At 47.0% G+C, this 142945-nt stretch overlaps 3 protein-coding genes, 1 non-coding gene and 1 pseudogene across 7 annotated transcripts; 2 read left to right on the plus strand and 3 right to left on the minus strand.

Moving 5' to 3' along the window:
- Window positions 1-8684: 8684 nt before the first annotated feature.
- ZNF683 (zinc finger protein 683) lies at window positions 8685-14818 on the minus strand. The gene is given in 6 exon segments (XM_040229707.1): window positions 8685-8851; window positions 8854-9070; window positions 10098-10226; window positions 11316-12004; window positions 13496-13700; window positions 14360-14818. Coding segments are annotated over 6 exon segments (1650 nt in total). The 5' UTR covers window positions 14681-14818; the 3' UTR covers window positions 8685-8762.
- Window positions 14819-33483: 18665 nt separating this feature from the next.
- On the minus strand, window positions 33484-34177 carry LOC120855079 (annotated as a pseudogene).
- Window positions 34178-49973: 15796 nt separating this feature from the next.
- TRNAG-CCC lies at window positions 49974-50046 on the minus strand. The gene has a single exon. It is a non-coding gene; the product is annotated as a tRNA-Gly (tRNA).
- A 9141-nt stretch (window positions 50047-59187) lies between these two features.
- Window positions 59188-72675, plus strand: LIN28A (lin-28 homolog A). The gene is made up of 4 exons (XM_040229684.1): window positions 59188-59218; window positions 59685-59869; window positions 71560-71744; window positions 72459-72675. Exons 1-4 carry the CDS (start codon window positions 59188-59190, stop codon window positions 72673-72675), a joined length of 618 nt encoding a protein of 205 aa, XP_040085618.1.
- A 4823-nt stretch (window positions 72676-77498) lies between these two features.
- DHDDS (dehydrodolichyl diphosphate synthase subunit) lies at window positions 77499-118432 on the plus strand. 4 transcript variants are annotated; one of them, XM_040229656.1, is made up of 15 exons: window positions 77499-77574; window positions 78091-78206; window positions 80163-80279; window positions 84804-84946; window positions 88278-88394; window positions 89314-89415; window positions 101004-101118; window positions 103020-103127; window positions 111315-111551; window positions 112237-114968; window positions 115994-116038; window positions 116236-116265; window positions 116596-116646; window positions 117042-117137; window positions 117564-118432. In XM_040229656.1, the coding sequence occupies exons 2-9, from the start codon at window positions 78144-78146 to the stop codon at window positions 111549-111551; spliced, it is 1002 nt and encodes a 333-aa protein (XP_040085590.1). In that variant the 5' UTR covers window positions 77499-77574; window positions 78091-78143; the 3' UTR covers window positions 112237-114968; window positions 115994-116038; window positions 116236-116265; window positions 116596-116646; window positions 117042-117137; window positions 117564-118432. The 4 variants fall into 4 exon arrangements, with proteins under 4 accessions (XP_040085590.1, XP_040085587.1, XP_040085588.1 ...); XM_040229654.1 differs by having other exon boundaries at window positions 77500-77588; window positions 111312-111551; XM_040229653.1 differs by having other exon boundaries at window positions 111312-114968.
- The last annotated feature ends 24513 nt before the right edge of the window (window positions 118433-142945 follow it).

Raw genomic sequence — 142945 nt, forward strand, 5'->3', positions numbered from 1 at the left:
TCTGCACGGGGCCTCTGAGGCCTCCGTGAGAGGCAGGAGAGAGAGGTGTTTAGAACACCGGTGCAGGCGTGCACGCTCAGTTGCTTCAGTCGTGTCTGTCTCTTTATGACCCCATAGACTAGCCCACCAGTCTCCGCTGTCCATGGGATTTCCCAGGCAAGAACATAAGAGTGGTTGCCATTCCCTTCTCCAGGGGATCTTCCCAACCCAGGGATCGAACCTGTGTCTCCTGCATTGCAGGTGGAATTTTTTAACTGCTGAGCCACCAGGGAAGCTCTGGAACACAAGTACTTGGGTTCAGATTCTTGCCCCTTCACTTTCTGGTCGACTTAGAGCAGGTGATGAAACCTGTCTGAACCTTAGTTTCCCGTCTGTCATTGGGGTGAGAGGGTGGAGAACAGGATTAGCCCTACTTCATGGGGCTGCTTGAGGATTAAATAGAATTACGCTGAGAAAAGGAACCATAGGTGACAACCACCACCATCGTCAGTAGGAACTTTTCAGAACGCTGTCTGAGGCCTGGTGTGCCCTTCCAAGTGGGTCTAGAGAGGTCTCAAGTTCACCGTGTTGTCAGTGAGTTTTACAGGACCCATCCTCCTTTCTCTGAGCCCACCAGGCAGATTCAGGAGAGTCAGGGGTCCCTGCAGCCACAGTTTAAAAACCGAGGCTTTGAAAAGAAGAAAAACCCAGGCTTAGCAATGTTATGTGGCAGCCTGGATGGGAGGGGAGTCTGGGGAGAATGGATACATGTATATGTATGGCTGAGTCCCTTTGCTGTCCACCTGAAACTATTACAACGTTAATTGGCTATACTGCAATACAAAATAAAAAGGTTAAAAAAAAAAAAAACAACAACCCAGGGCTTGGGAACCTCAGCGCCTGTTCACCAACACAGGGCCAGGTGGGGTAATTATTGCTGCGACTGAAGCGTTATTAATAAGCATCCGGGCTGTTTTGGTTGCCCCACTCTCTAGAGTTCAAAGTATCTTCCTGTAACCTCCTCCTCCTCCTCCTTCATCTCCAGTGACCAAATCAACTTGAAGACTCAAGGCCCAGAGAAGTTAAGCAACTCACCCCAGGACATCCAGCACCACCTGAGAGTTCTCGTCTCAGGCTGAGAAAGTGGTCTCCAGAACAGAATGAGGGGCTGGGGAAGGTGTTGCTGAGGATAAGGTGACCCTCCCCATCCTCTCTGCGACAGGATATCCCCCTCCCCAGGTGGATGGAGGAGGAGAGCAAAACTGGGTCCCTGGAGGTAGCCTGCGGGCATGCACGGGGTTGGGGGGCAGGCAACAGAGGGCAGAGATGGGAAGGGGAGGGGATGGCAGAGTCAGCCTATGCCCAGGAGAACTGAATGAATGGTTTAGAGAAGCCCGGAGACGAGATAGAGACGCAGGAAGAGGCGGCCAGGTCAGTTTCCTCCTCCCCCACTGCCCCATGTAGGGGGTGAAATCTACTCACCGTCTGTGCGGGGACCCAGGCGTCCGGCCGGCCCGGAGCTCCTGCCGCTGGGCCGTGCTCCCCTGATGTGGTGGGGCTCGGAGCTGGGGTTCCTGAGGCGGGTCAGCTAGGCACCCTGTCATGGGGCGGGGCCCCTGGGGAGGCTCCTGCCAGCCCCTGGATTCCTCAGGGCCGCAGGGGTGGGGAGCTGGTTGGGCCGGTTTGGGCTCTTCTGTCTCCTCCCCAGGTGCTTGCTCACGCCCCTGCAGGCTGACAGTGATGTCGTAGTAGCGGGTCCTCCTGGCAGAGGGACCCTCACGTGGGGTCTGGGCTGGGTCTGGCAGGGTTGGCTCTGGCAGGACTGGCCCTGGACTGGTAGGCTCGCCCTTTGCCCCCTCTGCCCTGGGGCAGGACGCTGGGCGGGGCAGCACGTCTTCCAGGTTGCTGGGTGCCTCGGGCAGCAGAGGAAACCCCCGGGCTGAGTGTGGGGCTTGCCGGCAGGTGTGGCCCGGAGGTCCTTGTTCCAAACATCCAGGCGCCAGTGGTGGGCCTGAGGGACCCCTGGCTCCAGCAGGCTCTCCTGAGGTCACCGCTGGTGCCAGGCTCTCTGGCCCCATGGAGGCATGGTTGGCCAGGTCAGAGGCGCTGCCTACAGCAGGCCTCTGGAGGCGCCCCAGAGGCTCCACCAGCCCCCCTGAGCTGTGTCGTCGCTTCCAAAGCCAGGAGCCAAGGCTCCCTGCCCGAAGGTCCAGCTCTGAGCGGCTCTGGGCTTGGGCCTGAGGGAAAGCAGAAGCAGAGACCCAGTGATAGCCTCTCTGGCCTGCCCCCTGGGTACTCCCCGACAGCCCTGGCTGCCCTCCTTGGCACAGGAGAAGCTGAAGAGAGCTCTGACACCAAGTGGAGCTGCCCTACGGAGAGGCTGCCAGGGTCACAAGAGCTAGACAAAGAGGCAGAGCTCTGGAAAGTTCCTTCGGCATTTATCTCACCCCTTCCCATTCTACATACGAGGAAAGGGAGGCTGAGAGAGACTCCAACATGACCAAGGTCGCACAGTGAGGGTTCCTGACTCTCAGGCCGACTGCTGGTTTCCCAGGACTCCACTGGCTTCTGGCCCTTTGCTACCAGCTGCCCTGGGGATTAGGGCCTGTGTGGGCATGCCTGCCACAACGCCCCTGGCTTCTGCCCACTCCAGGCTTCCAGAGCTTGCAGCCGCCTCTCCAATACCCTCCCAGCCTGAGTGTTCCAAACACACCTGAAGGAGGTATCGGGTACAGAGATGTTCTTGGGACAAGAGGAAGCCAGGGAAGAGGGTTCCCCTAAAAGTGGGACAACCGTGACTTCTGTCTGCTGTCTTCCCCTGGGGTCTAGCCTAGCTGTGGGGGTGAGGGATGAGGGTTCAGGACCACAGACCCAAATAGACCCTTCCCCCCAAATGCCAGTCTTCAGGGATGGATTTGTGTCCTTGGCAACAGAGGAGCCAAATCTGGGGTCAAATTTCTCCTTAGCAGGGGCCCTTAATCCCAAATACCTTATTTTACACATCTATGAAATAGATGCAGCCTCTCACTCCCCAGGGGCTGAAAATCTCAAGAAACAGGAAGGCTGGATGATTAATCTGGGAGTCTGGAGCAAGGCAACCTGGGCTTGATTCTCAGCACTGTTACTTTCTAGCTGCAATACCTCTTGCGTGTTAGTTTCCCCATGTGTTAAATGGGCATGATAATAATAGTATCTGCTTCCTGGGAGTGCTGAGAATATTGTATGAGATAATCCATGCAGCATACCCAGCAGTACTCTGGTAATCACTGATGATGTTCAGGATCACAGAGAGACACATGCCTGCTTGAGCCATCTCTAGAGGAAGCCTTCTGCTATCCAGTGGATAGAGGGTAGGGGACCTTGTCTCTGTCCAATCCATGGCTCAGGTCCCCGCTGAGGATGGGGAAACTGCGGCCAGAAGGTTAAGTCACTGGCCCAGTGTCACCCCTGGGGGCCATGCCAGGAAGTGGGGAAAGGGAGTCAAAGATGGGGAAGGTCAAGTTAAAGGAGGGAGTGTGGGAAATGGGGTCCTGAGAACAGGGCCTCCTCCAGGGGCCCCTACATTAGGAAGCTGTTTCCTAAGCATCTGGGCTCCATGCTGGATGTCCTACATCTGATACCTTATTACTCACAACAGCCCTAAAAGGCATGATTGTCCTCATTTTCTGGATGGGGAAGCTGAGGTTCAGAAGTAAGGAGTGATATGCCCAGGGTCACACAGTGAATCCCTGGCAGAGGAGGGAGGAGAGGACTGCAGTTGCCTAACTTGTAAGTCAGGATTCTCAGGGCCAGCCCAGTCCCTCCCAACAGCTTCTGTTCCCCCGCCTCCCCTCCCTAACCCTAGGATTCTCTCCTACCTTGAGGCTGACTTTGCTGGTGCTGCCCTGGCCCTGGGCCAGGTCAGGGCAGCTCTGGCCACCCCTGGGCCTGGGAAGGAAACACAGGGGAGGGAGTGAAGTAGGCTCCTCATCTCCTGCCCCAGACTGGACCTGATGGCCCTCGTCTCTAAGGGCCGCCTCAGGCAAGATGAGCACCTGAAGTCTTGGGGGGCAGGGGAGGTCTATGCGCAGCCTCCTCTCTGCCCCCAACCCCACTTGTCCACTCCAGCCCCAGAGAAAGAGAGACAGGGATGGGCCTAGAACAAAATGGGGACTAGGCCTATATCAGGACTAGAATACAGAAAAAGGACAGTACCCTAATAATTCAAAAGCTTTCCATTTGCTGAGGCCCACCCTATTCCAGGTTTAGCACTCGGTATTACACCTCCATAATCCCCTTTAAGCCTCACAATAATCCTAAAGGGTAGATAGCAGTGTCCTCATTTTTCAGATAAGGAAACTGAGGTCCAGGGTGGTAAGGTCACACAGCTGGTGGAGTTTAGACTCTAGGATGGTCTCACTCCAAAGCCTGGCTGGGCATCACCCCTCTAACGGGGCAAGAAGAGGAGGGCCTTGACTGCCAGCTCGGTGCACTCTGCCCCCTACTCCAGGCAATCAGCAGGGGCCAGGGGCCTGTCCCTCCGTGCCAGAGTCCCACTCCCACGGCCAGTGAGAACCAAGTCCAAGTGCACACATGGGACGTATCATGAGGCTGGCCCCAGGAGCATGCGTAGTCCCTACCCGGCCCTCCCTGTCCCTGACTCACCTGCAACCCTGCCTCCTCTCAAGTGGAGAAAGAAAGGGAGGAACAGTGCCATATGGGCCTACAGGGCAGGTTCCTGCCAGATGGGGTAAAGGAAGGGGGGTGTGTCTTCCAGGCCGGGCGCTGGCAGCGTATGGGCACCCCCGGGCACCCAAGCTACCAGGTTTAGGGTGGCTCGACCCTCCCCTCCCTGCTCTCTTTGGTGTGAGAGAGCAGCACAAACCCCTCCCCTCACCCTGGGCTCAACCATGCCTCCACTCCGCCCCGGGCAGGCCGGAGACAGCTACGTCATAAGATCAGAACTGCACAGACACTTGGTGCCTGTGATCCCTCCTGACATTCTTTGCAGACATTGGGCCTGTGAGCTCCTGGGATCCTCTACTCTACTCTATCCCTTTCTTGGCCATTCAGCCTGGCAATCCATACAGCCTTTTCCCTGCCTCTCAGACATCAGGTGCAAGTGAACTGGCTAAGAGAGATGTAGCAATTTGTTCAAGGTCACATGGCCAGTGGCCTCTCCGGTTAGGACAGAACTCTGGCCTCCTTGCTTGAGTTCTGAAATCTCTCAAGGCAACAGAGCAGCCCAGGGCTTCAGGCTGTGGGCCCCAGAGTCAGACTGCAGAAGTCTGTGTCCCAGCCCCACCAGTTCCAAGCTGTGTGACTGGAGAGGTGATTTCACATCTCTGAACCTCCATTTCTGTATCTGACTCACACAAAATACCTGCCTGGTACAGCTGCTGGGATGATTAAATGAGATAATCCAGGAAAAGCATCAAGCAAGTGGCAAATAAGTTTATTGTTAATACAATCTAGTATGATGGGGGAAAGCCTCTTCATGTCATGAAAGGGCAAATACAGTGCAGTCTAAGCCAACTCAGGAACCTGTCATACTCATGACAAAGTGACATGAAGGCGAGAGCTAAACTGGCCTGTGATGAGACAATCAAAGTCCACAGGGGCAGGAGGTGCCACCGTATTTGCCTTTCAATTATCTTCAGAGAGGAAATCAGGAGTTCCCTGGCCACCCGCCAGACTTAGGAAACTGCAAAATTGTTGTAAAGGTTTTAAAAAGTACAGGGACTTTATAAAATCCACATACCCCAAATCGTAGTACACCTATTGATATATTTTAATGCTCCCAGTCACTCAGACAGGCTTACTTGAACATCCACTGCACACTCCAAGACACACATCCACACCCTCGGGCCCAGGGGCGCCCGGGGCGCCCCTCCTCCAAACCCCTCACCTATCCCGGGATCTGGCCTCCTCCGGGGTCCGCTTCCCCTTGCACTCCCTCCGGACCCCCAGCCCGGCCAGGCGGCGAGCCAGGCGGGCCCCTAGGCCCCCGCGCCGCTCGGCCATGGCGAGGGCAAGGTCCTGGGCACTGACTGCTCCGCGGCCGCAGGGGCCACCCGGATCCCGCTCATTTGCAGAGATACGCCTCCTCCGGCACGCCCCCCTTGAGCAAATAGCGCCCGGCCCGAAGTCCGTGTGGGCGGGGGAGTGGGACCGATCCACGTACTGCCCAAGCCCCAGGGCTAGGGGGTGCGCTCTGCAGGGGTCCTCTCCACCCCGGCTATCCCCTCTCCCCCCGACCCTCCTTCCCCGCACCCCTGCCCCGCTCCCGGGGACCCAGCTCCTGGCCCTGGCCGCGCTACGTCTTTAAACCTCCGGAAGCGCCAGGGGACCCATTGGTCAGGGTGCTGGAAGACTTCAAGCTGGGCCTGCACAAGGTGGGCGGGAAAACAGGACTAGGAGGGTAGACCGAGCCCAGGTTCTTTCCCGCGAGCCCCCCCGGAGGAGGGGCTAGAATGCAAGGGCGGAGCCAGGGGCGGAATGGGCGTGGTCGTGGGTTGCCTAGCTGAGTGGTTGGCTTGCTGGGCGGGGCCAAACGGTTGATCGAGTGGGTTTGGAACCTAGACCGTGATCATTGGTGGGGACCGACGCCACCCTGGTGAGAGTGTCCAATGAGAGTACGCTCTCTCTCTGGGTCCTGGAGACCCTAGGGCACAGCGAAAATCTCGTCCAGTACCCTGATGGGAAAGCCAATCTGAAATCCACAGGTATGCCCCCTGCTGGAAGTTGGCTGGCTATTAATATTATGATCGTAGACTGCCAGGCTCCTCTATCCGTGGAGTTTTCCAGGCAAGAATACTGGAGTGATTTGCCATTCCCTTCTCCAGGGGATCTTCCCGACCCAGGGATCGAACCTGGGTTTCCCACATTCCAGGCAGATTCTTTACCATCTGAGGCACCAGGGAAGCCCAATAATAATCATTTAATAATTAAAAAACTGGCTTAGAACTTAACATTCAAGAAACTAATATCATGGCATCTATGATCGTGGTGTGATTTCATGGCAAACAGAAGGGGAAAAAATGGAAGCAGTGACAGATTTTCTTTTCTTGGGCTCCAAAATCACCGTTGGGCTTCCCAGGAGGCGCTAGGAGTAAAGAACCCGCCTGTCAATGCAGGAGAAATAAGATCCTTGGGTTGGGAAGATCCCCTGGAGGAGGAAATGGCGACCCACTCCAGTATTCTTGCCTGGAGAATCCCGTGGACCGAGGAGCCTGGCGGGCTACAGTCCATAAGGTCACAAAGAGTCGGACATGACTGAAGAGACAGCACGCACGCAGAATCGCTGCTGATGGTGACTGCAGTCATGAAACTAAAAGATGCTAGCTCCTTGGAAGGAAAGCTATGACAAACCTAGAAAGCATATTAAAAAGCAGACACATCACTTTGCCAATAAAGGTCTGTATAATCAAAGCTGTGGTTTTTCCAGTAGCCATGTAGGATGTGAGAGTTAGACCATAAAGTAAGCTGAGCACCAAAGAATTGACACTTTTGAACTGTAATGCTGGAGAAGACTCTTGAGAGTCCCTTGGACTGGAAAATCAAACCAGTCAATCCTATAGGAAATCAACCCTGAATATTCACTGGAAGGACTGATGCTGAAGCTGAAACTCCAATACTTTGATCATCTGATGTAAAGAGCTGACTTCTTGGGGGAACAAACCCTAATGCTGGAAAGACGGAGGGCAAGAGGAGAAGGGGATGGCAGAGGATGAGATGGATAGATAGCATCACTGACTTAATGGACATGAACTTGAGCAAACTCCAGGAGATAGTGAAAGATAGGGAAGCTTGGCGTGCTGCAGTCCATGGGGCTGCAGAGTCAGACATGACTTAGCAACTGAACAAAAACAAATCATTACTTAATAATAGCTACTGTTGTGATTATAACCTGGGCTTCCTATACCCCCAAAGGGCAGTACCCTTTCCCATCTAATGCTACCACTCTTTCTGGGAGAGGGAACACTTTGCACACTTGAGGGGGTCCTCTGGGACTCCAGGGAGAAAGATGATGATGGAGGGCCCTAGTTCCCAGGCTCTCTCTGCCAGTTCTTCCCTACCTGTAGTCCTTGTAGGGCCTCTACCCCTTCCCCAAGCTTGGTACCCACTTCACTCCTTGTCCTCTGGGATGACTGGTCCTTGACACACAGGGGGACATCTTGCTTCTGGGTCATGAGTGGACTCTGACATCCCTGTGTTCCTGCCTCTCCCACAGGAGGCTCAGATCCTGGCATATACAGAGGGAGATGAACGTGTCCCACCTGACCAAAGCAGGGAGTACCAGCTGAGGGGGCACAGTGGCCTCTAGGAACTGGGAGACAAGGAGGTTGCAGGAAGCAGCAGACAGATATCTGGGCTGGTGCTGGTTCAGAAAAGAGTGCCCTGTGCCTGGCACCACAGCACCACAGCACCACAGTCTGCACCCTGCAGAGACCTGGAAGGCTGGACTGTCCATTGGCTAGCTGAGATGGAGGGCCTGGTCCCAGATAGGTCCCAAACAGAGGGTGGAACTCAAACCCAGCCAGAGGTAGATGGCTGCAGGCACCCCCCAATACACACACACACACACACACACACACACACACACACGGTGGGCAGCATAGTCTCTTCCTGGCTGTGTCCCATGACCTGCCAGGGGGAGTGGGACGTGAAGTCTGGCAAATACACTCTGACCTCCCCCTGCACTACTGAAGCTCAGGAGGCCTCAATTCATCGTAGAGAAAATCCTTTCATTGCTCCGCCCCTGCCCCCTCCCTAGGGCAGTCCTGGCACCACTGCTCAGGCCCTTACTTGCCCTGGGATGCTGAGGACACCTTGACCTTGTCCACGTCCCAGTCCATCTGCCTCTCTGATGGTGCTGCCAGAATATCTAGGGCCCCTGGTGCCAGCGGGCAAGGTAGGTGAGAGATGCCAGGGGCAGGTGGGTGTGAGCCAGGCCGCAGGGCCGTGGGGCATGCAGACGAAGGTGCAGCTTCAGGTGAACAAGCTGGGTGAAGCGACTCGGGCAGACACTGCACTGGAAAGGCCGGGCCCCCGAGTGCAGGCGCAGGTGGGTCTTCAGGTTGCTGGAGCTGCTGAAGCGCTTGTGACACATCTGATGGGATAGGCCCTGGCATCAGCTCTGCCTGCCTGGGTCACCCAGGAGCTCTGCTCCCCACTCCCCATCTTGAAAACACCCCTCCTCCACCACCACCACCTCCCTGTGATGCAGGCCTGGAAGTTCTCCCCCATGATACCTCTCTGGGACCATGGTATCTGGCACATCGGAGCCAGGCAGCCTGGGTTAGTACCCTGGTTCTTCTACTGCTTGCATGACCTTGTACAGGAGACCTCCCCTTTCTGAGCCTTGTTCTATTGATGACTGACATAGACTATTAATAGCTAATCTTGTGGGCATGGAGGACTGAATGACATAATCACATAGAACCCTTAAGCGTGGGGCTGCAGCTTCTGTGCGTGCAATTAACATTTACTGGGAGCTGCTGCGTGCCAGGAGTTGGTCTTATGTAGTCTTCTTCAGGACTGGAGAATCGGGACTAAGCACTACTTCTGTATTAACAGGTAACATGCCGAGGCTTAGAGGAGTGAGGCCAGTAGCCAAAGCTCACACAGCAAATTGGAGGCAGAGCTAAGATTTGAACCCAGGTAGCCTAGACTGTCACCATTATGCTGCTTTCGTTCCTGCCTCTGTAAAACAGGGAAAGAGTTCTGGCCCTTCCAAACTCCCTGGAGACACTGTGAAGCTCAAAGAGGGAGGGAGCTAACATTGAGCTGATGTTATCAGTAGAGTTCATCGACTTTGCACACACACTAGCATTAACTCCTCTGACGATGCTGGGAAGTCGCCAGTGGGTGTCCGCTCCCCAGGACCTTCAGCTTCATTCTTCTCCACCCCTAGACACACATCGCTATTCTCCCCTCCAGGCCCAGGGAGAGTCCTCCAATAGCGCACCCTGGCCCTTCCCTTTCCCCTCCCTCCCCCCCATCCCAACCCTTGCCTCCTGCCCTAGCTCCATTTGCTCAGGACAGTGGAGGAATGGAGGCCACAGGTGCCATCCCCCAGGGGCCTAGAACTCCTCTGCAGCCTGCAGGAGGACAGGGGAGGGGGTGGAGGGTCTCACCGGGCACTCGTGGGGCCGCTCCCCAGTGTGCACCAGGTGGTGCTTCTGCAGGTGGGCGAGCTGGGTGAAGCTCTTCTGGCACAGGGCGCACTGGAACGGGCGCTCCCCGCTGTGCACTCGCAGATGGACCTGAGCCAGGCGTGGGAAAAATGCTGTCAGCCGCCCAGAGCCCCCCATCAGGGCCAGGGATCCTCCTCAAACCTCTACCCGCATCCTCGCAGGACCCCCTTTTGGCATCAAGGCATTTCAATCCCCCTGCCTCCGTGTCACCTCCCTGAAGGCCAGTCTACCATCCCCCAGGCTCCCCTCGCGCTCTCTGCTGCCCTGCGGGAGGGAAGATGGCGATGGCTGTGGTCAGCAGGCCAGGTAAGGGGTAGCCTATGTGTATCCCCTAGATATATGTCTTGTGCAGTGCTTCTCAAAGTGTGGTCCACAGACCAGCAGCATCAGCGTCACCTGGGAGGGTGTTAGAGAGGCAGACTCTCAGGCCCCACCCGCAGACCAGCCGAACTGAAATCTCTGGGGCTAGGGCTTAGGGCGGGCCGAGGGCTGGGGCCAGCTCTCCAAGTGGTTTGAGGTTCATTAAAGTTTAAAAACTCATGCCCTAGAGGATGCAGAAGGTCTGTTCTCCAACAACCAGTAAATTTTCCTCTATTTCAGCAGGTGTCAACTTGCCCCTAACGTCCGATCTTGGCTGATACAGAGATACGTCTATGGTCGCCCCCTGCTGGACGATGCCTATAATGACGCCTACAGCACACTGCTGTTGTGTTGGATCCCAGTTGAAAAAGGCTGGTTGTCAGGTCTAGATTCACTAAAATTCACCTGTTCCGGACCTGACCTTTAAATAAATAAACAAGAGGAGGATTACCAAGGAATCAGAGAGGATGACTCTTCAAGAAAGGGCTTTACCCTAGATATTGAGAGACTCAGATGGAGACCTGGCTGCACCCTTAAATCAAGGTAACCTTGGGAACATCTTTCCTCGGTTTCTCTATTTTTAGCTGAAATGAGATGATCTCATGGACAGTCTTTTGTGTGGAGAGGACTCCACTCTACAGATGCGAAACTGCAGGGCCAAATGAACCAGCCAAGGTCACAGGCCCTAGAGGCTGACCTGGAACTCCCTCCGCTCCAGGTCCTTGATTCTTGAAGCAGGACGGGAAAGGGTCATCGAAGGATGCCCAGTGGGAACCGTGGGGGCCCGGAGGTAGATACCTTGAGGTTGGAGAGCTGCCCAAAGCTCTTACTGCACACGTTGCACTCATACAGGATTTTGCCGTTCTCTTTCTTCAGCGGGTAAGGCAGTGCTGCAGAGCCAGCCTGGGAGCCCAGTGGGGCCCGCTTTCCTGCAGCCACCCTTCCAGCCCGCTCCGGCCCTGTGGAGTAGTTCCTGGCAGTGGCAAGGCCCAGATTCTGGCTCTGGGAGGGTTGGGTTTGGCCGGAGTCTTGACAGGCCCCTGGGTAGGGGCGCAGGGTCTCCCCCCAGGTGCTGGGGTGCTCGGGCTCATTGACATTAATCAGCAAGCTGGGCACAGCCATGGTGGCATAGGGGGTGTCTTGGGGCAGCTTGAAGCGGGGGGGACATGGCATTGAAGGTAGGCTCCCACATGTGACCAGGTAAGGAGTGGGCATAAAAAATGGGTAGGCAGGATAGAATGGGCGGAAGTGGGAGGAGAGTTCTCTGGAGTTGGGTGGGGTTGGGGGGCAGGAGCAGGAAGCCAAGGGGCTCTTCTTATTTTGCCAAGAATTTGGGGAAGAGCTGTTGGGAGGAGAGAAGGATGGGCAGGGGGGTCCCTCGCCAGCTCTTTCTGTCTGGCTTCCCATCTTGTCACTGCTCGGAGGACGCCTGGGTGGGAGTTTCTCGCCACTGGAGGAGCCGGCAGGCGGCCTTGGTGGCAGGTGCCCTGAGCAGAAAAAGGAAGATTGTGAGGGCCACCCAGCCTGAAGTCAAGGTCAGCTCTGCACCTAACCCCCGGCTCCGAGCTGGGAGAGGACTCTAGCCTGCCTGGCAGCTCCTTTCTCTGGTCTGCCATTGCCCTTGCTGATAAAGAGGTTGGCATTTGTGCAGTGTGTAACTACTTCAGGGAATGAAAAGGATTCAAGAAGCCTGTTAGACATGTAGGCAGAGAAGTCAGAGGCCAGTTGGATGAATTGGTTTAGAGATTAAAGGAGTGGCCTGAGCTAGAGACGGAAATGTGGGTGCCACGGGCCCAAATGAGATCACATAAAGGATGGCCCTAGATCTGCTGGGTCCAAAAGGGCAGCCATCGTACACCTTTAAGCACAAAAAAAACAAACAAAACAAAACCAGCTTCTCACTTGTACTAGCCACATTTAAAAGGCTCAGGTGTCAGATAGCACAAGTGTAGAACCTTTCTAGTATCGCAGGAAGTTTCAACAAACTGCTAAAGAGAACGGAAGAGGAAGGAAGAATAGCAGAGAGGAGAGGAGAAGGAGGAGAAGGGATGAGGCGAGGGACAAGGAAGTAGCTCTGGACTGAACTCTGGAGTGTGGGAAGACTCAGGAGGGTAAGTCAGGGAGAGCTCACAAGGGAGAGTGAGGTGCAACAACCAGTGAGGTAGGAGTTAGACGAGGAGCAATGTCAAGTAAAATACTAAATGTGTATCAATATTCAAAAGTAGGTTGTCTGCTTGGATCCTCACTGATTCACTCAACCAACTTTACTGGGCTGCTTTGCTCTGTGCTGGACACAGCAGCATGGTCCCTGCCCTCCAGGTTGAGTTGCATAAGGAAATGGTGTACTGTAAGCAATTGTAGAGGTATAGTGAGATGGTCCTTCTGTGAAAGCAGAAACTGGCTTCTGTGATGTACTCGAGGTCATAGTGCTGGCAGGGACAGAACCGAGACACCACCCCCCCGACTCCCTGCCTCCCAAGCAAGCTTCCTGCCTTATAACACAAGCCCCTCTAGCTCAAGTGTTCTAGGCAGACAGATCACCCACCCTCAACTCCTGGGACTTTGGCTACACCTCCACCAGATTCCACACCCATGCTTGAGAAAAACCACTGCCCAGATGTCACCACCTGAGAGTTCCACGTGTGCCCAGGCCAGAGCTCCGGATCAAAATGTGGAAGTAGCATATACCTGAGGCTCCGTCCTCACCAGTGACACTGGGCCTGCTCTGTCTCTCCTCCTCAAACCTAACAATACCTGCCCCCACCTCCCACCTCCACTGGGTGCGGCCCCGTGCCCTGGGCTTGCTGCTGCTGTTGCTAAGTCGCTTCAGTCGTGTCTGACTCTGTGCGACCCCATAGACGGCAACCCACCAGGCTCCCCCGTCCCTGGGATTCTCCAGAAGAACACTGGAGTGGGGTGCCATGTCCTTCTCCAATGCATGAAAGTGAAAAGTGAAAGTGAAGTTGCCCTGGGCTTACGTGTGCTCAAAGCATCCTCCCTGAGAACCCGCGGGGCTGTTGCCAGGGTTGCCGACTGCAGGGTGCACAGGTATAGGTCCAGGCCCTGGGAGCAGGCCAGCAGGGCAGACTTGGCCGGTGCCAGTCGCCATGGGCACAGCCAGCTGGCCCAGGACTGGCCATGAGGATCCACTGTGTCTGGATGTGGCCTGAAGGCTGGGAAGACCTGGGAGGCAGAGGGAAGGGGCTTGGGGGTGGGGACTGGGAGTCCCCTGAGATGGCCCCACCCCTTGTTTGATTTCCAGAGGGGAAGGAGAAGCTAAGACCACCCCCCCACCAACACACACATACTCACCTTTGCCATGTCCATCAGTCAGAGGGCTTCCCCTTCCCTCATCCACATTTCCTTTCCAAGGGACTTACACGTCCACCCCCAGGGTTGCCCTACCCCTGCCCCAGAACCCCCCACCCAGCCCTGTTCTTCCCTCCCACCCATCCTTCCTCACCACCCTCATCCCACTCTGTCTCAGACTATGTACTGTGTTCTCAATGGATCTGAGGTGAACTTAAGAGAAAAACCCCTCATGAAAGACTGTGCACCCCACAGGAGGGCCCTGAGCCTCCTCCAAGGCCCAGGCCCCCGTGACACTCAGCTCTGCATGGCCTGTCCCTTCTCATGTCCCACAGAGAGTCTGGCCCTGGGGCACGGCAGAGGGTCTCTGGCACCTCCGAGGGCGCGTTCCTGTGAGGTCCTGGGGTAGAGGTGCTCAGGACCAGGAGAATCCAGGTCCCTTCAGATTTCCACACCCCCCTCCACTTCTTTCTAACCTCCTCTCCTTCCAGAAGCATCCTAGGCTCAGAGATAGGACCGGGACCTCACATTACCTGGCCATCTTGGCAGAGCTGGGAGTCCAGGTGGGGGGACAGAGAAGCCCCTGTGCTCCCCAGGGGCTTGGTCTTGTGGCAACAACCCAGCTCTGGAGCAAGCTCCCTCTTCATGGCCCTGCCACCTGCTGGGAAGACAGGTCCATCACAGGTGAGCAGTGAAGGTCCTCCAAACAGGAGCCTGACTTCCAGGGCCGGCTCTCCCCGGAAATCACTGTGTGATCTCGAGCCAGTCACTGCCTCTGCTGGCCTCAGTTTCTTTATCTGCAAAATGGGAGGGTTAGACTGGCTGACATGAAAGGACTCTCTAGGCACCGACATTTAGAAGCCAACGACGCTCTCAAGCAGGGGCGAGAAGAGGAATGAATGGAGACTTGCCAGTCAGAGGCAAAGGGAAGAACTGGCCTGATCCCCATCCCTGGGGAAGACAGGAGGGAGAGAAGTCCTCATGGAGATACTTCCAAGTGAGCTCAGAGATCTGAGGAAATATTCCAGGCCTCCTCGGGGCCACAGGGAATTGAGAGGCTGGCTACTCTCTTCCATGCTGGGAGGGGCTCATGTCTCCACAACTCTATCAACCACCGGCTCCCCACCTACATCCTAGCTCACCTACCAGCTTTGGGGGGCAGCTGAGGAAGCCCCAGTGTCCTGCCACCCAGACTTCCCAGGCTCAGCTTCCTCATCTGGGCTGGTCTGAGCAAGTGGGCTCGGGGTCCCCCGGTCCTGACTGGCCTGACAGGAAGCTGCTCGGTGACAGCTGTCTGCTCAGTTAGCACTTCGCTTCTCTGCCGGTCACTTCACTGAGGGTCGCATAGCCCTAAGGCTCCCCTCCTTCTCCTCCCTTCCCCCTCTTCCCTCCTTAACCCCAGTGCCCCGCAAAGCCTGGCACCCTTACATGGGTGTCTCATTCCTCCGAAACCCAGTTTCTTCTCCCTCTCCCCTGACTCCTCCCCACTCTGCCCCAGGTCTCCAATCACCCCAGGAGGAGGCGCAGCCCGTGCGAGGCTCTTCACCTGGCTCTGCAGAAGTCCTCTCTGGCTGGGGAAGGAAGCCGCTGGGCAGGCGGGCAGCCAGCCTCTGCCTGTGTCTGAGGCCCCCGTGGGTGTGAGAGGTGACAGGAAAGTGCTACATTTGAAGTTGCCACAAATAGGAAGAGGGGGGCTGGCAGGCAGGCAGGGGGCCCTCTGGGACCTGAGACACGGGCGAGCCGCCCACCAGCCTTTACCTACCTGAGGCCACGCTGCAGGAGTTAGGGGCCACAGGAAACTGGGGCTACCGGAATTTCAGTGTGGGGGATGATGGAGTGGGGAAGAGCCTTAGCTGTGACTCTCAGGGAACCCCAATGGCTGAGCAGGAGGGGGACGGAGCAGGGCTCAAAGGCTGGAGCTGGGGTCCTTTGGGGAAGGGGACCCAGCTGTGACAGGGACGGGAGGTTGGCAGGGACAGGAACAGGCAGAGACAAAAGCAGGCAGCGTAGGAGGAAACAGAGAGGCAGGGGGGTGAGCAGGAATCTGATCTCGCACAGCAAAGGCCCTGGAGGTAGCAAGTACATCTTCCTCCTCCTCATCCCGCCTCTGATTTCTCTGTCCTGGGAACCTTTTCTCCAATTTAGACAGAATGCTGAGGCCCCCTCTGGGTGAGGGATAAGTTAGAGACATGACAAAATGCCTATGAAGCATGACTAGATATCTAAAAGGGAGGCCCCTTAGGCCAGAAACAGCTTTTCCAGCTGAGCAACTTCATCACTGCCGAGAGCTGAAGAGGGTTCATCTCCCCCGCCCTCACATAAATTCTGCCCCCAGTTGGTATATCCACAGTGCCCGGCCCAATGGGGCGCCCAAGCCTCAGGCTCCATCTGGCTGTGCCACCAGCTGTCATGGAACGCACAGGGATGTCTCAAACTCTCCGTGCGAGCAAGGGACATGGTATTCTGCTGGCTTGGCCCCTGGCCGGTACTTACTTGCACTATGGCCCCCTCCACTTCCTGTCACCATCGTTTACCTGCATAACTGACCCCTACATGTCTGTATCTCAAGGACAGGGATCACTCTCTACTTATTCTCATTTCCCATGTAGACACTTCCCAGGTGTTCTGGATGCCCAGCATCTGGAAGTTTCTCTCACTAGAGGCTGGAAGGAGGCAGAAGGCACATTCCACTGTAAAAGCTGGAAAAGCAACAGGCTGAATTTCGGCCTCCCCACCCGAACACATGCTGCAGGCACGTGCCATGGACCAGACTGACCACATGGACCCATCCAGACTGTGATCAGAAGCCGGTGGTCCAGAGGTGGCAGGTTGATGGAGCCCACTCTGTGGATGGTGCTACGTCAGCTTCCAGGAGACCAGATTTTCAAAGAAAGGGGTTCAGGCAGGTCACACAGTCCTCTCTGGGCTGTCCAGCCTCTCTCGATCCAGCCTGTTCTCCAAGCCTGGCTCTGCAGCCTTCCCAGAATTTCTCTGCGCTCCTCCAACATCTTTCAAGGGAATTTCTCCTCTCTGTGTCTCTACTGTTGTTGTTTCTTTGCTGAACTGTGGAAACCTGGGCCCTCGGCAGTGAAAGCACAGAGTCCTAACCACTGGACCACCAAGGATTTTCCTCCTCTCCTTAAATCCTCCAGAAATGGTTTCTATAGCATACAACCATGAATTCTGCACTCTACCTGCCCAGAATAGATGAAGCATCAGGCTCAGGTTGGACTATTTCGAGGATTAGAGTAGCAAGCTACCTTTACAAACAGCTTACTATATGCCTGGCACTGTGCTTGTCGTTGCTCAGTTGCTAAGTCATGCCTGACTCTTTGCGACCCCATAGACTGCAACATACCAGGCTTCCCTGCCCTTCACTGCCTCCCAGAGTTGGCTCAGACTCATGTTCAATGAGTCAGTGACGTTATCCAGCCATCTCCTCTGCTGCCCCCTTCTCCTCCTGCCCTCAATCTTTCCCAGCATCAGGGTTTCTTCCAATGAGTCGGCTCTTTGCATCAGGTGGCCGAAGTATCGGCACTTATTGTGAAGCTAGGGGCTTCATAAATGTTCTCATTTCATCTTTTATTATCCCCATGATGAAGGAACAGAAGCTCAGAGAGAGTAAGCAACTCAGAGACACACAGCAAATAGCCAAGTGCTGTCTAGTGCCAACCCTCAGATTCCACTGTCTCTTGGCAGAGTCAGCCCACCCCCACTGCTTCATTTCTGTCCCTCACGCTCTGTTCACATGTGCCATTCCCAGGGCCCAGATAATCCCCCCCATCCTCTCCTTCCCCTACCCCCATCCCGGTTGCCCTCTCAGCATCCTTCAAATTAGCTGAAAGGAGCCCTTCCCATGGTGCTCTTTTTCCTCTTGATTGACCAGAACTCTACTCCCGCCAAAAGCTACAGCCCTCCCAGCCTTCCAGGTCACAGCCTGCCTCCCCTCCAGCTGTGCTGCAATCAAGGGGAGCAAGAAGTTCACTGAGTGCCCACTGGAGTGCCCCCCCATCTCCCAGGAGGATTCACATGCACCTTTGTCTTCCATCTGCCAACTCTGCTCCCTCCTCCTGGCATCACACTCTGCTCCCAACTCACAGAAAAGTCTGTACAACCTCTTGGTTAGGAACCAAAGTGACTGTGGAGACTTTCAGGTCTCCCACCCCTGGAAGGACTGGCTAGGAGTGTCCTGGGAGGAGGACACAGTCCTTCAAGTTTCCATTGGAAATAGCCTCTGCCTGCCAATCTCTTCCTTGTTCCTATCTCTTGGGCCCTGCCAGATCCTTTGCCTCGTCAGCCTCCAGGTCCGCTATGGTGTCACTGGCTTAACTGTGAGGTCACCATGTCCCACATCCCCTGGGGGAGTAGCACAGGGGTAGGATCTTGGCCTCCTAATGGGGAAAAAAACCGCACCAGTGCCTGGACCCAGAGGAGAGACCCAGGCCAAGCAAGTACTTTAAGACCAGATAGGGCTTGGGAAGTGATTGTGGAGGGAAGGTAGGGTTAAGGGGCCTTCAGGGATGAGCAGAAGACACCAGGGAGGCCTCAGAAAAGAATCAGTATCTGGACCAGAAGAGCTGGAGGGGTGGACGTGGATCCTCAAACCCCTGGTCCACTGTGCACTTACTTTCTTCATCTTTCTGTGAATTACAGGATAATACAGATAAGCAGCAGGGAATATAAGGAAAAAAATGGAAGCTCCCTCCTTCCCAGTTTCCCGGAGGTCAGGGTGACTTGTTTGATGTTAATCTTTCCAGACATCTATCCATGAACCTACAAACAATAGATGAACTTCTAAATTTTGTTTTTATACATGAATATTAATAGATGATATGATAATACTATTCTGTAACTTTTTCTATTGACAGTCTACTGTGGCCATCATTTCATGCCAGAACATACACACCGTCTACCTCCTGTCTTTTCCCGGCTGTATAGTATTCCACTGCAGAGAAGTGCATGCGTGCCCTCTGGCGGACATAATATGTAGCATTTCTCTGTTGGTGGGCTCCAGTTTTCCCCTGTGCCACACAAGACAGGACAGTATGTCCATAGAGAGGTAATACGCAGAATGTTTTAGAATATTAACTGTCAGGCACAGAAAAATAGTTATTATATATCACTTAAATGTGCAATTGAACAATAATCCAAATGAATTTATTTACAGAACAAAAGCAGACTCACAGACACAGAAGACAAACTCATGGTTAGAGGAGGGGGAAGAGCTACATTAGGAGTGTAGGATTAAAAGATACACATCCCTATGTATAAAATAGATGAACACATCCCTAGTTACATATGTGTAAAATATACAGTGAAAGAATTTACTATACAGTAGAGGGAACTGTATTCAATATCTTGAACTAACCTATAACAGAAAAGAATTGGGAAAATATACAGGTATGTATTTATAATTTTATTTATTTATGGCTGTGCTGGGTCTTCATTGCCGTGGGGGCTTCTCTCTAGTTGAGGTGAGAGGGGACTACTTTGAGGTTGCAATATGAGGGTTTCTCATTGCAGTGGCCCCTCTTTTTGCAGAGCATGGGCTGTAGGGTGCGCGCAGCGTCCACAGTTGCAGCACGTGGGCTCAATAGTTGCAGCTGCCAGACTTTAGAGCACAGGCTTGATAGTCGTGGCACATGGGCTTAGCTGATCCGAGGCAAGCGGGCTCTTCCCAGATCAGGGGTCTAACCCGCGTCGTCTGCACAGGTAGGCAGATTCTTCACCACTGAGCCACCAGGGAAGCACCGCATAGATATTTTTAAAAAGAATGTTACCTCTGCTGGATTTCACCTCAGCTCTGCGACCTTATGGCAAGTCACTTAACCTCTCTGCCTCTCTCTCCATCGGTCAAGTGCGGATAAGAAGAGCGCTTGCCTCCCAGGGTTCTTTCAGTGATTCCTCAAGATAATTCAGGTAAAGCCCTGAGGACAGTGCCTGGCCCCATGCAAGCACTTGACAAATGACGATTACTGTTAATATTGTACACCATTCTTTGCCCCGTTAGGCAAGTATCTGCAAGTCAGTTTCCTAAAAGCTGATGATGAATGTTCCTGGCTCCCTTTGGAAGACGAGAATTTAGGCAGCACACTTGGAGAGATGAATTACATTCAGTTTTATTGCTTTGTTCATTAACCCCCGGTTGGAGACCGCTGCTCTCCTCCAAAGCAGTCTTGCCCCCACACCAGTCCGCACAACACAGCAGTAATAGCTCCTGGCATTCAAGCCCTCACCATGTGCCAGGAACCCTGCAAAGTACTTCGGCACGCTTGGTCTAACTCCATCAACACGATGACCCTGGATGCGATTATATTCTGTTTTATAGACAAGAAAATTGAAACTCAGAGAAAGAAAGTGACTGGCCCAAGACTGCATGACCCAACATGGAGCTGCAATGTCCCAGAGGGGAAGGAGAGCTGAGGGAAGAATTGCTAGAGGGGCGCCTGTGAAGAGATAAAAGGGCTGCAGGTGTAGCACAGTAGGGTCTGGATTCCCTTCAGCGGCCAAAGGACCCTCAGAAAAATTAGGATGGATGGAGGCCCAAGTCAAGTACTAGGGAAATGAGCTGTAGAATTAGCAGCTGGCACCCTGCAAGTGCCCTGAGAATCTGCCATTCATTCACTCACCTATTCATTCACGTGTTTATAGATTGTCAACTGTGTGTCAGGCATTGAAACTGGGAATATACCCCATAGGAACATGACTCAGACCTTAGAATTTACAGTGCACTTACCAGAAGGCTTGCAGGATGTTGCTGAAATAATGAGTTGTGTGCAACTGTCAAGACTTATTGTCAGGACTTATCTGGTGGTCCAGTGGTTAAGAATCTGCCTTCTAATGCAGGGGATGCAGGTTCAATCCCTCGTCGAGGAACTAAGATCCCACATGCCTCAGGGAAACTAGGCCCCATCCTGAGCCTGCATGTCCTGGAGCTTGAGGGTCTCAGCCGGAGAGAAGCCCTCGTGCTGCAACGGAAGATCTCACATGCTGCAACAAAGACCCTTACACAGCCAAATAAATGATTTTTTTTAAGTTTATTATCATTAAGAGGTTTGGCACTGGTCATAGCAAACACCCTCTTCCAACAACACAAGAGACAACTCTACACATGGACATCACCAGATGGTCAATACCAAAACCAGACTGATTATATTCTTTGCAGCCAAAGACAGAGAAGCTCTATACAGTCAGCAAAAACAAGACCTAGATAACCATGATAGTGTGATCACTCACCTATAGCCATGATGGTGTGATGACTCCAGCCAGACAACCTAGAGTGGGGAGTCAAGTGGGCCTTAGGAAGTATCACTACAAACAAAGCTAGTGGAGGTGATGGAATTCCAGCTAAGCTATTTCAAATCCTAAAAGATGATGCTGTGAAAATGCTGCACTCATTATGCCAGAAAATTTGGAAACCTCAGAAGTGGCCACAGGCCTGGAAAAGGTCAGTTTTCATTTCAATCCCAAAGAAAGGCAATGCCAAAGAATGTTCAAACTACTGCACAATTGCACTCATTTCACATGCTAGCAAAGTCATGCTCAAAATTCTCCAAGCTAGGCTTCAATAGTACATGAACTGAGAACTTCCAGATGTACAAGATGGAAGAAAAAGCAGAGGAACAAGAGATCAAATTGCCATCTATTGGATCATAGAAAAAGCAAAAAAATTCCAGAAAAACATCTACTTATGCTTTATTGACTATGCTAAAGCCTTTGACTCAATGGACATGAGTTTGAGCAGGCTCTGGGAGTTGGTGGTGGACAGGGAAGCCTGGCATGCTGCAGTCCATGGGGTCACAAAGAGTCGGACACTACTGAGCGACTGAACTGAACTGAAAGCCTTTGACTGTGTGGATCATGACAAACTGTGTAAAATTCTTCAAGAGATGGGAATACCAGACCACTTTACCTGCCTCCTGAGAAATCTGTGTGCAGGTCAAGAAGCAACAATTAGAACTGGACATGGAACAATGGACTGGTTCCACATTGGGAAAGGAGTATGTCAAGGCTGTATATTATCACCCTGCTTGTTTAACTTATATGCAGAGTACATCATGCTAAACGCTGGGCTGGATGAAGCATAAGCCGGAATCAAGATTGCCAGGAGAAATACCAATAACCTCAGATATGCAGATGACACCACCTTTATGGCAGAAAGCAAAGAGGAACTAAAGAGTCTCTTGATGAAATTTAAAGAGGAGAGTGAAAAAGCTGACTTAAAACTCAGCATTCAAAAAATGAAGATCACAGCATCCGGTTCTATCACTTCATGGCAAAACAATGGAAACAGTGACAGATTTTATTTTCTTGGGCTCCAAAATAACTGCAGATGGTGACTGCAGCCATGAAATTAAAAGACACTTGCTCCTTGGAAGAAAAGCTATGACCAACCTAGACAGCATATGAAAAACAGAGACATTACTTTGCTGACAAAGGACCATCTAGTCAAGGCTATGGGTTTTCCAGTGGTCATGTACAGATGTGAGAGTTGGACCATAAAGAATGCTGAGCGCCGAAGAAATGATGCTTTTGAACTGTGTTGTTGGAGAAGACTCTTCAGAGTCCTTTGGAAAGCAAGGAGATCAAACCAGTCAACTCTAAATGAAATCAATCCTGAATATTCACTGGAAGGACTGATGCTGAAGCTGAAGCTCCAATACTTTGGCCACCAAATGTGAAGAGCCGACTCATTGGAAAAGACCCTGATGCAGGGAAAGATTGAAGGCAGGAGGAGAGGGGATGACAGAGGATGCGATGGTTGGATGGCATCACCCGCCAATGGATATGAGTTAGAGCAAGCTCCGGGAGACAGTGAAGGACAGGGAAGCCTGGCGTGCTGCAGTCCATGGGGTTGCAAAATGTCAGACATGACTGAGCAACTGAACAACAATCATTAAGAGGTTTGGGAAGCAAAGTAGAGCCAAGAGTGCTGGGCTGGCTCATGCAGTGAAAAGAGAAACACAACAGAACCACAAGCAGAAGCCTCACTTCCTCTTTGAAAACCTCAAAAACTTCTCCAATCCATAACCACTGCCACCTCCAACCTTGAGGACAGTCAGCTGAGCTCCTGGCTGGCTCAGTGCCTGGGTTCTGGAGCCCTGTTGTATGGATAATTTTGGCGGGCACCAGGTTAGGAGTCCAGGTCAGATATGGGGGAGTCTGGGGCCATCATTGCTTCAGAACGTTAAGCAACTCTGTGACTTCAACAGGGTTGAGGGTGGGGAGCTCACAGTGTGCTCACCTCCCCCTGCTCTGCGGTTGACACCTGCCTCCTCCTGCCTGACACCCACTTATCTCATCTCCCTGGACAGCCCAGCTGTCAGTCAGATGCAACAAGTTGGCCTTTGGCTTCACACCCTAGGGCGGGGAGATTCTGAGATAGGGCACATCAGCTCTCACATTTGCAGAAGGGGCCTCGAGACACTTGCATCTTCCCCTGCACCCACCTGTGACGTTCCAGCCCTTCTGGGGACAAAACGCTAGCTGTTGTTCAGTCACTAAGTCATGTCCGACTATTTGCAACCCCAAGCACTGCAGCACGCCCTGCTCCTCTGTCTTCCACTATCTCCTGGAGTTTGCTCAAACTCACGTCCGTTGAGTCAGGGATACTATCCAACCATCTTTTCTTCCACTGCCCCCTTCTCCTCATGCTTTCAATCTTTCCCAGCATCAGGGTCTTTTCCAACGAATGAGCTCTTTGCATCAGGTGGCCAAAGTATTGGAGCTTCAGCATCAGTCCTTCCAATGAATATTCAGGGTGGATTTCCTTTAAGATGGACTGGTTTGATCTCCTGGCAGTCCGAGGAACTCTTGAGAGTTCTCTCCAATTTGAAAGCATCACTTCTTTGGTGCTTAGCCTTTTTTACAGTTCAACTCTCACAACCGTACATGACCACTGGAAAAACTATTGCTCTGACCATATGTATCTTTATCGGCAGAGTAACGTCTATGCTTTTTCATACGGTGTCTAGGTTTGTCATAGCTTTTCTTCTAAGGAGCAAGTGTCTTAATTTCATGGCTGCAGGCATTGTCCGCAGTGACTTTGGAGTTCAAGAAAATAAAGTCTGTCACTGTTTCCATTGTTTACCCCTCTATTTGCCAAGAAGTGATGGGACTGGATGCCGTGATCATAGTTTTTTTGAATGTTTTAAGCCAGTTTTTTCACTCTCTTCTTTCACTCTCATTAAGAGGCTCTGTAGATATATCTTCAAATGCCATCTTAGGTTCATCCTACTTATCCCCTCATCTCACCATTCCAAGAGGACAGGAGACAGAAAGAGGTCACACAGCTGGGATTCAAATCCAGCAGTGATAATATACTCTTAACCATCTTATGCTTACCATATACACAGATATCCTATCCAGCCTTGTGTCAAAGAGAGAAAAATGATGTTCCCCTATGTGCCCACCATTAGAAGAATTGTACATACATGCAACAGAATACTGTGCAGCCAGCAAAAAGCAAAGGTTAAATTGAGTACCTTCTGTATGCTAAACCTCTTTACAATCAGATGCAACAAGTTGAGGACAGTCAACTCATTTAAGGACAATCATCTCATTTAAGGACTTCCCTGGTGGTCTGATATCTCAGTTGGTGAAGAATCTGCCTGCAATGCGATACAGGAGACCCCGGTTTGATTCCTGAGTCGGAAGATCCGCTGGAGAAGGGATACCCACTCCAGTATTCTTGGACTTCCCTTGTGGCTCAGCTGGTAAAGAATTGCCTGCAATGTGGGAGATCTGGGTTCGATCCCCAGGTTGGGAAGACCCCCTGGAGAAGGGAAAGGCTGCCCGGTCCAGTATTCTGGCTTGGAGAATTCCATGGACTGTATAGTCCATGGGGTCACAAAGAATCAGACACGACTAGACGACTTTCACTTTCACTGGTGGTCCAGTGGTTGGGAATCCACCTGCCAATGCAGGGTACATGCGTTTCATCCCTGATCCGGGAAGATCTCACATGCCAAGGCAGGGCAACTAAGCCTGTGCCTCACAACTACTGAGCCTGGGTGCCCTAGGACCTGTTCTCTGCAACAAGAGAAGCCACCACAATGAGAAACCCATGTGTCACAGCTAGAGAAAGTCCTTGAGTAGCAATGAAGACCCAGATCAGCGAAAAAAAAAATTTTTTTTTAATCATCTCATTTTAATCTTCCTCAAAATGTCCCAAGCTAAGAATTATTAATGTCATCATTTTATAAATAAACAAAGATCCAGCAAGGGTAAACCAGGCAGCATCCACTCAAATGCCTACAGTGGCCATACAGTTAACAAAAAATGATCCAAGAATAGTATGATACAAATGGTACCTGACACTCAGCCTTGGTGTCAGGATTAACAAGGAAAGTGGGGACTCAGGCAAACCAGAGAGCCTGGGCCATTCATCGTGACTCAGCATAATTACAGGCCATTGCTGCCAAAGTTTCTAACTCTTCTAGAGAATCTGAAAATCAGGCTTCTTCTGTGAAATCTCTAGATTTTTTTTTTAAGTTGGTTCAGTTGTCTTAAAATAATGTGCTCACCAATCAGGACAGATCTGTGTGCCAGATTCAGCTGCCTCTGCCCAGAGTCCCAGAGCCCTGGCTCTTTCCTGTGGAAATGACCCACATTCCTTCGAACAGTCAAAGAACACCAGTTCTTGACAAAAGCTGCTAAAAAATATGAGAACAACTCCCAACTCATTCTATGAGGCCAGTATTACTCTGATACCAAAACCAAAGACCTTACAAGATAACTATAGACAAATATCTCTTATGGATATATGAGATATATGCAAATATATCTATATATGCAAATATACATGCAAAAACCTACAACATAATATAAGCAAATAGAATCCAACACCACCAAAGAAAGATTATACATCAGCACCAAGTAAGATTTATACCAGAAGCGGTTTGACATCCAAAAATTAATCAGTGGAACACACTAGTCAGTAGAATAAAAGACAAAAACCAGGCGATCATCTCAATAGATACAGAAAACACAGTTGACAAAATCCAACACTCTTTCATGATAAAAACACTCGCTCAACTAGGAATAGGGAACTTCTTCATCCCAACAAAGAATGTCTACATAAAGCAAGTGACCAGGACTTCCCTCATGGTCCAGTGGCTAAGACTCTGTGCTCCCGACACAGAGGGACCAGGTTCTACTCCTGCTCAGGGAACTAAGTAGGTCCCACAAGCTGCAGCAAAGATCCTGCGTGCCACAAGACCTGACACAGCCAGATAAGTAAGTAAAATGAACTTGAATTTTAAAAAAGGCAAGTGGCCAACATCGCATATAATAATGAAAGCCTTCTTGCTTTTCCTCTCAGATCAGGAATAATACAACAGGTTAGTTAAACTTTATAAAATTGAAAACTTTTGTCCTTCTAAGAATTACATCAAGATATGAAAAGGCTAGGATGGCTATAATTTTTTTTTTTAAAAAAGGAAAATAAGTGCTGACAAAGATGTAGAAAAATCAGAATGCTCATCCATTGTTGGTAGGGCTACAAAATGGTTCAACTGTTGTGGAAAATGGTGATTCCTCAAAAAGTGAAAGAATTACCATATGACCCAGGAATCCCACTCCTAGACATTTACCAAAAGAACTGAATACAAACAAGTATTCAGTTGTTCAAACAAGTACATCTGTGCATATGACACATATTCAGGTATTCAAACAAGTACATCCACAATGCTTGCATGTTCTTAGCAGCACTGTTCATGAGAGCCAAAAGCTAGAGAGTCTAAATGTCCATCAACAGATGAATGGATAAACAAATTCCCTGGTGGCTCAGACGGTAAAGAATCTGCCTGCAACGCAGGAGACCTGGTTTCGATCCCTGGGTTGGGAAGATCCCTGGAGAAGGAAATGGCAGCCCACTCCAGTATTCTTGCCTGGAGAATCTATGGACAGAGAACCTGGTGGGCTACAGTCCATGGGGTTGCAAAGAGTTGGACACGACTGAGCGACTAACACTTTCAGTTTCATGCAATAGAATAGCATAGAATGTGCAGGAACCTCCCAAACACTATGCTAAGTGAAAGAAATCAAATGCACAAAGTCAGTCCACCTTCCAATGCAGTAGACGTGGTTCTGTCCCTCGTTGGGTAACTAAGATCCCACATACTGTGGGGCAACTAAACCCAAACGCTGCAGCTACAGACAGACTGCAAGCCACGATGAAGACCCGGTGCAGTCGAAAAAAAAAGCCACATATTATATGATTCCATTTATACGATGTTTAGGATAGATAAATTCATAGAGATGGCAGATTGGACATTGTCAGGGGTTGAGGGGAAGAGAGAATGAAGAGAAATTGCTTAATGGGTAAGGGATTTCACTTGGGAGTTATGAAAGCGTTTTGGAATTAAATATAGGTGGCGGTGGTACAATGTTCTGAATGTCCTGGGCTGTGCCTCGTCGTCCAGTGATGTCCCACTCTTTGCGACCCCATGGACTGTAGCCCATCAGGCTCTAGCAGTGAACTGTTCATTTTAAAATGGTTAATTTTATGTTACATGAATTTCACCCCAATAAATTATTTTTTAAAAGAAGAACATGAAAAGTGTAGAGTATTAATATCTTGCAATCTAGTTCATTAGCCATCTTTTCTATATTGCAGTGATATTTCAGTAAACGAAGTTTTCTTAAAAAAAAAAAAAAGTGAAGACTTCCCTGTGGTACAGGGGATAAGAATCCACCAGCCAGTGCAGGGGATAGATGTCACTGATCCGGGGATATTCCACATGCTGCAGAGACACGAAGCCCGTGGCCACTACTAAAGCCCTAAGGCCTGTGCTCCACAACAAGAGAAGTCACCAAAATGAGAAACCCATGCACCTCAGTGAAGAGTAGCCCCCACTCACCCCAAATAGAGAAAGCTGGCCTGCAGCAGTGAAGACTCAGGGCAACCAAATATAAATAAATAATTTTTAAAAAATGAGCAGTCCGATACTGTTATCCAGTTGATATAGGATGTTTAAAAAACAAAAATGTGGAAAGACAACTCATAGAAAGGTAAAAAAAAATTTTCAAATCATTCATATGGTAAGGAACTTGAATCCGGAAATATAAACAATTCTTACAACTCAATAATAAGAGCAAATAATTTGCAGCACCATGGGTGGCCCTAAGGAGTATCACATTGAGTGAAGTGAGTCAGAGAAGGAGAAATATCAGGACATCCCTCATATGTGGGATCTAGAAAGAAATGATACAAATGAACTTACTCACAAAACAGAAAGAGACGCACAGACTTAGAAAACAAAATAATGACTGCCAGGGGGAAAGGATAGCCAGGGACTTTGGGAAGGTCATGTACACACTGCTATATTTAAAATGGATAACCAGCAAAGACCTATTGTCTAGCACATGGAAGTGCTCAGTGTCACCTGCCAGCCTGGATGGGTGAGGGGTTTGGGGGAAAATGGATACTATATGTATGGCTGAATCCCTTTGCTGTTCACCTGAAACTACCACAACATTGCTAATTAGCTATACCCCAATACAAAATAAAAAGTTTAATGTTTGGGGAAAAAATAGACAAAGGAAAAAAACTAATAAAAAGTAAATAATCCAATCAAAAAATGGGCAAATGATAGGAAAAGACACTTCTTCAAAGAAGGTATATAAATGGACAATAACCATATAAAAAAATGCTCAACAACAGAAAACTCAACATTATAAACATTAGAGAAATGCAAATCAAAACCACGATACTACTTCACACCCACTACAATAGTTATACTTTTTTAAAAATATATGATAAAAAGACATGTTGATGATACTACAGAGAAATAGGAACCCTTACACATTGCTGGTGGGAATGCAAAATGGTACAGCCACTGTGGAAAATAATTTGGTGGTTCTTCAAAAATTTAAACAGTTACAGCATGACTCAAAATTCTAGTATGGATATATATGCTCAAAAGATTTGAAAACATGTTCATACAGAAACTTGTATATGAATGTTTATAACAGCTTTAGTTACAATAACTAAAAAGTAGAAACAATCCACAAATCCACTGTACTTCAATTTTAAAAAAAAAGGAAACCAAATGTCCATCAATTGAACAAATAAACAAAATGTGGTTTATTAATACAATGGGATATTCTTCATCTATAAAAATGAATGAAATATTAATGCATGACAAGGTGAACAATAAAAACATTATATTAAATGAGAGAAACCAGTCACGAAGATGGCATATTGTATGATCCTATTTATATGAAATATCCAGAATAGACAAATATATGGAGATGAGAGTTGATTAGTGGTTGCTTAGAGCTGGAGATTGGGAGTGGGAAATAGAGAGTGTCTGCTTTTAGTGTGACAAAGACGTTTTAGAATAGATAATGGTTTTAAAAAAAAAAAAACGATCATGGTGGTTACACAACTCTGTGAATATGCTAAAAACCATTAACATGTCCAGTTTAAATGGATGAATTATGCAGTGTGTGTATTATAACTTAAAGCTCTTTAAAAGAGAGAGAACTGAGGAGTTCCCTGGTGGCGCAGTGGATGAGATTTTGCCTGCTAATGCAGGGGACATGGGCTCCATCCCTGGTCTGGGAAGGTTCCACATGCTATGGAGCACCTAAGCCTGTGTTCCACAACTGCTGAGTCCTTGCTCTAGAGCCTGCAAACTGGAAAAAGAGAAGCCACCGCAATGAGGAGTCCATGCACCACAATGAACAGTTCAGTTCAGTTCAGTTCAGTTCAGTTGCTCAGTCGTGTCCGATTCTTTGCAACCCCATGCATCGCAGCACGCCAGGCCTCCCTGTCCATCACCAACTCCCGGAGTTCACTCAGACTCACGTCCATCGAGTCCGTGATGCCATCCAGCCATCTCATCCTCGGTCGTCCCCTTCTCCTACTGCCCCCAACCCCTCCCAGCATCAGAGTCTTTTCCAATGAGTCAACTCTTCACATGAGGTGGCCAAAGTACTGGAGTTTCAGCTTTAGCATCATTCCTTCCAAAGAATACCCAGGGCTGATCTCCTTCAGAATGGACTAGTTGGATCTCCTTGCAGTCCAAGGGACTCTCAAAAGTCTTCTCCAACACCACAGTTCAAAAGCATCAATTCTTCGGTGCTCAGCCTTCTTCACAGTCCAACTCTCACATCCATACATGACCACAGGAAAAACCATAGCCTTGACTAGACGGACCTGCTTACCCCAACCAGAGAAAGCCTGTGCAAAGCAACCAAGACACAGCACAGCCAAAAATAAATAAATAAATACATATAAAAGATTTCTAAAAGAGAAAGATGAGAATATTCTGGCCTCCTGGCACTGGAATGCCTTCCTGGAGTTTCCCATGAATGCCTTCTTCTGGAATAGGAGCTCCATGAAATGAGGGCTCTACTGAAGTGTACATGAAAACCTATGTCAGGCGCATACACACACACACACCACCCCACCCCCTTCAAGTTAATGGTATGTGAATAGGAGGAGGCCTTGAGCAGAGTAATTCCATGCACAAGCTCTGCATTGGCAGGAAGGGTTGTGGAAATGTTGGCTTGGTACTCAACATCCCTTGCTTCCTCCTAGCATGCCTTCTGGCACTGTGAAAAAAACTACATTTCCCAGACTCCCTTGCAGCTAGAACTCTGTGAATATGGTTTTCCTAAGCCATGGCTCAGGGCTTCCCTGGTGGCTCAGACGGTAAAGTGTCTGACCGCAATGCAGGAGACCCGGGTTCAATCCTTGGGTCGGGAATATCCCCCAGAGGAAGAAATGGCAACCCACTCCAGTACTCTTGCCTGGAGAATTCGATGGAATTCTGTGGACAGAGGAGGCTGGTGGGCTACAGTGCATGGGGTCGCAAAGAGTTGGACACGACTGAGTGACTTCACTTCACTTCACTTCAATCCATGGCTCAGAGGTTAAAGCGTCTACCTCCAATGCAGGAGACCTGGGTTCAATCCCTGGGTCGGGAAGATCCCCTGGAGAAGGAAATGGTAACCCCCTCCAGTATTCTTGCCTGGAGAATCTCATGGACAGAGGAGCCTGGCGGGCTACAGTCCACGGGGTCACAAAGAGTCAGACACGACTGAGCGACTTCACTTCACTTCAATCCATAAACAGTTGGGTGAGATTTGGGAGGTGAAAATAAGAAGGTCAAAGGCTCCAAGTCAGCCTTTTTTGCAAAGGTATCAGCAGTGGAACCAGAGTCAACGTTTGGAGCATCTTTTTTTTCCTTGCAGATCTGGCATAGGTCTGGAGCCAGCACTTAGAGATTCTCCACCTTTCCAAGTGAAGCAAAGGGAGCAACTCCCCAGGCTGGTCAGTTCTGTGGGTTTGTCCTGGAATTATTCCTGGAGGCCTTTTCTAGAACCAGCTCCCTGTCCCTTCTTGTTATTTGGAAGTATTTAAAGCCTTGAATGGCATCCCTTCCCACTTGGCATGCACGCGCGCTAAGCTGCTCCAATCGTGTCCGACTTTGTGCGACCCCATTGTCTGTAGCCTGCAATGCTCCATAGCAGTCTATTTATTTGCAACTGAGTCTTAAAGAATACACCTGCTTTGCCCAAGTTGTCCTGCATGAAGACATGCAGTCAATCATCCTGAACCTCTGTATCCTCATCTTTAGAATGGAATTAAGAATACTTCACTGAGGATTAAATAGGAAGTATTTTAAGAAGCTAGCATGCTACTTGACAACACTTTCGTAAACTAGAGCTCTTTGGTTCAGCTCACGAATCATCGCAGCTTGTGCTCCTGTGAGGTAACAAACAGTCTCAGTCTGTATCCTCCTTTCTCCCAGAAGTTTACCCTAACCTTTTCTATCTCTGTGTGGTTAAAACTCAGAGCCTAAAGGGGCAGGTCCAGTTTTGTAGAGCAGGGGAGAGTAGGGCAGGGGAAAGACCACCCAAGTGGGGCTTGGATGATCAAGGTACCTCTCATCTCTTTTACAGATGAGAAGACTGAGGTTTAGGGAATATGAAGGACTTGCTTAAGATCAGTAAGCCATGAAGGCAGAGAAGGGGTCTGAAGACATTCTGACTCCAGAGTGTGAAGCCTTTCATCAGCACCCTGTTTGTAGACCTGTTACTTCTGACACATGATCCACTCCCCTTTCAGTCTGAGGAAAGCAGCTGGCAAACCTCACTTCAAAGAGAAATTATCTCAACAGGCAGGCCTTGGATTGCTCAGTGGTCAAGGACACCTCTCCAGAAAACTGGGGCAACTTGGGTACCACAAAGAGCATTCAGAAGGTGGCAGGTCCTTTGCTAGGATCTGGCTGAGATGACAACTCCAATTACTTGCCCAAGGAGTCAGGAGAAAAAGATCTATTCACTCGGTTGACATTGACCTAGTCCAAGCTGTACACAAGGTGCCGCGGGGTTTGCAGCAATGTACGCTCTAGCAGGGAGCCGAAGCAGCGGTGATTACTCCACCCTCCCTTGCCTGCCCATCAGCAGACCTCAGAGCTTTCCAAGGACATCTTCCCAGGGCCCTAGGACTTTCACACCTTCAGAGAGTACCCCCCAACACTGCCAGTCCCCATCCCACCAATTGCCCACCTTTAAGGTACAGTGGGCAGCTTCCTCCTCTAAGACGGACCTCAGTTCAGCAACCTCTCCCACCTCTGAGGGTCTGCAGCCCTCATTTTATGCAGACTGCCCCTCAGGGACAGAGCAAATCCTGCCTTGTGTCCTGATTACAGTGGGAAAGTAGGAGGCCTGGGCTGACCTCAAACCCACATCAGCCCCACTGTTCTTGCATGTTATTGAGACTCTATGAACCTCTTTCTTAACCTGTGAAAAGTTACTAATACCTACTTTGCTGGAGAGGTAAGTATGTACTGGGGCTCTTGTTCAGTAGATGGTCATTCCCTCCTCATGGCCTGTCTCCTGCCTTTCAGATTATACCATCCTTCAGGGCAAGAGACAGAAACTTTTTATCTGTTTATTCACAACCACACCTATCCACACCTGCCCATGGAGGCTGCCTGACAAAACCTGTTGAATGAGTCAAAACTAGAAGCCTATGGCATAAATCACTCCATTTGTTTCTTTCTTTTGTTTGTTGAACAAAAAGGTCTTGAGTCTTAACCAGATGCCAAGCCTTGTGCTTGGAGCCAAGGATAGAAGACACGAGTCTAGGTCCCTGACCTCAAGAGAACCACAGGTTGTGATAAAACAGACATGTTGGATATCATTGTCCATTGTGATCACTGGACTAGGGGTATCCAGAGGGGAATGTCTAACCGAGGAGGTGGGGACAAAGTTGTCAGGGGAAGTTTCCTGGAGGAGGTAGGGCCTCATCCAACTTCATTTAGTGTCTGTGTCTCTCCATTAGAATGGAAGTACCATGAAGGCAGAGATTTTGGTTTTGTTCACTGCTGTGTCCCCAGGACCTAAAAGACTACCTGGTACATAGTAGGTGCTTGATCAATATATGTTGAATGAATGAATGAAACGGGCAAAGAAGAGGAAGAATTGTGATCAGAGGCAGGAGATCACGTGGTTCCTCCGGGTTCCTGCATCCCTTGTTTTTCTTCTAAGAAACCCAATCACTCTATACAGGGTCCTACCCTCACAGACGCTCTCATACCCCTGTGTTGGTTTCACAACAGCCCAGTGAGGTGAGCTGGGCAGGTACAACTCTCCCTACTCACCCATGGGGAAACAATTCGTGATGGGTTGTTGTTGGTTTTTTTTTTTTTTTTTTTTTTTTGAGAAGCCAACAAATCTATATTGAACACCTGCAAAGTTACTGGGAGGAAGCCATGATGCTGGACACCCTGTCAGTCTATCTTCACCATGACATTCTTGGGCTTAATGCTCTCTTCCTGACTGCAGATGGAGATCTTGTCTAACTCGTTGGAACTCCAGCCATACTGCTCACTCGCACCTTTAGCTTGCTGCCTGTCAGATCCCTCAGCATCTCGGCCAGCAGCCAGAGACTGATGTGCTGATAAGTAATGCCCATGACATGGCAGATTTTGGACAGAGCATCGAAGCCGGTCATACCTTCCAAGAGATCCATGTTTTTATCCAGGGCTTACCAGAAGGACTGGAAGTGGCAGGTCCCCAGCAGGTCTCTGAGGGACAAAATTTGCTGGGTGGGCCATTCTTCCTGCCGCACTTGCACAGCATGAGGTCAGCGTGGGGCAGGTTGGTGAGGCCTTTAGCAGGACCTGGGCAGTGACTGTGGTCTGGAGAAAGGCTGGGTACAGCTTCAACGCAGACAGGTTGGCTTCCAGATGATAAATATTCTCCTTGGCCTGCGTCTTCACATAGTGGTCCAGGGTGGCCAGGTTCTCAGGATTGTACCTGTCCATCCCCTTGAGTGACTTGCCCGCGCTTGCTCTCATCTGCTCAAACATCACCATGACAGCTGTTGGCTCCCACACTGGGGACAGAACCGAAGACCCTGCCGGGCTGCATCCTCGAGAACTAGAGAAGTGGGGAAACTGATCTTTAGAGAGAAAAAGTGCTTGACCTGTGGTCCTATGGCAAATTGGTGGTCTTGCTGAGAGGAGAACTCAGGTCTCCTGGCTCTGAGACCTGGCTCTAACCTGCTTCCCTGAGGGCAGCTCTGCCCTCCAAGGACCGACAGGGCTAGCTGGGTGTCTTGACTTCACATCCGGAGAGGGGACCCAGAATCAAAGGGTACAGAAAAATCCTGGTCCTGAGAATGGAGATGGTATAGTAACAGTAACAGTGATGAAGAGGAAGAGGAAAATTAGAACTTTTCTATTGTGCTCAGTTGCTTCAGTCGTGTCTGACTCTTTGCAACCCCATGGACCATAGCCCTCTAGGCTCCTCTGTTCATGGACTTCTACAGGCAAAAATACTGAAGTGGGTTGCCATTTTTAGGAAATTTGGTTGTTCAGTCGCTAAGTCATGTCCAACTCTTTGTGACCCCCGTGGATTTCAGCATGCCAGGCTCCTCTGTCCTCCACCATCTCCCAGAGTTTGCTCAAATTCATGTCCACTGAGTCAGTGATGCTATCTGACCATCTCATCCACTGCTGCCCCCTGCTCCTTTTGCCGTCAATCTTTTCTAGCATCAGGGTGCTTGATATCTGTTTCCTTGTGTATTCCTCACCACAGTCTTATGAGGTGGATAGTCTTCCCCCTATTTAACAGATTAAAAAAACTGAGCTCAGAAAGGTTAATTCACATTTGAATTGTTTGAGGCCATACAGCCAGTAAGTGGTAGAGCTGAATCATAAGCCAAGTCTGTTGAGCTTTTTTACCATCTTTGGTCATCTGCAAAGAGCAAAGGATGTAGGACAAGTGTGATGCTGTGATGCTGTGTTCATACTGGGAGCCAGGAGGATCTCAGATCCCTGGCCGGAAGGCACTGCCAAGGCCAAGTAGCTTCCTCCCAACCCCAGAGTCTAGAGATTTAGGTACCAGGAAGGCCCACGGTTCTGGCACAGAGCTTCTCTTGCTACCATAGCTGTCACACAACAGATACTTACATAATGCCAGGTAGATGCCTAGCATACCTGGGTTGTACATGGAACCCAAACACCCAGCCTATCCCATTTATTGGGAATAAATGGGGGCACGTTAATAGCAACTACTTCACTGCAACCCAGCCTTGAAATTGTCCTCAATTAGTTTTCCTGTATCAGTTGAGTATTTTGGTTCATAGCCCATGGCCCTAAAGTCAACCAGACTAGGTTCAAATCCCTCTGCCTCTCTAGCTTGCATCTTGAGCAAATTCCGTGATGTGTCTGTTTGTTTCCTTACCTCCTTTACAAAACAGGACTTGGAACAGACGTGGAGTTGTTATGGAGACTGTAGCAGACCATGTCTGAAAAGTGCTTAACACAGCACCTCACCCAGAGAAAGAGTTGGATGAACACAGATGTCAGGAGGGTTTTTCTGAGAGGTTCCGAGGACGGCTGTGTGGGCCCCCAAGCATGTCATCATCTGCCTTCATGGGAAGACAAGGGCTGGCAAGTCAAGGGTGTGGAAGCCAAGGGTGTTGCCTCTTGTGGGGCTCCCCCAGCGCTGGGCCGGCAAGTCACACCTACAACATGTTCTGTTCTCAGTGATGAAAAGGGTGTCCCACTCATGCCCCCGGTCCCGCTTTGTCAGCAGAGGGTGAAGGAGCTGAAATGGCACCTCGTGCTCTCCCATTCATCAGAGCCCTCCGTGGCGGCAGCTCCTTCGACTCTGACGAGTGGGGCCGCTGAGCGGCCGACCCCGTGACTCTCACTCAACATCCTGGGCATTTCATCCTCCTGAGGACTCCTCAGTCCCCACACACATGGGCCTGAGGGGTCCATGCTAACTCCTAATGCCTGAACCTCAGCAGACTTAACACCTACTTCTGGCAACCCCAAATCTCCCAGGCTGGGTAGAAAAGACTCCAGTAAGGGATAATGCTGAAGGCCTTTAAGGGACAGAGAAAGTGTTGTGGGAGAACAGAGCGGGGAGTTTTTCTTCTGCCTGGACCAGGGGAGGCAGTCTCACCACATCACTAATGATTCAGCCTGCTGTGTGGCTCCTCAGACCCCCAGTTTAGCCAATCAGACCTTCTCTGATGCAACCCCTGCCCAGGCAACCACAACATCTCCATGACCTCACTTCATCCTGCCAGAGGAGGTGGCAGTTTTATTACACAGAAAAGGAAATAAGGCTCAGAGATTGTAAATGATTTGCTCAAGGTCACAAAACAAGCTAGAATTTGAACCCAGACCCCACCCCAGAGCCTGTGCTCAAAGAATCACAGAATCACTTTAAAAACTAAATGAGCAGGTCTTCCCTGGTGGCTCAGTGGTAAAGAATCCTCCTGCAAATGCAGGAGACACGGGTTCGATCCCTGATCTGGGAAGAACCCACATGTCGTGGAATAACTAAGCCTGTATGCCACAACTTTTGAGCCCGTGCTCTGGAGCTCAGGGACCGAAACCACTGAGCCCCAGAGCTGCAACGATCAAAGCCCATGAGCCCCAGAGCCCGTGCTCCGCAAAGAGAAGCCCGAGCTCTGCAGCAAAGAGTTGCCCCCCCGATGGCAACTAGAGGAAAGCCCACGCAGCACGGAAGACCAAAAAGCAAATAAGGAAATAAATCTGTATACGTACATGAAAAAAATGCCAAATGAGCAAATTGTAGGGGACTTCCCTGGCGGTCCAGTGGGTAAACTCTGTGGTTCCATTGCAGGGGATGTGGATTTGATCCTTGGCTGGGGAACTAAGATCCCACATGCTGCATGGCCAAAAAAAAAAAAAAAGTAAAAGTAAAAAAAAAAATTAAATGAGCCATTTGTAAAAATACTTTGGAAAGCACATGAGAGAAAGTAAAGACACTGTTCATAGTAAATATATTTTAACTAAAAATATTTCCCTCATCTTAATCAAAACCCTCAAGGAATCCAAGGATAGTATCACCTCTAGATTTGGTCACTCTTAACAACACATCAGCTCCAGTACTCTTGCCTGGAAAATCCCATGGACGGAGGAGCCTGGTGGGCTGCAGTCCATGGGGTCGCTAAGAGTCGGACACAACTGAGCGACTTCACTTTCCCTTTTCACTTTCATGGATTGGAGAAGGAAATGGCAACCCACTCCAGTGTTCTTGCCTGGAGAATCCCAGGGACGGGGGAGCCTGGTAGGCTGCCGTCTATGGGGTCGCACAGAGTCGGCCATGACTGAAGCAACTTAGCAGCAGCAGCAGCAGTAGCAGCAACACATCGGAGGCTTCCCAGGTGGTACAGTGGTTAAGAACCTGCCTGCCAAAGCTGGAGATGCAAGGGACATGGATCCAACCCCTGAATTGGAAAGATCTCCTGGAGTAGGAAACGGGAACCCACTCCAGTATTCTTACCTGGAAAATTCCATGGACAGAGTAGCCTGGTGGGCTTACAGTGCATGGGGTCGCAAAGAGTCGGACACAACTGAGTGAGCGCGCACACACAACATATCAAAGGAAACCAAAGGGGTCAACATGAGGCATCTTACAGAACTGAGGGTCCTCCCTTCTGGACGGAGTGGGCAGGCACAGATTCTGGGACTGTTCCCTGTGGATTATGGCAATACCACACTCTGCTCGGTCCTCAGCCAGAAGGAGCTGTCTAAAGGCCATTGCCCTCAGCAGCATCAGCAGTTGAGAAGGTATGCACATTCAAGATGGGTTCTGGCAGCTCTTCCCAAAGTTTACTATGGAACACTTACAAAGTAAAGGTATGTTAGCAGACCACTGCCAGGAGGTGATGACCTCCAGGTTAAAGGAGACAGCCCAGCCTCTCACAAACCAACAAAGGTGTCACAAATTAACTGCTATAAGAAATGATCCGAAAATTGACTCCTATTTTGAATAGACAACAAGCATTGAGCATCACAGTCACACGCTGAAATTACAAGTTGCAAAACATAGTAAAATGATCAAATCGCTTGACCGCAATTGAACATGTGGTTGGTGAGTACATTCCTATGAAAGTGGAGAAGTAGTTGTTAAAACAATGCATATATGCACTGGAGACTAGTTTGTGAACCTTGGAGGAATTCTTGATGTGTTAGTTCAGGTCCTCTGAGAAGCCAGTGTCAAGAGGGGATTAGACATGGGACTGATTTATTGGGGAAAATACCTGTGAGGGAAAATGGGCAAGGAGCCAGAGGAAGGTGGGAGAGCTGGCAGACCACAGTGCCGGTGAAACACTGGAGACAGAGGAAGGAAGGAAGGAGGGGGTGGGCAGGAAACATTTCAGACTGAGGTGCAATTCTAGGAAAATTTCAGCAGAACCACTGGGGAGTCCTCAGTCCAAAACTGCCCATCACAGGGACCTCCCTGGTGGTCCAGGGGTTAAGACTCTGCTTTCACTGCAAGGGGCATAGGTTCGATCTGTTTGGGGCACAAAGATCCCACAAGATGCATGGCTGAAAACTAAAACAAAAAAACAAAATTGCCCATCACAAACTCCTTTGCCTCCCAGGATGGCCTTGCCTTCCTGTGCTTGTCGAGTCAGTCTCTGCCTGAGAGTCACCCACGGGAAGTGTGGCCTCAGAGAGAATGTGGTGAAGGATTTCGGCCATGAGGCTTGGGGCACACATCACTCTTGGGAATGGCACACCATTTGGTAAAGGCGATACGTGTGTCACAATAAGACCCATCATAGAAACAGGTTTAGTTTCTATTATGCACGTACTTTTCCAACGCATTTTAAAAAGAAATAAATATCACTAGCCTCAATTTTGTCAGAATATTCCATGAAGTCTCAGGAAACAGTTTAGAAAGTTCTGAATTCTATGGATTCCTGGGCAAGGGTAGGTAACTGGGATTGTGGAAAGAGGGCGCAGGACAGAACTGAGAGAGCTGGGTTTGAGCCTGATTCTGTCACTCACTTGCTGTTGGAGCTTCTTTAAGTTACTTCCTTAGTTTCCACACCTCAAAATGGGTGCAATGGAAAAAGAGTTCCAGTCGTAGAACCTGCTACTCAGAGCCCCTTAAAGATCAACTCCTGGACAGAAGCTTCTACGGCAAAGTGGCTGCTTCTGTGGCATCAAAGCCTGCTGGCCCTGCAACCCCTACCTTGAGCCCACATGGGTGTGCCAAGCAGGGACCTTGTTCCCCACCACGCTCTGTCCCTGCCTCCTCCTAAGCAGACTGGCTCAACTTCTGGTCTTGTGGTTTCCCTTTGTCAGCTGTCATAGCAACCGGGGGTGCTCTGGAAAGGGACTGTGGTAAGCCGGGGGAAGGTGTCACCTTCCAAAATAACCTCGGAGGAGAGACTGGTGGCCACTTAGAAGCTGACTCTCACCACCACGCCGTTTTCAGGAAACCCTCAGAGGCTTGAACAAAGGAGGGGCTTTTAAGAAATGAAGCCTGCTGCAAGATCCTTAGGCTTCCTGGACAGATGGGAGACATGCCAAGGGGCTAGAAGTCCAACCACATTTGGAGGGGGAGCAGGGAGCAGAACCAGGAGGAGGGGGCAAGGTTGGTGGTGAGAAGGTCAAGATATGAGACCCCCAACAGCAGGGTCTGGGTCTCCCCCAGAGGCTAGGGGTTCCTTGATGGTGGTGTCCTGGGCTCCCCCTGAGACAAGGAAGCCCCCACACCGTGGGCTCTGTGTCTTGCTCGAGATCGGGCGTCTCAGGCAGGGCCTCTGAAGTACAGCCTCGCCCCCTTGTCTGCCCAAGTCTAGCACAAAACTCCTTCCTGTCCCCCAGAAGTCTGCCTCAGTCAGTTCCCCCTGCCTCTTATCTGCCCATGCCCACACCTCACCCTCCACCCGCTGGGGGTCCAGCCCGGCCACACGCCTTCCAGAACCTCTGACTGATTTCCAGCTGCCGCTTTCTCTGAGCTTGACTGCCTGTCTGTGGCCTCCTTCCCAGCACACTTAGGCCAGGATGTGTTTGTCTTTGTTTTTATCTGTTCAATCCAAATCCTTCCTTCCTCTGTGAGGGGCAGAGGCCTCTAGCTGGCCCATCGCCAGTGCCCCCCTGACAGTTAGCTCTAACTCTGAGCATATACAAGCATCCACAAAACAGAGAACAGCGGCCACCGTTGACCGCAAGCTGTGTGTGTGCACCAGACACAGTGCTAACACTTCACACCTCGCATCACAGGTCATTCCATCCTTCAGGACTATTACAGAAAATTCCCTGGTGGTCAAGTTGTTAAGAATCCACCTGCCAATGCAGGGGGACATGGGTTGGCTCCTTGGTGGGGGAACTAAGATCCCACAGGCCTTGAGCCAGCCAAGCCTGTGCTCCACAGCTACTGAGCCCAAGCTCTGGAGGCCGGGCTCCACAACAATAGAAGCCACCGCAACGAGAAGCACCGCAACTAGAGAATAGCCCCTGCTCACAGCAACTAGAGAAAGCCCGTATACAACAGAGTTTGTGTGCCACAACAAAGACCCAGGGCAGCCAAAGATAAGTAAATAAAATAAAAAGAAAATAAGTCTATTACGGAGCTCCCATTGTCCTCAGGCCCTTGTTGGAGATGCTGCGGTCAAAAGCAGACAATGGTGCTTGCCCTTCTGGAGTTTACATCCTCGCAACGACTCTGAGGGTAGGCATCATTGCTGCCATTGTGTATCATCTAAGGTGACAAAGCCAGTAAGCAGTTTCCACACTCAAACTCACCTCTGTCCAAGCATGAGGCTTTTTAGCAAACAGGAGATGTTAGACTTTATAACGGAGAAGGGAATGGCACCCCACTCCAGCAGTCCATGGGGTCGCGAAGAGTTGGACACGGCTGAGCGACTTCACTTTGACTTTTCACTTTCATGCATTGGAGAAGGAAATGGCAACCCACTCCAGTGTTCTTGCCTGGAGAATCCCAGGGACGGGGGATCCTGGTGGGCTGCCGTCTCTGGGGTCGCACAGGGTCGGACACGACTGAAGCGACTTAGCAGCAGCAGCAGACTTTATAAACTGAAAACACTAGGCTAACAGGAGCCGGCCTCCGCCTAATACTTTCCATCTCTAACATACTTGGCTCCTTGAAGAAACGGCTGATCTCAGGCTGGGCTGGGGAAGGACAGGTGAGCCTGGGACAGCTTGCTTTACCAGAAACCAAGAAGTACTCAAAGCACGATGAAGACACCAGTTTGAAGTGGGTCCCACTGGCCAAACTGGGGGCAATTTAAGCCTCAGAACAATGGTTGGTAATGGAGTATAAAAGAAATCCATGAATTCATTCTGATATAAAATGAACAGGGACTTTCCTGGTAGTCCAGTGGCTAAGACTCTGCACTCCCGGTGGAAGGGGCCTAGGGTTGATTCCTGGTCAGGGAACTAGATCCCCTATGCCACAACTAAGAGCGGGGGCAGCCGAATAAATAAAAAATATTAAAAAGATAAAATAAATGAATGAACAAATGGAGAGGGGAAAGCTCTTCTAACAAGCGTAGAAAGATAGCGTAATTAGAAAATCACACTTGGTAACCATCCAAATAATAATTGATTTAGGCAAGGATTAACAGTGGATACTAAAACTATGAAGCTAAAACTATGGTGAAAGTTCGTGAGAAACAGGATCTATGTCATCACAATGTATGGTGATATTTACTGATTATAAAGAGAAAGAATAGCAACTTGACAGTGGAGAAAACTGACACCCAACCAAGTGATTCAAGTTCTACAATCCAGCTCCAGTCCAGTTCAGTCGCTCAGTTGTGTCCGACTCTTTTCGACTCTATGGACTGCAGCACGCCAGGCCTCCCTGTCCATCACCAACTCCCGGAGTTTACTCAGACTCATGTCCATGGAGTCAGTGATGCCATCCAGCCATCTCATCCTCTGTTGTCCCCTTCTCCTCCCGCCTTCAATGTTTCCCAGCATCAGGGTCTTTTCAAATGAGTTTTGCATCACGTGGTCAAACTATTGGTGCTTCAGCTTCAGCATACAATGGTTCATATTATTACTTATCTCCTGATATGGGGTATTGAGAAGATATATCAACATTTGTGATAATTCTGCCAAAAATGCAAAATTTCAATCTAATCATGAGGAAACATCAGACAAACCCTAGGTGAAGGATATTCTACAAAATAATAGGCCTATTATTTTTTAAAATGTCATGTCACAAAAGATAAAAACCAAGGAACTATTCCAGATTAGAAAGAGAGAGAGATGAAAAAAAAAGATAGAGATGTGAGAATTTAATGGCATGAGTGATCAAGTGATCCTGGATTGAGTCTGGACAAGAAATGACACTATTAGACCCTTAGCAGGACAACTGATAAAACCGGAGGAAAGTCTGTAGGTTTCAGTGTATCATCTTGACTTTGATAACAGTATTATGATTATGTTTGAGGATGTTCTTGTATCTTTAGGAAGCACACTTTGACTCATTTAGGGGAAAAGGAGCATTATATCTCCAATTTACTCAGAAATAGCCAAGTATATATAGAAAGACTGGGAAGGGAAAGACAATGATAACAAATGAGGTAAATTTTTAACAGCTGGGGAATCTGGGTGAAGCATGTATAGGAATTCTTTGATTCTTCTTGCAACTTTTCTATGAATCTGAAACAATCTCAAAATAAAAAGTAAAAAACAAAACAGAACAAAACATTTTACTACTAATTATCTCTGACTTTCCATGTAGCCCTATCCCTTTGGCCTTCCTATTAACCATGAGTCATCTACCCGGGTGGATGTGGACCACAAAGTAGGGGAGACTGATCGAAGGGCGAGGAAGGATCAGTTCGATCCAGGAACTGATCAGGAAGGATCAGTTCTTAACTCCAGAACCAGTTAAGGTCTGGAGTGAGTAGTCAGCCTCTGGAACCCCACTCGGGCAGATGCAGGTCTTGTTGGTCATCGAGCTTTTTCAATTTAGGACTCCCTCTTTAAGAAAAGAAATATAGGGGAATCCCCTGGTGGTCAAGGGGTTCGAAATCTATGCTTCTGGACTCTTCTAGTGGCACAGTGGATAGGAATCCACTTGCCAGTGCAGGGGACCCAGGTTTAATCCCTGGTTCGGGAATTAAAATCTCACATGCCTCAGAGCAACTGGGCCTGTGTGCCATGGAGCCTGTGCTCCGCAACAAGAGCCACCACAGGGAGAAGCCTGCGCACCAGACAGAGAGCAGCCCCTCCTCGCCACAGCTAGAGAAAGCCTGCCTGCAGGGACCAAGACCCAGTGCAACGAAGTAAATAAATACATAGTTTTTAAAAAGAAAGAAGGAAAGAAATCTGTGCTTCCACTGCAGGGGGTGCAGGTTCGATCCTTGGTGGGGGATCTAAGATGCCATGTGGTGCAGCCAAATTAAAAAAAAAAAGAACTATAGGATTATAGGTATAAAATATATACCCAAAGTGAACATTTATTTAGACTAAGAAAAAAAGTCATGATAAATCCCAAATTTCAAAACCTGAAAAATACCACAAACATCAGAAAATGTATTTGTATTAACTAATTACCTGGCACACCTCTTGGACTAACTGTTGGTATTTCACATTTCAGATGTCCAGCTGTGACTAAAATATCTCATTTGTGCACATTTTATAAAAATACATGAGCATACGACTTGACTTGCTCCACCGCCTTGGGAGGGGCCCTGAAGTTTAAACTGAGTTTCACTTGTAGCCAAAAAGTGTGCAGTTAGGAAGGGAGTGAACAGGAATTCTCCCTCCCAAGCTTGATTACTCTAGAAAGGACCCAGAGACCTGCTGGCTCTCTGTCTTCGTCTTTTTCCCACAAAAGGCAAATCTCAAGAAAATTGAGTCTTGGAAACTAGGAGGCTCCAAGTGTGTGAGTTTCACAATAGAAAGGGTTAAAGCAAAGAGAAAGTTGCTCAGTCGTGTGTGACTCTGAGACCCCCATGGAATTCTCTAGGCCAGAATACTGGAGTGGGTAGCCTTTCCCTTCTCCAGGCGATCTTTCCAACCCAGGGATCGAACCCAGGTCTCCCGCATGGCGGGATTCTTTGCTGAGCCACAAGGGAAGCCCAGAAAGGATTAAACCTCTGATCAAAGCTGGATGTAGCCACAGAGGCAGGCTTCTTTCCTTCCTACTGAACGACCCGATCTTTTCCTGATTCACGTTCTGAAGCCCATTGTTCCCTTTGTCTGAAAGGCAACCCCTACACATTCCACCTTCACCTCTTTGCCACATTGTTACCTGGTCAAGATTTAGGCATCTGTTAAGTCTCAGTTTAAAAGGCAGCTCCTCAGGAAAGCTTCGTCTGATACTCTTTAAGTTAAATCAGTAATTATTTATTCTCTGTATTTCTACCCTGCCAGCACCACGGAGTCCAGGACCTTCTTGTCTGTGCGTGTGGTTGGTGCCTGAACGGTTGCAGTCCATGGTACCATGGTATAGTGTCTGGTGCACAGTGCTTGACACACAGTTGTGCTCAAAGAGTATTTTTGAACGAAAGAAGAAAATTCTGAGGGGTGAGGACAGGGGGAAATGTAGGGGCAGAGCGCCCCCTACTGGACACTTGGAGTACCAGGGACTCAAGACCCCACTCTAGAGGAATGGGGTGGTAAATTTCTTAGCTGTGGGTTAGTCTTGGCAACCACAGTTCGCAGTTCGCAGTTCAGTCGCTCAGTCGTGTCCGACTCTGCGACCCCATGAATCGCAGCCACAACCTAATGCCAGTACTCCTACTGATTTACGCCTTCTCACTTCTATTAGCTCCACAACTCTCCTCCTGCCCTTCAGAGCACAGTTGGAGCTCTGCACCCATTCTCCTCCACACTTCAAACCACCTCCAACTCCATCATGACCATCACCTGAGCTTCCCCACAATTAATATCATTCCATCCTGGACCTTTAACTTTGATTAGAATAGGCTCAGATTCTTCCATCGATCCCTTTCTTCCTCATCCCTAACCAATCAATCAGAAGTGATTGGCTAGGGCATTGGGGGCGGGGGGATGGATGTGGGAAAGGAATGATGAGCAGGAAGGATGGAAAGCAGGTGGGATGGGGTGGGTTAATGTGCTTCTGAGACAGGGGTCTGCTAATATGATGGCCAAAACAACGTGTTTGTTCTTTAGGGATGTGAGGGATGAGAACGTACTTGGTATGCGATATTCAGAAAACAAGGAACGAGGAATTTCCATCTACTGCCTTGATTGAAAAAGCATAAAATGGCTCCAGATTGGAACTTCCCTGATGGGCAAGTGGTTAGCACTGTGCTTGCAAGGCAGGGGCCGAGAGTTCAATCCCTGGTTGGGGAACTAAGATCCCTTGTGGTGCGGCCAGAAAGGAAATGCTCTTGATTATACAGCACAACAGGACAATAGGGAGGGGAAACCGCAAAAGGAGTTTGACCTAACAGAAATATAGGGCTTCATTGAGGGGGAAATGGGGCTCAGCAAACAAGATGAAGGCTCAGATAGGAGATTAGGGGTTCAGTGAGCGGAGTCAGGGCTCCGTGCTAAAGAGGTGGGAGGATACAGAGCACAGGGAGGAAATCTTGGGTGAAGGTAGGAAGGGGAAGAGGGCGGAGGTCAAGCAGAGATAGAGGTCTCGGTCCTCTGGTTGGGGGTGCGTTTCTCAGTAACAGTTCTGTCCCTGGCCCTTCCCCCAGCAGTCCCCAAGTGGGGCTGGGGAAGAGTGACAGTTACTTAATGACCCTGAGTCCCACTTGCTCTTCTGTGCGCCCTGTGGTCACTGGAGGGCTAAAGGGGGCTGAAGCCAAAGTCCGGGTTATTGATCTCTGGCCCCAAAGGTCAGCTTCAGGGGCAGAGGGAATGGTGCAGCCACAGTGGGAGCCTCCAGGGACCCTGCAACAGTGGGGCTGTGCCACACTGCCTGGTTTCTCTGTCTGCGTCCTTGGCTCTCTGTGATCCGCCCTCCCTGCCTCCCCTTCCTCCCCACCAACTCATACCTCCTCCAACCAGTCCTGCCTGACACTTTTGCCTGTGAGATGTCAGACTTCTTGTGTCTGGATTTTGGAGTAGCTAGAGAGCACAAAGCAGGGACTTGGCTGGAACTATTATTATTTTTATTATTACTTAAAATATTTATTATTTGGCTGTGCCGAGTCTTAGTTTCGGCCCACAGGATCTTTGATCTTTGTTGCAGCATCTGGGATCTTTAGTTGCAGCATACAGACTCTTAGTTGCAGCATGTGGGATCTAGTTTCCTGACCAGGGATCCAACTCAGGCCCCCTGCATCGGGAGCGTGGAGTCTTGGCCACTGGACCACCAATGAAGTCCCGGATGGAGTTATTTACTGCTACTCCCACCCCCAAGACGAAGCCCTAAAAGTCCACAAACTCTTCGGTGAACTCCGTGGGAAAGTGCCAATCTGGTAGTCAAGAAGGATTGCCACAGTTTGCAGTGTGACCTTGGGGAAACCACTTAACTTCTATGGATCTTAGTTTTCTGGTGTAGAAAATCAAGGGATTGAATCAGATGAGCTCCAGTATTCCTTCAATAAACAATGTAAGATTCTAAGGAATTAAATAATAACAGGGAGAGTAAGGGCTAGGGTAGAAATTAGGTTAGGTTCAGAAGATGATAAAAAAGAACTTTTGGAATTAGAAATAAAGCCCGGATTATAATGTAGGCCATTATTAGTCATGGACAAAGGTCCAACTAGTCAAAGCTATAGTTTTTCCAGTAATCATGTGTGGATGTGAGAGTTGGACCATAAAGAAGGCTGAGTGCTGAAGAATTGATGCTTTTGAACTGTGATGTTGGAGAAGACTCTTGAGAATCCCTTGGACTGCAAGGAGATCACATCAGCCAATCCTAAAGGAAATCAACTCTGAATACTCATTGGAAAGACTGATGCTAAAGCTGACGGTCCAATACTTTAGCCACCTGCTGTGAACAGCTGACTCACTGGAAAAGACCCTGATGCTGGGAAAGACTGAAGGCAGAAGAAGAGGGCAGCGGAGGATGACATGGTTGGATAGCATCACTGATTCAGTGGGTGTGAAGCTGGGCAAACTCCAAGAGATAGTGAGGGACAGGGGGGCCTGCCATGCTGTAGGAATATTGGAATACTAGACATTCATTTAAATGAATGTCAAATGAATGAGTTCATTCAAATGAATACAAGTCATTCATTTATTTGTTCAGCAAACTTTTAATAAGCAATCACTCTATTCCAAGCTTTGTGCTACAGGGTGGGCACACAATGAACAAGAGAGACATAGTCCCAGGCTCATAGGGTTTACGTTCTAGTCGCCAGGGCCTCCCAGATGGCGCTAGTGGTAAAAAACCTGCCTGCCAATGCAGGAGGCAAGAAACACAGTTTTGGGAAGATCCCCTGGAGGAGGAAATGGCAACCCACTCCAGTATTCTTGCCTGGAGAATCCCATGGACAGAGGAGCCTATCAGGCCTATGGTCCATAGGTCACAAAGAGTCGGACACGGCTGAAGACTTTGCACCCACAGCCAGTGTGAGAGGAAGATAAATAAGCAATATAATAAAGTGGAGGCAGTTTGTTACGGTAAGCACATGTGAGAAGGGTGTTGGCTAAGTGAGCAGGCAGAAGCAAGGAGATTCCTGGAGAATGTGTGACAGACAACTTTGGAGCCTAAAGAACGAATACTGACCAGCAAAGTGAGGTAGGAAAGATGACGCTGCAGGCAGAAGGTGAGCATGGGAAACACCAGGAAGAAGAAGAGAGCAAGGCATACAGAGGCCCAGGAATGCTAATTGTGAGAGGTGTGAGGAGCACAAGTTTGGAGGTAAGTCTGGTATGAGGGTCCGAGATCTGCCTCACCTGCTAAACCGAGATAACCACACGCCGCTCATGCCACCCTCCATCCCAGCGGCCCTGTTTCCCAGGGTCTGGTGAGATGACATGATGTATGGGAAAACACCCTGCGGCTGGAAAAGCACTGTACAAAGTGATGCAACGGAAAGAAGCTGTGGATCATTGAGGATCAAGCTGGAAAAAATCTGGCTTTAGGCTAACTTGCACAGGAACAGTGGGAAATTAACCAAAATTGAGGCATTGAGCTTCAATTTGTCCAAGGTTACTCACCTGGGTGGACTTCCCCGATGGCTCAGCGGGTAAAGAATCTGCCTGCAATGCAAGAGATGCTGGTTCCATCCCTGGGTTGGGAAGATCCCCTGGAGAAGGGAATGGCAACCCGCTCCGGTATTCTTGCCTGGCAAATCCCATGGACAGAAGAACCTGGTGGACCACAGTACATGGGATCGCAAAAAGTCAGATCCGCCTTAGCAACACAACAGCAAAGCAGCTGGGAAAGGGTGGGACTGGGGTTTGAACAGAAAACTTGACCCCAGAATCTTTGCCCAAGAGGGAGGGAACTTGATCTAAAGTCCCCAGTGGGTAAAGGGTATCGACATCAGCTTCAATACAATGGAAGAAAGAACCTTCTAAAGTCCTATCAGGGGATGGGGAAGGTTTCCACAAATAATAAGCTCTTTGTGACAGAGGTTTGTAAGCTGAGTCGAGAAAATAGTTGATATCAAGCTTGGGGTCTGGCAGGGAATCAGCTGATCTGCAAGGTCACTTTTGGCTCTGAGAGTCAGGGCCCAAGGATCCTAGATCTCCCTTCTCTTGGCCTCATACCTCATCCTTCAGTAGGAAGCCATGGGGGCATCTCTTGGCAAAAACTCAAAGTGCAGTTTGCATTCAGGAGAGGCCAGAGGAGAGCAGGGACAGCTTGCATGCATCTGTCCCTCTCTGCCCTTCTCCCATCATGGCCAAATCACAGGAGCCTGGTGGTGAGGAGATGGAGAGGTGATCCCCTCTCACCCGAGTGGATTATATGGACTTTGCCGCTGTCTCAGATGTCATTTCTGAGATGAAGTGTGGTCTAGTAATTAGGAGCATAGACTATGGCATTAGACACTTGCTGTTACCCCATTCGAAAATGAAGATAGAGAAAGACAAATACCTTATGATGTCACTCATATGTGGAATCTAAAATACAACACAAATGAATATATCTATGAAACAGAAACTGACTCACAGGCATAGAGGGCAGGCTTGCGGTTGCCAAGGGGGACGGGGTGTGGAGAAGAGCAGGACTGGGAGTCTGGGATTAGAAGATGCAAGCTGTTATCTGTAGGAGGGACAAACAACATCCTCCTGTGTAGCACAGGGGACTATATTCTATATCCTGTGACAAACTATAGTGGAAGAGAATATGAAAAAGTACAGACATGTATATATGTATAACTGAATCGCTTCACTGTACAGCAGAAATTAGCACAACATGGTAGGTAAATCAACTATACTTCAATAAAAAAAATTTTAAATGGAGGTTGTTGGGGGATTACACGAGTTAATGTAGGGTCTTGACAGTGTCTGGAATGTGGTGAACACTCAAACATTTTCGCTCTTACTCTGTTGTTACTTGCTGGGAGAATTTGAGGAAGTGATTCAAACCGTCTGAACTTCATTTTTCTCTTCTGTTGAATGAGAAGATAGCAGCTCCCTCATAGGGTGGTAGGAGGAGGTGATGCTCAGCCCGAAGCAGAAGTTAACAGATGTTATTTCTCCCCTTCCTCTAATGGACGGAAATCAAGGACACCTCGACACCTTTGTCCTATTCTTGCTCTGTAATCATCACAAATAAAAGTAGGAAGAGGCCTTGTAAATCATAAATTCGCTCTCCCAATTGATAGATGGTGAAACCAAGGCCCAGAAAAGAAGAGAGTTACTCCAGGTCACACAGTGAGTTAGGGATAGAGCTAGCACTAGAACCAGAACTTTTTAACCATACCATCCTATCTCTATTTTTTCTTTTTTTAGCTACGCCTTGTGGCATGTGGGATTGTAGTTCCCTGACCAGGGATTGAACCTGTGCCCTCTGCACTGGGAGTGCAGAGTCTTAACCACTGGACCACCAGAGAAGTCCCTCTCTCTCTATTATGGACAACATGTTGAACGAATGTGTGATGGAAGATCGACTGAAGGGAGTACAGGTCTCTCTGGATGTCTTCACACAGACAGGGAGTACTTGCTGATGTGGGAACCAAACTTTGTGGCTGTTCACTTTCAAGCTTCCTTGCTTCCATTTCTGCTGCTCCTTTCCTTTGTGATGTCCTGCCTTCCCCTGGCTTTCAAACTCCTATGCAAGGTTCAATGCAATGCCACCTCCCCTGGGGAGCCTTCCATATCATATAAAATGAGTCAGCTTTCATTGTTTCCACAGTGCATTGTATCTGCCTCTATTATATGTCTAAGTCACAATGTCTTTTACACGTCCTTTCCACTAACTTTCTCCCCTAAACAGGGAAACTGAGGTAGAGAAACCAACCCTGAGTGTGAAGCCCCACTCCCTGATTGAAAAGAGAAATACTAGAAAACCTGAGTTTCTAGTTTTTATTATTAACTAGCTAAGGAACTTGAACGAGTCACTTGGATTTTAGCTCTTGTTCCCACATTTACCAAATTAGGTTGGGGGGGAGACAAAGTCAGAAGATACTAATTTGTAAGCCTCTCCTATTACAGTAGAAGAAGTGAAGTGCGGATGTTCTTAATGTCTATTTGTTTGCTCATTTATCCGTGGCTGCTCGAGGCCTTGGTCACTGTGCATGGCTTCCTCCAGTTCCAGTGGGTGGGCTCCAGGGGGCACGGGCTTCCGTAGCTGCGGCATGCAGGCTCTTGCGCTCGGTAGCTGTGGCCAACAGGCTTGGCTGCTCTGCAGCATGTGGAATCTTCCCAGACCAAGGATTCCCTGTGTTGGCAGGCAAATTCTCAACCAGTGGACCACCAGGGAAGTCAAAAGTGTAGATTATTGAATCCGAATCTGAATTCCAGAATCAACCGACCAGTGTTTGCATCCTGACTCTTACTCTGTGACCTTCACCGAGTTACTTAAGTCCTCTATGCTCAGCTTCATCTATAAGAAGGGAACAATAACCCTGCCTATCTCATACACTTGGTGTGACAATTAAATGTGATTTTAATTTATGTAAAGCACTTAGCACAGTGCCTGGCACATGGAGAACCTTGAAATGGTGTTAACTATCAAAATTTTCTTTTTTTTTTACCATTGATAAATCTAGGTTCACAACCTCAGAATCTAGAAAAGACATCTCCAACCTCAACATCCTCAGAGCAAGTGAAGTGTCTTTCTTCATTTTGCAACAGAGCAGAGTGGTAAAGAGTATGGCTTTGAAACCATCAAAAAATCAAGGTTAAAAAGCAGTAGGCTCAGACTTGGAAGGCCTAGCATATTCCCCTCCTGAGCAACCTTTCTTGGACAGTTACTTGAGGATGCTATTCAAGTGTGAACCAAGAAAAAGATTGGCATGGAATCCAGGAAAGCGTGGCTCTGTCCACGGTAGTGAGAGGTTGTGAAGGTGATGGGCTGACTGCTGTGAAACAAGTCCAGAGGGCAACCAGGAGGGAAGTCCTCAAGAAAGGGCTTAGTGGAAAAGATAATCTGATGGAGCCCTTGAAAATAGTTGAAGATATTTCAATGACTAATCTTGTGATGAGGAGGTTAGAGTCCAGGGTGAATTAACAACAAAACGAAAGCAGCACAGTCTAAGAAAAGAATTGTTTTCCTAGTATACTACTTGGCAACGCAGTGAACATTTCCCTAATTATGACAGTGTAAACACTGTCTATCAGTTTAGTTGAAAATGGTGATTTAACTGTACTGGGAGGAAAAGACAAGGAGAAGTAGGCCTTGTACGCAAGGTTAAGTCCTCATCCACCATAACATGAAATCAATAGATAATATCTAAAATTGATAAATCAAGGAATGGAGGTACACGCATATTATTTAGAGACGTGGAAATATCCTCCAGAAGAAATGACTCGTGGGAGTGGAGGGGGTGGGGTATTCAGGGTGCTGTTGTTTTTCATTATAATTCTTTCAATACTAATTGATTTTTTTAGCCACATGCATTAATTACTTTAACTGCTAAAAAAAAAAAATACAGAAGAAGAAAAATATCAGAGTAAGCTAGATCTGGGATGCCCTCTTTGTGATTTGCAGGTCACTTAGCTAAACTGAGCCTCAGTTCTCTCTCCAGTAAAATGGGGGTCATATTAGGATGGTTGAGGACAGAAAGAGGCAATCCACAGAAAGCACTCAGCGCAGGCTTGGTACAAAGTCAGCTCTCAAACAGCAACTGCAGCATCAGAGAAGAGTGAGTTAAGGACTAGGCTAAAGTAGTTTTGGGGTAATGCAGCATAGGCTAAAGTAGTTTTGGGGTAATGCAGCATTTGGTTAGATCCCCTGCCTTGTGCCTCCATGGTACATGGCTATCACTGGGCACATACAAATGGACACTAGGGGAACCACAGCTGGGTGAATTGTGCCTGACAGGCTAGAGTCACAGCAGGAACATTGAAAAGATCAGCAGCCATGAGGGAAATTACAGCTGGGCTTGGCAAGTTCCACTGCAAGAGAACACCTGCGGAGTGACCGTCGCTGGACAGTGGGCTCCAGCAAGCTCATCATTTCCTCCTCTGGCTTGTACCTTGTGGGGGATGTGTCAGAAGGAAAAGATTTAGAGGCTGTCAGGGTGAGGGTCAGAGGTCAGCTGGGGTCAGGAAGTCTATTTCACTGAGGTCACTCTAGTCTCCTTTCAATGTAATGAAGCCATTATTGGTGAAAGCAAGTGCATGGCGTCTTGCTCTGTGAAGCAAGGCCCACATGGGGAGCAGAACTGAAAGAAGGAAGGGGACTCCCTTGGCTCACCCTCCCTCTGCCAATTCAACAGGCCTAAGAGGTGAGAGGTGCACAATCCTGCTTGATGTAGGAAGCCCTGGTCCTTGGAGAGGGATGAAGATGACAGCATGGGGTGAGAACAGATTGTTTCTCAGAGCAATTAGGAATGGGGTCTCTCTCTCTCTCACACACACACGCACAAACACATACACACATCATATTGCTTTAGACAGTCAGAAATGGGAGAAATGCTTGTCTAACAGCTAATCCAACTCCCTTATTTTTCCTTAAAGGGTAAAGCTGGGGGCCTTTCTTGAGGTCACAGAACAAATTAACAGGCTGGAACAATATATACTATGTGAAGTCTGACTCTTTGCGACCCCATGGACTCTAGCCCACCAGGCTCCCCTGTCCACAGGATTTCTCAGGCAAGAATAATGGAGTAGGTTGCCATTTCCGTAAATTTTACTTAATTATTTGTTTTTTGTCTGTCCCTTTCCTCTAGAATGTAAGCTCTAGGAGGGCAGGAGCTTCATCTGTTTTGTTCACTGATGTATTCCCAGTGCTTCCAACAATGCTTCCTGACACATTATAGATGTTCAATAAATATATGTTAAATGACTTAGTGAATGAGCGGAAACATTGCACACATCATATTCCCTTCCTCATGAATCACAGAGCATATTACCATACTAAAAGCTACGCTGCTGCTGCTGCTAAGTCGCTTCAGTCGTGTCCAAATCTGTGCGACCCCATGAAAGTGAAAAGTCAAAATGAAGTCACTCACTCGTGTCCGACTCTTAGCAACCCCGTGGACTGCAGCCTACCAGGCTCCTCCGTCCATGGGATTCTCCAGGCAAGAGGACTGGAGTGGGGTGCCATTGCCTTCTCCGACTAAAAGCTATACAAAGTCCTATATAGGAAGCCTAGTTAACGTACTATTTTTCAAATGATTTCACTATAAAGACCTTTAAAAAATGGTAAGATGTATTAATCATCCTATGGAACTAGGAACACCATCACTCATATTAGCATCAAGGTTTTAACTCCAGCCACCCTGGACCCCACCACAGGGTTCTCGAAACACTTTAGAAATGCAAACTGGATGTGGACGATTGCCCAAAAGAGGAGCTGTTTTGGCTCTGTTCAGCTCTTTGACTTAGACGGTCAATGAGTTTGGGGAAGGGTAATCAATAAACAACAGACTACAGCTCTGGTCCAGGGAAGAAGAATCACAAGCTTGGGTTCTATTTATTAATTATATTGAATATACAGTTTTTCCTTACAGTCTTTTTGTTTGCACATAGCTTGTTTCTCATTGGTAAAATGGGGACAGTACCAGTCATGATAACAATATACTGGGACTGTGGAACGAATGTGAGCTTTGGAATCAAATGTATGGGTTCAAATCTGCCTCTGCCAAGTATTAGCTGAGTTACATTACCCAAGCTAAATTGACTCATTAGGCTTGTTTCCTCTCCTGTAGGGTGGCAATATTAATACTTATTACTTAGAGTTATTGACAGGCTTGAATGAGATAAGAAAAGTGCCTCGATAAATAATAGCTGTTATTATTATTACCTATCAGAATATAAGCCCCACAAAGGTGGGATTTTTGTTTGTGTTATTTATCGAATCACACAACAACACCTGCCATGGAGGAAGTGCTCAATAGCTATAGATATACATATATATACTTAATGGTGATGTTACTATTATTACTAAGACCTCTTTCAACTCTTCCTTTTATGGAGATATGAGTCTATGCAAGAGGAACTTACCAAGGTAAAGGAGAGATGCTCCTTGTGTTTGGGAGCTGATGCTGAGTGGTAGATTAAAGTGGGTGACCCCGCACCCGCCTTGGCTGACACTAAACTGTTAAGCAGGTGGTATCTTCTGCTTCTGTTTTCTCCAGCACAGCATAGACTGGGAGCTGAGAATCTCTCTAGACTCCGGGTTTTCTTATAACACCTTTTTATCTACAGCCCTGATTCAGATGTGTTCCTTCTAGATCTTTCAGGTAGTGTCAGGAAAGGAGTTTGGAGAAGGGAATGGCAACCCACTCCAGTATTCTTGCCTGGAGAATCTCATGGACAGAGGATCCTGGCAGGTCATTGTCCATAGGGTCGCAGAGAGTTGGCCACAACTGAAGCGACTAAGCACGCACGCATGCTCTTTGTGTTGATACTAGACACTTTTGCCTTGTCTAAAGAGCTCCACTTTTCCCTCTTACCAGATAATATTATCCTCAGAAACAAGAAATTTGCAGTACTTAGCTATATCATGTCTTGCCTCCCTAACTACACTATAACTTCCTGGATAGTAGGAAATGTTTGTTCTTTACTTTGGGGGGTACATTTTTGGTCATTATACTACTTAGTGCATATTATGTATCTAATTCCTCCACCAAATGTATGAGCTAGCACAATGCCTGGATCCTGCAGCTAAGCTGCTAAGTTTCGTGTCAGTCGTGTCTGACTCTGTCCGACCCCATAGATGGCAGCCCAACAGGCTCCTCTGTCCCTGGGATTCTCCAGGCAAAAATACTGGAGTGAGTTGCCATTTCCTTCATAGTAGCTACCTAATAAGTTTTCACTGAGATGGGGACCCAAGAAAGGAAGAATGTTTAGTCAGGAGCCTCCATCTCCCATGTGGAAATGACCCAATGGGGATGAGGAGTCATTTATGTTGGGAGCCATGTGTCCCTTCCTAAAGCATCCTTTGCTTCTACATATGCAACTTCATGAGGTCCTGACTCTTCTTGGCTTTAAATCACTTAGACTTGAGAGAGGCAGCCTAGAAGAATAAGTATTATGACTATTGTAATAATATTCATCATTTCAGTCAAAACCTATTCATCAAGAGGGAGGGGATAGATATATCTGTGGCTGATTCATGTTGATATTTGGCAGAAAACAAAAAAAAAATCTGTAAAGCAGTTATCCTTCAATTAAAAAATAAATAAAATTTAAAAAACTATTCAGACTGGTATATATAGAATGGATAAACAACAAAGTCCTACTGTTTGGAACAGGGAACTATATTCAGTATCCTGTGACAAACCATAATGAAAAGACTATGAAAAAGAATGCACATATATGTATAACTGAGTCAGTTTGCTGTACAACAATAACTAACACAGTGTTGTAATTCAACTATACTTCAATCAAAATAAATTTTAAAAACTTATTTAGGAAACTCTTCTTTTTAAAGATTTATTTATTTTTAATTTTTGGCCACACCGTGCAGCTTGTGAGATCTCAGTTCCCTGATTAGGGATCAAACCCACAACCCCTGCATTAGAAGGCTGAGTCTTAACCACTGGACCACCAGGGAAGTCTCTCAGGAAACTGGATGTCTTCTGTGGGCCAGCCATTGTGCTAAGTACTGGTAAGGATGTGCGAGAAGGTGCAGAAAGAAAACACAGAAATGGTTCAAGTCCTCAAGGATCAAATGATCCACCAGGTTATAGGACAAAGAGACAAACGTGCATAGTAGCTATAATAATAATAGTAATAATTTACATTGTTAATGGCTAACTATATGTTAGACACTTTTATAAGCTTTACTTACATAATCTACCTTTATCCTCATGATAACTCTGAGAGTTAAATCTTCATTATCTCCATCGGGCAGAGGAGGAAACCGAGGCATAGAAAGCATATAGCTTTCAGAGCTATAAATAGATGTTCGAACATAGATTCCAATGCCTGTGTTCCTATGAAAATGAAAGTGAAAGTGAAAGTGAAGTCGTGTCCGACTCTTCTCGACCCCATGGACTGTAGCCTACCAGACTCCTCCCTCCATGGGATTCTCCAGGCAAGAGTACGGGAATGGGTTGCCATTTCCTTCTCCAGGGGATCTTCCCCACCCAGGGGTCGAACCTGGGTTTCCGGCATTCCAGGCAGACGCTTTAACCGCTGAGCCACCAGGGAAGCCTCGTAACTGGTGTTAATCAGAGAAATAATATTGAAAAAAAGATGAGTCTCTCTAGTCTTATTTTATGTGAATTAAAAAATATTATCTCCTCTTTCTTCACTCTGTGGCTACATGCACCATTTTTCTGAAGAGGAGCTTGAGATACTTACACTACTCTCACAGCATCATGTATGGCTGGAAATGCCCTCTCTTTAGAGTGCAAGAAAGTCTGTTCATTCGTCTCCAATGTGTCAGAGTCTCTGAGCTGGGGGGCGGTTTGAGAAGAACCAGGTTTTCTGAGAAGAGCGTGGAGGTGAGAACTCAAGAAGGCATTCTCAAAACTGGAAGCTGGGAACCAGGAGAGCGGGTCTTCATTCAGCACCGTGGACAGAGCTCCCGCCGCCCTCAGGACCCTGGACAGTGAAGCTAGTAGCGCCTGCCTGGAACGTCTCACTTGAAAGCAGACCAAGGGAAAGCAGAGCGCTAAATTCTCTTGTCCCCTCTTTTCTTCAGCCAGACCTTAGTCACCTGCTCCTGAATCTTAGGAAGAGAGATACCGAGAGTGGGTACATTTTAAGGGGAGGAGATAAGACTTAAATGGGGAGGATTATGTAAATAAAAAACGGTTTTGGCTGATGTACTTGCACGGCTCTGGGAAGATCTAAATTAGAGTCCTCAGGACTGTCGCATTGTTAGTGGTATTCTTAATAATTTGTATTTTTTAGGCTGAGGGCCACAGTTGTCCTTTTTATCCCAACTTCCTATCCCCCATTTCTTACACTGAAGTTTTAGTCCCTCGGAGAGCACTCTTGACAGGAGAGAGACAGCCCCTTGCTCTCCCCCTCATCTTCCCCTTTCCTACCTCCCACTCATCCCTGTTCTCTATTTCTCAATTTCATAAGCGCGCGCGCGCACACACACACACACACGCGCGCGGGCGGGCGCAGGAGCACGAGAGGTTCTGCACACTTAGTGGAGACGACTGAATTCCCAGTGAGCGGATGCCCCCGAAAGCAGGCTCTGTCCCTTTAAATGGGTTGTAGCAGTGGGGGAGGGGAACTGGCCGGAGCTGGCATTGTCCAGTTTGAACTGAGCACCGGAAGTGAAGGGGCAGGGCCAGGGCCGTGCACTGAGCCCCGGGCCATTGTCCATCTCCGACCGGGGCACTAGCCACCCCCCTGGCCGACCCTCTTTATCTCCTACCAGGGGAGGCTGACTCTTCAAAAGAGGAGAGTCCCTACTCCAGTTCCCCCACCAACCTCACTGTTGGGAAGGGAGCGCACTTAGGACAGGACTCTGAAGCGAGGGGCGCCTGGGAACCCAAAAGTGTCTGGATCCCAGCCACGGATGAGGATGGGATGGCCATGGGGGCCAGGTCAGCTGGTGGAGAGAGGAACACACTTTAAGCCTCTTTCGGTTCCTTCTTATGTTCTCTTGGGAAACTCCACGTGGGTCAGATTTTAGACAGACTTGGAAGGAAATGAGGCAGAATTCTTTACACGGAATCAATTGGGAGTGCTTTGAGGGATCCAGAGAAACTCGGACATTCAGAGACAGACTTAGAGAGGCTGCGCCTAGGTCAGCAGTAGAGATCGGCCCCGCTGGGTCTCCCATCTCCCCCTGCTTCCCCATCCAGCTTCCCAGTGTCCTGAACTCCAGGTCTATCTAAGCACACGGGGGTGGGGGGTGAGAGCGGGTCAGCGCCGAGCTGCCGGGTCAGCTCTGAGGCCTGGAGGGGAAGGGAGGGGGAGGGGCGCTCCAGGGCTGGGGGAGGGGGAGGGCTCATCCATTTCTCCCTTGACAGGTGGTTTGTGTCTCTGATTGGCCAGCGCTGCCAGGCTCACACCTCCCTCCCCCCCCAACTCTCTGGAATGTATAATTATCTGCACGGGGGGTGGGGGTGGTGTATAAGTGTGTGTGTGTGTGTGTGTGTGTGTGTGTGTGTGTGAGCAGTCACGTGGCTTTAAAACTGCACACCCCCCTCCGCCATATGCCCCCCACCTGTATGCTGCTTTGGGGACCCCCGCCGAGTCCTTAAAGTGCAGGATCCCAAATTCCCGGGTACTCAAGACTTGTAGGGTTGACGGCCCCAATCTCCAGAAGTGCGTGTGGGGAGGAGGTGTGAAACCTCTAGGTCTGAGAAGGGACACCCCAGAGGTGTCAGAGACCGCGGAGGTGGGGGAGGGCCAGAGCTGGAGCCGGAGGGAAAAGGAGGGGAAAGGCGACGGAGGGGAGGGGAAGGGAGGGGAGGGGGGCTGCCCGCGGGGGGTTGGGTCATTGTCTTTTAGAATTTGGGAGCCTTTGAAAAGCCGTGGGCCCTCCCACCGCTATTGTGCTGGGGAAGATGTAGCTGCCTCTTCCCCGAGCCACCCCTTTGCCTCCGGACTTCTCTGGGGCCAGCAGCCGCCCAAGCAAGGGCCGGGGGCCGCGGGCTCAGCCGACTACCATGGGCTCTGTGTCAAACCAGCAGTTCGCAGGTTCGACCTCGGGACTTATTAGGGACACCTTAGGCGGCAGAGGCGCCCCGAAGCCACATGAAAGAGAGGTGGTGAACTGTCCCCCAGGCTAGCCCAAGGACCCCAAGTCTGTGCGGCCTCCTGCTTCTGGGGGCCATCTCTGGAGCCAGGAACCCTGGTGTCCCAGTGGCGAGCAAGCTGAAGGTCCGGGGGCGGGGGGAGAGAAGAGGAGGGGCCTGTCTGGCCGCATGTCCCCGGGCAACGTGTTGTGGGAAGAAAAGCAAAACTTTCGGGGCACCGCTGGCCTCAGTTTAAACTGGGGGAGCGCGGGAGGCGGCCGGGACAGGTATTTTCTCGCCGGCTGCTCGGTAGCTGCATCCTCCTGGTTGTCCAGCCTCGGGCTGGACCCTCGGGTCTCCTTGCCGGCTCTCTGATGGGGGTCCTCCAATTCCGTGGCCCCCCAGCTGAGAGCCTTCCCAATCTCCAGGTGGCTGCGCTAAGGCGCCGGAGGAGGCGCCGGAGGACGCGGCCCGCGCGGCGGAGGAGCCGCAGCTGCTGCACGGTGCCGGCGTCTGTAAGTGGTTCAACGTGCGCATGGGGTTCGGCTTCCTGTCCATGACCGCCCGCGCAGGGGTCGCGCTCGACCCCCCGGTGGATGTCTTTGTGCACCAGGTGAGAGCGATTCTGGTAACTTTGCCGCAGGAACGGGATGTTGGCGCGCGTTATCCGAGGGTGGGCGGACGGACTCGGCTGTTGGGATTGAGGGGAGATCCAGGGCCCTCATTGTGCGTTCCCATCTTTCCCGAAGAACCCCAGTTCTGAGTCCCTATGAACTCCAACGGGACGAGAGCCGGGGAAGAGCCGATGATTAACACCCCCACCCCCTTCCGGGAACCCCTCTGGTTTACCACGTGTCTGTTACCTCTTTCCCCTGGGCAGGGGGCAGGGGGCAGGGAGGTGATCCCATGTGGCAGAACTAAGGTTGTATTGTGCTTGCCAGTGGGGGGAGGGCGAGCAGGCCGGCCAGGGAAGCACATGCCCGGTCAGAGCAGAGCCCTGAGCGCCCGCGCGTTTCAGTATCTTGTGAATGGAGCTCCCGGCCTGGAGGAAGGGAGGGAAACGGATTCGGGACCCAACGGCGGAAAGCCGAGAAGTCTGCCGGGTCCTCTCACCCAGGTGGTCACCAAGCCCTGGGGTTCTGGGTGGGTTTGGTAGATCCTTGAAGGATCTATTTGGGGGGCTTGGAAGTTTCTCAAGAGCACAGTCTCAGGCACATGGATCACTAGCGGGGCTCTTACTGTCTATTTCCTATTAAGAAAGAAAAGGCAAGGAGCCCGGCCTTCGACTCCTGAGCCAGCCTGGGAGGAAGTTAGGTCGCAACCCCAAGTTCTCAGTTAAAGCAAGGCAGCACAGGGGCGGGGGGTGGGGGGGTGAAATTCAGTGTCGCAGGGCAGGGGGTGGAGAGAGGCTAGCCTCCCGACCTATTCTCCTCAGTTTGGCATTTATGGCCCTAGACAGCCATTGATTGCCGTCCTAACATTCCCAGCCTCAAACAAGGAACCAGACACTTCGTCTTCCCTCCTCCCTGGCCACCCCTTCCTGAGTATCTTGGAAGCCTCGCGTAACCACTATGTAGAGGAAGTTGTTGCTTGTGTTCCCTCCATCTTTGGAGGTTTGGGGCTGGACCTGAGAAGAAATTGCTAATCTCAGACCCAGGAGGTTGACACCCAGGCCGGGCATGGAGGGGTTACTTTGGGGAGGTTGGCTTTAGGAGCAGTGGGGGAGGGGAAAGGAGGATGTGGGGATTAAGGGTTGGAGCCTGAGGGATGGTATTCTGGAGGGGGAGGGGTGGAGAGGGAGATGCTGGGTAGACTGTTTGGAGGGAAACAGCCGGGAAGTCCCCACATGGCCCTCAGTGAGGACGCAGAATGGGGAAACGGGAGAGAGAGGACGCAGGGAGATGGGGATCCACCAGGTAACTCTGGGGTCTCCGGGCTCCTAGAACATCTGCCAGAAGGGTCAGCTGCAGAATGCTTGGCTGCCCCCTGGCTTCCCCTGCTTCGGCCACCCCCAGCTTTACCCCCTTCCCTTCCTACAACTAATTCTGGCTGGTGGCTAGCCCCACTCCCAATCTCATTTACATATGTGAACGATAACCCACAGGAAGTAATTGTGGGCGAAAGAAGGGAATTGGCCTCTTTAGATCTATTAAATCACTTTATTACAGGAACCAGCTTTGAATGGCCCTCCTCAGCAGGGTGGCCAGCTCCCCATTTATCTGATCACAAAGAGATTAAAATCTCTCCCTGTCTGGAGACAACTGGACATCTTCCCCAACTTTGGAAAGCTTGGAATGAAAGAGTCAGACCCAACATTTTCTTGCCTCCCTTCCAAAGGCTGCCACATAGGGAAAGACGGAGAGGAAGGTAGTCCCTCTGAGGTTCTTTGGTGATATCCAACTCCCAAAGAAGGTTTTCTGAGCAAATGGATCTGTGCCTCAGCCCACTTAACCTTTAGGATCAAAAGCAGTTGGGAAATATGGGATGGCATAAAAGAAAATGGGGGCTAGCCTTCAGATTTGGGGAGTGGAGCCCACCCTATGCTGTTTCAGATGGGTTTGCTGGGAGATAACCTGGACTTGGGGTCTTGGGTGTCCAGGGACATTCCACAGTTGAATAAGTTATCAGGAGGAGTTGAGCTGGGATAAGGAATCAAGAATTTGTCTCCCTAACACTGTGCTAACAGCCACAGAGGACAACGGTGGAAATTCCCTGAACTAAAGTATAAATACCTGGTAGCTCTGTCTTCACACTGCTGGGGCTTAGGTTGATCCTGAAACCCTACCGTAACACTTAAACTAGTGATTCCAGTCCTGCACTTGAGAAATCTGAAATATCTCCCTGAGGAGCTAATGTAGAGGAATTAGGTGGATGCAGATCAATTCTTAGAAATTTTCCCAGGGCAGGAGAGTGTTCCCAAATGGAGAGAAAGTAAGACATTTGTCTTTAACACTGAAACTTCCCCTTTGGCTGCTGGTGGTGGGTACCTTGGAACTGGTGGTGTGGGTGGTGGGCAGGATAACTGTCCTAAGATAACATCTGCTAGGGGAGGGGATCAAGGAGCCCCTTTCCTAAGGAAATGGGGGGAGGGGGGACACAATTAGACATTTCCAAAGTTGGGCCTATTTGGTTCCCAACACACTAGTCACTGTTCTTATGCTCCCTATCCAACTCTCAGTGCCCAATAGGGGTGGATACGTGGGAAAGAAAACCTACCATTAGACTTTAAAAAAATGAGTAAAACCCATAAACCAAGAAGACTTCTGTACCAACCCTGGTACTCAGCCACAGGTTTTAAGCTAGAACTCTCTTGCTGTCCCCGAATTTGGGGGGAATTTAAGAATCATCATAATGGCAGCTAGCTCTCCCTTAAATCCAGGTTTCTCAGTCTCTGCACGACTGACATATATCAAGCAGGATAACTTCTCATTCTGGGCATCCCTCAGTCATGACCAAAAATGTCTCCAGACATTGCCAAATGCACCCCCCTCCCCCACCCGGAGACAAACTCACCCCAAGTTGAGAAACAGTTAATACATCAAAAGGTGGAGCAACAAGAGCTAACTAATGTCTCTTGGTTGCCTGAGAAGGACTAAGAATTCTCAACTCTCCATGGCCATTTAAAAAGTTTGGGCCATTTTAACAGAAACCTCCTGTTTCCTGTGGCTCAATTCCCAACCCCCCCAGATGTGCAAAAGTTGAAAATCAGGAAAAGGTCCACTATTTTCTCCCACAGCTCTTTGGAACTCAAATCTGTTTAAAATAGCTTTCTGATTAAAATGCTGTATTAGAATGCTTGGAGGCAAAAGAGCCCAAATTTGACCGAGGCACCAAGTTTGGGTTAAGAGAAGAAATTTTCCAGTACCAAGAACTGCTGATGCCACATGGCCTGCTTTCTCTGAAAAGGATGAGTGGGGGTTGTGAGAGCAACTTCAGTCAGGTCTAGGTTAAGACTCGGGTTTGGGGACGGGGAAAATGTAAAGGGATCTTTCCTACCCGGTTTATAACCTTACTAGTGCCTCTGATTACCCTCCTTATGTTTAGATATTGATGTACCTGTCTTAACTCTTCCTCTAACCTGAACTCTTTGAAAAAAGGGACTAGTAGTTTGGTTAGTTTTCTAGTATGCACTTGGTGGGCTGAAGACATGAGTATGAGGAACGAAGGGGCCCCTGAGAAATCAAGAGTGCACTCACAGTTGGGGGTCCTTGTCAGCAGATCTTCCTCCAGACCAAAAGCTTGGAGACAGCGAGGGAATGTGAACTGATAGTTGCTGTCTTTCCGGACCAGGGCCTGAAGAGGGCTTGGCACTCAGTAAAAACACCATGAAAATTTGTGGAGTGATAGTGGGTCACAGCTGATCCACTCCAGCTGATCACAGCTCCAGAGAGGATATGGAAACCATGGGTTGAAGGGTCATTCATTAGTTATTTCTTTTCCATCTTAATAGGGAATTTTTTAAAGGTTATTATTTTATTTTTAATTAATTAATTAGCCATGAAGCATGAGGGATCTTAGTTCCCTGACCAGGGATCGAATCCGAATTCCTTACAGTAGAAGTGAGGAGTCTTAAGCACTGGACCATTAGGAAAGGAAAGCGTTTTTTTTCTTCCCACTCCTTCAGAGTATCTTCCCTGGTGGCATAGAGGATAAAGAATCTGCCTGCAATGCGGGAGACCCAAGTTTGATCTCTGGGTCGGGAAGATCTCTTAGAGAAGGAAATGGCAACCCACTCCAGTATTCTTGCCTGGAGGATCCCCATGGACAGAGGAGCCTGGCGGGCTACAGTCCATGGGGTCGTGAAGTCGGACATGACTGAGCAAATTCATGTTCGTTCACTCTAGAAAGGATTTTTTAAATGAGTGGATTTTTTCAGGAAGTTGTAGAAAAGCATGTGAGTTACTTTGAGCATTATGAGATCTTGAGTCCTTCTGTTAGTGAAGAGACATACTTTATAGAAGTGTTCCAAGTAAAGGCTGTGCCACCATCCAGAGCAAAGCTTGTCGTTAGTGGCACTACTTGCCATTAAGTGATTTTCTCTAGGGCAAGGTTGTTGCTGGAACATTCCTAATCCAACTATCAAAACTATCATACTCCCAGCCAATGGGAATTCCTTGTTGGGGTTTTTTTTTGTTTGTTTGTTTGAGAAACAGCCTGAGGCATATCACCCCTCCCTTCTTCCTGCAGGCAAGAATAGCAACTACTATCAGTGTTAAATCTGGAAGGTCAAAGGAGGTGCAGGAGGAGAAGAAAACTTTCCAGGGTAGTATGCAATTAGTATAGACTCAGCTTGGAGTTCTTTAGTTCAGACCGGTAAAGAGAGTAAATGGCTTTTGTCAACAGAGCAGAAGAACAACTGGGCTTCTGGTTAAAAACTCCAGGATCTTTTCTTCACTTCTTGAGTGGGTGAGTGGGAGTGGTGGGGAGGGAACAGCCCCATCTTTATCAGGACCTACCCTGGGTTGGATCCTCATCAGAGTTCAGTCCCCTTGTAACTCCATCTTCCTCAGGATCAGAGAGAAGATGCCCATCCCAAGGAGCTGGGAAGATCACTCTAGGTGAATTCTTAGGTGCAGAGTTGAGAACACTGTGCGGCTCCTTCCCCTCTTCTGCTCCAGTCTCCCTCCTACCTGGGTGCAGACAGGCTGATGAGCAGCACCACCTGGTGGAGAACTCCAGGCAGGAACAGGTGGTCCTGGCTGTGTCAGAGCCAAAGGGATGTAAGGAGTGTATGCTGGCAGCCTTTGGTTCCGGGTAGATCTCTTTCCCCCATTCTCTCTAACAAAATAAACTGCTTCTGATGGAACCCATTGGTTTCCTACCTCCTACCAAACCCTGCCTTTAGGAATGAGGCTTGGGTTGAACTGTGAGGACACCTCAGGACTAACTCATTAAAATTAAATTGCTTTTTACTTTTTCAGTGTGGCCCTTAGAAGATTTTAAAATGTCTATAAGCCTTGCATTATATTGCAGAGCACTAAATACAAAGTCAGCTCAGGGCTTTCACACTGTAAGTTTGGGCAGGGTGCTTAACCCCTCTGCCTCCATGAATTCAGCAGTTCAGTTCAGTTCAGTCGCTCAGTCGTGTCCAACTCTTTGCGACCCCATGAATCGCAGCACGCCAGGCCTCCCTGTCCATCACCATCTCCCGGAGTTCACTCAAACTCACGTCCATCGAGTCGGTGATACCATCCAGCCATCTCATCCTCTGTCGTCCCCTTCTCCTCCTGCCCCCAGTCCCTCCCAGCATCAGAGTCTTTTCCAGTGAGTCAACTCTTCACATGAGGTGGCCAAAGTACTGGAGTTTCAGCTTTAGCATCATTCCTTCCAAAGAAATCCCAGGGCTGATCCCCTTTAGAATGGACTGGTTGGATCTCCTTGCAGTCCAAGGGACTCTCAAGAGTCTTCTCCAACACCACAGTTCAAAAGCATCAATTCTTCGGCGCTCAGCCTTCTTCACAGTCCAATTCTCACATCCATACATGACCACAGGAAAAACCATAGCCTTGACTAGACGGACCTTAGTCGGCAAAGTAATGTCTCTGCTTTTGAACATGCTATCTAGGTTGGTCATAACTTTTCTTCCGAGGAGTAAGTGTGTTTTCATTTCATGGCTGCAGTCACCATCTGCAGTGATTTTGGAGCCCCCCAAAATAAAGTCTGACACTGTTTCCACTGTTTCCCCATCTATTTCCCGTGAAGTGATAGGACTAGATTCCATGATCTTTGTTTTCTGAATGTTGAGCTTTAAGCCAACTTTTTCACTCTCCTCTTTCACTTTCATCAAGAGGCTTTTTAGTTCCTCTTCACTTTCTGCCATAAGGGTGGTGTCATCTGCATATCCGAGGTTATTGATATTTCTCCTGGCAATCTTGATTCCAGCTTGTGCTTCTTCCAGCCCAGTGTTTCTCATGATGTACTCTGCATAGAAGTTAAATAAGCAGGATGACAACATACAGCCTTGACGTACTCCTTTTCCTATTTGGAACCAGTCTGTTGTTCCATGTCCAGTTCGAACTGTTGCTTCCTGACCTACATATAGGTTTCTCAAGAGGCAGGTCAGATTGTCTGGTATTCCCATCTCTTTCAGAATTTTCCACAGTATATTGTGATCCACACAGTCAAAGGCTTTGGCATAGTCAATAAAGCAGAAATAGATGTTTTGCTGGAACTTTCTTGCTTTTTCGATGATCCAGCAGATGTTGGCGATTTGATCTCTGGTTCCTCTGCCTTTTCTAAAACCAACTTGAACATCTGGAAGTTCACGGTTCACGTATTGCTGAAGCCTGGCTTGGAGAATTTTGAGCATTACTTTACTAGCGTGTGAGATGAGTGCAATTGTGCGGTAGTTTGAGCATTCTTTGGCATTGCCTTTCTTTGGGATTGGAATGAAACCTGACCTTTTCCAGTCCTGGCCACTGCTGAGTTTTCCAAATTTGCTGGCATATTGAGTGCAGCACTTTCACAGCATCATCTCTCAGGATTTGAAATAGCTCAACTGGAATGCCATCACCTCCACTAGCTTTGTTCATAGTGATGCTTTCTAAGGCCCCCTTGACTTCACATTCCAGGATGTCTGGTGAGTGATCACACCATCGTGATTATCTGGGTCATGAAGATCTTTTTTGTGCAGTCCTGTGTATTCTTGCCACCTGTTCTTAATATCTTCTGCTTCTGTTAGGTCCATACCATTTCTGTCCTTTATCGAGCCCATCTTTGCATGAAATATTCCCTTGGTATCTGTAATTTTCTTGAAGAGATCTCTAGTCTTTCCCATTCTGTTGTTTTCCTCTATTTCTTTCCATTGATCGCTGAGGAAGGATTTCTTATCTCTTCTTGCTATTCTTTGGAACTCTGCATTCAGATGCTTATATTTTTTCTCCTTTGCTTTTTGTTTCTGTTCTTTTCACAGCTATTTGTAAGGCCTCCTCAAACAGCCATTTTGCTTTTTTGCATTTCTTTTCCATGGGGATAGTCTTGATCCCTGTCTCCTGTACAATGTCAGGAACCTCTGTCCATAGTTCATCAAGCACTGTTATCTATCAGATCTAGTCCCTTAAATCTATTTTTCACTTCCACTGTATAATCATAAGGGACTTGATTTAGGTCATACCTGAATGGTCTAGTGGTTTTCCCTACTTTCTGCAATTTAAGTCTGAATTTGTCAGTAAGGAGTTCATGATCTGAGCCACAGTCAGCTCCTTGTCTTGTTTTTGTTGACTGTATACAGCTGTATGAATTCAGCAGGGGGCATGATCAAAAGCTTGGTGTGTAGGTCACATGTGTTATAGCATATGACATGCTTAAAACTGCTTAGCCTATAGTAAGCATCAGTACATAGTAGTCATTTTGGACAGTAGAGAACTTAGATTTCTTTCTGCAAATGTTTGTGCCCTGCTAAGCACCTAGTATTGAAGGTATAGCCATACTCTAGGTAGTCTTGAGCCAGAATGGCCCTGGATGTTGCAGAAAAACCTCAAACCCAAGCTTTGATCAATTACAGATAATTATAGAACCAGAGCTCATTTATCCAAATTTCACAGAGCAAGCTGAGGGCTTGCTGTGAATTTTTTAACTCTGCATTCCCTGAGTGACCCCTAAGGTCCCTTCTCTCTATGACTTACAAAGGCAGCGGTGAGGTACTGGGAGTGCAGAAGGCCTTAGTACTGTAGCTGGCCCATCCTTCCCTGCCATCCAAAAGAAAAATGCCTCTTATAACTGTTTTCTGTCTGATTAAATACCGTCTTCCCCTCTCCCCCACTGCAGGCTACCCACACTCCTACCTTGCACAGATAAGGGAAAAAGGAAGATGGGACAGCGGCAGCCCTCCCACCTATAATATAATTTATCTGAATAAAGAACCCTAATTGGTCCCCTCAGTTAAAAAAAAAAAAAAAAAAAAAGGTTTGACTGGAGGCCCTGGAAGGGTGGGAGGGTAGGCCAGAAGGAAAGATGGCTGCAGGTGGTGGCTTTGGCTGGCCAGCAAGCTTGACTAGGAAAGAAAGGTGTCTGTGTCCATTGCTCTCACCGTGACCGTAACCCCCTGCATGGAGAGGAAGGAAGGAACTGGTGAGTGTGGTAAATGTGGGATGGGGGGGTCAAGGGGGAATCTGCATCCTCTGGAACTCCAGGAATCTGACACCAGAACCAAGCAGTGTCAGCTCTTTGTTTCCCCGAGCTGGGCTCTATTGGGGGAGCTCAGGCCTTGCCCCTCCCCCGCCCAGGTCTTTTCTTTTTTGGAGGGGATGGAGAGCGGGGCGGGGCTCAGGCCCTGCTTTGTGTGTGGTTGGTGGGGTAGGGGGTGGTAACAAGAATTTCAGGCTCCTTTCTGATGCAGACCCTGTGAGGCAGGCTCAGTGGGGCTGCACGCTGATTACCTATCTGATAAGAGAAGAATTCAAACTATGTGTTTTAGAAAGGCTTGGGGCAGGGGGGCCAAGGCAGCCACCCCTGGAGACCACCAGTCTAAATCTTGGCTGATTATGGTGAGGTGCCCACAGGGATTTTTTTTTTTCCCCTTTATCTTTTCAAAGGAAAAGATGGTCTTAAGCTGACCTCAAATCCTCCAGTGATAGAGTAGGTCAACTAAGAGGACTAGTCGATGTCAAATGTCCCCATTTATATTATCCTCTGATTCTCACAGTAAGCCTTGAAAGGTGTAGATGTAGAAGATTGCAGTGCTCAGTAAACTGGAGCTCAGAGGGGATATTTTTCTGCGTTTCCACTGCTAGTTAGCGATAAAAACTAGGGTTAAAATGCTGGGTCTTTTGACACTTCTTTCTCACTGTTACCCCGCCCTCATCCAGTCTGAAAAGGTTGGTGATAATAGCCACTTGGGATTTATATGTGGCAGGCAATGTGTTAACTACTTTTCATGCATGAAACCTCACAGCACCACCATAAAATTAGTATTTGCTCCATTTTGTAGGCTAACGCGGAAAGCGGGGATAGGCTGTAGGACTCTAAACCTTTGCTCTTAATCACTTATCTATCTGCTGAATCACAGAGAGAACTGGGAGTGTTCCACCCTGAGAGCCCACTAGGCAAATGGGAGAAGCTGAGTTTACCTGGGTCAAGAATGCTCTTGGTCTGGATCCTCCAGCATCTCCTGACTCACTGGCTTGTCCTAGCTCAATAAGAGACACTTCAGATTTAACATCAAATTCAGGGCGGTGGTTATGCAAGTGGGAGGAGGAAAGAATTTTCACCTTTCTGAAATGTTTTAATGTTCTGCTTTAACCCTCCACATTCAGACTGGGGGAAGGGAGTGAGTCATCATAACCCTGGCTGTTCTGTGAGAATAAGAAGGGAGAGGATACCAAACCTTTGGAATATTTCATTCATTGATATTTATTGAGCATATGTCCTGCCTGCCTAATCTTCATTAAAACTCTAGGTAAATAGCTACTGTTATCCCATTGTCTGAAAGATCTGAGACCCAGAGGTGTGTAACTCACCAAGATCAAACACAATGCCAGAAATTGGTGGAATCAGTATTTCATGAACCAGGATGAATCTGACACCTGAGCTTAGGCTCTTAATTACCTCAATGGAAGTTTTGTCTTAAGCAGTACCATCTAAATTAAAAGAAAAATGTAAGTGACTGAGGAATTGGGGATCCCATCTGGCAAAAGAGCATGTTTCATCTAAGTCCCAGCTTGAAATAGCCACCTTGCCCCACTCCCACCAGCAACACCATAAAAGGCCTCAAGCCAGGACTAGGTACATGGTGATCCCTTTTGCTTCTGAACTGCATTTTCAACAAGGACTACACCTTGTTGACATGTTCTTTGGATATTTTGGAAGATATCTATAATGAAGTCTGTTTTGTGCAGGGTCTGGGAGAGGCTGTCATTCCACTAATGTGTTATTGATGCAGAAAATGGCAAGGTGAAATGGGCTATCCAATCCAGAACTCTGGGTTCTTCTGACCCTGGTGTTGCCACTCAACTGTTTGAATAACTCCTTCTTTTCTTTTTTCTTTTAAATTTTGGTTCAAACAAGTAGTGTTTCAGTGAGATCGGTCCACACAGTATTTGCAGTCTTTTTCTTCCTTTAAAAATTCGATTCCTTCCCAAGTTATATAATTAAAGCCTATCTCCTTGTTCATTAATTCATCCAAAATGTGCTAGGCATTATTTAGGTGTCAAAATGCAACAGTGAACAAAGCAAGGACTTTACATTTTTTCGAACGGCTTTATGGTATTTTTGTTGTCTGTTTTTGTTTTTTTTTTGAACCAGTGAGATATTGAATATACTTATCGTGCTAGGTCCTCCTGTAAATTATTCTGTTCTGAGTCTTTCATAATGATTCATAGTAACTTTTTATAGTATTATCAATTTAGATATTTAATTCTTCCAAAATATTTTGCATACATATGATGTAAAGTATAAATTTCTGGCTTCATTTTCTAGTGGATAACTGGTTTGTTTCTCAATAGTACTATTTATGGAATTATTTTCCTCACCTGCTGATTTCTGCACTTATTCTTGGATCTTCCAGTAGATTTTCTCTTCTAATCCACTGATCTGTCTGCTTGGGTCATAGTCTCTTTTCCCTTCAACTTTCAGTAACGTTTTGATATAATTTCAAATTGGGGGAAAGGTTGGAAGAATAGTATGAAAAACTCCCATATAAACTTTACCCAGGTACATCAATTGTTAACATTTTGTCCTATTTGCTTTATTGTTTTCTTTTTTTCCTTGTACAGATTTCAAGCATCTTTATCTTTACAATATTTCAGCATTTTTTTTTCCCTAAAATATGGCTATTCTCTTAGGTAACTTCAGTACAATGATCAAAATTAGGGAACTTAACACATTTGCCTACGTTCCATGTGCAAATTTTATCAGTTCTTCTAATATTTTCTCCTGTTCTAAGAGCCAATCAGAATCATGTGTGGCACTCAGTGTCTTTACTTCGTAGGGGTTTGTCTTTCATGACTGATATCTTTTAAGTGTATAGGCCTATTACTTTATATTTTACAATTTTACCTTGGTTGATTTCTTATAAATGCTATGTTTAACAATTTTTTTCTGCTGTTCTAGTTTACTGAGAACCTTCAATGAGAATAGCTGCAAAAAATGCTATGGCATCTGTTTACACAGTGATTGTTCCTAATGGAACATAGATTTCTTGTTCTTAATGATGGTGACTCTTCCAATCACAGTGTCTTTACCAATAAAATGGAAACGTTACACCCTTATCTTCCAACCTTAGAGGGACATGTGTATGCAGTTTTTGGTGTTTGGAGTGTAATAATGAAGACTAACATTAAAATCTACCATGCTTCTCTCCCCCAGAGTAAGCTGCACATGGAGGGCTTCCGGAGCCTGAAGGAGGGGGAAGCTGTGGAGTTCACCTTTAAGAAGTCCGCCAAGGGCCTGGAATCTATCCGAGTCACCGGCCCTGGTGGGGTGTTCTGTATTGGCAGTGAAAGGCGGCCCAAAGGGAAGAATGTGCAGAAACGCAGATCAAAGGGAGACAGGTATAGACTGGAAGGCAGCTTCTGTGGGTTGGTAGGGATGATGAGCACTCTTCCTTTCTTGGTTGGACCAGATGCTAAAGATAAAGTGAAGCCTGTGGCCCCTGGCAACATCTGGATGTGGGAGGCAAAGAGAGGGTGGTATGTATGAGGGTGGTACTTCATGACCCACTTTTCTACTTGATAAGTAATTAGGTTCTGGGAGCTCTAGCTTTGATTGCTAAATGGGGATTGTGATTTTAACCTCACATGCTATTTTAGAACTAAAGAGACCATGGATTTGAAAGTGTACATGGTGAGGCCAAGACAGTACACCTGTAGCTGTTGCTTCTTCACCTCATCTCCAAATGACTGGTTTCTTTCATGTTAGTTCTGTGCACAAACAGATTCTGGCCCTTTAATTTCTTCTCTATTTTAATGAATGAGAGGTACTGATTTTAAGGGTATGGTAGTTCTCAGTTGAGGTCCAGGATTTCCATTCTTGGTATTTTCAATTTGTCATGAATCTCAAGCTGCCATCTAGATATTACAGGCCTGGAAAAGACTCAGAGATATCCAGTCATATACCCCTTTTGTAACTGGGGAAATTGGTCTCCAGGAAGGGAAGTGGGTCCAAAGTAACAACTAAAACCAGAGCCCAGGGGTCCTCGCTCAGAGCGAACATTGTGGTCTCTTTTCACACCTTCCTCTCAACTTTACTATCTTGCCTGATGCTAGGTGCTACAACTGTGGAGGTCTAGACCATCATGCCAAGGAATGCAAACTGCCACCGCAGCCCAAGAAGTGCCATTTCTGCCAGAGCATCAGCCATATGGTAGCCTCGTGCCCACTGAAGGCCCAGCAAGCTCCCAGCTCCCAGGGAAAGCCAGCCTACTTTCGGGAGGAGGAAGAAGAGATCCACAGCTCTGCCATGCTCCCAGAGGCCCAGAATTGAAGCCACAGTGGGTGGGAGCTATCCTTTTGTGATCAGAAAGCTTTGAGGAGCAGGCATCAATTGGCAGAGTGGAGAAAGTGGGGACAGGGTGGGTAGGGGGCAGCTGGCACTGCCATATATCTGAGGCTGGAGTCCACAGCATCACCCCCTCTTCCCTCTTGGTGGGAAGAAGGGGTGAGGCAAAGAAACTCCAATTAGCTCTTTCCAAATGCATATGAGGGCTTTGGGGGTTAACCTTCCCTGCATGCTTTATCTGAGTCTCCACCCCCAGAATCTCCAGCTTTTGAAAGTGGCCTGGGTAGGGAAGTTGTTTTACTCTTAAAGAAGAACGTGGAATAATATTTCCCATATCAGAGTGTAAAGATTAGGAACAGAACAGATTGATGGACCCAACCAACAAGCCACTACATTCCATGGGAGGAGACATCTCGGTGGGGGCAGCAGGGTTTTCCTCGTCTTCTCTCATAAACCCCTCTTGGGACAGAATGCTAAGAACTGTCCCAAGTAATGGGTTATGATGATAGGTAAAGGGGTGATTGAGGGAACAGCTGCAGACTTGCTCCTTCTAAGCTCACTCTCACCCCATTCTGGGCCAACTCAATTTTATTTATTTGCTGCCTTGGGTGACTGTACCTTGGGACCCACTTTCTCCAGGATGCCAACTGCACTAGCTGTGTGCGAATGACGTATCTTGTGCATTTTAACTTTTTTTTTTTCATAATATAAATATTCTGGTTTTGTATTTTTGTGTATTTTAATCTAAGGCCCTCATTCCTGCACTGTGTTCTCAGGTAAGTGAGCAATCTCAGGGATAAGTCAGCAGCAGCTCCGGGTCTGCACAGCAGGAATGCTTTTTGTTGCTGTATCATCAGAGAGAACAACTATTTGGAGTGTATAGCCTATTGAACTACCTCATTTTTGCCAATTAGAGCTGGCTCTTCTGCCATAGTGTCCTCTTGAAACCCCTCCATCTTCAGCGTTTCATGAGAGACTAGGTTTTAACTGGGTTGCCCCATGACTTGGTCTCCTTTCTACTGAAAGATTGGAAATTGGTCTGAACAGGAAAACGTGGTGCAGAGAGGTTAGGAGAGGCTGGGCCAGGTAAGTAGTGCAGAGAGGGGAAGCCAAGATTAGGCAAAGGTCATGTGTATGTGTGACAAAGGGTTCCTGTTCCAGATCTATAATCCTAGGGCACAGGACTCACTTTATATACCAGATCCATCCTTCACCTGACTGGGCTAGGCCGACCATGCACAACAGGGTGTGTGTGTTTTTATAAAAAATGGAAGTTGGTAAGGAGAGGTTTTTAAGAACAAAGCCACTGTACCCATCTTGAGCTGCCCAGGGATGGATATGTGAAGCAAGGACAAGATCTTTACTGATTCTGGGCTTTTCCTTCTTGGCTTCTGGAGAGACCATCAGCAATGGCTTCTTTGTGGTTCCCAGAGCCAGGGTCCTACTTTGCTGCAGCAGTGATTAGTATCATGGCAGCTAAAGGAGAAAGGGCGGTGGGGGCGGGGGGTTCGTTTACAAGCTGTGAGATCACTGCAGACCTACCTCACTGTGTTGTCACGGGGCAAATGCAATAGAACGCATTGGGTGATGTGTGTCTGATCCTTGTCTCCCCCAGCTGCTGCCCGCCTCTAGTTATTATATTTGTCTGGGCTTTGTAGGACTTCACAAGTAGCTGATTTGGTGATTGCTAGGTGGCCTAGTTTGTGTAAATATAATGTGTTGGTCTTCTCCATGTTCTTTTGGGGTTTTATTGTTTACAAACTTCTTTTTATATTGAGAAAAATAGCCAAAGCATCTTTGACAAAATGTTCTGCACCAGGCAAAAAGATCTGAAACATAAGCTTGGGGGCCCCTCTTGAAGTTGGGGGGGGTCTTGAATTACACTTTCTTTTGTGTTCCCCTTCCTCTATTTCCTATTTCAAACACGATCTGTCCTGTAAACTAGATTCCTATTCCCTCCTTTCCACCTTTGTGCCCCCCAAAATAGACCATATACCTATACGTTTAATTTGTGGGGTATCTGTGATTAAGTGAATTGTGCAAAAATCCTGAAGAAGCTAAGATCGCTCCATCCCTTGTTCCCAATCTCGAGTCATGTCCATTCCTTGATGTGATTCATGCTAAACGGACTGGTGTATTTGGATGGATTAAGACCAACTCCAAGGGTAGAGAGAAGCAATGAAGGGGGCCTACCATGTAGAAGGTGGGGCTGGGAGACCACGAAAGGAAAGATGAATGTATATCCAAGTCACTCAGGAACTTTTATGCAGGTGCAAGAAACTTATGTCAAAGTAGCCACAAGATTGTTTAATAGCAGACGGACGAATGTAACTCCATGTTTACTGCTAGAAACCAAAGCTTTGTATGAAATCTTGAATTTATGTGGGGGGAGGGAGGGAGGGTAGAAAAGCATGTACCCATCTGTTCTTTTCCTCATCCCTTCTTCTCATTGCTGAACTGCAGGAGACATAGCCCCTCGGGCTTTGGAGACCCCATCTGGGCAGTGTTTATTTGATGGCTGATTTTGCTGTGCCAGGTACTTCCTTTCCCATTTGCTATCATTTTGTAACACACACGCCGACCCTTTTCCCTTCCTTGTTTTCCTTGGGAATATACAATGAATAAAAACTTACTGGTACTGAAACTGTCATCTTGGTTGATATTTAAGGCGCCTTCCTCCTACCATTATTTCCACCTTCTTGGATTGGGACTCAGAAGTCATGAGAAGAACCATTAAGTTTTCGGTTCAGCCATTTTCTTAGGAGTGAATCTTGAAAGTTCAGTCTTTTTAGCACCTCATTACAGTGGATTTTTGTTTCTAGTTAAGGCCTCTTGTCCTTTCCTTGGAAGCTGCCACATTCAAGAGGGGATTAAGGGCTTGGCATGCATAAGAATGGGGTTGCCTGTGCCACTAGCTGGGATGAAAGGATGGGGCCATGGCTTGGGGCATGAGACCCTAATAATACTTTGTCCCTTGCTCCTCAAAGCCCTTTACAAATCTTAATTAATTAACCCCCTGTAGCAACCCAGGGAGGGAAATACTGGAAACTGGGGAAAGTGAGGCCAGAGGAGATACACTGACTAGTTACAAACATGTTAACAAGTTCGCTAGCCTTCTATTTCTTAACATCTAGCTCCCCCCATAAAAAGGGTTTACTTGATTGGAAGCATACCAACTATCACACAAAATACAAGAAACCATTAACAAAAACAAAGGTAAGAAGTTTACCTGGTGGCTCACTGGTAAAGAATTATACAATGCAGATGATGGTTCGATCCCTGGGTCAAGAAGATCCCCTAGAGAAGGAAATGGCAACTCACTCCAATTCCCTGGGAAATATATTGGACAGAGGATCCTGGTGAGCTACAGTCCAAGGGGCTGCAGAGTCAGACACAACAGAGCAACTAAACACTCCAGAGACTTCTACCAAGTCAAAGCCGGTCATGCTACTGCTGCTAAGTCACTTCAGCCGTATCCGACTGTGTGACCCCGTAGACGGCAGCCCACCAGGCTCCCCCGTCCCTGGGATTCTCCAGGCAAGAACACTGGAGTGGGTTGCCATTTCCTTCTCCAGTGCGCGAAAAGTGAAAATGAAGTCGCTCAGTCGGGTCCGACTCTTAGTGGCCCCACAGACTGCAGCCTACCAGCCTCCTCCATCCATGGGATTTTCCAGGCAAGAGTACTGGAGTGAGGTGCCATTGCCTTCTCAGAAAGCCGGTCATGGAAGATGTTGAAAGCAGCAAAATACTGGATTTCAGTAAATGGTTTTCCTCCAAAATTGAGGTAATCAGATAGGCAAACTAGATGCCAAGCAGGAAGGATGGAAAAGCTTAAGAAATTTCATGGATGGGTTACTCATCTCTAGAGGGCTTTGATCATTTCACTCAAAAATAACCCTTTTATCATAAAGAGTGGAAGACAAACTAATGAATTGGGAGTTATGACTGCAGTATCTCTTGCTTCTTTGATGACACTGGAATCGAAATTTAGAAACGGGAAGGTTCTTTGAAAATGGTAGTTTTTGTTTTCCCTCCTTTAATTTTGAGAAAACTAAACTCCCAATTCCTTTTGTGTGTTAGTAACTCGAATTCCTGCAGCCCTTTTCGTTAAAGGTTTGGTACAGAAAGAATACCCCCGATTCTTCTGTCAGGGTTAGCTGATGGCCTTATAGTTTAGAAGCCATTCTTAAGCAGAGTTCTTTCTGACCTTAATCCTTGAGTTCCTTGGGTAGGTCCTACGAATGCAAACCCTAAAATGTGTGTGCCTTAAAGTCAGCACAAAATGGGTTGAGGTTAAATGTCTTGCGAGACTAACGAGAGCCAGGAACTTCGCAAACGATTAAATCCACTAAATAAGACAAAATGGTGTAAACACACGCTTTTTAAGACGTATCAGCTCTAAAGCCAATTCTGCAGCCTTACAGTTAGCAGAACACTGCCTTACCCCTTTACCTCAGCAGTCCTAATCTGCTGCTAGCGGCTAAGTCCTGGCATTTCTGACATGACGCTCCCCTAACTCCTAATTCCTGTCCTGTAACCGGACGGTCTACAGACTTAGCGGCTCTCTCAGGTGGTCTGGATCTCGCCTTCCCCAGCAAGGTCCCTGACACTTGGCCCGGAGCCGAGTCGCCCGCCTCACCGCAGAAAGCCCGGCTCTCGAATTCGCCTCACCCCACCCCGCCCCCAGGCGTTCGAACGGCCGGGAACGCTCGCCTGGTCGCTCCTCCTCCTCCGACCGCGCAAGCGTAGGCCAGGGCTCCGCCCCTTAAGTGACGGGAGAGGCGTGTCCCAGCGCCCAACGATGACGTGTTCTTCCAGCGCCACGTCGTGAGGAAGTGTCGGTCCACTGGAGCAGTCGGGAGGTGCTGGCGGAGCTTTGTCAAGGTGCTGGATTCAGGGTGGGGTGGACTGGAGGAGAGAGATTGACTGGGCAAGAGGCAGCTGTGGGACAGGCAGAAGGGACAGTGGAAGAGACAGTGAGAGAATAAATAATTGGGAAATCTCTAGGACAGGAGGTAACGGGTGCAGGGTTGAAAGCGTTGTTCACCTGGAGCACCGGGGGAGGATGGAAAAGGAAGAATGGGGAGGGATCAGGATGTAGGCGCTACGATGTGGCAGGAAGCAGACGTTTTGAATAGGTGTTCCGAAAACGGCGGTGCAGACACCGAGGGAGAAGGGAATATAGCAGCAAGCTCCACCAAGCCCGTGGAGCCAAGAAAAGGCCTCTGCCCTCAAAGTCCTGTTGTCTTATAAGTCTGGGTGGAGAAAGACTAGAGGCTTAGGCCAGGGCCTTTGGGTTCTAATGCTGACTGATCTCTACCATTTTTGGTGAATCCCTGCAAGTCAAACGTAGTTGTTTGCCGGCGTGGTGACTTATGGTTCTCTTTCTTGTTTATACAGAGTTACCTGGTTGGTGTCTAATCGTCCTGTGGTGCTTCTCCGGGGCAAGAACTATGTCATGGGTCAAAGAAGGAGAGCTGTCATTTTGGGAGCGGTTTTGTGCCAATATCATAAAGGTGAGCAGTGGCCCACAGCACCAGCTGGCCTTTTGGTTTGTTGGGTAATCTTATATCAAAACCTGTTATTAAAATTGAGTAATCCCTGACGTTTGTGGATTTGTAATAGAATTTAGCAGTGTTAAAGAATCTCAGAATTGCGAGTCTACGTTTCTGGCAAATTATTGTCCTAACTCCCGCGTTTTCAGGAAACCCAGGACCTCTTGGTGTCATTGGGCACCACCGGCTGTTAGGTCTTCCTGAAATTTGTTTCCGTAGAACTTTGATCGATCATGCCTAGTACTGTCCTCTGGGTTTAGATAAAATAACTAATCTTTCTTTGATGTGATGGTAGAGCATAATGGTTAAGAGTTTGGGGTCTGGAGGCAGACAACTATGAATGAACGTCCTATTCTGTTATGTACTAACCATGTGACTTTATGTGGTGGTTTTGAGGATTAGATGAAACTACATAGAAAGCACTCAGCAGCGTGTCTAGCAGTTTTTAATTACTATTGTTGGGGGTGGCTTTCAGCCATTTGAAGACTCTAATCACTCTGTTTACTACACTCCATGGTTCCCCCAGATCTTCCCTCAACATTTTCTCTAGGAATCACAGCAAAGTTATATCCTCTGCATATGAAAGGTTTGAGATTGGAGCCAGTCAGCTCGGTTTCAGCCCCAGGCTGCCAAGCAGTGGGTAGCAGTGAATTTATGAGTAAGCCTTGAACCCCACCTCCCCACACACAAAAAATGCCAAGTGATCTCAAGCAGTGCAGGAAATGGAAAGCATCTCCTTAGGGAATCACTGCAGTCTTGTGTTGGGAAGAACAAACTTCATGACTTTATTGGAATTTTTTTGGGGGGGTGCCTCTATGTAGGGCGGAGAAGGTGATGGCACCCCACTCCAGTACTCTTGCCTGGAAAATCCCATGGATGGAGGAGCCTGGTGGGCTGCAGTCTGTGGGGTTGCTAGGAGTCGGACATGACTGAGCGACTTCACTTTCACTTTTCACTTTCATGCATTGAAGGAAATGGCAACCCACTCCAGTGTTCTTGCCTGGAGAATCCCAGGGACGGGGGAGACTGGTGGGCTGCCGTCTATGGGGTCCCACAGAGTCGGACATGACTGAAGCAACTTAGCAGCAGCAGCAGCAGCTCTATGTAGGGGCAAAAATAGAAAATGTCAGAGAGTTGCAGGGGAAGCGATCTATGAAGAAACCCTCCAGTGAGGGAAAATAGTCCAAGGAGTAAATTTTGGCTATGATGGACAATGTAAGGCTGCTCTAAGCCAGATAAGAAGTTTTGTTTGCCTCCCAAATGCCTTTCTTGTTTGTTTTGAAGTGGCTCCTGACATTGAAATTTTTATAAAAATCTTGAGTGTCTTCTCTTGTGAAATAAGAAGATCCAACAATTTTAGGCCTCTATTTCTGTGTGACAGGACTCAGATGGAAGTGGATGCCTGTTTTATGAGGAGGATGCCCTCTACATTTGACCACATCCATCATTATGTTTCCTATGTCTTCCAGTTGAAAGCTAATGAAACCAAGCTGGTGGTTAAGGGCATATGGTTAAGACATGTACTCTGAAAGCACATAGACCTCATTCTGAATCCCCACTTTGTCTCTTCTTAGCTGTGTAACTTGTGCAGGTTACTTGACCTCTCTGAGCCTCAGTTTTCTCATGTGTAAAATGCAGATAATACTATTTACTTCATATGTTTGTATGATGAAAAAAAGCTAAGGTGAAGTATAAAAAATCCAGCATAGTACTTGACATGTAGTAAGGGCTCAATAAACACATAAATAAAAGTAAATAAAAGTGCTTAATGCTTATGTATTGAGGGAAAAAGTACCACATACCCAGTTCCCTTCCTCAGGACTTTTACCATATGACTCAAGCCTGTCAGCTTGGCATATTGTCTCCCTTTATCTCTGAGTAGTGTGTGATGTGTCCGTTTGTCTTCTTATTTCACAGGCAGGCCCCATGCCCAAACACATTGCGTTTATAATGGATGGGAACCGTCGCTATGCCAAGAAGTGCCAAGTGGAGCGGCAGGAGGGGCACTCACAGGGCTTCAACAAACTGGCAGAGGTGGGTGTGGGAGGCAGAATCAAGGGTGAATGGTCTGGGGAGAGTTGGATTATAGCTCAGAAACCAAGCCCTGAGTTTGCTGTGGTTTGAGAGTGCTTTTATAGCTGTTTGTTTTCTTCCTTGCTTGTTTGCTAGCTGTAAGTCTCATATCAGCATCCACAAAAAATTAAATCGTCTAGTGAGTCGTCACAAAATATTAGATATAAGAGCAAAATTGTCTCCTCTTACCACTTTAATCAACAGTTTATATTTTTCTGTGCCTCATCCCAGTCCTTATAGTATGTTCAACATGACTTAACATCCATAAAATTACATCTATAGCTTTTGAAAAAAATTATTTATTTTTCAGTTCAGTTCAGTCGTTCGGTCGTGTCCGACTCTTTGTGACCCCATGGACTGCAGCACCCCAGGCCTCCCTGTCCATCACCAACTCCTGGAGCTTACTGAACCCATGTCCATTGAGTTGGTGATGCCATCCAACCGTCTCATCTTCTGTCATCCCCTTCACCTTTCACCTTCAATCTTTCCCAGCATCAGGGTCTTTTCAAATGAGTTAGTTCTTCGCATCAGGTGGCCAAAGTATTGGAGTTTCAGGAACACTGTGTTGGTTTCTGGCATTTATCAACATGAATTAGCTATAGGTATACAGATGTCTCCTCCCTCTTGAACCTCCTTCCCACCTCCCACCCTTTCCCACCCCTCTAGGCTGTTATAGGGGGTTTGGGTTCCCTGAGTCACACAGCAAATTTTCACTGGCTGTCTGTTTTACATATGGTAGTATATATGTTTCTATGCTACTGTCTCCATTCATCCACCCTCTCCTTCTCCAACCCCCCGCCCATGTCTGTTCTCTATGTCTGTGTCTCCATTGTGGCCCTGCAGATAGGTTCATCAATCATTTTTCTAGGTTCCATATATATGTGTTAATATATATTTGTTTTTCTGACTTTCTTCACTCTATATGATAAGCCCTAGGTTCATCTACCTAATTAGAATTGACTCAAATGTGTTCCTTTTTATGGCTGAGTAATATTCCATTGTGTATATATACCACAGCTTCTTTATCCATTCATTTGTCTATGGACATCTTGGTTGCTTCCATGTCCTAGCTACTGTAAATAGTGCTGCAGTAAACACTGGTGTACATGTGTCTTTTTCAGTTATGGTTTCCTCAGGGTATATGCCTAATAATGATATTACTGGGTTGTATGACAGTTTTATTCATAGTTTTTTAGGGAATCTCCATACTGTCTTCCTGGACATACTGGAGTGGGTAGTTGTTCCCTTCTCCAGCTGATCTTCCCAACCAGGGATCAAACCCAGGTCTCCCACATTGCAGACAGATTCTTTACCAGCTGAGCCACCAGGGAAGCCCAAGAATACTGGAGTGGGCAGCCTATCCCTTCTCCAGGGGATCTTCCCGACCCAGAAATAGAACCAGGGTCTCCTTCATTGCAGGCGGATTCTTTACCAGCTGAGCTACCAAGGAAGCCCATGATAGTTTTATTCCTAGTTTTTTAGGGACTCTCCATACTGTCTTCTATAGTGGCTGTATCAATTTACATTCCAGCTGTTACTGCACCAGCAGTACAAGAGGGTCCTGTTTTCTCCACACCCTTTCCAGCGCTTGTCGTTTGTAGATTTTTTGATGATGGCCGTTCTTACTGGTGTGAGGTGATATCTCATTGTAGTTTTGACTTGCATTTTTCTAATAATGATGTTGAGCATCTTTTGATGTGTCTATTAGCCATCTGGATGTCTTTGGAGAAATGTCTGGGTAGGTCTTTTGCCCACTTTTTGATTGGGTTGATTGTTTTTCTGCTATTGAATTGTATGAGCTGCTTGTATATTTTGGAAATTAATCCTTTGTCAGTTTCATTTGCTATCATTTCTTCCTGAGGGTTGTCTTTTCACCTTGTTTATAGTTTCCTTCACTGTGCAAAAGCTTTTAAGTTTAATTAGGTCCCACTTGTTTATTTTTGTTTGTTTTCCATTATTCTAAGAGGTGGGTTATAGAGGATCTTGCTATGACTTATATCATACAGTGTTCTGCTTATGTTTTTCTCTAGGAGTTTTATAGTTTCTGGTCTTACATTTAGATCTTTAGTCCATTTTGAGTTTATCCTTTTACATGTAGTTGTCCAGTTCTTCCAACACCACTTATTGAGGAGACTGGTCTTTTCCCCATTGTATATTCTTGCCTTCTTTGTCAAAGACACGGTACCCATAGGTGTGTGGGCTTATCTCTGGACTTTCTATCTTGTTCCATTGGTCTATATTTTATCTATAGCTTTGATAACCTTGTTTTTTCTTGACATTTGGGCAAGTATTTTTCTAGGTTCATATATAGCCTTTCTACCTGTATGTTTTAATGACTGGAACATTTTATCCTGAGGATCTGACATGGTTTGTTCAGCTGCTCCACTGTTATTGGACATTATAAATGGTACTGGGCTTCCCTGGTGGCTTTGACAGTAAAGGAATCCACTTGCGATTCAGGAGACTTGGGTTCAATACCTGGATCAGGAAGATCCACTGGAGAAGGGAATGGCTACCCACTCCAGTATTCTTGCCTGGAGAATCCCATGGACAGCGGAGCCTGGTGGGCTACAGTCCATCGGATCACAAACAGTTGGACATAACTGAGCAACTAACACTTTCGCTTTTCGCTTTGATAAATCGCACTGATTTAGAATAAATTCTTAGATGTGACCTTTCCAGAGCAAAAGTAGGGGCTGACCACCCATCCTGAGGTTGAGGTGTTTTTCAGGACACAGGCCTTTAAGTGCTTAAACTAGGAAAAGTACCAGACAAACAAGGACATGACTCCAACAAAGGTCATCGGCATTGTATGGTTTTAATGCCTATTGCAAATTGGGAAACATTAAATTTAACGGTAACAATGGACTGCGTTGATCTTTGTGAAACTCTAGCTCGCGGAGCTCAGCTTCCTGCCACAAGAACACAGCCAGCACAATGATACTTTTTGCCTTGAATGAGTGGTTGTGGAGTTCTCTCCACCACTGTGGAGTCTTCAGGTCTGTTGACCTGATGTTTCTCTTTTGTGACTAGAGGCGGTTTGCCCTAGTGCTTAGGAGCTTAAGCTTTGTGGTCACTCGGAATTCACTGGCACCCCTGCTCTGCCACTTCCTGGCTCTGTGACCTGCTTTAAGTTATACAGCTTCCCTTTGCCTCAGTTCCTCCTTCTATAATATGGGGAAATAACATAAGGATTAAGTAATACGGTTCAATGAAAAGCATGTGGCACATGCTGGCGTAAAGGAAGTGCTCAAAAATTGAAGCTGTTATTAGCGTCTTTACTGACTGAGGTCAATGGTGGGCTCCAACCCAGAGGTGCCCACTAAGTTCGCTGCCTGGTAAGGTCTTCAGGGCCCAAGCCTATTGGCAGTTAATGTGTTTGTGTGTCTGATAGCAAATTAGAAAGGTGGTTCTTCAGCTTTATTTCTTCAGTTCTGTTTGAATGTCTTCTACCCCTTGCCTTTAACCTCTAGGCTCCGTGTCTCAGCGCTGCTGTTCTCAGCTCCAGTTGGTTCTCCATCTTTAGTGGCACTGGGTTAGAGAAGTACCAGAAGTCTGAGTTTAAATTTGGGTTTTACTTTTCTTTTCATTGAGGTGTAATTTCATACAGGGACATGCACAAATTTAGGGTTTTGACAGTTGCACTCGTCTGTCTATTCCACACCCCTATCAAGATATAGAGCATTTCCATCTTTCTAGAAGGTTCCTTTGTGTCCCCTCCCAGTGAAACCCTGTGCTACCTCCTCTTCCTCTCTACGGGCAACCACTGTTCTGATTTCTGTCACTCAATGTGATGAATATTTGCTGTTCTAGAACCTCACGTAATGGATTCATACAGTAGAGCTGTGGACTTTTGATACATTTCTTCACTTTCCGAGCCTCAGTTTTACTATCTGTAAAGTAGGCATGAAAACAATAAAGCCTTTCTTAAAGGGTTGCTTGAAGAATGAAATGAAATGATGTATGTGAAGACACTTTGGAGACTTAAACGCTACACACTTGTGCAGTTGTTGCGTGTTTTCTTATAACTCATCAGCCTCTCAGTCTTCTGGAATAATGATGCTGTGAGTGGTACTACCTGTGTTCTTATGTACCTTTAGCCACCTGGTGAGGGATAGATTGTGATGCCGTTTCACAGATAAGGAGATTTAGGCCCTGAGAGGTTAAATGATACGCCGGCAGTCACATAGCAAGTGCATGATGGAGTCAGGGGCTAGGACCTAGAACTTTACTCTCTCAGCAAAGAGTTCTTTCCAGTAAACCACAGCAGCATCAGCATAATACTCATTAAGTTCACATTTTTCAGTCTCTCGATTGGTGCCTTTCTGCTTGTTTGGTTCCCTATTCTGGTATTATCCTAGCTCTACCCAGAGTGGGAAGGAAGAAAGTCTGTCTCCCACTTCCAGCACTGAGTTGGGGCTGAGGCATGCCTTGTTTCCCTTCCTGGTCTTCCTGTATCCTAGCTCCTTGCCTTCTCCCCCTCAGACTCTGCGTTGGTGTTTGAACTTGGGCATCCTGGAGGTGACGGTCTATGCGTTCAGCATCGAGAACTTCAAACGCTCCAAGAGTGAAGTAGACGGGCTAATGGATCTGGCCCGGGAGAAGTTTAGCCGCCTGATGGAAGAACAGTAAGATGCTGTCAGAGGGGAGCGTGCGTCCTTCCACCAACCTCCAGCCTTATCCTAACCCTCAGCTCTTTTTTCTGGGGCTAGTTAAGGAACTCTCAATCTTTCTGCTGTTAATAAGACCTCATCAGTGGCAAGTATGACAAGCTAGTTTTTCTCTTTTTTCAAAGGAATCATTTATTTGAGGGTATAGAGGTATTTCATAGAATTCAAGGACAAGTATGGCCAGCCTCAGGTAAAACTGAAGTCAGGAATTGAAATCCATTAGATAATGGATTCTAAATGCCTCCTTGGACATTTACTTCTTTTGCTCCACAGACCAGCTTTGTCTGCTTCAAGAGCACAGCCCATAATGAACTAAAACCCTAGTTGGCTCTAGTTCTAAGCAGCCCACCTTAGATCAGAGTTCTATCCCGGGACCAGTAAGCTGTGACCAGGGGGGTAGAGTGAGAGAAACTTTGAAACAGTCATTTTCTGTGGTGCAGCCGTCCCTAAAAAGCTACTACACTTCCCTGTATATTCCCTGGGAAGGAACTGGATGATGCAGAAAAGGCCTTTATGGGGATGAGTCAGTACTAGTCTTCTCTGTCATTATGTTCAAGCCTTAACTTAGGGAGCAAAGCCAGAACGGGACGAAGAGGGAGTTTGGTGGAAATTATTTGCTTCAAAGTGTGGAACTCTCTCCAGCCCGGACTGCCCCAAAGTCTTCATTACAACCGTTCTCTGCCCAGCTCCTCCTCACTCCAGGACCAGGAAGATGAGAGAACAGAATACTTAGAGCTCTAGCAGAGCTGGGCCTAGGACAGTTCTGTCATTTCTGTCCCTGTGTGGGTCTGGGTGAGGGGAGAGTAGCCAGGCTTCTCTGTCCATGTTAAGATGGTGAGACTCTGGGCCACAGACATTACTGCCTCCTCTGTGGCTCAGAAGTCACACCCCAGGGACTGGGGATGGAGGCAATGGCGATATATTTCTGGTGTTCAGATTCTTCTGTATTTCACACTAATTTTGCCCTTTTAATGTGCTTATACTGTGTGTCAGGCCCTGAGCCTACTGTGCATTCTCGTTTAATATTCACATTATCCTGTGAGAAAGGTATTATCCCAGTTGTAGAAAGGAAGAAAGTAAAAACCAGAGAAGTTTAAGTGTGTATCTTGGGTTGCGCAGCTATCAGACAGAGCCAAAACAGACAGAATCTTTCTGACTCTGGAGCTAAGCTGTTGTCTAACTGTACTGCCCTGCAAGAGACAGGAGGTAATCTTACAGTTCTTAAAAGGTGCTCCTGAGATTGTTCTAGTCAGTCAGTAGTAGAGGACATGGTCTTAGGTTCTGAAGTCCTGGAGAGAGCAATACGAAACCTTAGTGGTGGTTTTCCTATAGTGTGCCACAGAACCCCGGTGTTGTGAGGGGTGGGCGTGCAGGAACCCAGAGGGAACAAGGTATACAGTGCTGCTTTGTGTTTATCTGTCTTACATATGGGGCATCTATTTCAGATTTGATTCAAAGAAAGAGTTGTTTGGCTAAAAGAAGTTTGGAAAACCACTGGTCTAGTTTGGTTTCATCAGTTGGGAAACTAACCCTGGTGGAAAGAAGAGAAAGGTTTGCCCAAGGTCACACAGCAAACTAGTGGCAGAACCAGGCTGGGAACCCAGATCTCCTGGCTCCTTGCCAGCACTTTCACAACTCCTTCCCTGTAGACTTTCTTCAGGTCACGTGCACTTTCCCAGTGCGGCACTTTCCCAGTAGGCAGAGATGGTTAGCACCGCCGGTTCACAAGGTAAGAGGCTCTGCGAGGCTAAGCAATTATGCTAGCTCAGATAGTAAGCAGTAGCACTAGGGTTTGAATCTAGGTATTCTTTCTCTTTTTTGGCCGCAACCCAGGGCACGCGGGATCTTAGTTCCCTGACCGGTGGACGCACAAGAGTCCTAAAATCTGGACTGCCAAGGAATTCCCAGATCTAGGTACTCTTATTCAAATATTGCCTTGGTTTTGAGTATACATTTGTCTACTAGCACTCAAGTGGGTTCTCAAAACTAGGTGATTAGATCTTGCTTCACTCTTGGAAGAAATGTGATTGAGCATTGCGTTGTGGAAAGGCTGTGGATGCAGCCTTCAACTCTGGATCAGGGTTCTCCAGAACCTGCTAGATAGGCTCGCCCCACAGTGTACTTCTTGTTATGGAGCTCCTGTTTTCCAAACATTAGTCATTCTGTTTCTCCTTAGCATTCCCAAGTTCAAGAAGCTGACTAGGAAACAGTGAGTTCATGCTCACGCTGCCATTTGGGAGTTACTATATGGAGGCCGTGTAATGTCGTGATTAAAAAGGCCCTAGAACCAGACTGCCTTGATTCAGTATCTGACTTTCTGCTTACCAGCTGTCTGACCTTGAATAAATTAACCTCCCTAGGCTTCAGTTTCTTCATCTGTAAAAGGGGAACTACAATGGTGTCTGCCTCAAAAGTAGATGTAAAAATGGAATGCACGTAAAATACTTAGACCAATGTCTGAAAAAGTGAAAATGAAAGTTGCTCAGTGGTGTCCGACTCTTTGTGACCCCATGGACTATACAGTCCATGGAATTCTGCAGGCCAGAACACTGAAGTGGGTAGCCTTTCTCTTCTCCAAGGGATCTTCCCAACCCATGGATCGAACCCAGGTTTCCACATTGCAGGTGGATTCTTTACCAGCTGAGCCACAAGGGAAGCCCAAGAATCCTGGAGTGGGTAGCCTATCCCTTCCCAGCCCAGGAATCAAACCGGGGTCTTCTGCATTGCAGGTGGATTCTTTACCAACTGAGCTATCAGGGAAGTGCAGACCAATGTCTGGCAATTAACAAACGTATAATTAATGTTAGATGTTGCTATACTTAGATTTCACGAGAAGTTAACAAAAGTAACCGGTAATACAACCCCTGCCCTTGAGTTTGTTTGCCTGTCAGAATGGGACAGATAGCATAGAATCCATGTGATGCAGCTTGCCAACAGGGACACCTGAGGCAGTGTAATATTTGGTAAAGAAGTTTTGGGTTCTCAAATCAGACAGACCTAGGTTTCAGTCCAGACACGGCTCTTGATGGTTGTTTGACTTTGGGTAATCCCTATCTGAGCCTCAGCCTATTCTGTCTGAGCCTCAGTTTCCCGCTGGAGAACAGGGACTGTACTAAACTCCTTTCACAGACATTGAGGGCATGCAGTGAAATAACACATGTGGAATGGTGCCTGACATACGGGAAAGCACTCAGACTGGTAACTGAGTGTTATCTAAGCACTTTGCTCTCTCCAGCTCAGCAGGTGCTCTATCCCAACTCCCAAACCTGCCTCCTTTCCCCCCGATCAGGGAGAAACTGCAGAAGCATGGGGTATGTATCCGGGTCCTGGGTGATCTGCATTTGTTGCCCTTGGATCTCCAGGAGCTGGTCTCGCAGGCTGTGCAGACCACCAGGAACTACAACAAGTAAGTTTTCAGATTTTCCCTTAGGGGCCTGTATCAATCTTTGACTCCCTCTAACTTTAAGGAGACCTCCTGGGCCTTTCTTGGTCTGCATTTGGTACAAGAGGCAGTAAGGACTTGGTTTCGGATGCTTAGAAGCGTCTTCCTTCAGCTACAGGGCAGATGGAGATGTTTCTGCAGTACCTTATTACATGTGTGTATGTTCACATGTGCAGTTTCTTATCTTCATCCTTCATGGGCCTTGCCCCCTCTTATATATATACATATATATACACACTCACACATATTTAAGTATATAAATATATATATTTGTGCATGTATATATATATATGTGCACCTATTTACATACATATTTAAATACATATGTTTGTGTTTGTATGTATTTTTTAATTGACAGGATGGGGTAGGAATGTATCAGGCATTATCCCTGTCTCTGAAGACAGATCCCTCAAGAAATTCTCTTTCTGTCCCACTGCTTTAACCAATAGATGGGATGACCTGGGGAGGGCATGCTGATGCAGTTGGGAACAGAGTTTAATAATCCAAACTTCATTATGTGTGGCTTTGCAATATAATGTATATTTGGCAGTGGATTTGTTTCACATCAGATTTCCTTCCTATTCTTCTCTACTTGTTCTAATAATCACAATGAATTCACATCCTCTGAAAGCCAGGTGCTAGCAGAAGGCAAGAAGATTGAGTGAATAATAAGGATCAGTTAGTATTTTTCTTATTACAAAACTAATGTGTTTTTTCCCAAGGAAAATAGGAAAACTCAAAAAACGAATAATCTCACCTTTCAGAGGTATCCATGGTTAACCTTTGATGTCTGTTCTACCACAGAGGGGGTGCTCTGTAATCAGGAACTCTGCTTCTTACTCCCTGTCCCTCTTGGTAAATTATTCTGTTCTTCCCTTCTTAGGTGTTTCCTGAACATCTGTTTTGCTTACACATCCCGTCATGAGATCAGCAATGCTGTAAGAGAGATGGCCTGGGGAGTGGAACAAGGCCTGCTGGATCCCAGGTACCCACAGTCGTTCAGCATGGTGACTGATAGGGGAAGCAGGCATGCACCGAACCATAAAGTTCCTCCTAAGTCATGTACGTGGGTCAGAAGTCCCATAAGGAATGTATGTGGAAAGATTCAGGTGAGGGTGATTCCCCTCACTTAGAGTTTCAGAATGACTTCTTAATAGCCTACTTTAGAATTTCTCTGTGTTCGCCACATACCAAGAAGTTCCAGAAAAATGGCATAGCAGGATAGCAACACTGTGGTGTGCAATAACCATGATGCCCTCCTGGCCCTTTGGCAGAGTTTTTCTAGGAATGATTTTTTAGGAATGCAGCTTTTGGGAGGGTATTGTCCTTTAGGCCCGTCATGTTACAGTTCATGCAAGATTCAGGTATTTTTGAAAAAGAAAGTTGTTCATCATTAACAACATGGTGGGATTTTTAGAGCTGGGAGAGACTTTGGAAGCCATCTGTCTGCTCAGTCTCTGTTATGAGTGTAACCTTTGGTAATAATATTAGTAAACTAACAACAACAATAGTAAAATAAAGTAGCGAAAAAAAAACAAACCCCAGGTAATATGCTTTGTATTTTATTAAATTAATATTCTTAAGTGTAAGAGATTTGAGTCTTTTCTCCATTTTATAGATGAGAAAACTGAGCTCACATTGAAATGACTTTCCCAAAGTCATTCTGCTAACAAGTGCCAGAGCTGGGACTTCTATCAAAAACCGTCTTGATTCCAGAGTTTTTTTCCTGACATATAGGGTCTTGGGGCCCAGGAATTTTTCTGACTCCCCTCTTGGATATAATTTTATTTTCCTGGGAAACTAAATTAAAAATGAAGTTTCTCAGTGAGAATGAAATTATATAAGAAGAAAAAGAGATAGTTTTTAAGGTTATTTTATGAATCCCTCTTCTCCCCAATAGCTGAATGATCTTTCTGTGCTACATAATTTATTCATTCATTCAATCATTCATTCATTAAACAGATATTTTTTAAGTGCCTACTAAAGGCCAGGCACATTGCTATATACAGAGGATATAGTGGTAAGAATAAAAAACATGTGTTTCCTGTTTTCATGGAGCTCTGGCAAGGGAAGCAAACATTATCAAGATCATGCAAGTCAGCATAAAATTATATTGATGCTATGCGTGATAAAGGCATTGGTGCGTGGTTCAGTAAGAATTTATACTTAAGAGGAATGGACCTGGTATGGAAGGCTCTCCAAAGGAAATGAATGATAAGTGACCTCCCAAGGGGGTGGGAGGATAAGTAATAGCTGGGGAAAGAGGCAGTCGTGTGAGGAGCTTGTTAGTTGCACAAATACTGTTGGGAATATTTCAAGTAGAGAGTACTTGGAAGGGAGCTTAAATTATGGTGGTGATGGTGGAATAGACCAGAGTGCATCAAGAGTAATGCAGCTGATCAAATTGAGAAGACTTGGTGTTCTGACTCTGGGAAAAGGGTGTGTTATGGTTGACTCCAGGTGGGTATTATGGGTGACTTTGACTTATGCAACAGAGGACAGTGGTGCCCTTCACTGTGCTGAGAACCCTGAGAGGATGCCGTTTGAGGAAGAAGGTCAGGAGTTTGGTCTAGGATATCCTGTAGTGGTTGAGCATAGATGTCAGGGCTACAGTAGAGGAGGGGTGGAGACTGGGGTGACAGTGTGGTAACTGACGCAAAGAGGGGGGCCTAAGGAATCTAAGGAGATTCTAGAGTGAGAAGAAGAGGCCTTGGATGGAGTTCTGAGAAAACTGGCTCGGTAGGGGAAAAGGAGCCTTAAGGGGAAAAGAGAATGAACTACCAGAAAGGTTAAAACAAAAGGGCTGCCAGTATTATAGAAACCAAGTAAAGAAGGTGTTCATCAGCACAGGTGGGGTGGAAGCAACAGTGTCAAACAGTGTAGAGAGGTCAGCTAGTATGTGGATTGAAAATTAGCTATTAGTGGAAAAAATGAAGATACCGGATAAGTTGGCAGCATGGGGCTGGGCAGGAAGATGAGTTATAAGTAGATGAGGGATACATGAGTAGATGCAAGTTACTGGTAATTTTCTGATTCTTGGATGATTCTATAGTTGTACATTATATTCTTAGTGCTTTACAGTTAACATTTTATGCATTTACAAATGTTTGTGCTAAAAAGAAAAGCCATTTAGCAAGCAGATTTAATATGCCTTCATGCCTGGGACTAGAACTCTGATTTCGCCTCCTAGTGCAGTATGATTTATATTCCTCCCACACTGCGTAGCCACTGACTTCCTGCTTTTAGCCTAGCAAGTTTTCTCATATCCATTTGCTCTACCCTGCATGGTTTAGTAACTTGCCTGTGTGGGTTAGTCATGCAGACATGGCGTGGGCTGGGCAGGTTACTCGGATAAGGAAGCTGTCTCTCAAACCACCAGTTCAGGAAGCTTGATGTTCAGCTCAGATTGGGCTGATCAGGGCCTGAGGCAGTGCTCTTTATGTTCTTCAGTTTTAGGCAAATCCATATTTATAACAGAGTCAGTGAGTTCACTACAGCCAGGCTCTACTCTTCTCATAACTGGAATTTTTCTGTTCTCTCATTACCACTATCCAGCTCCTCATTTTCCTTTCTTCCAGGGTATATATATATTTTTCTAGCAGCCATATTAATAGATTGTTTTTTGAGTCTCAAATTATAGAAGAAGGAATTAGGTTGAGCATAAATGATAGTTAATAAACTCTTTGGAGTGGGTCTTAACACTCTGCAGGCCTCTGTCTTCCCCTTAAAACAATAGTGGTAATAATAATTGCTAGTGTTTACTATGGAGAAGGCAATGGCACCCCACTTTCTCCAAGGACAGAGGAGCCTGGTAGGCTGCAATCCATGGGGTTGCGAAGAGTCGGACACAACTAAGCGACTTCACTTTCACTTTTCACTTTCATGCATTGGAGAACGAAATGGCACCCCACTCCAGTGTTCTTGCCTGGAGAATCCCAAGGGCGGCAGAGCCTGGTGGGCTGTAGTCTATGGGGTCACACAGAGTCGGACACGACTGAAGCGACTTAGCAGCAGCAGCAGTGTTTACTAAGCATTTTCTTTGCAGCCAGCACTTGATAAGTAGTCCATGTATATACTTCATTTAATCCTTAGATAGATGCTTTGAAGTAAATACTGTTTTTGTAAATTGAACCTCGCTATGAGGTTAAATGGGGTTTCTTTGGTGGCTTAGTTGGTAAAGAATCTGCCTGCAGTGCAGGAGGCCTGGGTTCGAACCCTGGGTTGGGAAGATTCCCTGGAGAAGGGCATGGCAACCCACTCCAGTATTCTTGCCTGATGAATTCCCATGGACAGAGGAGCCTGGCGGGCTACACAGTCCATGGGATTGCAAAGAGTCAGACATGACTGAGCGACTGAGCGGCTAAGCACAGCACAGCATGGGGTTAAATAACCAAGTTCACATCGTTGACTAGGATTTCCAGCCTGGCTCCAGAGCCTGTGCTCTTTCACTGTGGTATACCGACTGCCTTATAGGAAGGTTGAAATAAGCAATAATAAAGTAAAAAAATAGAAATTACTATCTAATAGTTATCAGATCTTATGAGGCATGCATGAGACTGAGTTTATCATGCCTAGTCTCGTCTGGTTTTCATATAATTGTTGACTATTATTTGTCCCACTTTATAAGACCACTCATATTGTTTAGTTACTAAGTTGTGTCCGACTCTTCGCGACCCCATGGACTGTACCCTGCCAGACTCCTCTGTCCATGGGATTTCCCAGGCAAGAACACTGGGGTGGCTTGTCATTCCCTTCTCCAGGAAGTCTTCCCGACACAGGGATCAAACCCACATGTCCTGCGTCTCTTGTACTGGCATCTTTACCACTGTGCCACCTGGGAAGCCCGGCTAGGTTTAAAGAGATTAGTTGAGACTTCCCTGGCAGTCCAGTGGTTACAACTGTGCTTCCACTGCAACGGGTGTGGGCTCAATCCCTAGTGGGGGAATTAAGATTCCGCATGCCATGTGGCACAACCAAAAAAATTAAAAAAAAAAAAAAGCTAGTTGCCCTGCCTAACCTAAAGTCACATAAACTAAGTGGAACAGCCTGGACTCCACCTCAGCTGCATCTGCTTTGGTTGCGTCTCCTCAGTTGCATCTGCATAGCCTATGTTCTTCACCATCTTCTTTATAAACTGAATGCTAGAGAAATGTACTATGGTATTATCACAGGGCACATTTCTGAGTTTGTACCTTCTAGAAAAGGGTCTATGTTTCCAAGATGGTACTGGGAACACAGTGACACGTTCTTACTCTCCCTTACAGGCCATTCACTGTCTTGTTGATACTCACTGTTGCCAGGCCTCCCTCCCCAAAGCTGGTGTCGTATCTCCATTATAGGTTTTTAATTGATTTTATTTTAGGTTGGCCGTATCCTGAAATAAGTAGATTACTAGGGGGGAGCCATTATCTTGTGGAATATTTGTACCAATATCCTTCCATAAGATGTTTTACTTTTTTTTGTGATCAGACATGCATAATGTAAATTTTACTGTGTTAACCATTTTTACTATAATTCAGTGGCATAAAGTATAGTCACAGTGTTGTGTACTCATCACAACTATTTCCAGAAGTTTTCCATTATCCTAAATAGAAATACTTCTTTTAAAAAGAATACAACTTCCCCCCAATATATGCATACTTTTATAAAAGTCAGAGATAATCATTAGAGAAAATTTGCAAGCTATATAAAGATGAAACTTAGATCTCCCAGGATGGGACCCTCAGCAGCAACCCTGGTAGCGGGTTTCTTTTTCTGGCCGTGCTGGGTCTTTGTTGCTGCTTGGGTTTTTCCCTAGTTGTGGTGTGCGGGCTTCTCATGGCTGCGGCTTCTCTCATAGCAGAGACAGAGCTCTCGGGCTTCACTAGTTATTGTTCCCGGGCTCTACAGCACAGGTCCAGCAGTTAGAGTGCACGAGTTGTAGCACATCAGCTTAGGTGCTCTGAGACGTGTGGAATCTTCTCGATCCAGTGATTGAACCTGGGTCTCCTGCACTGGTAGGCAGATTCCCTGCCCCTGAGCCACCAGGGAAGCTGCCTGGTAAAGTTTTGATTTGAAGTATTTCCTTCTGAGTCTTCTTGTGTGCTTATGTATGTGTGTGTGTTTAACTACTGTGTTGATATTTTCAGGCAAGCTGTGACAATGTCTGTTACTTGTGTTTGAGTTCTAGGTTGTTTGAAAAGGTACATAGTCAAATACATTTTAGATGTATTTATATTTGGAAAACCAGTGTATATTTATTTCTGAGATCTGTTTTCAGTGGGTCATTGATTGATTTATTTGAACAAGTCTTCCTCTGTCCTGGCAAAGTCCTCTGCTAGAAGAACAGGATAAGGGCTTGCCCTCAAGCAGTTCACAGTCTGGTGTGTGCACATAATACGTAATCCATCGTGCCATGTACCACAGTAATGGATGTGATGTGCAAGGCACAGAGCTGATGCTGACAAAAGTGGTGATCAGCTATGGTTGGGAGTTCAGCCAGAGTCATCTTTTAAAAACACTAATCCAATAATGACATACATATTTATAACAGAAGAAATTACCCTGTGAATAGCTTACAACCTTAATCATGCTTTGTTTGCTTAATGTTGTAATATGAGCACTGTTCCATGTCCCATGTTTTTAGTAATTCTTCCCTTTTTTTATTTGTTTATTTATTTTTGGCTGTAACAGGTCTTAGCTGCAGCATGTGGGATCTTTCCCTGTGGTACATAGGTTCAGTAGTTGTGGCTCACGAGCTCAGTAACCTTGAGGCATGTGGGATCTTAGTTCCCTGACCAGGGATTGAACCCTCATCCCCTATATTGGAAGGTGGATTCTTAACCACTGGACCATCAGGGAAGTCTCCTTAATAATTCTTCATATCATAATTTTTAATGGCTACAGAATATATCTTGCTTTAATTTACTTAATCATTTTGTTGTTGGTTCTATAAGCTATTTCTAATTTATCATTATTACAAATAGGGCTACAATGAAATCTATGGCCTTAATTCTTATCTGCATTTTGGATTGTTTCCTCAGGATCTGGGTCTGGATGTGTCTGTTTCACCTTATTTTTGCCAAGATTTTTATTTAATGTAAACTATTCTAATTTTATAGGTAAAAGTTGGTATTTTACTTTTCTTTAATGGAAATTATTTCTTAAAATTTTTCCTGTGGCCAGCTAATACCATATAGTTGGTAGACTTTTCTTGGCCAAAGCACAGGTATTCTGTTTTCATTTTGTCACTTTTGTCTGTACCTCCTTAGATTTCTCTTCTTTTTGAAAATAATTCTGCCCACTGCATGCAGTAGACAGAACAAACTTTTTGCAGACACATTTGAAATTCAGAGGGCTTATGTGGGGATCCCAAGTCCCCCAGCATGGTGGTAGGTCTGGAAATAATCTTTATTCTTCTTATGTATGTAGCATTTTATAGTTCCTAAGGTACACTCAAATCTGTATTTCACTTGAGTTGACCGTTACAGTAAACTGTAAGTAAACAGTACAAATGTGCCTGTTTCAAAAAGAGAGCTGAAAAATTGTTGATTGTACAGATTTCGCCTTTTTTTAAAAAAAATTTTGGCCATACCACACAACGTGCAGAATATCAGTTCCCCAACCAGGGATTGAACCCTGCCCACAGCAGTAAAAGGGCTGAATCCTAACCACTAGACCACCAGGGGGGCTTCCCTGATAGCTCAGTTGGTAAAGAATCCTCTTGCAATGTAGGAGACCCCGGTTCGATTCCTGGGTTGGGAAGATCTGCTGGAGAAGGGATAGGCTGCCCGCTCCAGTATTCTTGGGCTTTCCTTGTGGTTCAATTGGTAAAGAATCTTCCTGCAATGTGGGAGACCTGGGTTCGATCCCTGGTTCAGAAGATCCCCTGGAGAAGGGAAAGGCTACCCACTCCAGTATTCTGGCCTAGAGAATTCCATGGACTGTATAGTCCATGAAGTGAAGTGAAGTGAAGTCACTCAGTCACATCCGACTCTTTGCGACCCCATAGACTGCAGCCTGCCAGGCTCCTCTGTCCATGGGATTTTTCAGGCAGTAGTACTGGAGTGGATTGCCATTTCCTTCTCCAGGGGATCTTCCCAACCCAGGGCTCGAACCCGGGTCTCCTGCATTGTAGACAGATGCTTTACCGTCTGAGCCACCAGGGAAGTCCATCAGACACAACTGAGCGACTTTCACTTTCAGACTACCAGGGAGTTCCCATGTTTCAAATTCTTGATGAGAGAATTAAAATTATGCTGTCAAGACAAGACGCGGGGGCTTCCCTGGTGGTCCATTGGTTAAGAATCTACCTGCCGATGCAGGGGACACAGGTTTGATCCCTGGTCGAGGAAGATCCCACATGCCCCAGGGCAGCTAAGCCCCCGTGTCAAAATCACTGAGCCCCCGTCCCTCAGCTACTGAAGCCCACATGCCTAGAGCCCATCCTCTGCAACACCAGAAGCCACTGCAGCGAGACGCCTGCACACCACAACTAGAGAGTGGCCCCCGCTTGCCACAACTATAGAAAGCCCGGGAGCAGCAATGAAGACCCAGCACAGCCAGAAATAAATAAGTATTTTTTAAACAGGACAAGACTCAGATTATCAGGGAAATCTGAACCAGAGCCCTTCCTATTGCCTAGATATAAGTGGATATTATTTCTCATATGATGGTGTAGAAAATAAAGCTGTGGTTTGTAAAATGATGACTGAGAGATGGACTTACCCAAAGACACACAACAAGTAAGTGTAAATCCTTGTTCTGAACACTCAGCCCAGATAGCTCTGCTTTTTTTTTTTTTTTTTAATAATTTTTATTTATCTGTTTTTGGCTCTTTGTTGCTGCACAGGCTTATCTCTAGTTTTGGAGAGTGGGGGCTGCTCACTGTGGTGGTTTTTCTCGTGGAACAGGGGCTTAGAGCACAGGCTCAGTAGTTGTGGCACATGGGCTTAGTTGCTCCATGGCATGTGGGATCTTCCCAGATCAGGAATCGAACCCGTGTCTCCTGCATTGGCAGGCAGATTCTTTACCCCTGGGCCACCAGGGAAGCCTTTCTGCTTTCTTTGACTACACTCTCAGAAGAATGTTCCCACCAAGAAATTTTGTCTTCTAACCTCTTCCCGAGATGCAACTCTTACCACTTGGAGATTCTAAATTCCGCCTCTTGGTGCTTGGTAGGATAGGTAAACAGCATTCCTAGAACCACCAGATACCAGTCTTGCAAATACCCTTTTTCATTGGACAGAAAAGTTCACCTTAAGATGAGTACTCCCAGTCCCCACTCTTCCTTCATTCCATCTCCTTTCTGAGTGTCTGCTGGGAAAAGTAGCTCTTATCAAATATAAGAGGGCTGATCATTTTGCTGTTTTTCATATCCTATGTGGATTTTTTCCAGTGTTTCACTGTCCATATGACTTAAATTTAAGGTTTTAAAATTTTTATCTATAATAAATTCAAACAATAGCCAAAGTATATAAAGTAAAAAGAGTTGGTCTTTCCTTCTTATCCAACCTTCCAGAAGTAATCACCATTAATAGTATGGTGTATGCCTTTTTAGATTTTGTTTGCATGTATCTATGTTTATATGTATTCACAGGGGTGAGTGTTTCTGTGTCTGTGTATGTGTTTTCCACACTATTTTTTTCTGAAACTTCCTTTTTTTCATTTAATGTTACGTCTTAGACATCTTTCCAAATCAGTGCACTTAGGTTTATCTTTATTAAAAACAGTGTCATAGTATTTAATCAAATTGCCAGGTCCTAGGGTATATGCATTTTATCTTTTTAAAAAATATTTATTCAGTTCAGTCGCTCAGTCGTGTCTGACTCTTTGCGACCCCATGAATTGCAGCACGCCAGGCCTCCCTGTCCATCACCAACTCCTGGAGTTCACTCAAACTCACATCTGTCGAGTCGGTGATGCCATCCAGCCATCTCATCCTCTGTCATCCTCTTCTCCTCCTGCCCCCAATTCCTCCCAGCATCAGAGTCTTTTCCAATGAGAACTCTTCACATGAGGTGGCCAAAGTACTGGAGTTTCAGCTTTAGCATCATTCTTTCCAAAGAACACCCTGGACTGATCTCCTTTAGAATGGACTGGTTGGATCTCCTTGCAGTCCAAGGAACAGGAGTCTTCTCCAACACTACAGTTCAAAAGCATCAATTCTTCGGCTCTCAGCCTTCTTCACAGTCCAACTCTCACATCCATACATGACCACTGGAAAAACCATAGCCTTGTCTAGATGGACCTTTGTTGGCAAAGTAATGTCTCTGCTTTTCAATATGCTATCTAGGTTGGTCATAACTTTCCTTCCAAGGAGCAAGCATCTTTTAATTTCATGGCTGCAGTCACCATCTACAGTGATTTTGGAGCCCAAAAGAATGAAGTCTGACACTGTTTCCACTGTTTCCCCATCTATCTACCATGAAGTGATGGGACCAGATGCCATGATCTTCGTTTTCTGAATGTTGAGCTTTAAGCCAACTTTTTCACTCTCCTCTTTCACTTTCATCAAGAGGCTTTTTAGTTCCTCTTCACTTTCTGCCATAAGGGTGGTGTCATCTGCATATCTGAGGTTATTGATATTTCTCCCGGCAATCTTGATTCCACCTTGTGCTTCTTCCAGCCCAGTGTTTCTCATGATGTACTCTGCATATAAGTTAAATAAGCAGGGTGACAATATATTGCCTTGACATACTCCTTTTCCTATTTGGAACCAGTCTGTTGCTCCATGTCCAGTTCGAACTGTTGCTTCCTGACCTACATATAGGTTTCTCAAGAGGCAGGTTAGATGGTCTGGTATTCCCATCTGTTTCAGGTTGGTGCAAAAGTAAAAAAAAAATTGCAGTTTTGCATTGTTGAACTTTGCTGTTTGATACTGGAATATATTCTCAAATAAATATGGTTATGTTATACATTATTTTAATGCACATTTCTAGCTTTATGTTTTTTTGCTAATGACATTACTTGCTGTTTATATTTATTTTAGACTATAGAAATGATGTTAGACAAAAAGCAAATTCAAGCAGTTTTTTTATTTGAGTTCAAAATGGGTCGTAAAGTAGCGGAGACAACTGGCAACGTCCACAATGCATTTGGCCCAGGAAGTGCTAACAAATGTATAGTGCAATAGTGGTGCAAAAAGTTTCACAAAGGAGACAAGAGCCTTGAAGACGAGGTGCTTAGTGGCGGCCTCTGGAAGTTGACAACGACCAATTAAGAACAATCACCGAAGGTGATCCTCTTAAAACTACACAAGAAGTTGCTAAAGAACCCAACATCAGCCATTCTGTGGTAATTCAACATTTGAAGCAAGTTGGAAAGGTGAAAAAGCTTGATAAGTGGGTGCCTCATGTACTGACTGAAAATCAAAAAAATTATTGTTTTGAAGTGTCATCTTCTCTTAATTCTGCCCAACCACAACAAGCCATTTCTCGATCAGACTGTGACATGCAACGAAGAATGATTTTATATGACAGCCGGCGACAGCCAGCTCAGTGATTGGACCAAGAAGCGGCAGAGCACTTCCCAAAGGCAGACCTGCACCAGGGAAAGGTCCTGGGCACTGTTCGATGGTGTCTGGCCCACTACAGCTTTCTGAGTCCCAGTGAGACCATTACCTCTGAGAAGCACGCTCAGCAAATCGCTGGGATGCACCGATGACTGTTACTCCTGCCACCAGCGCTGGTCCACAGAAAGAGACCATTTCTTCCCCATTTCTTCTCCACAGCCACGCCCGACCACATATCACACAACCAGTGCTTCAAAAGTTGAATGACTTGGGCTACAAAGTTTTGCCTCATCCGCCATATTCACCTCACCTCTCACCAACCAATTGCTACTTGTTCAAGCATCTCAACAACTTTTTGCAGGGAAAATGCTTTCCAAGAAATTTGTCGAATCCTGAAGCACGGATTTTTATGCTACAGGAATAAACAAACTTATTTCTCATTGGCAAAAATATGTTGACTGTAATGGTTCCTATTTTGATTAATAAAAATGTGTTTGATCCTAGTTATAATGATTTAAAATTCACAGTCCCAAATTGCAATTACTTTTGTTCCAACCTCACATTTGGCTATGCTGGGTCTTAGGTGTGGTATGTGGGGTCTTTGGTCTTTGCTGTGGCATGAGGGATCTTTAGTTTTCAGCATGTAGCATCTAGTTCCCTGACCAGGGATTAAACCCGAGCCCCCTGGATTGAGAGCACAGAGTCTTAGTCACTGGACCACCCGGGAAGTCCCTGGTGTATGCATTTTTAATGAAAAGATGTTTTACATGAAGGACAACACAAGCTCTGATGGGTATCTATTTTAGGCCTGCAACTAAATTACTTTGGGCGAAATTTTCATATGCTCTGAGCTTCAGTTTCCTTATCTATAAAGTAAGGATAGAAATATCTTCTGTAGTTGTGAAAATTAAAATCATTCATTAATTTATCAAGCATTTATTGAGGGCCTTCTGCATGCCAGGTAGAAGTAATGTATTTGATGGTGTTCTACAAACTGGGAAGCTTTATGTAAGGAAGTTCGTCATGAGAGTAATTCAAGAGGAGATATGTGCTTATCTTTGTCTCTTCCCCACTCACCTTAGCGATGTCTCTGAGTCTCTGCTCGATAAGTGCCTCTATACCAACCACTCTCCTCACCCTGACATCTTGATACGGACTTCTGGGGAAGTGAGGCTCAGCGACTTCCTCCTCTGGCAGGTAGGTCATTTCCAACCACTATTCTGTTTGTGTCAGAACTGAAAACTGTAATTGCACACACAGAGCAGATTGGAGGGGGAGCTAAAATCCAGAGTGCTGTCTCTAGGCTGTGCCTGGTAACATTTGTTATCCCTTCCTCAGCCACCCCTGGCTTTGTGAGTCTGTGTGGTTCTTGCTGTCTGGAATGCCCAGAGGAAAAATCAAAGCCATCCTGCTGTAGTGGAAGCTTTACTTGTGCCTCTGTTCAAGGAACTGGACTTCTGCCTTATGTCCTGAGCACAAGCTCCTGCCTTGGTAACCTGCCATGTAACCTGCACCTCTATGCTAGAACCTTGCCTTGAATTTACTGATTTCTCTCTTTCAGAATAAAGGGCTGCATTTACACAAGCACAGTCCACAAGGAATATAAACTATATGCAGATTCTTTCTTTGGGGCCTGCCATTGCTTCTCAGCTCAGTTATCCCAGAGTAGGTAGTTGTCTGAAAGCTCATATTCAAATAAGCTTGTCTTTGTTTGAGAATCTCCATCATCTGTTCCCTTGGCCCCTGGGTAGTACTTGGCTGGAGGAAATCTTGTTCAAGGAGAGGCTGGAGGGAGAGACATTAGTTGGAAACAATTAACATGTAAATTCCAGAAATTTTAATGGCCTGTAGTCTCAAAAGCAAACTAACAAGATTCAGCTACTGAAGATATTTTTAGTCTTTGGCTATACTAAAGAAGTGCAACGTGCAGCTTATGGTCTTATGGCCCACTCTGTTGGTCAGATGATGTTGGAAGAATTTACTTCTGGGCACTGAGTTTTAAGAGACTGCACTGGTAAACTAGAGGACTTAGCAGAAGAGGCCAACCAGAAGATGGCCAGGAATCTGAGACTCATGTCCTCTAAGGCGTAAGTGAAGGGTGATGGTCTGGAAAATAGTTTATTCTCCTGGGGGGCGGGGGGAAATGAGTTCCTCCTTGGTGCTGGGAATATGGCAGAGACCAAGTTAGAAATAATCCCTACTGTCTTAAAACTTATAGTTTGTTAGCAAGGACAAACTGAACAAGTCATTACAACCTTCGGAGCAGATAACAGGCAACTGTCATCTAGCCTTCCAGTATGTGAAAAATGTCACTTTGGAAAAGAATGTTGTTCCAGAGAGAAGACCTGAGACCTTGGTAGGAGTTCCAGGGAAGGTGACACTGGTTTAGCTTAATGAGCTCTTTGACAGCTAACATATCCCCCTTTAGGCACTGAATTCCTTTCCACTAAAGGTATCAACAGTGACTGTCAAGAATGTTCCAAAATCAGTAATGATTATTAAAAGTTCACTCAGCTCTCTGCTTTGTGTATGTTATCTTGTTAAATTTTTACAGTACCTTATAATACAAGATACTCCTATATACCCAGAGAAGTTAAGTAACTTGCCTCAGGTCAAATAGATGGTAAATGGTGGAGCCAGAATTCAAAGCCAGGCAGTCTGGCCCCAGAGCCCATGCTCTTAACCATTGTACCATACTCGGCTACTTAAAAATAACCATGGCAGCTACCATTTATTCATTGCTAACTTTTATCAGACACTATGTCTCTCAGATGACCTCTGAGGGCCAAGAGCCAATAACATAATCCAGATGTTATTTCATAGTCCTAAAATTGGCTCTTAGAAAACTCCTGGTGGAAATGTTGATCTCGCCTCGCTTTAGTTCCGCCTTGCTACAGGCAGGTGATCTTAACTGCCTCAGATGACCCTTCCCCCATCAGTGAGTGAATCCAGGCTGGCAGCAGCAGCTGCAGCTCAGGATGCCTGGGCCACCTCATCTCTGGACGTGATCAGCCTGCTCCTTCTTTGGAAGCTGACCAGGGATATGTTCCAGTGACATGTTACTAAATCAAACTCTCTTCCTTCCCCACCTTTCCCAGACCTCCCACTCCTGCCTGGTGTTCCAGCCTGTTCTGTGGCCAGAATACACGTTTTGGAACCTCTGTGAGGCCATCCTGCAGTTCCAGATGAACCATAGCATGCTTCAGGTAAGAGTTCAGGGCTGGCCTGACTGGATGGGATGGAAGAAAATGTTAGCATCGATTGACCCTCATGACTGCATATGTCAGGCACTTGCTAATGGCACGTTAATGATAATAATGAGCAGCTACCGCTTACCGAGTATTTACTGTATCAGGCACTGTGAACAGTGTATATGACTGTCTCATTTAATGTTCCCAAGAACCCAACGAGCTAGGTATTACTAGTCCCACTTGTGCAAATGAGTACATCAAAATTATTTAGTTAAGGACACAGAACCAATAAAAGACCGAACTGAGATTCAAGTTACCAGTCTTTAATCTCTTCACTGTGGAAACTCAGGAAAGGCTTCTCAGAGAGATTGGCCATTATGCACTGAAGGAATTAGCCTAACAGAAGATTGTAGAGGTGGAAGTATGCAACATCCAAGACTCTTCCAGAGGGATTAAAAACAAAATAGCACTATCTTCCCATTGCATAAAGCTGTGTTCTGCTAGGACTTGAAGTTCTGCTTTCAGTTTTGATCACTAGATCTTGAAACAGGTTTCATTAGGAGGGAGATTCACCTATATCTGATTAGGACTGTTCATCATAATGACGATGTGTATGGTGGTGGCAGCTAACTTACTGAGGGTCTGCTAAGGCACTTTGGTGTTTTCATCTGTTTTCTTATTTAACCCTTCCAACAATCCAGCAGCTTTGGTGTCCTCATTGTTCAGATATGGAAACAGAGGGATACAGTAACTGTCTCAAAGTCACAGAATTTTAAGCCCAAAGCTGGAGATGCTTCTTGAGTCTGGAGAGATAATGGCCAGGAGGAAATAAAGATATAAGTCAGGGCTTCTAAGTCCCCCTGGCACTGGCCACTCCTTGGAGAAACTGATGAAAGCCATAGACCATCCCCCTAGAAAAACTGCAAAGGTCACTCTAACACATGGCATTTTGCATAGAATTGCACGAATCACTGAAGCACATAAACTACTTCTGGAGGTTCACATAACTCGTGAAATCTCTCCATGAATCCCAAGTCCAGAACTCCTGGAATAAGTCACTGAGACTGTGTGCTTGATCATTTAGTCTGAGAATATGAGGAAACTGAAAGAGGAAGTTGAGTTCAATTGAAAGGAAAAACAGCAAAGTCTCAATTATCCACTCTCAGTGAGGAATGAATGTGTTTTTCCACATGACCAAATCTCCCTTTAAGAACTAAACCTTCTTTATCTCTTTTTGATAGATAACTTTCTGAAACATGTCTTGTGTGTAATTCATTGACACCTACTGTGTATTAGGCACTTGCTAATAATTATGATGATCAGAATAATCACATTCTACTGATGCTGATAGTGATAGTAGTGACTCCTATCTTGAAGCACTTCATTGTGCAGGATGGCCTTGAAAGATGGGATTCTTTCTCTAAGCTAGATGGTCTGCAAATACTTGACTGTGGGATTTCTTGTGTATGGTCAGTGGATAATTTTGACAGCATTCCTTCTTCCCTTCTCTTCCTGTTTCCAGTTTTAAATGAGCTACAGGTAAGAAAACCAGTCAGCCAAGCTTGTTAGAATTATGTCTGTAAAGAAAGAGTAAACTGGCCTTTCATGAAGCCCAGAGGATCTTGGTGCACGAGCTTTTGCGTATGGCTATTCTTGTCTCTGGGCTTCCCTGGCACTCAGATGGTAAAGAATCTACCTGCAACGTGGGAGACCTGTGTTCAGTCCCTGGGTTGGGAAGATCCCTGGAGAAGGGAAGGGCTGCCCACTCCAGTATTCTGGCCTGGAGAATTCCATGGACAGAGGAGCCTGGCAGGCTACAGTCCATGGGGTAACAAAGAATCAGACACAACTGGCTTTCACTTTCACATTATTGTCTCTAATTAGGAAGCTCAGAAGTCTTTTAGTAATTCAGATTTCTCAGATACTTTCCCACATGGCTATCAGAGGAATTACCTCAAGTTTCACTCATTCTGTTCAGTTCAATCCAGTTCAGTCGCTCAGTTGTGTCCGACTCTTTGCGACCCCATGAACCGCAGCACGCCAGGCCTCCCTGTCCATCACCAACTCCTGGAGTTTACTCAAACTCATGTCCATTGAGTCGGTGATGCCATCCAACCATCCTCTGTCGTCCCCTTCTTCTCCCACCTTCATCCTTTCCCAGCATCAGGGTCTTTTCAGATGAGTCAGCTCTTCACATCAGATGGCTAAAGTAAATGTCTCATTCTATAAATGTCTATTACTGAGTACCTGGTCTGAGTCAGGCACTACATTAGTATTCCACACAAGAGATTTAAGCAGTTTATTGGCCAGACGAGATCCCTGTCTTCATGGAGATTATATTTTTACTTGAGACAGATAATAAGTAAACAAATATATGCAGTAAGGCAGTGGAGAAACAGAGTGTTGTCCTAGAAAGGAATGAAGCAAGCAAGAGGTGCTGAGTGAAGCAGAAAAGGAAGGTCTTGATAAGCCGTGATATTAAAGATGAGAAGTAGCCAGACATGTAAAAGTCTAAGGGAGAAGAATTATTCTCTGTAGAGGGAGCAAGAAGTGGAAGGATGCTACAGTTATATAGTTTAGGTCTTAGAAGAACAAAGAGGCCAGCATGTACGAAGAAGGGTGTGAGATGAAGCTGGGTAGGAGTCAGTCATTCACGGCCTTGTAGGCTCTGGTGACACATCTGAAGACTTCTGCTGAGAGGGAATGGCAGGATCTAATTTACGTTTTGTATAAGTCACTCAAGATTTTCACAGGGCAGGAGTCAGAGACCAAATTCCTACAGCTGTCCAGGTGGGAGGATGTGGCCTCGAGGTGGGGTGGTGGCTGCAGAGAAAGGGAGGGCTAAGTGGACTGAGATGGAGGAAAAACGAACATTAAAACACAAACAAATGAAACTAAGTTGATAATACAACCTTCAGAGAAAGGGATTAATTCAAGTTACCTGAACATAGTTCTCTGATTATACATCTTCAGCGGTATATATTCTAAGAATAATACAAACTGGAAAGCAAACTTAAACATTACTTAAGAGGTTTATCAGTGGTAATGTTAATAATGTAATTCTGAAATTCTTTCATGCCTCTTGGAGAAAACCAATGAGCATGAATATTAATATTACTAGGAACCAAAACATTTAGGTTTTGGCCTGGGCAGTTGGGTGGATGGTTCTGCTGTTTTCTAGAATGGGGTGGAACATGTTTAAGGACAACCTTTAAGAGTTTCATTTGGTACCTAAGAATCATAATTCCAGACATTTATTGAGTTCTTACCACGTGTCAGGCATCCTTTTACTTGATTCTACATAGTTCTATAAGGTATATATTACTCTTAATTGCCTCCATTTTTAGAGAGAGGGGACCAAAGTAATAACAGATATTGACTGTCCTGAACTGTTTCTCAGCAGACCCCATGGGGGTTTTGGCCGGATTTCCTCTGCCCAGGAGCATTCATACTGTTTCTAGAAATCTTAGCACCTCAGCAGAAGCACTAGCAGTATAGTCCAGACTGACAACATCCTGGCCAGGATGCTGTCAGAAGAGAGCTGATCTTTCTGGTATCTCCCTTGTATGTGTTCTGTATCCGCACCAAATTGGACTGTTCAGTTCCTTGTTCTCATCCCCTTTGGTTTTCTGCCTCCACATCTGTGTTCTTGCCCCATCTCCCAAATTCTTATTGTTCATTTTGAGCTCCTCTGTCTCTAAGCCCAGCCCAGTATGTCCTGATGCCCTGCAGGAAGCCAGGATAGGGAGCTGGGTTCTTGACCTAGCTCACTGGGATGCGGGCAGGTGCTGGATGCTAATGGAAGCAGGGACTCAGCTACAAACGGTTGGAGGCTAGATCTTGATATCTGAAGGGATCATGAAAGTTTCCAGGTGGTCACCCTTCGTCTTCGAGAATGGGGGCTAGCAAAAGGAAGCAATCTTGATGATGACACAGTAGGACAGAGAAAATCAGGGAGGGGAAGGGGTGGGCAGCAGTACAGGCCACTGATCCTGTTACAAGCTGCATGGGTGGTAGGTCCCCGGGGGCCTTTCCTCAGAGATGAGTAACAGTGTGGTCCACCTGATCTGTAATGATGCAGAGGGAGAAGGCACAGGTTCCCACTAAACTTCCTTTGATGCATCTGTCAGAGGTTAAACACTAGGCTGCATCAATCAACCATTTTATTTCTAGTACTCTAAAGGTAGTCACTGTCTTCTCCTCAAGAGAATTTAGAAAACTTCAGCTGTTATCTCAGACATTCCTGACTTTGAATCATGGTGCTGCCTACTGGCTATGTGACTGACTAGGCAATTACTTAACCCTTCAGAGAATCACTTTTCTCATCTGTAAAATGAGAGAAGTAATGATAATACCTGCCTCACAAGTTTGTGATCAGCCTTCAGTGAACTGATAAACCAAACTAATACACCAGAACTGAGTGCAGTGCTGGAACAGAGTTCATTTTCAGAGACTGGTGGTCAGTATAGTTCACCATGTGTGTCTCTGGGCTCTTCATTAGACTTCATCTGTCTCCAGAAAATCCACAGACACTTAGCACCCTGCTCATCCTGTCTCCAGGACAGTTCCCTTGGCACAGAGACTCTGGGTGCTTGTCAGAATATCATGTTTCCAGCAGGGGGTGCTGTCTCAGCCCTCCGAAATGCATCCCCCTTGCTACCGACTTGGGGAGATGGGGACTCAGGAGAGGACTTATTAGCTGGTGAATGTTTTGAAGCCCAAGACCTGTATCCTCTTTCCATGCCCTAGTGAGGTCAGCGGACCTGAGGATTTACGTACTGTGGAGGGGCCATTACATCTGGTTCCCTGATTCTGCTGAGGAGAGAACAAGAGCAGAGTCTTAATGCCCAGGAGAGGTTTATATTGATAGTTTAGAGCCCCATTTCTCAAAATGAGCTCCATGAAGACCTTACACCACAGGTCTGTATAAGAAGTATCTACAGTAATTATGAATGCCCTCCCCCAGTTGCTCCTTATACAGGGAGAGTAGACAGTATGGTCAGGGAGAGAGAAATTGACCATTAGGACTTCCATTAGCCTAGATTTCCAGAGGCTGAGTACCTGAGAAGAACTTAGAACACCTTTGAGGCGGGGTGGCAGGTCCAGACCATCTGGTTGCACAGAGGCATCCAGATGCAGGCCACTGGTTCCCCACTCTGCCCCTAGAGAGTACAGCTTATCCAGAGGCACGCAACACGTGTCCTGTAGATCTTTCGAGAAGTCACCTTAGTGGGAACCAAGGAAACTGTAACTCACTGGGTGACTTAGGCCAAGTCCCTCCCTAGCTTGGTGTCATTGTCTGTACAGGAGAAGTATAGAGCCGATGGGCTTTCCGCTCTCCCCTGACTCTGTCATCCTAACAGTGAATTGCTGATTCCTGGCAAATTAGGGGCCAGACTCTGCCCGACTGCCACCTCCCTGCTCAGCACTCAGGCTCAGGCTGCCATTTGGAAAAAGCCAGAGCAATTTTAACCAGCTCCACATCTCCTGCCTCTGTGGCTGGCTGCCCTTGTCCTGTCTCTTTGGCTAGAACTTTGCCTACCTAGTCACAAGCAGTGGTGACAGAAGAATAGCTACCTGTTAATAGCCAGGCACCAGATTGGGCATTCATTATCTCCTTTTTCTTCAAACCACCCAATGAGATGGATGTTCTCATCCTCATTTTGCAGATGAAGAAATAAGCTTAGTGAGGTGAGGACATTCTTTGAACAGAAACTTCTCAAACCCCAACGTTACAGGCAGACTCACTGGCCTAATCACCCTCTCTGATTTCATGAGTCTGCCCATTATTCCCCTGGCTAATATTCTCCTCCCCCATACACCTACCTTTATCTGACTCTTCCCCATTGGTTAAATGGAGAAGGCAGTGGCACCCCACTCCAGTACTCTTGCTTGGGAAATCCCATGGACTGAGGACCCTGGTAGGCTGCAGTCCATGGGGTCACTAAGAGTTGGACACAACTAAGCGACTTCACTTTCACTTTTCACTTTCATGCACTGGAGAAGGAAATGGCAACCCACTCCAGTGTTCTTGCCTGGAGAATCCCAGGGACGGGGGAGCCTTGTGGGCTGCCACCTCTGGGGTCACACAGGGTCGGACATGACTGAAGCGACTTAGTAGCAGCAGCAGCATTGGTTAAAGCTCATCTGGTTCTGCCTGCCCGTGAGATTCCACTGCCCCTTGACCTTCATCAGTCACAGTTTCTTTCCTCTGAATTATTCAGCCCTTTCCCTTACCTTCCTGATGACCCTTACCACATTCCACCAGTACTGTGGCATTTGGGTATATCTCTGTTCTCAGCCTGTGAGCACATGGATTGTGGTGACTATATCCTGTGCATTTCTGAACCCCCAAAAAGGTCCCCCCTGACCAAGGCCAGGAAGAAGCCCTTCTAGCATGATAGAGACACTTAAACAGCAACTTCTCAAACTTGTTTAGCCTTCATAGCGCCACACGTGAGTTTGTTATCATAGCAGAAGAGTGCCCTTGAATGCCTTGGATCATTTAAGAGCCTAGAGGGGGTATTTTCTAGATTTTTCATTTCTCATCTTTGTGGTGGTGGTGGTATTTTAGTTGCTGAGTCATGTCTGAATCTTTTGCGACCCCATGGACTATAGCCCTCCAGACTCCTCTGTCCATGGGATTTCCAAGGCAAGAATAGTGGAGTGGATTGCCATTTCCTCCTCCAGGAGATCTTCCCAACCCAGGGATTGAACCCACATCTTCTGTGTCTCCTGCATTGGCAGATGGGTTCTTTACCATTGTGCCTTATTCATGCAATAAATCTTTATTGTTGAGAAGATGCTAGAAAATCACTTCCCTACTCTGAATCTCCATGTCTGTCTCCAGCAGATAGAAAGTCCCTTCCTAGCTTTATTGTGAGGGTCAAGTGAGACAACAGATGAAGCACTTGTGTGTGTGTAAGATATCCCTTAAAGGAGGAACACAACAGTCCAGCTGTTCACAGGCTGAGTAGGACACAGACAGGTACCCAAATACCACAGTACAAGGCAGAATGTGCTGGAGGGGCACCAAAGGTATAGGGTGCCAAGCTGGCAGCAGGATGGGAGTTTTTCCAACATGGAATAGGACTGGCAGGAGGAACTCTGAGGCTAAGGTTCTGTAGCCTGTTAGCAAGAGCAGAGAGCATCAATAAGGCACAGCACAGCCTTGGTTCTGCTCCAAAAGGATTTTCGCCTCCTGGGCCAGGAACATCCTCCATGGCCTCCTGGGAGCATACGGTCAGTCTGTTGAACAGGTACAGGGTGCCCCAAGTGCCAGAAAGAAAGAGCCACAGTCTTTTTTCTCTAGGAGTTCGTGGTTTGTCTGAAGACATAGTATGAGAAGTGCTGCCAAGGAATGCAGTCACTTCCCTGGTGTCAGAACTGGTTCCAGGAGCCCGAGGGCTCTACTGAGCCTTCAGCGGCTCCTTTTCTAACAGAAATGGTGGACTGTGGTCCTAATGCCTATTCTAGAGGTAGAATGCAGTAAGTGGCTTAGGAAAGCTGAACCTGCTTCTCAGAATGTTCACAGGAGGGTCATTTGCTGAGCAGGTCAGCCTCTCACATGAGAGGCAGTTCTGGATCCATACCCTGAAAGGTAACTTAGAAAGTTGGGAAGATAACACCCTCAGAGTGCCTGGGGAACCAAAAGAAATGACCCAATGGATATGCCCCAGGCAGGAATAGAACCTTCCTTGCATCAGAGAATAGGCAATAATAACTTGTAAAATTGCTGTTTCTGTTTGAGAGCCTGCTAATATGCTGGAGGGGTTTTGCATATATTATCTCTAATCCTTAAAACCATTCTTCAAGATAGGCACAACCCCTACTTTACAGATGAAGAAATGAGGTTAGGAGAGGATTTGCCCAAAGCCACAAAGCTAGGTAGTGGGAGAACCAGAAGTCAGACCCACATTTGCTGGTTCTCTTCCAAGTGCACACCTGAGAAGAATTTCAAGCAATACAGAAGCTCCCACCCCAAAGAGACCAACATGGAACCAGAACTGGCAGCGCCCTGCCTGTACAACGTGGGCACCACCTATTGCATACCTACTCCCAGATCTTTCCAAATGTGGTCCAAACTCCCCACTGTTCCACTTAACTTGGCCAGTCCTGTGCTCAACCCCCACCTCCTCCATTCCAGTTCCGCCCAAGCCTAAAGATGATTTCCCCACCCCAATCCCCGCTTTTCTCTAGCAGAAGGCCCGAGACGTGTATGCAGAGGAGCGGAAGAGGCAGCAGCTGGAGAGGGACCAGGCTGCAGTGACAGAGCAGCTGCTGCAGGAGGGGCTCCTGGCCAGTGGGGACCCCCAGCTCCGACGGACACGCTTGCACACACTCTCAGCCAGACGGGAAGAGCGGGTCCAGGGCTTCCTGCAAGCCTTGGAACTCAAGCGGGCTGACTGGCTGGCACATCTGGGCACTGCATCAACCTGAGTGAGGCTGGCCTCCTGCCACTTTGCCCTACCCTTGGCCTCCAGGGCCCCACTCCCCTTTCTTTTCTTGGCGAAAGGCACCTCCCTCCTGATGATGAATTGTGTTCCTTGGCTTAGCAAGGGAGCCCCAGGGGCTAGGTCTGCTGGCCAAATATCTGTGGGCAGCCTGGGACAGTGCCGCTGGGGAGAGGGGTGGGGGCGAGTCTCAAGGACGCTGAGCCCAGCTGTGGTCACAGTGGTTTGGGGAGCAGTGGGCCCCAGCTCTTCCGTCTTTGCCACCTCTACCTGGACTCCTAGGTGCGCTTTGTTCTTCTACCAGCACATCCTTCAACACACAAAATTTGGGGGAAGAGGTCTCCCCCAAACCTTAGCCCTTTATCCATCCATCTTAGCCATCACAAAAGATGTGGCCCCACCGTGGATTTGCTGGCAAAGAGCTAATAGGTGGCCAGCGTGATTTAGGCAAAGGGGAGGGAAAGACAGAAAATTTGCCCATCTGCTGCTCCTCCCCCTTGGCTCTCCACCTGGGATTTGCTATTGAATCTTTACCCCCTCCCACCACACTGGGCTGATTGCTCACTGAAAGGCTCAGCGCCCCCAATGGTGCGAGGAAGCCAGGCGGGTGATTACAATCCAATTACCTATTGTCGACTCAGCCCACACAAGCTTTTCTCCTCCTCTTGCAGGGCATGGGGCCAGGCTCCACTCCCCAGTGAGATGGGCCCCCTCCATTGCCACAGGGTAACAGAAGAGCCTGTAGGCCCTGGTGAGTCTAATCTAGCACAGGCCGCCTCCCATGGATCACATGAGGACCAAGAGCACAGAAACCAGCCCGTCTCCCAACTGCCTGCCTCTTGCCCTCAGCATCTCAGACTCTGCTTCCCACCTCCACAGCCTTTGAGGCTTTTCTCAGCTTTTGACCTGGCCCCCTAAGTAGGCCGTGAGATGATTTAGTCTCAGCATGGCAGAGTCTCAGCTTGTGAGGGCCAAGGTTGCCCAGCAGGGAGAAGAGGGCCGAGTCAAGGGCTGTGTCCTTTCCCTTACCTCTCCCTGCCAGGCCTGGCTGCAGAGCTGCTGAGAGGATTAGTGCCTTTGAAGAGCTGTCTGTCTGAGCAACTCTGTGCTTCAGGTGCCCCGCAGCAGCACCAGCGGGTAATACCAACCAAACGCCGTGTCTTCCCATGTTACTTTCTGCAAACTATTGCCCCAGCGCCTCCCTCTAGGGGAGAGGTGGGGTCTTACAAGCAGTGCTAAGAGCATATTCTTTAAAACCCCTAACTTCCTTGTATTCCAGTCGCCTCCCCTTTCTGTGCCTGGATACCTGGCACAAGAGACCCCTTGGCCATCATCCCTGCTCCCAGAATCAGGCATGAATGCCAGACACTGCGATGGAGAAGCCAATCAGTGCACCCTTTGGCAAGTCCCACACACACACCTGGCACTCCCCACTACCAATGCCTGGCACAGGGTTCCCAGAGAGCAGGTGCTGTACATTTTCCAGCTTTACAATGAGGCTGTTGACAGCCTTAATTAGGGAGGCATGAATTATGCGGCTATAACGGCAGAGCCCTACAATTAAGGCGGGAAAGAGGGGCTGGAGGCAGCAAACGGAATCAGCCCTATGAGCATGGTGGTTGAGTCCTTGACTCCTTTCTGGGTCTGACTTTCCCTAACGTGATCAGGGGTACCGCAGAGGTGATTAATGGGCAGGTATCTCTCTGGCCTGAGGGCCTGTATTCTGGGAGAGGTACACGGGGTGGGGGAGGGGCGAGGAGTGGCTGCCTCGGGAGGCACGGGAGGAGTGAAAAGCAGCTGAGGGATCACGGATGCCCTGAACCGGGCTGCAAATAGTTGATACGAAGTCACTGTGATTGCTTTCGACCGGTATGATTTGTACAAACCAGCTCAACCCTTGCCTCAAAAAACTCGGTGCGACCTATTTAAATGTCCTCTCACCTGTGAGCCAACCCCCCCCCTCCGCCCCCGCAACTTGAGGATATTTATCGTGTTGTGTTCTCTTGGGTGTCAAATAGAATTTTAAAAATTCTTTCTTAGAGGTAAAACTTGTTTGCGTACAGTGCAACAGAAGACCGTGTTTTGCTGCAGCAATTGTCCACCTCCCTCAGGTGCACTCGGCCACTTCCAGGATCCCTAGCTTTGGGGGCAGAGGGGGGAACCACTGAACAGGGGTTTGCCATCGCAACACCTGTTCCTCTACTTGTTTCCTAATCCCTGGACGCTTTCCTCCACCCTCTTTTTCATCGCGCAAGTGAAAGGAAGCCAGCCTGCCAGTGTGGAAGGAGGGATTTCGCCAGCTGCGTTTGCAGCGCCCAGGCTTGGTGGCCGCGTCGGGTGGGGGCAGCTGAGCTTGATGTCTCCGAAGCGGGTGGAGCTTAGGGGGAGGGGAATGCTAGTAGGCCGCCTTGGCGGCCACTCTCCATCATTCGGTGGCGGGGTTCTGAGGTCCGGGAATACAAGGACCTAAGGGAGCCCAGCCGCCCGACAGGCTTCGGGGGGCGGTGAAGGGGGGGGGGGCTCCGTTGGTATTTGGGGAGGCGGCTGAGCAACGGGTGCTGAAAGGACAGCTCCTACCTGCCCCACTGCACCCGAAAGGCACCTCTACGCATAAAGTCTCCCCACTGGATCGTCTACCCCACCTCGAGAGGTCCGCCTTCCAGGTGAGGTGCACGAAAGGCTTCCTGAGTGGCAGCTTGGAAGGATGCACGTCCGGCTGCGCCAAGCTGGCTTCCCGGCTGTTTCCCCACTTCAGGCGTCAGCCTCGGCCCTGGGAACTGCAGCCCGTGCCTCCAAGCCGCGCGCTTCCTCCCGCCTCCGGCGGAGAAGGGCAGTGCGGCCAGGCCTAGCAAACCCCTCTTCTGGAGCCCCCAGCGGGAACAGGAAGGAAAGCGGCTGAGATGCGCCCTAAGTGTCGCACGGCTTGGAGAAGTGGGTAGCTCGGTTGCATAAGGTGGAAGGAACTTGGTAGTTTGCAAAAGCCAAGCTCTTGGCGGGAGCCGAAACCCAGAGCCCGCCGACTCACACCACCACCACCACCCCCCGCCCTCATTTACTGCCTTCGACGCGCGCCTCCCCCACTGCGCCCCCACCCCCTCGGCGCGCCGGCGTCTCGCGCGCCCTACCCCCCCATACCCCCCTCCTCACTCCCTCCAGAGGAGGTGAGTTTAAACCCCGCCCACGTGACCCCAGCTGGGCCAATGAGCGGCGGCGGGAGGTGAAATCCGGTTCTAACCGGTCCGGGGCTCCCAGCGCTATAAAAACTTTATAAACCCCCCGGAGCCCGAGCAGTGTGAAGAAGAGGCGAGAGCGACCCCTGGATCGACTTAAAGCCCGCGCGCCACTGCATCCCCGTGTCCAGCGCCTACGTCCCACCGCCGCAGCCACCATGCCCAAGAGAAAGGTACGTGGCGCGAGGGCCCCAGGCGCTGGGCCGCCGCCGCCGCCACTACCACCACCGTCAGTGCTGCTCCGCCGCTCTCCTCGGCTCCGGGGCGCGCGAGCCGGCTGCGATGCTGGAGCAGGCTCAGCCGCCCGGCGCAGCGTCTCGAGGCGGTGTCAGGCGGCCCCAGGCTACCCTGCGCGGTTCGTCTGCCCGCGGGCGCCAGAGGCCATATTGGAGGAGCGGCGGCCGGGGCGGGAGGAGCCATGTTGGCGGCTGTTTATCCCGCTCCCCTCGGGCTCGACGTGCCCGCCCCGCGCCCCCTCCCCCCATGGCTAAGCTCTCCCTCCCTCCTCCCGTTCCTTCCCCGCGGGCGGGCAATTCAAACCCAAAAGGGCGGGAAGGCGGTGTTCTGGGTTGGCGGGCGGGGGGAACGCGCTGCCGCCAAAAAACCGCCGCCGTGAGGGGGCGGGACCCTCCCTCTTGGGGGCGGGGCTTTGGTGAGGCCCCGCCTCCACCCGCGCACCGCCCACGGCCCCAGCGCACGAGACTCGGCGCCGGTGCGCGCCGCTGCCGCCCACGGGTTCCCCCGCTTGGCTGCGTGCGCCTGCCGTCTCCCGCCCTCGACGGCTGCCATGGCAACGGCGCTCGGGCCCCGCCCCCGGAGGGGTTTGTTTGCTCCCTGTGCAGCTGTTGCTTCTGCCTGGCGCGGCGGCGCGGGCCGCACTTCGCGCGCCTCGCTCCAGGTTTCCTCGCTTTTCCCTAGGCTGATTGGGGCTCGTACGCTCGCTGTCTCGGCGCGATTCGAGCCTGCTCGTGCGTGCAGCTTGACACAAAAGGTCACTCCTAGAGCTTTCTAAGCACTTGGAGGATTTGCAGAGGAACTGGAGATGCTACAAACTGACCATTTGTATGTCCTGGAAAAAGTTGTGTACAGGATTCCCATTGATCCCCCCCATCCCCGGGACTTAAAGTTTACTGAATCATTAAGAATTGCTTCAGAAGCTGCAACTTTCTTAGGTTTTGTTTTTTTTTTTTCTTTTTAGGCTGAAGGGGATGCTAAAGGAGATAAAGCCAAGGTGAAGGACGAAGTAAGTCTTTCTGCTTTTGGAATCTCACAAAGCTTTGGGCTCCTTCAGTGGAGCCCAAATCATATCTGTAGTCCTGAATTTACCTCAGTAAGCTCTCTTTAGTCCCTGGAGTCCAGAACAACTTAGCTCCAGAACTTGTGTTTTTAAGTAGTTCGACTGCCCTATTTGTAATTTTCTCTTTTTCTTTTTTTTAATAGCCACAGAGAAGATCTGCAAGGTTATCTGCTGTAAGTGTGTCTGCCTCTAAACTTTCATGCTATTCCCTGAAACTAAAAAGCACTGGAAAACAATTCCCTTTGCTTCCCATGAGTTACAGTTAGTCTCTTGCCCATTGGAGTTTGCTCGTTGTGAAATTGTGTTGACTGTAGCCAAAGTGGGACAGTTCTGAGTGTTGCTTGAGTGGGTTTCTGAAGATAAGTTCTAATACAAAGCCCACTGCAGACTTTACAAAGTTGGAGAAACTTCTGTGCCAGTGATTCTGTGGTTTGGTTGTGGGTTGTTTTCTTTGGTCTATTGTACTAATGTTTTCTACTTTCCTCCTCTCCCCCAAATCAAAGAAACCTGCTCCTCCAAAGCCAGAGCCCAAGCCTAAAAAGGCCCCTGCAAAGGTGAGCAAGATGGTGAGACAAACATTGCCTATAGGATTTATGCAAAAGTCTGAATAGTTGTCTCATGTTGCTGACAGGGAGACCTGCTACAAACAAATTCTTTTGTTGACACAAAGTTGAGACTTGACAGAGTTACTAGGGCTGGTCCTTAACCAAAACCTCTGTCTTCAGTTTACAGCAAATTCTGCACTTGGGTATTAAAACACCCAAGTGTTTAAGCTGTTTTGTTCTACTATTTGCACCTGAAAGATTTTGTATATTGAAGACCACAATTTGGTTTTGTTTATCTATGGGGGCGGGGGGGCATTTGTCTTACAGTTGATAAAACAGACTGTATCCTGGTGATATGAAATGAGGAGAAACAGCTTTTTTTTTCCCCTCCCTCCCCTTTTTAGAAGGGAGAGAAGGTACCCAAAGGGAAAAAGGGGAAAGCTGATGCTGGCAAGGACGGGAATAACCCTGCAGAAAACGGAGACGCCAAAACAGACCAGGTACAACTGCTGTCTTCACTCTCTTCAGGTCTGCTCTTCGAGTTACTGATCCCAAAAGCTTTCATGGCCTTTTTCTCGCATCTGCATCACTCCCCAGTGTCGCTTTTAATCCAGTTTGCTTGTGGTTTTTCCCCCCTGTGAATTTAATTTGGATTCCTGAAGTCTCTGCCATCCAGTATATGGAGCTGTGATGTGAGAGCCTTGTCCTTGGCTTAAGCGTCACACTCCTGCTACACTATGGTTTTCAAGTGGGGAGTAACCTCAGACCTTGTCATGCTGATGTGTCCCCATCCCTAGTTTCACAGAAAGATCCAGAGGGGAGGTGACTTAGTAAAGTTATCTACTAAGTCATTTTAAAAAGAAGTACTGAGTCTCTAAGGTAGTTTCCAAGTCTGCTTATTGGATTCTTCTGTCCTTTTCTTTCAGGCACAGAAAGCTGAAGGTGCTGGAGATGCCAAGTGAAGTGTGTGCATTTTTGATAACTGTGTACTTCTGGTGACTGTACAGTTTGAAATACTATTTTTTATCAAGTTTTATAAAAATGCAGAATTTTGTTTTACTTTTTTTTTTTTTTTTAAGCTATGTTGTTAGCACACAGAACACTTCATTGTTGTTTTTTGGGGGAAGGGCACATCACTAACAGAATGTCTCCGAAGCTGAATTGACGTGGGGGAAAAATACCTTTCCCGTCTAGTTTTGAGAGACTTCCTCTTGGTTCCCAGGAAGGAGGGATTCTTTGATGTTGACACACATTAGCCACCTTGGCACAAACGCCTTGTGATGTGGGAAAACTAAAATTTAGTTTTTATGTCCTCTTCTTCCTCTCCACCTCAGCACAGACTTGACTCCCCTAAACCCAGAGACCTGTTGGAACCTGAACCCCGTGCCCCCCAAAAATTGACCAGTATGTCAGGCAATCTGGACTTTCTAGTGTCACCATTGAGATGGCATCGTTCAAAAGAGCAGCAGTTCCTTTTTTTAGACTGCAGATCCTCAGAGTGATACTTCTGCCATTTTCATTTCCATTTCCTGAAAGTCAGGGTCGGCTTGTGAAAAGTTGTTAAACAACATGCTAAATGTGAAATGTCAACCCTCACTCTAAACTTTCCCTGTTCAGAGCATCACGTGAAGATTTCATTGGGTTTTATAGTGGCTTTCTGATTTTGGTAGTCCATTGAAAAAGGGAGTTTGAAAGTTGTATACTGTTAACGATTGTCTGCCCATGTCCTGCCTGAAATACCATGATTGTTTATGAAAAGTATCTTTAATAAAGCTGGATACAGTTTGGCTTGGAATGCTGCTTTTAATCTTTTCCCAGGAGTGGGGGAGCCTGGTTTCTCCCAAGTCTCTTGGGACAGGATGCATTCTGGTGTGAGGTGTAGATGCTCCGTGTGCAGTCGATCTTTATGGTCCATCTGTAGAACACAGTGCTGCGTGGAGTTGGGAAAGTTCCCAGGAGCAGACTGCTGGCGAGGCTGGGAGCAGAGAAGTGTTTTCTGTACTTGGTTATACCTGAAGTGTATTTTTAAATGGAGGTATCCGGTAGGTCTGAGGTTTTGGCCTGGTAGGTGACAGTAAAAGAGCCTTTCCACTTCACTCGCATTTAAGGTCTCTATAAAGTTAGCAAATTAATAGATACAGTTATATATTCCTTAAGTGAGAAGGAAGTGCTTTTGTGTCTACACAGTTGGCCATAGGATGTATAAGGCAGATGGCACCCTGATCTTGAGAAGTGATTATAAATTCTTGTCCTTGCTGGTGAAGTATTCTAGCTCCACAAAGATGTTAGTGGGACTTTACTCATTGCTTTAGTTTGAAGACCCTTCAGAGAAACCCTTTCTTTTAGGAAAATAGCAAGAACTCATCTGTTAGGAAATCAAACTTGTAATAAATTGACAGTTGCAATTTGAATTTGCTTCCACATTGCTTCCACAGGTCACCTTTTATTTGAGGGGAGTTAACATATTGGGTTGACCAAAAATTTGGAAGCGCTTATGGAAAAACAAACTTCTTGGCCAGCCCAATAAGTTGGAGACTAGTTTTTAAAAAAACCTCATGTGACTTTATCCCTTTAGTCAAAAAGGTAGAGCTTTCATATCGGTTAAGCTCTTTGTTGGTAACTTTTCTGTTTATTATCTCTGACCTTCAGTTTTGAGACAATTGTGTAATCCAAGTGTTAACACCCTTTTTACTAAGGGGGAAATAGATGAAGAAACTTGTTCAAGGTTATGTGTACATCTAAGGAGAAGCAAAGTCCTGGTTCAAACCCCCGACTTTGGTGAAAAATAATTTCAAAGTTTGACTTGTATTAGGGGCCACTATTTGGAGAAGGTATACTTTGCCCACTTGGGCAGTTTCAGGCATTTGCCTCCATTATTGCTGAAATGGTTCTAGGGTGTTGGTTGGTAATTTTTATTCAGGGATGGTGTCATTTTCCAGAGTGGAGCCTGTTAACAACTGTTAAGAGTCGGGGTATGGCAACCTGTTATTGCACAGAAGTTGCAGGATTTGAGAAAGCCACAGTTAAGGTTACCTTATCAGTGTTTGTTAAGAGTTCAGGTTGTTGAGACCTGTTGAGACATAGACCAGGCTAGGAGTTTGGCCACTTTCTGTCCTTTAATCTTTGGGTCAGTCCTATGTAGATGTTATCCCCATTTTACAGTTAAGTGATTCAGAGGTGAAGTGACTGGCTTAGATTATATTCAGTAACCATCTTTTTCTGTTACTTAGAAATTAGGATAAGGAAGGTGAGCTTGAATTTTTTCCTTCCTGGAAAATATTTACTGATTTGACTGACTGGAGCATGAGAGTGCCTGGGCTTACAAATCAAGAAAGTAGATGTGAAAACCTTGTAAGGACATTTAAGACAATCTTATAGCTTGATCAGTGGCAGTCCTGACCTGAACATCATATAAAAACATTCCCTTCCCCGTGTCCTGTCTCCAAGCCCAGTTGGGAAGAGTTGACAGTAACCTGCCTTGGGCTGCTTTCTTGACTCTTTAAAAAAGAAAAAAAAAAGTCAAATGGTTTAAACAGGATTTCTGTCCCTAAGAAAACTGGCTTAGAGTGGTTCTAAGAACCCAGGTGGTTCCAGCTTTTCTGCCCTGAGAGTGTGGTCCACCCACCACCCCTCCCCAGTCAGCTGCTGCAGACCTCAGCTTCACACAGTGTGCAGAGGCAGAAGATGCTTTATTTTTTTTTTCTTAATAATTATTTCACAGATGTGCCTCAGTAGCTTGAGTCTGATTGGGCTAAAGTAGATCGCCTGCTCACACTTAAGCCAGTCATGGCAAGAGGGATGGAACTGCAGAATCTGTTGAGGATTCACCCAGAATTACTGAAATTAAATAGGGTAGAGATAATAACAGAAGAACTGAGTGGATAATCACCACTACACTCCAGTCCTGTGCTGTCTCCAAGCCTCGCCTTTGCCTGGCTTGACTGCAGCATTTAATATTGCTGAGCACAGGCCCCCCAAGCTTATTTCAAAGTGAGAAAAAATCCACCCTGTAAATTCCACCATTTTAACACATAGTTGAGTGGTTTTTAGAATATTCACAAGTTTATACCAGTTTCCACTATGCGGAATATTTTTAGCACTCCAGAGAAACCTTATACCTTCTAGCAGTCATTCCCTGTTCCCCCTCCCACCAACCCTGCTGCTAAGTCGTTTGAGTTGTGTCCGACTCTGTGCGACCCCATAGACAGCCCACCAGGCTCCCCGGTCCCTGGGATTCTCCAGGCAAGAACACCGGAGTGGGTTGCAATTTCCTTCTCCAATGCGTGAAAGTGAAGTCGCTCAGTCGAGTCCGACTCTCAGCAACCCCATGGACTGCAGCCTACCAGGCTCCTCTGTCCATGGGATTTTCCAGGCAAGAGTACTGGAGTGGGGTGCCATTGCCTTCTCCACCCACCAACCCTAGGCAACTGCTAGTCCCCATTGTCTTTATTTTTTAAATTAACTTTTATTGAAGTAGAGTTGTTCCACATTGTCCAATCAAAGACATTCCATCTAAATGAAATCTTAGAATACATAGTCTTGTGACTGGCTGCTTTCACTAAGCATGTTTTCAGAGTTTGCAGGTATTTCATTCCTCCTATTGCCAAGTGTCCATCGGATGGATGATAAACCGTGTTTTATCCATTGATGAATTGGGCATTCAGGTTTCCACTTTTTGGCTATTATGAATACTGCTTAAAATATTGTATACAACTTTTTTGTGTGGACATGTATTCAGATCTTTGGGGCGTATCCATAGCAGTGGATTTGCTGGGGCATATGGTATCTCTTATGTTTAACTTTTTGAGGAACCAACAGTTTTCCATAGCAGCCGTGCCATCTTACATTCCCACCAGTGATAAATGAGGGTTCCGTTTTCCCCACGTCCTCACCAACACGTATTTCTTGTTTTATTATAGGCATCCTGGTGGGTATGAAGTGATGTTTCATTGTGGTGGTGGTTTACATTTCCCTTATGACTCGGATGTTGAGCATCTTTTCATGTGCGTGGGCCATTTGTATACCTTTTTTTTATTTTGGCCAAGGGCTTATGGGATCCTAGTTTCCCAACTAGGGGTTGAATGTATGGCCTCCTGCAATAGAAGCACAAGAGTTTTAACCACTGGAATGCCAGGAAATTTATTTATTTATTGAGAAATGTTTATTTAGATCCTTTGCCCATTTTTAATTGAGTTATCTACTGTTGAGATGCAGGGGTTCTTTATATACTCTGCATACTAAGATTCTCATCAGATATATGATTTGCAAGGACTCCCATCCTATGGGATTATATTTTTTTGTCCTGTGACTATAACAGTCTTTATATCTGAAATTCAAGAAGGAAACAGCTGTGTTCCAAAGCAGACACTCAGGTCCAAAATATGAAGGTATTTTTTGAACTGCCGCCTTCACTCCAAAGCCCATCCATCTCTCAGCATCCAAAGATTAAGGACACGTTCTGCTTAGCTCTGTAATAGAGCGGCAGACTCTGCACCACTGACGCCACAGGACAGTTGCCTGTGAAACGACGTCTGCCGCGGGGCCCCGGCTTCGCCTTCTCACAGCTTGGCATCTTTGTCCGGGAGAGCGGTTGTCTGAGCATCCCTCTAGATAGTGCTCATGCTGTGCTGCCAAGGCTGTGCTGGCAGGGCAAGAGCAGGCATGGCGACAGACTCCAAGAGGAGGGGCTTTTCAAAGCTGTAGTTACTTTTGGCAGAATGTCATAGTACTAAAGATTCTTTCTGGGGAAGAGAGTTGACTTTGCGTTAACCTTTCTGTCCTTAACATCTACTTTGTCGCCACACAACACAGTGGGGATGTTCTCACACTCTTACCAGATCTCCGTGCCAATTAGGCACGTTCTTGTACGTAACTCTCAATACAACATCCAACATCCTGATAGCACACTGAGCCTTGGATATAATAGTCATCTCCATCCTCTTGCCTGAAAAATCCCATGGACAGAGGAGCCTGATAGGCTGCAGTCCATGGGGTGGCTAAGAGTCGGACATGACTGAGTGACTTCACTTTGACTTTTCACTTTCATGCATTGGAGAAGGAAATGGCAACCCACTCCAGTGTTCTTGCCTGGAGAATCCCAGGGACCAGGGAGCCTGGTGGGCTGCCATCTATGGGGTCTCACAGAGTCGGACACGACTGAAGCGACTTAGCAGCAGCAGCAGCAGTCCACCAAATTTCTCCTAACCAACTGTATCACATACGTTGAATTTAATAGGTCCTCTGTTGGTATGGAACTCAAGGAGATGGCCCTTAACATCCAAGGTGGTAGTGGTTTAGTCACTAAGTTGTGTCAAAATCTTGTGACCCTATGGACAGGGGAGCCTGGCAGGCTACAGTCTGTGGGATTCTCCAGGCAAGAATACTGGAGTGGGTTGCCATTTCCAAGGGAGCTACATAATCTGAGTCACCAGTCAGATGTTTTACCAGTTTAGTTTTTTCCAGTACTGTCACCAGCTAATACAAGCTACTTGGAACTAAACTTGGGGTTCTCCTTGGCAGCCATCATGGTGGTATTTCCGGAAGTGTCTCCATGTCCATCTGACTGAGGGGTGGGTTTTATTATTTAATAGTGTGTTTTGATTGACTGTAATAAATCCATTGCCTAGTTCAAGGTCATAAAGATTTATATTTAACGTTTTTCTAAAAGTTTTAAATAACTTTAGTTCTTAAATTTAGCTCTGAACCATTTGAGTTAGTTTTTTGTATGTTGTGAGATCTAAGCATTTCCTCTTTTTAAAAGCTGTTCTAGACCTTTTCCTGGGCCTTCCCATTTTCTAAGACACCGTTTATCCAACTCTGCATTATGACCACTCAGACTCCTTTGAGATCCTGTTTTCTACAGTTTCTCCTAGTAATGTCATCCAGTGACTCCCATTTTCATCTTCCACATCTCTGGAGTTTAGTGTTCCCACCATTGCACAGATTCTCCTGTGCAATCCCATCTAGACATACCATAGACACTCCAAGTTAAGCATGACCCACATGGAATTCATCTTGCTCACAAACTGACCTCCCTGACTGGTCTCAGTTCTGATAAAAGCACCATACTCATTCCAGCCTGCAAACTCTCCTGAAGTTTAGCCCAGATACCCCGCTCCCTCTCCATCATCACACATTTCCAGTGAGTGCTGAAATCATGGAGACCTTTGGGAAAGTTTTTTTTTCATGAAAAATTTTAAATGTGCAAAAGTAAAATAACGTAACAAACCCCAGTGTACCACCTATCACGTTGTACAGCTGCTAAATCTTGTCCGACTCTGCAACCCCATGGACTGTGGCATGTCAGGCTTCCCTGTCCTTCACCATCTCTCAGAGTTTGCTTAGACTCATGTGCATTGAGTCATTGATGCCACCCAACCATGTAATCCTCTGGTGCCCGCTTCTGCCCTTAAATCTTTCCCACCATCAGGGTCTTTTCCAATGGGCTGGCTCTTTGCATCAGGTAGCCAAAGTATTGGAGCTTCAGCACCAGTCCTTCCAATGAATATTCAGGACTGTTTTCCTTTAGGATTGACTGGTTTGATTTTCTTGCTGTCCAAGGGACTCTCACGAGTCTTCTGTAGCCTCCATAGTTGAAAAGCATCAATTCTTTGGCGCTCAGCTTTCTTTATGATCCAACTCTCACATCTGTACATGACTACTGGGAAAACCATAGCTTTGAGTATACACAGACCTTTGTTGACAAAGTAATGCCTCTGCTTTTTAATACACTGTCTAGGTTTGTCATAGCTTTTCTTCCAAGGAGCAAGTGTCTTAATTTCATGGCTGCAGTCATCATCTGCAGTGATTTTTTTTTAGCCCAAAAACATGACGTCTCTCACTATTCCCATTGTTTCCTCATCTATTTGCCATGAAGTGATGGGACTGGATGCCATGATCTTAGTTTTTTGAAGGTTGAGTTTTAAGCCAGCTTTTTCACTCTCTGACTTTCTGACTTTCTGAGGCTCTTTAGTTGTTCTTCACTTTCTGCCATAAGGGTGGTGTCATCTGCATATCTGAGGTTATTGATATTTCTGCCGGCAACCTTGATTCCAGCTTGTGCTTCATCCAGCCCAGTGTTTCACATGGTGTACTCTGCATATAAGTTAAATAAGCAGGGTGACAATATACAGCCTTGATGAACTCCTTGCCCAATTTGGAACCAGTCTGTTGTTCCATGTCCAGTTCTAACTGTTGCTTCTTGACCTGCACACATATTTCTCATTAGGCAGGTCAGATGGTCTGGTATTCCCATCTCTCAGAATTTTCCAGTTTGTTGTGATCACACAGTCAAAGGCTTTAGCATAGTCAATGAAACAGAAGTAGATGTTTTTCTGGAATTCTCTTGCTTTTTCTATGATCCAATGGATGTTGGCACTTTGAGCTCTGATTCCTCTGCTTTTTTCTAAATTCAGCTTGTATATCTGGAAGTTCTCAGTTCATATACTGTTGAAACCTAGCTTGAAGGATTTTAAGTGTTACCTTGCTAGCATGTGAAATGAGGACAACTGAGTGGTAGTTTGAGCATTCTATGGCATTGCCTTTCTTTGGGATTGGAATGAAAACTGACCTTTTCCAGTCCTGTGGCCACTGCTGAGTTTTCCAAATTTGCTGGCATATTGAGTGCAGCACTTTCACAGCATCATTTTTAGGATTTGAAATGGCTCAGCTGGAATTGCATCACCTCCAACACCTTTGTAGTAAAGCTTCCTTTGACCCACTGACTTCACACTCCAGGATGTCTGGCTCTTAAGTGAGTGATGACACCATTGTGGTTATCTGGGTCATTAAGACCTTTTTTATACAGTTCTTCTGCGTATTCTTGCCACCTCTTCTTATATCTTCTGCTTCTGTTAGGTCCATACCATTTCTGTCCTTCATTGTGCCCATCTTTGCATGAAACGTTCCCTTGGTATCCCTAATTTTCTTCAAGAGATCCCTAGTCTTTCCCGTTCTATTGTTTTCCTTTGTTTCTTTGCATTGTTCACTTAATAAGTGAAAAGAAATACCTGTCACGTAGCTTCAGTAATTATCAGCTCATACATGGCCAGTCTTGATTTAATATGACTGTCTACTTATTCCTCTTAACCATACATAGCCTGACATCATATTTCGTCCATAAATACTTCAGTATATATGGATATGAACTTTTTAAGATACACAATCATAATATCAGCATATCAAAAACATTAGTTCCTTAATGTTATGAAATACTGAGGTTCTCAAATTTCTATGTCTTTATTTTTCAGTAATTTGTTTATTTGAAAATCCAAACAGTGTTTTATATTAAAGTTGGCATATTCCTTGAAGTCTTTTTGAGCTGGCAGGTTCCTCTCCATCTCTTTCCCATTCTGGCTTTTGCTACGGTGTCATTTAACAGGCTTCTTTATCCTTTGTATTTCCTGTTAGTTAGGAATAGACCTGGAAGTGTGAGTGAATTCAGATTTAGTGGCAAGAAAACCTCACATATAGTGTTGTATGTTTTCATCAAGGATGCATCAGGTCTGATTGTCTCTTTTTCCGTGTTGCAGCCATCGAAGAGCAATGCTTAGATCTGTTAATTTATCCAAGTTTGCAAAATGGTGCTACTGTCTTTTTACCATTCCTTTCCTTTATAATACCTGAAATACCACTATGAACGGAAACTTGTCTACATTACCGTTCATATTGGAAAGAGGGAAAGTGTCCAGATTTTTTGCCAGTTTCCTCAATAATGAGTTGGTTTACTGGCACCCTCCAAAAGTGACTAGTAGGCTGGTTGTTTTTACTTTTAGTATCATAGTTACTGAATTAAATAAATTTTATGTGTTTCAGTTCATTGCAGTTACTAAACATCAGCAATGCTTCAATTGTCATTAATTTTGTCCAGTGGCCGTCTCTTCAGGTTGGCTCCCAAGTCCTTTTGATACAGCCCTTTTGATAGTAATATTTGGTAACTTCTTTGCTGTCTAGTATGATAAGATGTTCCAAACATATCTTGTTCATTTTCTGCTCCAGACCTGGAGTCAGTTATTTTTAGGGGAATAGAAGAAAACAGCAAAATCCATCGTTCTGTTTAGTGATGAGAGGTAAATCTAGGCTCTAGAAGGCCCATTGCTGCTGTTTTTGTCATTGTTTCTAGGCCTTTTTAGGGCACAAAGCTAGGATACACAGTTTAAGATAAAACACATAAAAAAAAAAAACAAAAAAAAAACACATAGATACTTTCTGTTCAAATACAAGACTTGAGTATTTTGTTTTTAATACTTATGTATTTGGCTGTACCCGGTCTTATTTGCAGCATGTGTGATATTTGATCTTGTTTGGTATGCAGGATCTCCAGTTGCAGTATGTGGGATCCAGTTCCCGGACCAGCGATCAAACCCATGCCCACTGCAGTGGAAGTGTGGAATCCTCACCACTGGGCCACCAGGGAAGTCCCTCATTTAAGTTTACTTATGTAAAATAATTACGTAGTTCCAGGTCTAATCGTTAAAACAAGATATATTCAGACAAGTCTAATTTCTGTTCCTGTATCATCCTCTGGCTTCCCAGGTGGCTCAGTGGTAAAAGAATCCACCTGCCAATGCAGGAGACATCGGTTCTATCCCTGGGTTGGGAAGATCCCCTGGAGAAGAGCATGGCAACCCACTCCAGTATTCTTGCCTGGGAAATCACATGGACAGAGGAGCCTGGAGGCTACAGTCTGTGGGGCCGCAAAAGAGTCGGACACGACTGAATGACTAACCACCACCACCGATCATCCTCTACCTTAGGCCTTGCTTCCCACTGAGGGGCTTTCTGTTTAATTTTGTTCCTTAAAAGACTTTTTTCAATAGATAAATCATGTTATATTCCCCCTTTCTTATATGAAGATAACATATTTCTCCACTTATTCACTTAATACAGTCTGGAGATGTGTAATGCCCCTTTTACAGTACGGTTTTGTGTTATATTTATGTGTATTTCAAGTCTTTTGTATATAGTTCTAACGTAGTGTATTTTTTATCTTTTAGATGTTTCTAAAAAAATTTCAGCTGCTTTTGGTGTTTAAAAAGGTGTGTGTCTTTGCTCAGTGGTAATGAGTAATTAGCATTGCTTTATAGTAAATACCGTTACTTTATAGTAATGCCTTTATATGATAAACTTCGTCTCGTCCAACCCCAAACTCCCAATTCGTGACCTTTCTTGCTTTTTCCCCAGCAGTCACCACTTCTCTCTGCCTCCATTTCCCTTCTCACACTGTCCAGCACTGAAGCCACGCTCCCGCTCCCTTCTCCCGCCTCCATCACTGTCACCAAGCGCTTGGCCAGCATGTGCACACAAGCAGCGGAACGTTGCAGAGAACACCTGCCACCATGCAGCCAGAATCACTCGACAGTGTAGACCGCGTTTCAGATGGCACCCAGACACGGCCGCCCTCCCTGTTACATCTCAGAGACTCGGCTTTCCTCTCTCAGTCTGTTCCTACCATCACCTCCTCGCGCGTCTGCAGCACCCCAACCCCTTCCTCACTGGTCGCTCCCATTCAGACTCCATAGTCACGGAAGATGCAGTTGAGAGGAGCCCCCTGTCTTCCTGCCACCTGCATATCCCCCAAAGGTGGGGGAACAGCTCTCTTCTTGAGTCCAGACCCATCCCTCTCAGCTCCTCTGAGACTAAACCCACACAGGTGTCCCCTTTCTCTCCTGCCTTATCCATTTCTCCCCCCTGGATCGTTCCTGCCTGCAGACACACCAGGCCTCAAGAGCATCCTCCCTTGGCCCTCTGGAGTCACCACCCCATTTTTCTGCTCCCCTTTACGGCGGAACTACTCAAGGAACTTGTCTGTTTTCTCCATCACCACTTCCTCTTCCCCTAGTCTCTCCTCAGCCCACTCTAACAAGGAGGCTTTGCCTCTCCCCCACCTGTTAAGCCACAGTGGTATACATCTTGCCAAAGGAAAAAGTTCTGCCTCATCTCCTTTTCGCTCTCAACCAGCCTCTTTTCTTCGAGGTTGACAGCAGTATTGTATTCTGACTTTACCATCTACCTGTGTGAATGCTCAGTTATGTCTGACTCTTTGTGACCCTGTGGGGTGTAGCCTTCCAGGCTCCTCCGTCCATGGGATTTTGCAGGCAAGAATACTGAAGTGGGTTTTCTACTCCAGGGGATCTTCCCAACTCAGGGATCGAACCCGCATCTTCTGCGTCTCCTGCATCGTCAGGTGGATTTGTTACCACTGAGCCACCTGAGAATCCCAGCATCTGCATGACAGTGACTCAAATTCCTGTCTCCAAACAGAACTTCTCCCCTCAAATCCAGACTCAGGCCACTTAATAGACTTCACCAATCTAACAAAAATTTATTAATTTTTGTAACAAAGTATCTTTCCCTCAAGCTTTCCCCATCTAAGTAAATAGCACCATCATCCATCAGAACCTTGATTTCTCTCTTTGCCCATCCGTCACTCCATTCACGATCAATCCATCAATAAATTCTTTTGGTCCAATTTGAAAAATCTGTTTTGGACCCAACCAGTTTGCAGTGTCCTAACTGCAGAGGACACAGACTCTATGAGATCCCTCAGACTCCTCAGCAGCCTCTGCAGCTCTCATTTGGACCCCCCCTGCACCCAGTCACTCCTCTACTTTCAGACTTGCATGAAAGACCACTCCTGGGCCATGAGATCTGACTTAAAAGGCAGCCCAGTGGCTGGTTGATTTGGTCCAGAACTGTGGAGACATTAGCTCCTCAGAAACATGGGGGACGGGAGATGAACAGCAAGGGAGCTGTGCTAGTGAACGCCTCGGCTCCAAGTTTCCTCCTTTCAGCCCTTCCAGAAAAGTCTCTTGTGCCAAGTAAATACAGCCTCTGAATGGCCTGCTGTGTCTCTGCAGATTGTTGGGAAACAGTAGCCAGTGTGTCAGGCATCCCGTCTCATGACTGCATCTTTCCCCTTTCTCACCCTTGTCACTCTGGGCTTGCTTAGATAAGCAAAGTTGTTGTTTTGGTCACTAAATCATGTCTGACTCTTTTGCGACCCCCTGGACTGAAAAACATCTGCTTCACTGACTACACTAATGTCGATGACTGTGTGGATCACACCAAACTGTGGGAAATTCTTAAAGAGATGGAAATACCAGACCACCTTACCTGTCTCCTGAGAAACCTGTATACGGGTCAAGAAGCAACAGTTAGAACCGGACATGGAACAACTAACTGGTTCAAAATTGGGAAAGGAGTATGTCAAGGCTATCTGTTGTCACCCTGCTTGTTTAACGTATATGCAGAGTACATCATGCAAGATGCTGGGCTGGATGAAGCACAAGCTGGAATCAAGATTGCTGAGAGAAACATCAGCAACCTCAGATATGCAGATGATACAGCTATTATGGCAGAAAGCAAAGAGGAACTTGATGAGGGTGAAAGAGGAGAGTGAAAAAGCTGGCTTAAAATAGAGGAAGGAAAAGTGGAAGCAGTGACAGATTTTATTTTCTTGGGCTCCGAAATCACTGTGGATGGTGACTGCAGCGTGAAATTAAAAGATGCTAGCTCCTTGGACAAACCTAGACAGCACATTAAAAAACAGAGACATCACTTTGCTGACAAAGGTCCATATAGTCAAGGCCATGGCTTTTCCAGAAGGCATGTATGGATGTGAGAGTTGATTCATAAAAGAGGGCTGAGCACAAAAGAATTGATGCTTTCGAATTGTGTTGAAGAAGACTCTTGAGAGTCCCTTGAATGGCAAGGAGATCAAACCAGTCAGTCCTGAAGGAAATCAACCCTGAATATTCATTGGAAGTTCCAGTACTTTGGCCATCTGATGCGAAGAGGTGACTCATTGGAAAAGACCTTGATGCTGGAAAGATTGAGGGCAGGAGGAGAAAGGGCACCAAGAGGATGAGATGGTTGAATGGCACCATTGATTCAATGGACATAAGTTTGAGCAACCTCTGGGAGATAGTGAAGGATGAGGAAGCCTAGTGTGCCTCAATCCATGGGGGTCACAAAGACTTGGACATGACTTAGCAACTGAACAACAACAGTAACATACTGCAGCCCGTCAGGCTCCTCTGTCCATAGGATTTCCCAGGCAAGAATATTGGAGTAGGTTGCCATTTCCTTCTCCAGGGAATCTTCTCAACCCAGGGATTGAACCCATGTCTCCTGTATTGGCAGGTGGATTCTTTACCACTGAGCCACCAGGGAATCCCCTCAAGTAAAATATCAGTAATTTAATCCTTTCCTCAGCCTTTTCTTTCCCAAGGAACAAGGATAATACCAGAGTAAAACACAACCCGGGTCCAAGCTACTGTTCACTCTCTCTGGGGCAATGCCTCAGAATACCTGTGAACCTGTGAGCAGTGCAGGTCTAGAGCCCTGCCTGAGACCCACAGAGTTGGATTGCTGGAGAAGGGGCTTAGGACTCTGATTTGAAAAGTTCTTCAGGTGATTCTTGTGCCCATAAAGTTTGAGGAAGAAAGTGTCTAGAGGAGAAAAACCTGTTGCAGTCTTCCTCTCATTAACTCCCTGTTTGGTGGCGTATGAGGATGTGAATCTTGGAGCTGTGGCAACCACGTGGCGACCATACGGCCAAATGTTGCCAACACACAGGAGATGACAGAGCAGAAAGCCTGGGACAGCCCCGATCTGCAAGCTCATTTTAGAGCTACCAAATCTAGATTCTTTTCATCTGGTAATCTGTTACATGCAGCTGAAAACAGCCCTAACTCATTCCATGTGTGTATGCTCAGTTCGGTTCAGTTCAGTCGCTCAGTTGTGTCTGACTCTTTGAGACCCCATGGACTGTAGCACGCCAGGTTTCCCTGTCTGTCACCAACTCCCGGAGCTTATTCAAACTCATGTCCATTGCATCAGTGATGCCATCCAACCATCTCATCCTCTGTTGTCCCCTTCCCCTCCCGCCCTGAATCTTTCCCAGCATCAGGGTCTTCCCCATTGAGTTGGTTCTTTGCATCAGGTGGCCAAAGTATTGGAGTTTCAGCTTCAACATCAGTCCTTCCAATGAATATTCAGGACTGATTTCCTTCAGGATTGACTGGTTGGATCTCCTTGCTGTCCAAGGGACTCTCAAAAGTCTTCTAAAACACAACAGTTCAAAAGCATAATTCTTCAGTGCTCAGCTTTCTTTATAGTCCAAATCTCTAGTAGTCTGTACATGACTACTGGAAAAACCATAGCTTTGACTAGACAGACCTTTGTTGGTAATGTCTCTGCTTTTTAATATGCTGTCTAGGTTGGTCATAGCTTTTCTTCCAAGGGGCAAGCATCTTTTAATTTCATGGCTGCAGTCACCATCTGCAGTGATTTTGGAGCCCCACAGAATAAACTCAGCCACTGTTTCCTCATCTATCTGCCATGAAGTGATGGGACCAGATGCCATAATCTTCGTTTTCTGAATGTTGAATTTTAAGCCAACTTTTTCACTCTCCTCTTTCACTTTCTTCAAGGGGCTCTTTAGTTCTTTGCTTTCTGCCATAAGGGTGATGTCATCTGCATATATTTCTCCCAGCAATCTTGATTCCAGCTTGTGCTTCATCCAGCCTGGCATTTCACATGATGTACTCTGCATATAAGTTAAATAAGCAGGGTGACAATATACAGCCTTGATGTACTCCTTTCCCAATTTGGAACCAGTCTGTTGTTCCATGTCCAGTTCTAACTGTTGCTTCCTGACCTGCATACAGGTTTCTCAGGAGGCAGGTCAGGTGGTCTGGTATTGCCATCTCTTGAAGAATTTCCCACAGTTTGTGGTGATCCACACAACCGAAGGCTTTGGCATAGTCAGTAGAGCAAAAGTAGATGTTTTTCTGGAACTCTCTTGCTTTTTTAATGATCCAGAAGATGTTGGCAATTTGATCTCTGGTTCCTCTGCCTTTTCTAAAACCAGCTTGAACATCTGGAAGTTCACAGTTCATGTACTGTTGAAGCCTGGCTTGGAGAGTTTTGAGCATTACTTTGCTAGCGTGTGAGATGAGTGCAATTGTGTGGTAGTTTGAACATTCTTTGGCATTGCCTTTCTTTGGGATTGGAACGAAAACTGACCTTTTCTAGTCCTATGGCCACTGCTGAGTTTTTCAAATTTGCTGGCATATTGAGTGCAGCACTTTCACAGCATCATCTTTTAGGATTTGAAATACCTCAACTGGGATGCCATCACCTCCACTAGCTTTGTTCATAGTGATGCTTCCTAAGGCCCACTTGACTTCACATTCCAGGATGTCTGGCTCTAAGTGAGTGATCACACCATCGTGATTATCTGGGTCATGAAGATCTTTTTTGTGTATGCTCAGTCCAACTCTTTGGGACCCATGGACTGTAACCCGCCAGGCTCCTCTGCCCTGAAATTATCCAGGCAAGAATAGTGGAGTGTGTTGCCACTTGCTACCCCATGGGAATTTTCCCAACCCAGGGATCAAACCCACGTCTTTCGAGTCTCCTATGTTGGGAGGTGGATTCTTTACCACTGAGCCACTTGGGAAGCTTAACTGATTCTATAGGTGGTTTCATTTTATCCTCACCCTAATGTGAAGTGGGAATTAGTTTCTCTACTGTACAAGTGAAGTCTTGAGGAGGTTGAGGCCTTATGAGTTCGCACGTGCTGTAGTGGCATAATCAGGAGTGCAGCACAGGCCCACCCAGCTCCAGCGACCCTTCTTCCCAAACTGTGGCTCTGTTCTGCAAGCTGACTCAGACTGCATTCAGTCTGCAATGTGAATGAACGAATTGGGCTTGGAAGTGTGAAGTAAACTATCCTCCTGGACTCAGCTGTGGATGGGACAGCTGAAGCATTATTGATGGACCATGGCAGAAACATCCCTTTCATTTTCCCACAAAAATGTAAGAGGTAGAGGATGTTTTTCTCAGTTATTCAAAAACTAATGGCCATTCACAAGAATGGCCCTGGCATTCTTCAAGACCACAGGAAGAACTGAACAGAAGGGACAGGTAAATTACCTTCTAAGAAGTCTGGGTCAGACACTTAAAAGAACCAGAAAGAACCCCAGGGATCACTTTCTGCTCTTAATGATGCAAATGGGAAATAACAACTCTGCATCCTTACCAAGCCCTCACTATAAACCTGGTACTCTTCTAAATGCTTTGAATTATTCCATTCTCACAACAATCTAATAACATCATTGTTCCCATTTTACAGATGGGAGAATTGAGGCACAGGAAATTTAAATAACTTGCCCCAAATCACATAGTTGGCAAGTGACTAAACCTGAGTTGAAAGCTGCCTTAGAAACCTCCACACTATTCTTAGTCCCCAGGAGTTCTCCCTGGGCCACACTGACAGCAGAGTGAAGACTCGACTCTACACCTGCCTTCACTCACCACCAGTCCCAGCCCTTAAAGCTGCCAACTCTCACCGCACCACCTACTGTTTTCTACCACTGAACCTTTGAAGGTACCAGCTTCCCTGCTGGTACCATACCCCACAAAGTCTCCAGTAACTGTCTCTTTCTGGGGCCACCAGACAAAACTGGCCCTGGGAACCCCATCTCCTATGGAGATGTACTTTTCTTTATGAATTTTCATTTATTTTTGGCTATGCTGAGTCTCTGTTGCTGCCCAGGCTGTCTTCTAGTTGCAGTGAGAGGGGACCACGCTCTAGTTGCGGTACCCGAGCTTCTCGTTGTGGTGTGTGCTCTTGTTGCAGAGGATGAGGTCTAGGGTGTGCAGACTTCAGTAGGTGCATCACGTGGGCTCAGCAGTTGCGAGTCCCAGGCTCTACAGCACAGGCTCAATAGTGGCCCATAGGCTTGGTTGCTCCTTGGCACGTGGGCTGTTCCCCAATCAGGGGTCGAATCTGTTACCTCCTGCATTGGCAGGCGAATTCTTTACCATTGAACCACCAGGGGAGCCCCTACCCTCTACATTTAACAGAAAGAACTTTAGCCCCTCTCACTTCCTTTACCAAAGCTGGAGGTTTAGTCAAGCAAACACTCGTTTCTCGAATATTTTTGTTCTTACTAGTATCACTTTGTGGGACTTCCCTGGTGTTCCATTGGCACTCCCAATACAGGGGACCGGGGTTCAATCCCTGTTCAAGGAACTAGGTCTCTCCTGCTGTAACTAAGACCCAGTGCAGCCAAACAAGTAAATAAAAATCACTTTGTGCCGAATATGACATACATTATCTCATTTAATCCCCATGACAATATTTTACAAAAAAAAGACTGAAGCACCAAACCGTTCATGAGTTGTGCAAACTATTGCTGTCCGTGCTGGGAGAAGGCAGTGTCCCTGGGCCCAGAGGGCGCTTCCCCCACATTCCTGGTGCAGCCCCAGTCCAGACACACCTGGGCCCGCAGCAGGCACCACCGCTCAGCAAGGGCAGCATTTCCACTCCCAGCGCAGGGGCCCAGACCCCTCACAGTCCCTGGGCCCAAGAGGAAACTTTTGGGCCACTCTGACCTTTGGCTGTTCTGGAGCTGGGGTAACATGGTGGGGCCCTGACAGGGTCTGTGCAGGAAAGGGCCAGCCAGAGGCTGGACATTTCCCCAGAGAGTTTTAGTGACTGAGGACACAGTGGTCACTGCTGGGCAGTGAGTCAATACTGACCTCTGTTTCTTATTCTTCCTTGCCTGCCCATATGTTTAAAATTTTCCACACTGTCCATGTATTCCTTGAGTGAGCTGGGAGGGAAGTGTTTGGGTGGGGGTAGTGTTTGCCTTCTAAACACAGATGTTTTGCCTGCTCACTATAAAAATGTTATTTGAAACAATTTAAGGATTAGAAAAGAGTAAACGTGAAAATCCCTGTCACCTCTCCAGACCTTCTCACCTCCTGGAGGCAGCCACAGCCATGCTAGTGTGGAGCCCTTGAGCCACAAGAAAGGCCTGAGGGGAAAGAGGTGAGCCCAAATGTGTCCAGTCTCCAGCCTCCTCAGTCCCCTCGGCTCTGCCCCTGCGGTCTCTTTGTTCCAACCCAGATGAGAAGCTCAGCCCCTTTCTGGAATCTACCCTGAAACTCATGTGCCCTGAGTGTTGGTCAGCCAAGTGGACTTCACAAAGGGTTTGGAAGTTCCTTGAAGGGTTCACATGGTACCCCACGCAGCAAATAATTTTAAGCAGCATGTCTGTGATGGGTTCCAAGTCCTTTCACCCACCTCTGCCAGTAAGAAGCACCCCGTAGTTCTTTGCCCCATACATCCCACCATTTTGCCCCTTGCCGATCCTTCCCCGACTCGGGAAATTAAAATTCTCCTCCCTCCTCTCCCCAAGCAGTTCAGCTCCCCTGCTCCTCGTGGAGCCAACACAAAGGCCTTCCGTGGTCCTGGGCCTGCCCTCCACGGCAGGCATGTGTGGTTGTACATTTCATTTTTCCCTTCTGCTCTCATGGATTGGGGTTGGCGATCTCATCAGGAGGCTTCTGCTTACATCTGGGTTACACGCTTAACATATATAAATAGTTCGGGCGGGGGGGATTTTCATTTGTTTCCGCAAGTGAAATCTTGTACTCGGTGCTCAGCAACAGGCTGGTTTCACTCAGCCTAAAGGACAGACGTCTTCCAAGTCACCAGTAATAGTGGCTGAACTTCTTAAGAACATAGCTTGTGCTGGGCACTTTATATCTGCCCTGTCCCAACCTGATCGCCACTGGCCACACATGGCTCCTCAGCTCTTGAAATGTGGCTGGGGCTACCGAGGAAGAAAGGTTACAGTTTTATTTAATTTTAATTAAAGTTTTAAAATTCATTTATTTGGCTGCGCCAGGTCTTAGCTGCAGCATGTACGATTTAGTTCCCTGACCAGGGATTAAACCTGGGCCCCCGGCATTGGGAGTGGGGAGTCTTTGCCTCTGGACCACCAGGGAAGTCCCTAATTTTAATTCAATTTAAAAATATTTGTCTGCTAAACACAACTTTATTTTTTGGTAAGACTGTTTTATTTTATTACATTGCTTAAGATGTTGTATAGCTGAAATGTGCTATAGGTATAAAATATACACCAGATTTTGAAGACTTGGTAAGAGAAAAAGAGTGAAAAGTAGCTCAATAATTTTTATATTGATTTCATGTTACAATGACATTTTGGATATATTAACATATATATTATTAAAATTCTGTTTCTTTTTACTTTTTTAACATGGCTACTAGAAAGCTTAAAATAATAATGTAGGTTGTATTACTTTTCTGTTAGCGCTGCATCATACATTACCTCATTATTCCACAGACTTGTTCAACAAATGTTTATTGAATAGCTGCTTTGTGCCAGCACTAGGCTTAACACTGAAGATATAGCAATGACTGAAACAGATCAAAATCCTGCCCTTAAAGAGTTTCCATTCTAGGTTCCAATTTTTTTTACAATCAGTGTATCAGGTAGATATTGTTGTTAGCCCATCTATAAAATTAGATGAGGAAACAGAGACACACAAAAGTTAAATAATTTTCCCAAAGTCACAGAGCTAATGAATGGTTGAGCTGGGATTTGTATTCCAGCATTCCAAGTCCACTGAGGTTTTGTATTGTACAGTATTACTGTATTAAAATTTATCCAACCAGGCCTTTACTGTTGGATGCTATATAGGAAGCAAACAATAAATGTTATGAGAACAAGTAAACTGTGGTTGAGGGCAAATATAGATGTTGAAAAGAGACAAGCTTCAGGTCTAAGGTCATAAGCAGGGCCAGGGATAAGACAATAAGGGACATGTTCAGAAAAGATGCTCAACATCACTAGTTATTCAAGAAATGCAAGTCAAAACTATTGATACAATGAAATATCTGACCTCACACTGGTCAGAATAACCATCATTAAAAATTCTACAAATAACAAATTCTGGAGAGCATATGGAAAAAAGGGAACCCTCATACACTGTTGGTGGGAATGTGAATTGGTTCAGCAACTATGGAAAACATTATGGAGGGTCCTCAAAAAACTAAATATAGAATTACCATATGATCCAGCAATCCCACTCCTGGGCATATATCCAGACAAAACTCCAACTCAGATCCACGCACCCTGTGTTCATGTGCTTCATGCCGTGCTTAGTCACTCAGTCATGTCCGACTTTTTGCGTCCCCGTGGACTGCAGCCCACCAGGCTCCTCTGTCCATGGGGATTCTCCAGGCAAGAATACTGGAGCGGGTTGCCGTGCCCTCCTCCAGGGGATCTTCCCAACCTAGGGATCGAACCCAGGTCTCCCGCGTTGCAGCCAGATTCTTTACCGTCTGAGCTGCCAGGGAAGCCCAAGAATACTGGAGTGGGTAGCCTTTCTCTTCTCCAGGGGATCTTCCTGACCCAGGAACTGAACCTCGGTCTCCTGCACTGCAGGTGGATTCTGTACCACCTGGGCTACCAGGGAAGCCCCCTGTGTTCACAGCAGCACTATTCACAACAGTTGAAACATGGAAACAACCTAAGTGTCAGTCAGCAGGTGGATGGATACAGATGCATGAAGTGAAGTTGCTCAGTCGTGTCCGATTCTTTGCGACCCCATGGACTGTAGCCTACCAGGCTCCTCAGTCCATGGGATTTTCCAGGCAAGAGTCCTGGAGTGGGTTGCCATTTCCTTCTCCAGGGGATCTTCCCGACCCAGGGATTGAACCCTGGTCTCCTGCATTGTAGGTAGACACTTTACCATCTGAGCTACCAGGGAAGCCCTACAGATACGTGAGTTGCCTGTATCAGCTCAGTTCAGTCATTCAGTCGTGTCCCACCGTTTCTGACCCCATGGACTGCAGCACGCCAGGCCTCCCTACCCATCACCAACTTCCAGCGTTTACTCAACCTCATGTCCATTGAGTCAGTGATGCCATCCAACCATCTCATCCTCTGTTGTCCCCTTATCCTGCCCTCAATCTTTCCCAGCATCAGGGTCTTTTCAAATGAGTCAGCTCTTCACATCAGGTGACCAAAGTATTGGAGTTTCAGCTTCAACATCAGTCCTTCTAATGAATATGCAGGACTGAATTTCCATAGTTTATTGTGATCCACACAGTCAAAGGCTTTGGCATAGTCAATAAAGCAGAAATAGATGTTTTTATAGAACTCTCTTGCTTTTTTGATGATCCAGTGGATGTTGGCAATTTGCTGTCTGGTTCCTCTGCCTTTTCTAAAACCAGCTTGAACATCTGGAAGTTCTTGGTTCACATACTGCTGAAGCCTGGCTTGGAGAATTTTGAGCATTACTTTGCTAGTGTGTGAGATGAGTGCAATTGTGTGGTTGTTTGAGCAGTCTTTGGCATTGCCTTTCTTTGGCATTGGAATGAAAACTGACCTTTTCCAGTCCTGTGACCACTGCTGAGTTTTCCAAATTTGCCGGCATATTGATCACTGAGGAAGGCTTTCTTCTTGCTATTCTTTGGAACTCTGCATTCAAATGGGTATATCTTTCCTTTTCTCCTTTGCCTTTCACTTCTCTTCTTTTCATAGTTATTTGTAAGACCTCCTCAGACAACCATTTTGCCTTTTTGCATTTCTTTTTCTTGGGGATGGTCTTGATGCCTGCCTCCTGTACAATGTCCAATGTCCTGTACAATGTCCTCCGTCCATAGTTCTTCAGGCACTCTGTTTATCAGATCTAATGCCTTGAATCTATTTCTCACTTCCATTGTATAATCATGTCCAAGATCCTGGACACCGATTAATGTATTTCGAGCCCAAGTACCCTGCCTGTGGCTTTGGCCCCACTCTTCAGTCCCTCACCCAGGCTCAGAACCTTAGAGACCTTTTAAAAACGTGTTTATTTATTTATTTTGGCTTTGCTGGGTTTTCATTGCTGTGTGCGGGCTTTCTCTAGCTGTGGTGAGCAGGGGTCACTCTCAGCGGCCGTGCAGGGGCTTACCCTTTGTGTGGCCTATCTTGTTGCAGGGCGTGGGCTCTAGGCACATGGGCTTCAGGAGTTGTGCCACGCAGGCTCCATAGTTGTGGCGCATGAGCTTAGTTGTTCCACAGCATGCGGCATCTTCATGCATTGGCAGGCGAATTCTTAACCACTGGACCAACCAGGGAAGTCTTAGAACCTTAGAGACCTTTGAACCACTCCCCTCCTCTTAGCCACATCTACCTCCGCTTTCAAACTCCATCTCCAGGGCATCCTCCTCCAGGAAGTTTTCCCTGATGCCCTCACCAGCCTAGTTCAGCGCTTATCTCACCAAGCCTGGAGTTATAGACATTCACGTGCACGTGAGTCTGCAGAGCTCAGGGGTAAGGCCAGGCCCGGCACCGAACAAAGGCCCGGGGCTGGTTTCATTCAGCCAGAGCCCAGCAGACCCTAAGACTGGACTTCTCTCTCGGGATTTCCACCCCTCGCCTGCGCTCTGGCTGTGCGCGCCCCCTCCCAGGTCACACCACACCTCCTCTGCGGTCTCTCCGTCAGCCTCCTCCAACCCACCGCCTCTGTGAGATGACACCTACCTCCATCTAGATTCTTTCAACCATTACATATAGCAAAGACTATAGGTAACATTTCTGCAATGTATATTTGAAAGTGGCCAAATATACAATAGATGGTAAAATATACAATATACAATATATACATATATACAATAGATGGTAAAAGTTTTCATGGCAGGGGGCAAAATTTGAAACTATGTATGGTGACAGATGTTAACTAAACTTATTGTGGTAATCAATTCCCAATATATACAAACATTGAATCGAATAAAATAAGTACAATGTTATATGCTGATTACATCTCAATAAAAATGAATAATTTTGAAAAGTATCCTGGGCCCTCTTCGGCGTGCTTGGCTCGCTCCTGGGTGCTAGGGATATAATGGTAAATAAAACAACAGGTTCCCCATGTCTGCTGCGTCGGCAGGTGGATTCTTCGCCGCTGAGCCACCAGGGAAGCCTGGATTCCAGGAACTGTAATGGGAGACTCTCAGTGACACTGGTTTCTAGGTAGAAAGCATAATCTGATGTTATAGTCGCATCATCTGGGTTCTCAGTGGGAAATGCAGTTCAGTAATTCCACGTGTGTGTATGCTCAGTTGCTCAGTTGTGTCTGGCAAAAAAAGAGAAAGGAGAAAAAAGCAAAAGAGAAGGGACAAAAACGGCAGCTTCCACCTATTACAAAGCTCACACTCTATGGGGGAATCTGATATTAAACCCAGAAGCCCACCAATAGCCACACACTGCAAACAGTGCTGCAGAAAAGGAGCATGGTCTAAGAGTCAGACCGTGGAGGACTTCCCTTGTGGTCTTCCTGCTTCCACTGCAGGGAGCACGGGTTTGATCCCTGATTGGGGAACTAAGATCTCCCATGCTGCATGCCATGTCGCACAGCCAAAAAAAAAAAATTGAAATCAATAAATGGCTTTTTAAAAATAATCAGACTGTGGGAAGGAGGGATAAATTGGGAGGTTAGGATTGATATATACACCCTACTATATACAAAATGGGAAGATCCCCTGGAGAAAGAAATGGCAACCCACTCCAGTATTCTTGCCTGGAGAATCCCATGGACGGAGGAGCCTGGTAGGCTACAGTCCACGGGGTCGCAAAGAGTCGGACATGACTGAGTGACTTCACCTTCACCTTCATATACAAAATAGATAACTAATAAGGATCCACTGTAGAGCTCAGGGAACTCTACTCAATACTCTGTAATGACCTATATGGGAAAGGACTTTAAAAACAGAGTGGACATATGTGTGTGTAAAACTGGTTCACTGTCCTGTACTCCTGAAACTAAAACAACACTGTAAATCAACTATTGTTCAGTCGTGTTGACTCTCTGTGACCCCACGGACTGCAGCACGCCAGCCTTCCCTGTGCTTCACCATCTTTCGGAGTTTGCTCAAACTCACATCCATTGAATCAGTGATGCCATCCAACCATCTCATCTCTGTCATCCCCTTCTCTTCCTACCCTCAATCTTTCCCAGCATCGGGGTCTTTTCCAATGAGTTGGCTCTTCCCATCAGGTGGCCAAAGTATCAAAATGATTTTTATAATGTACAGACCAGAAAGGCATGATTAATACAAAAAAAAAAAAAGAGAGAGAGGAAGAACCAGGCGGTGGTCTCCTGAGGCCAGTATGGGAGTGTGGAGGGGCCAGGTGAGGGACTGAGGCCGGGGAGGGCAGGTCAGCCACGGGGAGCTGCTGGAGGGGCCAGAATGGAGTGTGATGATGGAAGACCGGCTAGAGACGGAGGGGCCACATGGCACAGACCCTGCGTGCACGTGAAGGCCTGCTCGCCCCTGCTGGTCATCCCCCTGCTCCAGACCTTCTGTGGGGCCCTCTGTTGCCCTCCATGACCCTTAGCTAGCCTTCGAGGTCTGCTCTACAGAGAGAGACCTGAAGGTCATTCTCTCCTTTCCCCTCTTTGCCCCTCCATGTCCAGCCAGAAACATTTATCAAATGTCTCTGGTAACCACACAACTGGGCATATATACACAGCAGGCATGTCTGGGCTTACACACAGCAGGCAACAGAGTGGACGTCGCTCCTGCCCTCTTGGAGGTGACAGGCCGCCTGTGTCCTGAACGGCTCCCCGCAGCGCTCCAGCCATCACCTTTCCAGTCTAGCCCAGCCTTCACCTTGATCGCCTGTCTCCGACCCCACGAATGTTCCTCACGTGCTCTTCTCTACACTGAAACAAGGCGCATAGTTTAAAGACACAACTCTGCGTTTCTTACGTCTGAGTCGTCCTGCGGCTGCTCATATCTCGGTCTTGGGTTTGTTTGCTCTGTAGCTATCACAGTCTGTAATTATTATTTCTTTTAAATATTTATTTTATTTATTTGGCTGCACCAGGTCTTCATTGCAGCATGCATACTCTTAGTTGAGGCATGTGGGATCTAGTTCCCCGACCAGGGATGAAACTTGGGCCTCCTTGAACTGAGAGCACAGAGTCTTAGCCACTGGACCACCAGAGAAATCCCTCAGTCTGTAGTTATTCATCTGTTTACTGGCTTAGGTGAAAATGGAAGCTCTGAAAATTATGGCAAATTGAACATATGCATCTAATTTCACTCCCTCCCCAAAGTTCACTAAAGCTACAGTAAAGGGATTTTGTCTAAGGCACAAACCCTTTAACATGAGCAGAATGAGGGAGAAGACAAGAGTAGGGCATTGGAAGCTGGAAAGCAGATGGGCGGGTGGTAACTACACTGCAAACCCAAGGAAACCACTGCCCAACCTGGGTGTGCGGAAGGAGAGCCAGCCCAGGTTAGACCCCCAGCTCCCCTAAAAGGCTTGGGTACCTCTTTAAATGGGGGTGGGAAACGAAAAAAGGAGAAGAGGTTGGAAGATGTTTCAAGATCAGAACTGTTAGGTCCCTACGTCCCTTCCCCAATCCTGGAAGGAAACAGGAAGTTTATTCTCTAGACAGAATTAAACAGGATCACTGGGACGGTAGACCA

This window comes from Oryx dammah, unplaced genomic scaffold, assembly GCF_014754425.2.
Source record: "Oryx dammah isolate SB20612 unplaced genomic scaffold, SCBI_Odam_1.1 HiC_scaffold_27, whole genome shotgun sequence".
Classification (NCBI taxonomy): Eukaryota; Metazoa; Chordata; class Mammalia; order Artiodactyla; family Bovidae; genus Oryx; species Oryx dammah.

Bases quoted from the DNA above. Each gene is read 5' to 3' on its own strand.
- LIN28A (XM_040229684.1), top strand. From the start codon at position 59,188: ATGGGCTCTGTGTCAAACCAGCAGTTCGCAG. The intron at 59,219-59,684 runs GTTCGACCTCGG...CCCAATCTCCAG, and splicing joins GTCAAACCAGCAGTTCGCAG to GTGGCTGCGCTAAGGCGCCG. The intron at 71,745-72,458 runs GTATAGACTGGA...GCCTGATGCTAG, and splicing joins CGCAGATCAAAGGGAGACAG to GTGCTACAACTGTGGAGGTC.
- DHDDS (XM_040229653.1), top strand. From the start codon at position 78,144: ATGTCATGGGTCAAAGAAGGAGAGCTGTCATTTTGGGAGCGGTTTTGT. The intron at 84,947-88,277 runs GTAAGATGCTGT...CCCCCCGATCAG, and splicing joins AGCCGCCTGATGGAAGAACA to GGAGAAACTGCAGAAGCATG. The intron at 103,128-111,311 runs GTAAGAGTTCAG...GCTTTTCTCTAG, and splicing joins TGAACCATAGCATGCTTCAG to CAGAAGGCCCGAGACGTGTA.